Source organism: Dryas octopetala, chromosome 3 (genome assembly GCF_963921425.1).
Source record: "Dryas octopetala chromosome 3, drDryOcto1.1, whole genome shotgun sequence".
NCBI lineage: Eukaryota > Viridiplantae > Streptophyta > Magnoliopsida > Rosales > Rosaceae > Dryas > Dryas octopetala.
Genome location: NC_141368.1, coordinates 11,116,074 through 11,238,830, shown reverse-complemented (window position 1 = coordinate 11,238,830; position 122,757 = coordinate 11,116,074). Strand labels below are relative to the sequence as shown.

The 122,757-nt window shown below is 36.0% G+C and overlaps 12 protein-coding genes, 1 long non-coding RNA gene and 2 pseudogenes across 30 annotated transcripts; 8 read left to right on the top strand and 7 right to left on the bottom strand.

Annotated features, from left to right (window-relative positions):
• The first annotated feature begins 3,082 nt into the window (after positions 1 to 3,082).
• Positions 3,083 to 8,278, top strand: LOC147290859 (putative U3 small nucleolar RNA-associated protein 7). Its single transcript, XM_086237273.1, has 8 exons — positions 3,083 to 3,283; positions 3,382 to 3,450; positions 3,532 to 3,621; positions 3,924 to 4,056; positions 5,099 to 5,217; positions 5,354 to 5,421; positions 5,907 to 5,955; positions 6,990 to 8,278. Exons 1-8 carry the CDS (start codon positions 3,236 to 3,238, stop codon positions 8,013 to 8,015), a joined length of 1,602 nt encoding a protein of 533 aa, XP_086093399.1. The 5' UTR covers positions 3,083 to 3,235; the 3' UTR covers positions 8,016 to 8,278.
• Positions 8,279 to 14,734: 6,456 nt separating this feature from the next.
• Positions 14,735 to 23,492, top strand: LOC147290858 (protein transport protein SEC16B homolog). Of its 3 annotated transcripts, none has more exons than XM_086236396.1 (15): positions 14,735 to 14,856; positions 15,060 to 15,613; positions 15,668 to 17,016; positions 17,131 to 17,448; positions 18,119 to 18,235; positions 18,392 to 18,514; positions 18,653 to 18,820; positions 19,059 to 19,184; positions 19,283 to 19,417; positions 19,969 to 20,096; positions 20,190 to 20,298; positions 20,372 to 20,689; positions 21,713 to 21,856; positions 21,962 to 22,260; positions 22,369 to 23,492. In XM_086236396.1, the coding sequence occupies exons 2-15, from the start codon at positions 15,226 to 15,228 to the stop codon at positions 22,892 to 22,894; spliced, it is 4,248 nt and encodes a 1,415-aa protein (XP_086092522.1). In that variant the 5' UTR covers positions 14,735 to 14,856; positions 15,060 to 15,225; the 3' UTR covers positions 22,895 to 23,492. The 3 variants fall into 3 exon arrangements, with proteins under 3 accessions (XP_086092522.1, XP_086092523.1, XP_086092521.1); XM_086236397.1 differs by having other exon boundaries at positions 15,060 to 16,540; positions 16,661 to 17,016; XM_086236395.1 differs by having other exon boundaries at positions 15,060 to 17,016.
• Positions 23,493 to 30,855: 7,363 nt separating this feature from the next.
• Positions 30,856 to 37,534, top strand: LOC147290857 (uncharacterized). The gene is made up of 2 exons (XM_086237826.1): positions 30,856 to 31,492; positions 35,828 to 37,534. The coding sequence occupies exons 1-2, from the start codon at positions 31,010 to 31,012 to the stop codon at positions 37,280 to 37,282; spliced, it is 1,938 nt and encodes a 645-aa protein (XP_086093952.1). The 5' UTR covers positions 30,856 to 31,009; the 3' UTR covers positions 37,283 to 37,534.
• A 387-nt stretch (positions 37,535 to 37,921) lies between these two features.
• LOC147290856 (Polynucleotidyl transferase, ribonuclease H-like superfamily protein) lies at positions 37,922 to 40,373 on the top strand. Of its 2 annotated transcripts, none has more exons than XM_086237755.1 (6): positions 37,922 to 38,295; positions 38,378 to 38,437; positions 38,539 to 38,651; positions 39,217 to 39,285; positions 39,756 to 39,798; positions 39,966 to 40,373. In XM_086237755.1, the coding sequence occupies exons 1-6, from the start codon at positions 37,993 to 37,995 to the stop codon at positions 40,101 to 40,103; spliced, it is 726 nt and encodes a 241-aa protein (XP_086093881.1). In that variant the 5' UTR covers positions 37,922 to 37,992; the 3' UTR covers positions 40,104 to 40,373. The 2 variants fall into 2 exon arrangements, with proteins under 2 accessions (XP_086093881.1, XP_086093880.1); XM_086237754.1 differs by having other exon boundaries at positions 37,925 to 38,295; positions 39,747 to 39,798.
• Positions 40,374 to 41,654: 1,281 nt separating this feature from the next.
• On the bottom strand, positions 41,655 to 43,409 carry LOC147290855 (uncharacterized). Its single transcript, XR_015121087.1, has 3 exons — positions 43,178 to 43,409; positions 42,620 to 42,971; positions 41,655 to 41,979 (listed from the first exon to the last, which is right to left on the bottom strand). It is a non-coding gene; the product is annotated as an uncharacterized LOC147290855 (long non-coding RNA).
• A 1-nt stretch (position 43,410) lies between these two features.
• On the bottom strand, positions 43,411 to 46,351 carry LOC147290854 (putative disease resistance RPP13-like protein 1; annotated as a pseudogene).
• Positions 46,352 to 49,430: 3,079 nt separating this feature from the next.
• On the bottom strand, positions 49,431 to 52,201 carry LOC147290853 (uncharacterized). Its single transcript, XM_086235839.1, has 4 exons — positions 52,103 to 52,201; positions 51,253 to 51,694; positions 49,700 to 50,010; positions 49,431 to 49,547 (listed from the first exon to the last, which is right to left on the bottom strand). The coding sequence occupies exons 1-4, from the start codon at positions 52,199 to 52,201 to the stop codon at positions 49,431 to 49,433; spliced, it is 969 nt and encodes a 322-aa protein (XP_086091965.1).
• Positions 52,202 to 52,890: 689 nt separating this feature from the next.
• LOC147290852 (putative disease resistance RPP13-like protein 1) lies at positions 52,891 to 55,907 on the bottom strand (annotated as a pseudogene).
• A 5,504-nt stretch (positions 55,908 to 61,411) lies between these two features.
• On the bottom strand, positions 61,412 to 74,339 carry MEE44 (Nucleotidyltransferase family protein). 14 transcript variants are annotated; one of them, XM_086235769.1, is made up of 18 exons: positions 73,330 to 74,339; positions 72,183 to 72,725; positions 71,983 to 72,102; positions 69,904 to 71,904; positions 69,680 to 69,796; positions 69,330 to 69,512; positions 69,174 to 69,236; positions 68,498 to 68,569; positions 68,131 to 68,400; positions 67,820 to 67,939; positions 67,121 to 67,180; positions 65,353 to 65,393; positions 65,117 to 65,194; positions 64,939 to 65,023; positions 63,942 to 64,111; positions 63,747 to 63,814; positions 62,310 to 62,660; positions 61,412 to 61,840 (listed from the first exon to the last, which is right to left on the bottom strand). In XM_086235769.1, exons 1-15 carry the CDS (start codon positions 74,179 to 74,181, stop codon positions 63,986 to 63,988), a joined length of 4,731 nt encoding a protein of 1,576 aa, XP_086091895.1. In that variant the 5' UTR covers positions 74,182 to 74,339; the 3' UTR covers positions 61,412 to 61,840; positions 62,310 to 62,660; positions 63,747 to 63,814; positions 63,942 to 63,985. The 14 variants fall into 14 exon arrangements, with proteins under 14 accessions (XP_086091895.1, XP_086091894.1, XP_086091891.1 ...); XM_086235768.1 differs by having other exon boundaries at positions 63,751 to 63,814; XM_086235765.1 differs by having other exon boundaries at positions 63,747 to 63,865; positions 63,970 to 64,111.
• Positions 74,340 to 80,358: 6,019 nt separating this feature from the next.
• Positions 80,359 to 83,013, top strand: SPX3 (SPX domain protein 3). The gene is made up of 3 exons (XM_086236777.1): positions 80,359 to 80,677; positions 81,499 to 81,664; positions 82,330 to 83,013. The coding sequence occupies exons 1-3, from the start codon at positions 80,423 to 80,425 to the stop codon at positions 82,716 to 82,718; spliced, it is 810 nt and encodes a 269-aa protein (XP_086092903.1). The 5' UTR covers positions 80,359 to 80,422; the 3' UTR covers positions 82,719 to 83,013.
• A 3,891-nt stretch (positions 83,014 to 86,904) lies between these two features.
• On the top strand, positions 86,905 to 89,156 carry LOC147290849 (cytochrome P450 family protein). The gene is made up of 2 exons (XM_086237453.1): positions 86,905 to 87,070; positions 87,817 to 89,156. Exon 2 carries the CDS (start codon positions 87,871 to 87,873, stop codon positions 88,849 to 88,851), a length of 981 nt encoding a protein of 326 aa, XP_086093579.1. The 5' UTR covers positions 86,905 to 87,070; positions 87,817 to 87,870; the 3' UTR covers positions 88,852 to 89,156.
• Positions 89,157 to 90,240: 1,084 nt separating this feature from the next.
• PVA12 (plant VAP homolog 12) lies at positions 90,241 to 94,335 on the top strand. The gene is made up of 8 exons (XM_086236643.1): positions 90,241 to 90,382; positions 90,519 to 90,589; positions 90,690 to 90,771; positions 90,880 to 90,998; positions 91,095 to 91,256; positions 91,376 to 91,426; positions 92,321 to 92,398; positions 93,924 to 94,335. Exons 1-8 carry the CDS (start codon positions 90,331 to 90,333, stop codon positions 94,032 to 94,034), a joined length of 726 nt encoding a protein of 241 aa, XP_086092769.1. The 5' UTR covers positions 90,241 to 90,330; the 3' UTR covers positions 94,035 to 94,335.
• A 615-nt stretch (positions 94,336 to 94,950) lies between these two features.
• On the bottom strand, positions 94,951 to 98,202 carry LOC147290847 (uncharacterized). Of its 2 annotated transcripts, none has more exons than XM_086237647.1 (6): positions 97,688 to 98,202; positions 96,863 to 96,949; positions 96,563 to 96,718; positions 96,408 to 96,471; positions 95,503 to 95,627; positions 94,951 to 95,237 (listed from the first exon to the last, which is right to left on the bottom strand). In XM_086237647.1, the coding sequence occupies exons 1-6, from the start codon at positions 98,102 to 98,104 to the stop codon at positions 95,169 to 95,171; spliced, it is 918 nt and encodes a 305-aa protein (XP_086093773.1). In that variant the 5' UTR covers positions 98,105 to 98,202; the 3' UTR covers positions 94,951 to 95,168. The 2 variants fall into 2 exon arrangements, with proteins under 2 accessions (XP_086093773.1, XP_086093774.1); XM_086237648.1 differs by having other exon boundaries at positions 94,952 to 95,237; positions 96,408 to 96,468.
• A 629-nt stretch (positions 98,203 to 98,831) lies between these two features.
• On the top strand, positions 98,832 to 104,903 carry LOC147290846 (phosphatidate cytidylyltransferase 4, chloroplastic-like). Its single transcript, XM_086236865.1, has 7 exons — positions 98,832 to 99,217; positions 99,616 to 99,917; positions 100,967 to 101,157; positions 101,313 to 101,437; positions 102,290 to 102,423; positions 103,189 to 103,304; positions 104,235 to 104,903. The coding sequence occupies exons 1-7, from the start codon at positions 98,945 to 98,947 to the stop codon at positions 104,324 to 104,326; spliced, it is 1,233 nt and encodes a 410-aa protein (XP_086092991.1). The 5' UTR covers positions 98,832 to 98,944; the 3' UTR covers positions 104,327 to 104,903.
• Positions 104,904 to 115,627: 10,724 nt separating this feature from the next.
• Positions 115,628 to 118,861, bottom strand: LOC147290845 (scarecrow-like protein 6). Its single transcript, XM_086237395.1, has one exon. The coding sequence runs from the start codon at positions 118,315 to 118,317 to the stop codon at positions 116,050 to 116,052; it is 2,268 nt and encodes a 755-aa protein (XP_086093521.1). The 5' UTR covers positions 118,318 to 118,861; the 3' UTR covers positions 115,628 to 116,049.
• Between the last annotated feature and the right edge of the window lie 3,896 nt (positions 118,862 to 122,757).

Here is a 122,757-nt window from a genome sequence, read left to right as displayed (position 1 = left end):
GTTGATTATTTCTGTCTGCTGCCTTCCATCTGCCATTTTCCAGCTGCAGAGGTTGATTTCTGATGGTTGTTTCATTTGTATAATTTAAGTTTTAAACTTAAGTTTGTAATTTGTAATTTGCAAGGTTGTAACTTAAGGTTGATTTCTAATGGCTGTTTCATTTGTATGATTTCTGATGCCATTTTCCTCCTTCTAATTTGTTAATTGTTCACAGGTTAAGTGTATGTGTGTGAGAAACTTGGATTTGTTTAGGTATTGATATGGAATTATGGATGACATATTGATATGTGATTTTGAATATTTGTTTAGGTATTGGTATTGTATATTGTATATTTGTATGGAATTATGGATGACATATTTGTAGAACATATTGCTGACTTCCATCTGGCCATTTTGAATCCATATTTTATTTTGGTTGAACAACATTTTAGGCTTCAAATTGCAGAACAATTCAGGTGTTCGGTATTACCAATACCGCCCGATGCCGCAAAACACCGTACCGCACCGATAAGTGCGGTTACCGCATTCTAGCGGTACGGTATCGGAGCCGAAATACAAGGATTCCGACCTCTTTCGGCCGACATGCGGTATTAAAGGTTCGGTACGGTTCCCGTACCGAACCCACCCCTACATATAGCAGCCTTTTTTTTATGGGTTAATTACAAAAATATACCTCAATTATACATCGTTTTTCAACTTGGTATCTAATGTTAAAAAAATTGCAGTAAGGTACCCCAACTACAAATCTGTGTCAGTAAGGTATATCCGTTAATCTTGTTGTCAAAGAGCCCGTTATATAATGACGTGGTAGTGAGATGGCACACATGAACCCCACCACTTGCCTTTTAAAAATATCCACTCAAACGAAAAACAATAAAAAAAACATATAAAACCTTTAAAATAATGTAAAATACAAAAAAAAAAAATGAATAAAAAAAATTTGAAAGAACTCCACGTGCAGGTGCAAATTCTCACCCCACGCATTTTCTTCTTCTTGCTGGAACTGAACAACAAGTTCTCCTTATCGTTGATACTGCGCTAGGTCGATGATATCTTCTTCTTGTTGCTATATATCCTCTGCAATGGCGATTTGCATCGGCTGCGATTGAGCGAAAACAACTTCCCATTGGTTGAGATGAGAGGGAGGCAGAATGATGGTTGGAGACGGGGAGGAAGGAGAGTTTGGGGCTGTAGGTGCTAGGTTTTTTCTCACTCACTTTGTAGGTTGTTGGGTTTATTTTTTTTATTTAATTAATTTTTATATTTCATATCATTTTTAAAGATTATATATGTTTTTTATTATTTTTTGTACATCTAGCTATTTTTAAACGGCAAATGGTAGGGTTTGCATATGCCACCTCACTGCCACTTCATCAAATAACGGCTTCTTTGATGGACAGACTAAGGGATATTCCTTACTGACACAGATTCGTAATTAGGGCAGTTTAGTGCAATTTTTTAAATATTAGGTAACAAGTTGAAAAACGAGGTATAGTTAGGGTATATTTTTGTAATTAACATTTTTTATTAGGTGTGCGAGTTATGGACCCAATCCTTGCTCTTCTAAAGCCCGTTTGGCATTGTTTCTTAGAAGCACTTTTATTTAGTGGCGTTTTTATCAGAAGCGCTTATGTTAAAAAGTACATACAAATTTTTATAAAACTTTCAAGTTGTTCATGCAAAAGCATTTGAAAGTACTTCCTGAGAAAGCACCTGTCATCTTAAAAAACACTTTAAAAGCGCTTTTATAACTCATAAACACTTCTATTTATTTTTTTCAAACGCTACTAAAAACGTTTTTACTAATTTGAAAGCCTTTTTGACAATTCTAAAAACAGTGTCAAACGAGCCTCTACTAGTCTAGTTTGATACTAAACTCAGAACCCTAGCGTTTGTTTGTTCTCCGTCGGGAAATTTCAAAGCTTTTGCCGGAATCCTCTATACCACTTATATTCTTTATATCTGATATGTCTTAGAAGATGCATCAAAGGGCTGAGTGTCCTCTCTCTCTCTCTCTCTCTCCCAACAACAACAACTAACACTAATTATTGCCAAAGAGGTACGCCATTATTCACTACTGTGTTTGTATCTTAAAATGCTCCGAAGCTGCATACTAACTGTTCGATACTATGTCTCTACGAAACATTTTTACTATTATTATTATTATCATAAGTCATTTATGTATAAATGCTAGTTTTTTTCGTATACATGTTTTGCCATCGCATTCTGTATTTTTGTATGTCTATCATGTTTATTTTAATGTTTCTATAATTTTGGTGCTCTAAAAAGTTTCAAATTTTGATTATTTCAAACTCAATTCAATAACTAATACCTAATCTAAGCTCACTTTCCTTCTCGGTCGGTTTTTTTTAGCTCACTTAGAGCTAGATATTTTACTGAGTTTATTTCTGTTAGTGCCCAAAATCAGTCTTGTTCTAATTTTTTAAACTAGTCTTCGCCATTCAGCATATGAATTGGGTTTAATGGCCAAATAAAAGGCCAAAGTGCACTTTTGGTCTTTATACTTTAACAAAAATTTTACTTTGGTCCCTTCATTTTAATTTTGAAAATTTTAGTCCAGTACTTTTATTAAGTTTGTAATTGGATTCAAATCATTAATTAGGTTTAAGTTTGTTGGCGTAAATATGATGTAATAGGATATTTTAGACATTTTAAATAACCTATGAGTGTAACTCATTTAACTGAGTGACGTTGCCCAATCACATTTGGACACATGTCTTTTTTTTTTTCTTAATTATTTAAGTTTTTATCTTTCTTTATTTCTTAATTATATTTTATTTAAATTATTTTTTTAGATTGTATTAATTATGAAATGTCTAAAATATTCATTCATATGTATTGTCACGTCATATTTATTATATCTAAAAAATAAATAGAGTTAACAATTCAGACTTAATTGTAAATGTAATGAAAGTACGGACTAAAATTGTCAAAATTGAAAAATCGGAGACCAAAGTGAAAATTTGGATAAAGTACAAAGACTAAAAATGTACTTTGGCCCAAATAAAAAATACATTTCAATTGGATTTGTTAGTTTGTATGGGATGTGCATAGCCGCCGCATAGGTGTGGCACGGGAAGGGATTTTAGTTTTCAGGCTAAAAAGGTCTATGCTCACTATATTTTCTTAGAACAAAAAATTTGAATATTGTAGTTGAATATTGTAGTTTCTGGGCATTTTGCATTGTTAAGGATTCATAACTGGACTAAGAAAGATGGGTCTGAAACAAGACTACGACACTATTGTGCCTCCAACCAAACCGGTACGCATTGATTCTTATTTTATTTTGTTATATGGAAATCAACAGATTATATCTTGTCTAGCAGTCTCTCGACATCTTCTTTCACTCATGATTTGCAGGAGAAGATCTTTGATGAGTTAGATATGAGAGTGAAGAAGTTTCTTAGAGGCGTAGAAGCTAATTTGGAGGTATGGCATTGAGAGTTTGAGTTTTCATGAAACTTTTACTTGTTTACTTCTCACTGCATTTTTGTTTTCCAATGTTTGCAGGGCTTGCAAGATAAAAAGTTGAAGGGCCAACTTGCTCTTAGAGAAAGATTATATGGAAAATCTGCACAAGCTGCTGCCAAGGCTGAGAAGGTGAATTTCTGTTAGTGTGATGTCTATCTGTTAGAACAGTAAAAGGAAAAAACGCTTACACAATCATGCTTAAGTAGTGCCTTGGATTTTGTATTAGTGTTTATAGGTTCAGTTATGGTCAAATCTATTTGTAGTCCAATATTGTTTATTTCCTTGGGAATTGTAATCTTTTTCTGATATACTAGATTTAGTTTAATGTCATACAAGCTGGTATTCTACATGATAAGTTGCTTGTCCTGTTCTTTTAGTACATGTAGTAAAAATAGATATGAATGATTTTTCATTTGTGATCAAATTATCAGTGGCTTCTGCCAAGTAAGGGAGGTTATTTGGAGGCTGAAGGCATGGAGAAGACATGCAGGATCAAACAAGAATCAATTGCTCGTGAAGTAGATATCTCAAGCTCAAGGAATCAATATGATATTGTCCTACCTGGTTGAAACTTTACCCTTTCTGATTGATATTGTTTATTCAGTTTCATTGAAACATTATTGTTTCCCTTATTGAAGTTAAAAGGTTGCATGTCCTGTATAGCTGGTTGTGTGGTTTTCTCATATCAGTTATGCAATGCTGGTTCAGCTGGCCTAAGCAAAATTAGTTTTGTGATGACCTAAATCGACTTGAGAAATTAAAAAGAAAACTGGAAATTTACCTCTCCATTTACAAAGATTTCAGATAAGACCATTGATATTTTGGTGGAAAGAAGAAAGTGAAAGGTACTAAAACAGAATACAAACTTTGACTTTTTTGGGTGCTGGATTGTAGTTAAAATAAAGATTCAAGGGGGTTGACTATGATATTGAAAAACCTGCACAGACAGTAGATATAAGAAAGTTAGAGATTTCATTGTAAGGTCTAAAAACCGGTTCATGCTGTACACTTTTTGAGAGATGAAGGAGAAATTATTGTATCATGTGTATCAGAAAAGAGTATATCTTATGATAGGTTTCATAACTATCATGTGGGCTAATTGCCTTTCAGAGATTTATTTATTTATTTGGCCAATTTTAGAAAATTATTTTAGGGCTACACTCCAAAATTTTAGTGCATTAGTGTAAGTCGTACCATTTTATATGTAAAGGATCATCTGCAATAGGGGCCTTATAAATAACACCATTTTATCTGGAACTATTTTGTAGTTGCGCTCAAATTGTTCCATATAGTTTTATGCATTAGGTCCACATCATACAGGTAATACCCTTTTATGTTATTGTACTCTCTTTATGGAAATTGTTATGATGTCTCATTCACCTCAGTGTACCCCAATTTATTTATAAATGCAACTACCTGAACCTCTATTGTTATGTCATGTATGCAGAATCCTTGCTTACTTTTATTTTGTAAAAATCCAATTCCTTTGAGGCTTGAGCTAAAATCATTCAGTGAAATGTCTAGATTAGATTAGTTACACTGGTCATTTCTGGCCTGCCTAACATTTCTCTAATATTTATCTCCTAATCTTAACTCTTATCTGCAGATCTTGGTCCGTACACATTGGATTTCACCTCAAGTGGTCGGTATATGGCAGTCGGTGGACGCAAGGGCCATCTGGCTCTTGTAGACATGAAGAATATGAGTCTGATTAAAGAATTTCAGGTATGTTATCAGTATGAATGCAAAATAAAATAGCCAAACTATACTTTTGATACTGAGTAGTGGTGCAGTATCGTTTTATTTGCACTTCAAGGTTTGACTGAAACGTTGGGCTGATTAGTGAATTGTTGATTTTCAGGTTAGGGAAACAGTGTGTGATGTGGTGTTCTTGCACAATGAGTTTTTCTTTGCTGCAGCCCAGAAAAAGTATAAAACCGTTTGCAGTACTTAAGTTATTGTTTTCTGTTTTGGCAATCTTTTGACATTTACCGGGTAGATTGCGCAATTTTTTTATGTGACTGATTTTGCTAAACATTACTATCCCCATTTATATGTTTTTCTGGAAAAGTGGATAACAATTCCAGATGTTACTACAACCTGCTCAATCTACTTTGAACTGACATGTTGGTCCAGTGGTTCATAAATTTCTCTCACAAGTCACAACTCCATTTTGCTTATTCCCGATGGTTGCATGGTGATCAATTTTGCTCCCATTTTATATACATTGCCTTAGCCCTTTGTCTTCGTAGGAGGAATAGAGTTGGTTTTATAAGCAACAATCTCATTTTATATTCTGTGTTAGTTTATCATCTGTTGAAGTTATCCTAAATCTCTATGTTTAATGATGTTATGTTACTTATGTGTGATGTTTTATCTTATTGAGTATGGCTAACCATTTTCATTACCGGCAGGTATCCATATATATATAACCGGGATGGCACTGAACTTCACTGCTTAAAGGTTAGCGTACTGTATTAGATAGATTGTCTTTTAGATTAACCTGCAAGTATTCTAAAGGCTTTTGGATAGATAGATTGTCCTTTGTATTCACTGCTTAAAGGTTAGCTTACTGCATTAGATAGATTGTCTTTTAGATTAACCTGCAAGTATTCTAAAGGCTTTGTTCAACCTTCAGTAACACATTACTATTTACTCTAATAAACTATTTCTTCACTTTCTGATGAGTTTATATAATAGATTAAACATGGTTTCTGTTATGTTTTGTTTTTGTTTTTGTTTTTGATCATGGGAACCTGTACAGAAAAATGGAGAAAAATACCACTTAAAGCTCTCCAGATAGATTGGTGATGGTCTGTGACAACAGCTGTATTTTAAGATTGCTGCAGTCCTTTTCTCGAATCATATATGTGATTCCCTGGTCTTTTCATAAAGAAATGCTTACTCTGTTCTGGGTATCATCTTTTTGGTTTAAGTATAGGGCAGGCAACAAACAGATAGAAATATATGTTTATAACCCCAGCTCCATCAAAATCTCATTAGTTAATCCTCTCTGTTTATCATAAATTTTCAGACAATGCCTTTATTTCCACACTAATGTATGTCCTTGAATTGGCTGTCCTTTTGCTATACATTCCAACATGGCTTCAAGATTCATGAAACCAATTTGAGTTTCTAAGTAATAATCTGATAGTGGAAGTAGCATGGCTTCTTATGGTAAATGCTTAGGCAGGTAAAGCATACTGAACAGTACAGATGACTCATCAATATATGGGGCAGAATTTTAAGTCAGTTACCTGAGTGTCCTTCAGGCTTTCAATTTCTAGGATCTATGTATCATGTAAATGTTCAGCTCATTCCTATTGTTTGCTCTAATATTCTCACAAGTGGAAGAGTTCCTTGTGATCGTGTTGTTAGTCTCTTTCAATAGTTTTGTTGTTGTTGTTGTTGTTTGTTGTGATAGTATCTTTTAATAGTCAAGTATTTAGTTTGCGATGCATCAATATGGAACTGAAGTTATACTTCGTATTATGTAGGAACATGGTGCAGTTTTAAGGCTTCAATTTTTGAAAAACCACTTCCTCTTGGCATCAATAAACAAATTTGGGCAGCTTCATTATCAGGATGTAACAATGGGTGAGATGGTAGGTAATTACAGGCCTGGCTTAGGCCTTACTGATGTGATGCAGGTGAACCCGTACAATGAGGTTGTTGCTTTGGGTCATTCACTTGGTAGAGTTTCTATGTGGAAGCCTACAAGCTCTCGTCCTCTTCTACAGAATCTGTGTCACAAGGGCCCCATCTCGGCAATGGCATTCCACCCTAATGGCCATCTCATGGCCACAGCTGGGAAAGACAAGAAAACTAAGCTTTGGGACTTGAGGAAACTTCAGGATGAGCCACTCCAAACTTTACCGGGCCATGCAAACACTTTGGATTTCAGTCAGCAGGGTCTTCTTGCTCGTGGAGATGGACCGGTTGTAGGGATCCTGAGAGATTTGTCTGGGACTCAGATCTACGAGGAGGAGACATATATGACACATCGAATGGTTAAAGGTAACCAAATAGGGAAATTGTTGTTTCGGCCTTATGAAGATGTTCTAGGCATAGGGCATGACATGGGGTGGTCTAGTATTCTGATTCCTGGTTCTGGGGAACCCAACTTTGATTCCTGGGTGGCAAATCCATTTGAAACATCTAAACAAAGAAGAGAGAGGGAAGTCCGCTCTCTACTTGATAAGCTCCCGCCTGAGACAATTATGTGGGATCCCACAGAGATTGGCACAGTACTGAAGCCTGAGAGGAAGAAAGAGAAACCAACAAAGCAGGAGAAAGAGGCTGAGATTGAAGCTGTTGTCCCGAAGAAGAAAACCAAGGGGAGGAATAAGCCAAGTAAGAGGACGATGAAGAAGAAGGAGATAATTGCAAATGCCAAGAGGCGTTTCTTGGAGCAAGAAATGAAAGAGGAAGAACAAGTGAGTAGAAAGAAGCAGAGAACAGTTGAGCAAGTGGAGCTACCAACATCTTTGCAGCGGTTTGCTTGCAAGAAAGCAACTACATGATTGTGCCTGCGCGAACCACATAATTATGACATTAAATAATATTATATATTGATTTGAAAAGAGGGTGGGGGTGAAACAGTGATTCTAACCAAATTGGTTTTTCATTCATTCCACCGAATTGCAATCTGGCCATGGAAGTATAATCTAGCTGCTTCTCTTTGGCTCTCTAGCCGGGCTGAATGGCAGGAACTGAGAAATATATTTTCTTAGGCACCAACAATACCAATATGATTGCAAAACTCGGCATTACATTAGCTGTGTAATCCATTAACAGGTTGGTTGTAAGGTACCCCAGCAAGGAGAACTAGTTTCTGGATGCCTGGGGATGAGTGGACGGACGAGATTAATTACCTATTAGATCAACTAAACCCAAGAATCCCCGAATGACAAATTTAAGCTGGTGCTTACTTATTCAAACAATCATACCATAGATAGATAGGTATAATCTTAGTAAAAGTACTCTAACTATACCTCTTGTCGCAATTAAAGATGTCATATTCAATTTATTTCAATTAAGGATCTTAAATTTTTTGTTTGGCTCAATTAAAAATTTTCGGTAAAAAATACTAATTTTGAGGTGCAATTGTGCAAAAACGTCTTTTTAATTAAAAAAAAAACTAATTATAAAAAATTATTAAAAAATTTAAAAATAATCATAAAAAAATTCACAAACCCCACCCCACCCCACCCCGCCCTTTTCCTCTCTCTGCTTTACTTTCTCTCTCATATCTCTCTTTCTCTCTGCTCGCCCACCCAGCTCCCCTACCCCCTCCCCCAGAAATGAGCGTCGTCCAAGCCCGCTCTGGCTCCAACATGCAAAAGACCATGCACTAGTTCGACCTCGCCAGGCTCGGTGTCGGCAACATGGTCAGCGTCGGCGTCTTCGTCACCACCGGCCGAGCCAACCACTTCCACGCCGGTCCAGCTGTTGTCATTTCGTACACTCGTTGCTGTCGACATGCCAGTCGTTGGAGGCGCTTTCAGCTACCTCTGCGTCACCTTCGGTAATCTTATCACTCCACCACTCCAATAATAATATATCACAACAATAAACATCAATTCATAATTAAATTTGTATCTTATTTGTTTTTGGGTTTTTATTTTTCAGGTGGGCCAGGGTAGGGCTGAGGTGGGGTCTGGGTAGAAGGGAGAGGTGGGTCGGGGCTGAGGGTACGGGGGAGGGGGAAGCTGGATGGGCGGGAAGAGAGAAAGAGAGGAGAGGCAAAGAGATGAGAGAGAGAGTAAGGCAGAGAGAGAGGGAGGAGAACGTCAGGGTGGGTTGGGGGAGGGTTTGTGGATTTTATTTATTTATTATTATTATTTTTTTTTAATAATTTTTTATAATTAGTTTTATTTTTTATAATTATTTTATAATTAAAAAGACTTTTACCCTTCAAAATTGATATTTTTGACCTTGAACCTTTAATTGAGCCAAATAAAAAGTTTGAGATCTTTAATTGAAACAAACTGAATGTGGTATCCTCAACTGTGACAAGGAGAATAATTAGACTATTTTTGCTAAAATTATCCCTTTTAGAATATTTACACAGACTAATTTCGAATATATTTAAAGGAAATAACAGGATTTAAGAGGAAGTTGACATAACCATAACTATATAATTCCATGATTAGCTTTTAACAGACTCCATGACTAACAAATAGACACCTCAGACTAGCAAATAGACTCTGGACAACTAGCATAATAATAGTGTTTATCAGACTCCATGACTTACTTCACCTTGGACTACTAACAGTACTAACAACAAGACGAAAATAACATTAATCTTCATCATACTAGGGCTAGCAACGAGTCGTGTCGTGTGATGTTGAATTCGTGTCGTATCATTTCGTGTTAAATATAAGTTAATCCTAACTCAACTCGTTTAATTAATTGTGTCGAATGACTCAACTCTAACCCAACCCGTTTATAATCGTGTCGTTTTCAAGTTGACTCATATATCTAGTGAATCAAAACTTAAACCTAATTTCTTATATTTTTTAACCAAAGTAGTTAATTATGCATTACTTTTAATTTTTTAAAATATAAAAAACATATTTAATTATAATACTAATTAAATCATATACAAATAAGTAATAATTCTACCATAGGTCATATAATACATATTAAAAAATCAAAAAAATTAGAAAATTTTCTTCATATAATACTAATTAAACGTGTTTAGCATGTCATAATCGTGTTACACTGCTTGACACTAACCTAATCTGTTTAATATTTGTGTTTAGCTTGTCTGTGTCATTTTCATTTTCGTGTCAATAAATGATCAATCCAAACCCGCTAACTTTGTGTCGGGTTCGAGTCGTGTTATCGTGTCGTGTCAAAATTTCACACTCACAAATTCAGACCCTGTTTCCTTTTCATTAGATTCTTCATCATCAAACCATGATTAGCCTTTAACAGACTCCATGACTGACTAACAAACAGACACCTCGGACTAGCAAATAGACTCTGGACAACTAGCATAATAATAGTGTTGATCAGACTTCATGACTTACTAACAAACAGACACCTCAGACTACTAACAATGCTAACAGCAAGACGAAAATAACATTAATCTTCATCAGACCCTGCTTCCTCTTCAGATTCTTCATCAGGCTTTGCTTCCTCATCTTCAACAGGCTATGGCCCCTCCTCTTCATCAGGTTCTGCTTCCTCGCCTTAATCATGCTCTGCTTCCTCTTCATATCCATCAAGCTCTTCTTCCTCTTCTTCATCAGGCTCTGCTTCCTTCTCGTCATCTTCCATACCAGACTCTGGTTCTTCTGAATCAAACGAAGAATCTTCTTTATCAGGTGGTGTATCATTGTCACTTGATGAATAAGAAGAATAGCCATCATCATCGACATCTACATAAAAGATGACTATATGGTCCACCATCTCACCTAAGCGTTCCCAACCGAGAATGGAACAACATATCTTTTTTTAGCCTTTATAAGTGTCCGTAGTGTAAACTATACGATGTTGATCGACAGTAAGGCTGACAAACCCTTTTGGCAAGTTATCATCAATTAGTACAAATCCAAATCGGGTAGATTTTAGAGGCCCTAATCTTGAGATTTCAAATGACTTTGGAAACTAGTTATTTGAAATCATACTACCACTCTCTCTCCCTCTCTCTTTGCTCTAGCCAACGCAGCCATAGACCCCCGCCGCTAGGTCCGATCTCCTCCACGCCAGCCTTCGTCTCCCTAGTTTTTCAAGTTCTAAAAAATAAAGGCAATGTGTGGTATGATGGGTTTGAACCATTAACCTCACATACACAAATAAAACTCTTAACCAACTAAGAGAGACTTGAGTTTGTATTTAATTTATTTATATATTGGTTTTCTTATTAATCAACTATTGTTCATGAGTTCAGAACCCTACCCCAATAGTAGTAATTAAGTGTAACCCCACTAAACAAAATGGTCATTGACTATTTATATACTACTTAAGTTTGGACTTTGTATCTTTGTATATATAGCTAGATATTTGTGTATTAATCTTTAGTAAACTATTCATAACCCCCAATTTAGAGCTTGGTTAATTCAAAAACTCCACCCTTAATGAAACTAATTCACAACCCCCTATTAGTTATTTAATCTCTCCCAAAACCCCCTAATCAACTAATACTCAGCTAGGTTTGACCCCCATTTTTTCTAATATTTCAATTATAACCCCAAACAAAATATCATAGCCACATTTCTCTCTCTCTCTCTCTCTCTCTCTCTCTCTCTCTCTCTCTCTCTCTCTCTCTCTCTCTCTCTCTCTCACCCTGCGCGGCTGTGTCTATATAGCTAGACTTATAACTTTTTTTATAACTAAATTTGGAGCTGAAGTTGGGTTGAATCTTTCAGGATTGAATGTTGTTTCCCTGAAATAATCTTTGCTGAGCAATGAATTCAATCCTGCCCCCCGCCATCTTCCGTGTGTGATTGCAAGATGGATTTTTGTTGCAAATTCCAATCTGTCCTTTGAGTTCTGGACCAAGCATGGATGGTGAAGTAAGACCTCTATTCTTTCACTGCTATTGAAAACAAAGAAGACTTAGTTATATACATATTACATTTTAACAATTTCAGTCATTTTTTCTTTATATATTTTGTTGAAATGGTAAATTATTTGAGATTACAGTAGCAATGCAAGTCTACTATTTTAGCATTTTCAGAATGCAACCTAGAGTTTTATATTTCCAGACTTTTCTTTTCATTCTCACATTGGTTCATGCTGTATTTTTTGGCTCTTTGTTTCCTTAATATACAAATTTCATTTAATATATTTGAGATAATAGACAAGAAACAAATCATTGTGATTTCTGAATAGTAGTACCTTTTTTATTCCTTTATATTTCAGAAACATCTGCATCTCAACTTCATTGTCTAGTCCCGAGTGTTTCCATCTCTCAGATTTCAGCTCCTTTGCTACATCTTTTGAAAATTCTTGATGTCACCTTTCTTTTTTTTTTTTTTCCAATTTTGCGTTCAATTCAGGAGTAATGTCCATGCTAGCATACGATTGCTTGATCCTAACCAGTAGGGAGACTTAGAGTCCAGTCCATTATATGAATCTTTTTTAGACTAAGACCGGTAGTGATTTAGGGTTTTTAATTAAGTCCTTTTATTTTTCTGTCCAAAATTTCAGAGTTAAAACCTAACATGCAGCCTTTACAAATCATACTCTACACTTTAGGAGAGGAAATACCCTTCAAATAGAGGAAATAACCCTTCAAATCGGGGAATGACTTTATTATGAATTAAAAGGATTTTCTTATAAATTAAAATGACTTTATTATGAATTAAAAATATTTTCTTATAAATTATTATGAATTAAAAAAATTTTCTTATAAATTTTAAAATACTCCCGATCTTCATTTAAAAACAATTTTTCTAAAAAATATAAACCTAATTATCTTTTTATTTTATTTCGTGATGTAATGGTGACTATTCAAGAGTCACACATTTATGTGACCGTCTGCAATCACATTATAGAAAGGCAGAATAATTAAAGGAGAAAATCAAGGCCGTTCAAGGTGATCAAGAAGTGACAGAGGTTGATGGAATTGATTGAGATAATCGAGTCCTGATTGAAAAGTAATGAACATTTTCTCTTGTAAAACACTTTGGAAAAATATAGTTTTGAACATAACTTTTTAAAAACGATGGGTGTCATGCAACATCATGCATATCATAACATGATTAAAAGAGAAAATCAAGGTTAATAGAGGTGATCAAGGCATGACAGAGGAAACCTAATTTTTAGGAAGATTTTATGTATCCCAACATGATAGGATTAACAAAATTGAGCAAAATAAATAACATGTCGTGCTTAGACTAGCACGAAAAGAACAAAATATATAGCTCTATACATGTGTGCTACATGATTATTGCGTCAATTAATTTGAAGAAAATATTGATTTAAACTCAATTGAAACAGATAATTACTAACACGATAGGATTATCAAAATTGAAACTATGGACTGCAATGTGAAAAATAACCAAAATTATAAACATCCTAATCCATTGGTCATTCTTTCTAGTGCATCTATAGCATACATGGAATATAATTTGATCATAATAAATGCTTTAAGTCATTTGGAAGCTCTTTTTTACTTATTGTTTGGAATCTTTCCCCCTCCCCCTTTTAAAAATTGAACTTATTCACAAAATAAATTGAATTTTGATGGATCCGTTATTAATGGCAATACTGCCTTCGATTTTATTATTAGGAATGTTAGGGATCAGCCAGTAAGTGCTGGCGTTGTTAATCTTGGACATGCAACAATAATTACAATCGCTGAGTGTTTGGCGCTACGTGAGTTGCTGCTCAATGTATGCTCCGACACCTAAGTTAATCATGTTACTCGGAAAGTTAACTTTGTAGTTGACTGACTAGTCAAGAAAGGACATCCTCTAAATTGGTCATAAATGTTTGTCAAGACTCATTTCCTTAAGATTTGATTTATCTATGTCTTCGGAGCGTTCAAGGCTTAGGATGTTTGAAGGGTTGTTATGTAATTTTATTTCTTTAATGAAAAAAAAAAAAAGGGGGAAAGAAGACATCTAATAAGGTGATAAACAACTTTCAAATCGAGTGCAAGTTCAAATCTTCCCCATTCAATGCAGTGCATATCCTTTACCCACTTAATCTTCATCACATTTTTGACCAACAAAAAAAATCTTTTTCACACTACATTTGTTTTTATAACCTTAATTTATCATCATGCATAGAATGTATACAAATGTAATATAATTTTTGTTTTTAAAGGATTTGTGACAATAACTTTTTTATGATCCTATTTTTTCTTGTCAATTGACATGATCCTAAATGAATTTGTAATCTTCTAGAAATGGTATGGTATCCTAATTCAACCACTAACCATATAATAAACCATTCCCAGCATTTCACTTTGACAAAATAAACAAACAAAAAAGGCAAGAAGACTCAAAAGTCAAACCAAATCCTAATCGGCCATCCCCTCCAAATCACAATATTCAATTAGGAGACAACCTTTACCTACCACACACATACACACACTGTTCTGTTCTCAATAGAAGTAGACCACATCACGTGCACCTAAAATGCTCTTTGAGTCTTGATACCATTGGGAAAATTATTGTATTCCATTGACACGTGCCCACATATTCATATTTATATGGGTCGGGTACGGATCACCCACTTTTTTTATATACCAAACTATGAAAAGCTAAATAAAAACATGCATACTTTCCTGGGTGGGTGTGGTCAGCGGTGTTCTTTCTACTGCTGTGCAAGATCCATGTTTTGTCTCAAACTCTCTCTCTCTCTAGACTCTCTCCCTCACCAGAAATCATTAGGGTTTAACTGGTAAGCTAATCTCTCTTTAACCCATCTTTGCATATTGTTATTTTGTTACTCTCTTTATTGTTTTTTAAATTCAACTATTGAAGCCCACTCTCACGCACGCATCACACACTCTCTCTCTGGAGAAAAGTCAATATAAGGTTTCAATGATCTTGCTCATTAGGTGAACTTGTAGAACGCTGATTTTGTTGTTTTTTTTTTCTCAGATGATAAATGGTAGTACTTTTCAGAATTTTAAGTACCCAATGAGTGTATGCTATGTTTCTTCATTTTGTGGTGAATAACTGAATTTTGTAGTCGAAAACAAATTGGGGAATTGAGTTTTGATTGCATAGCGAGGTTGATTTGGAGGGTTTAGTGTCTGCGCTTTAGATGGCCACTTCTTCATTTGAGGTGGAGGATCAGACAGACGAGGATTTCTTTGACAAATTGATTAATGATGACACTGACTATACTGGATATGTGCATAATTCTGTAGAAAACAATGAGTTTGATGAGCTAAAAGCTTTCTCAAAATTGAGTCTTTCAGAAGTGGGTCCTGCAGGAGTAGACACCAGTGGCAACGCTAGTTTTGGGGTTAATGGTGAATTGGGTCATGAAGATGGAGTTGGGTTGGAGTCATTGGATCCACATAAGGACGCTGTGGTTGTTAAAGAGAGTGAGTCATCAATACCCGATTATAGAAATGAGGGTAGCGCATTGGAGGGTAAAGCCGGTAATGGAAATGAGGCTATTGCATTGGAGGATAAAGGGGAGGAAGGTGCAGTAGATGGTACAGAGGGTGCTATTGCATTGGAGGATAAAGGGGAGGAAGGTGCAGTAGATGGTACAGAGGGTAAGAGTATTGGATCAGTGGGAACAGGTGTGAAAGTTGTTCAATGGAGTTCGTTTAACTCAGATTTGAATCCTAGTGATGGTACTGGATTTGGGTTGCACTCAGATTTTTATAGCGATTTCGGAGATAACTCAGGAGACCCATTTGCGAATTTGGGTAATACAGACATATCTGGGGCTGAGTCTAATGTCACCAATGGTGTTTTGGAAAACTCAGTTGCTGATTTGGGTGCTTCTGTTTATGGGCAGCATCAAGAAGGTCAATTTTATGGGGTTACTGAGGAACATAATTTAGATGGGCAGGGGTTGAATGGTAGTCAGAATTGGGAAAATCTTTATCCGGGATGGAGGTATGATCCAAATACTGAGCAATGGTATCAGTTGGAGGGTTATGATGGGAACGAAAATGCAAATGCAGGTGTGAACATGAATGCAAATTCACAGGAGAGTCTTAATGTGAATTTTCAGTCTGCAGATAATGCAGATTTTTCAGACCAGAAAGCAGATGCTTATTATTTACCGCAAGAAGTGCACTCTGTTGCTCAAAGCATGGCTGAGGGATCTGCAGCTACCACTATTTCTAACTGGAATCATCATTCTAGTGGGAACACAGAATACCCTGCCCATATGATTTTTGATCCCCAGTACCCTGGATGGTACTATGACACAATTGCCCAAGAATGGAGGCAGTTGGAGTCTTCCACTCCAGCTTTTGATCAGTCGACAAGTGTGGATCATAATCTGCAATATCACAACACGAATGTTGAGAATCATGGGTCACAAAGTCTGGTCGTTCAACAAAGTGTTGCAAACTGGGGTGGATCTATGAGCACCTATGATCAACAAAATGCAGGTATGTTGCATGCTCAGAAAGTTGCTAATAGTGACACTTTTGGTTTTACTGAGAAACAGCAGTCCGCGAACCATTATTTTTCAACTGAGCATGTCATCAATTCCGTGAATCAACAAACAGGGTTCAATCCTTCTGGATCAATTCCTCTTGATGATCATTCAAGTCGAGGCTATGGTAGTGGGGTTGGTGGGTTTGAGAGCTTTAATCATGTTCGAAACTTTTCTCAGCATCAGAATCAAGCTAAGGAGCCAAACCAAGTAATGCATTTCTCATCTGCTCAGTTTCATAGTCAGAAGCCAGTACATTTTCCACAGCAGTCACTCCAGAATGGAACTCAGTTTTCTCATGAGGCCAGGGAGGGAAGGTCATCTGCAGGACGACCTCCACATGCTCTAATTACTTTTGGATTTGGTGGGAAACTTATTGTCATGAAAGATAATAGTAGTACTCATGCAAACTTGACATATGGAAGCCAGGTGAAGCCTTTTAATTTCAGACTTCAATTTCCTGAGACACATTTAACTCGTTGTATTGGCTTTATACTATAATAGGCCTTAACTTCTTTTTATTTTTCCATTTTTAATTTGAAGGACTCTGTAGGAGGTGTGATTAACGTTCTCAATCTGATGGAAGTTGTGAACAAAACTGATGCTGCAAACTTTGGAATTGGTGGTCATGATTATTTCCATGCATTGTGCCAGCAATCTTTTACTTCTCCTTTGGTTGGTGGGAATGTTGGAAGTAAGGAACTAAGCAAATGGATTGATGACAAGATTGCAAACTGTGAAACTCCTTACATGGATTCCAGAAAAGAGGACCACTTGAGGTTGCTTTTCTCTTTACTAAAAATAGCATGCCAATATTATGGAAAACTTCGATCTCCCTTTGGCACTGACCAAGCGTTGAAGGTACTTTAATTTGTGGTTTGCTAATGGCTGTTTATTTATGACCTGTTTGGATGGCATATCAAATTTTAGTTGCTTGATTATCATTCTCAATTTGAATCATAAATATCTGAACCTGGGCATTTCATGAATCCCTAGAATTTATTCTATCCCAGTAACTATGCTGATTTTCCATATTCTTGATTGGCATGTTTAGTGGATTTCTCATTAGATGCATTGCCATTGCACATATTGGCAACTGCCACTTAAATTTAATGCGACAGCAGAATGGCCCCTAGTATGCCAGTCATAGTTAATAGTGGGAGTATAATGACCACATAGATTTAGAATTTCAATTCCATAAATCTGGTGTTATCATATTTTGAAGTTCTACTACAACCTCCTTCATTGATGGCTTGCTTATGTAACCTATTATTTAGTATTTTATCTTGCAATATGACCCTGTCCTTTCTAGCACTTATGAAGTCAGTGATTTACTATGAACTGGAAATTCATTTTGCTATTTTGGTGTCAGTTACTTTAGAACAAAAATGTGTCTGTTTCAACCCTAAATCTTTAGGAATTTGATGATTCATTTGAAGATTGAAATTGCATAGGTTTCTTTATTTATTTATGTATTCAAGAGTTTCCAACAGTTTTCCTGTATTAACCACTTCTGTTATCATATGTTTAGGAACTTGATAGTCCAGGGTCAGCTGTTGCTAAGCTTTTTGCATCTGCTAAAAGAAGTAGTGAATATGGTGCTCTTATACCCTGCTTACAGAACTTGCCTTCTGAAGCACAGTTTCAAGTATGCCATAATCTCTCTCTCTCTCTCTCTCTCTCTCTCTATATATATATATATATACATATATATCTAATTTTATCTTTAATTATGAGTGCTGCCTTTTTGAACACATAGAACTTCATCAGCACCTTCCATAACAAATATATGTTATTGCTTTAGGCTACTGCTCTTGAGGTACAAAAGCTTCTCGTCTCTGGAAGGAAGAAAGAGGCTTTAGAATGTGCACAAGAAGGTCAATTGTGGGGGCCAGCACTTGTCATTGCATCGCAACTTGGTGATCAGGTTATTGCAATCAGATCCTCTTAGTATTATCAACGAACTGGGTTGATCCTTTTTTTGTTTGTCAAAAGCATACACATGTCTGATCTAATTTGTATTTGATGCTGACATTTTATCGTTTTGTTTTGATATTGCATGCAGTTTTATGGTGATACTGTGAAGCATATGGCACTAAACCAGTTAGTAGCAGGATCACCGTTGCGAACATTGTGCTTGTTAATCGCCGGGCAGCCTGCAGATGTGTTTTCCAATGACACTACAAATGGCAGTCTACCTAGTTTTATAAATGTTTCACAACAGCATGCACAGGTTATCTATAAATGCGGTTATTTGTGCCAGAATAATAGATAATTACTGTATCTGTTGCGAAATTTTCTGTGTGTGAGATTTATACCTATACCTGGTTTCTTTTGTTCATTTTTGGCTTTTCTACTGAATAGTACACTGAAAGAAAACCCTGCAGGTGTGTGTACTAGTCATGATCCTATGTTGTTAAAGTTCCTTGTATATTTTTGCCTAAGATAATTTGATTATTTCCTTGCTACAGATTGGGGCTAATTACATGTTAGATGAATGGGAAGAGAATTTAGCCATCTTAACTGCTAACAGAACAAAAGATGATGAGCTTGTTATCATCCATCTTGGAGATTGCCTATGGAAGGATAGGGGACAGGTATGTTGTGTTTATTGGGTTGAGCTCCTTCATAGTCTCGTGCCTCCAAAAAATATTTATTTTCTCTGGTTTATCCTGACTGGAAAGCAGTTGTGCAGACCACTGCTGCACACATATGTTATTTGGTTGCAGAAGCCAATTTTGAGCCATATTCAGACAGTGCGAGACTATGTCTTATTGGTGCAGATCATTGGAAATTTCCACGAACATATGCCAGTCCTGAGGCTATTCAGGTGTTCTTCATTATATGTTCTTAAATTTCCCCATTTTTTGATATGCTTTTGCCTTGAAGTTCGAATATAAACTAGGAGCCTTATAGTGTACTGATGCCGAATCCCATCATCATTCAATCATTGAACTTTTTGGTCACTGGCTTATGATTGACATGCACTGGATTTTTCATTCCATGCCTCATTTCTGGAGCCTCTAAAATTTTTTCTTTTTTAATTCGTGTCCGTGTAGTCAGAAGAATCTAGCAGTCCGCCTGTGGATTATGTTGTAGTAGCACCACCATTTGTTTGGAAGAAGAAAATGTTTCACTTTATTACTATTATTAATATTGTTACTATTATTATTATTATTATTATTATTATTATTATTACTGTTGTTGTTGTTGTTGTTATTGTTGTTGTTGTTCTTGTTGTTGTTGTGTTTTTATTATTATTATTATTATTATTATTATTATTATTATTATTATTATTATTATTATTATCATCATCATTATTAATTTTTGGTCTTCCTACTTAACAGAGTAACTTAACTAACCTTTTGTATATGCTGACAGAGGACAGAATTATACGAATACTCGAGGGTTCTTGGAAATTCTCAGTTTCTCCTACTACCTTTTCAGCCATATAAAGTTATTTATGCCCACATGCTGGCTGAAGTTGGAAAAGTTGCAGATGCTCTGAAGTAAGTATAAGTGTTCATCTAGACCATTTTGATTATTAGATTGTAAATGTTTCTGATTTGCCTCTAGCTTATGTACACAATGTGTTTGGTTAGATACTGTCAAGCAATTCTCAAGTCTTTACAAACTGGTCGAGCACCTGAAGTGGACAAATGGAGACAGTTAGTGTCATCTCTGGAGGAGCGGATAAGAGCCCACCAGCAGGTTTTTCTCCCACATTCAGTTCTTTCATCAGTCTTGCTGTATATATGTTTTCTTACAGAGACATTATGTACAGGGTGGTTATAGTACAAATTCAGCTCCAAACAAACTGATGGGTAAATTGCTTACGCTCATTGATAGTACTGCTCATCGTGTTGTCGGGGGCCTACCTCCACCTGTACCTTCAACATCACAAGGCCTTTCTCAAAGTAATGAGCATGCTCATCAACCAAGAGACCCAATAGTACCCAATAGTCAATCAACAATGGCTATGTCTTCGTTAATGCCTTCAGCATCAATGGAGCCGGTAAGTGAATGGACTGCTGGGAGCAATCAACTGAGTATGCCCATTAGAAGCATTTCGGAGCCAGAGTTTGGGAGAAGCCCAACAAAGGTAGATATATATATTTTCCGTATTATTTTTCCCTTGCATTTCTTCAATTCTTTAATTAGACTTGTTTTCAATATTTTTAAATCATTAATGTTGTCATGAATGCATAATTAGGGGGTGGGGGGAGAGAGGATTCCTGAAGTGCAACCAAATTAAAGAACAGGGCATGTTCAATAAAATTAAATTAATAATCTACTTCACTTCACACATTGTGCGTAACAATACGGAATAAGTGATAAAGGAGGGGAAGAGTAAGGTTTTGGGCATCGTTATGCGTTAGGTTTCAGTGGATTTTGAGGATTTTTTTTTTCTCTACCACTCTTTTAGATTGGAAGGCAGCTAGAAGTTAAGGGGTTTCTATGTATAGTTTTGCTACTGTATGTTTTAGGTTTGGTGATGCAGTGTAACCTGTTAATGTTTTCTCTTGATGTGTACTACTTTGTCCTCAGCTTTGTATATTTGTCTTATCTTGTTTCTTTTATGTACCCAAAAAAAAAATATTGTTTCTTTTTAAAAAAAGTGATAAACTCTGATTTTATCATGTTCTCATGATGAGGTTTTGGTTTCCATCTGTAAGTTCTTATGAATCTTAGGCACACTGGGGACTTTAACTCTTTGGGGCAGTATTGTAAGAACAATCTAAGGGAAAATCTAGATCTGTCAAATATAATTGAGGGGCAAGATACAACATATGAAGATTAATAATTGAAATAATGCTTTAGTGTCAAATTAGTGCAAGAATTTTCAAGTTTTGGCCTATTGGGAGGTGCTCATACAAATGCAGTGAACGGACATATCAAATAAAGAATAAAGTTTTAAAAATGAGCGTAAAACATCATTTCTATGCATTAGAAGTTAGAACTATGCTCTTTTGATATTTGAGCAAAAATTGGATTTCAGTAGTTGACCTGTGTTGTTGTAGAGAGAGAGAGAGAGAGAGAGAGAGAGAGAGAGAGAGAGAGAGAGAGAGAGAGATTGAGAGGAGGTGGAAAGGAATTTTACAGCAGTCATTTTATGTTCAATCAGGTTGATTCATCCAAGAAAGTGCACTCATCTAAAACGCAAGAAAAGGCACCAGCAGCTAGTGGGTCATCACGTATTGGTCGTTTTGGCACACAGTTCTTTCAAAAGACTCTGGGATTGGTTGTAAGATCCCGACCAGATCGGCAGGTACTTAATAATTTTTTAATAATTTGAATTAAGGGATTTCTTTCTTAGAGATTATCTTTTCTAACTTTAGCCTCACAAGTTATTGTGTTTAATGTTCTTCTGAAGGCTAAATTGGGTGAAACGAATAAATTCTACTATGATGAGAAACTTAAACGATGGGTTGAAGAAGGTGCTGAACCTCCAGCAGAGGAAGCTGCCTTACCACCTCCACCAACAACTGCAGCTGTCCAGAATAGAATGCAAGATTACAACATAAATGATGCACTGAAAACTAATAGTTTTCTTGCAGTTGCTGGGGGAGAAATCAAAAGCCCAGTGTCTTCTGAACAGAGTTCAGGGATACCCCCGATTCCACCCAGTTCAAACCAGTTCTCCGCACGTGGGCGTATGGGCGTTCGCTCAAGGTAGACTTCTGGACTCTCTCTCTCTCTCTCTCTCTCTTTTTCATTGTATCTATTGCTAAGAAGTGCAATCCAAGTCTTCTAATGCAAGATATATTCAAATTTCCTTAGGTATGTTGATACATTCAACAAAGGTGGTGGGACCCCAGGAAACTTATTTCAGTCACCATCTCTTCCAGCTGCTAAACCTGGGGGTGGTTTCAATCCCAAGATTTTCATCCCTGCTCCAGCAACTTCCTTTGAGGAGACAGTTCAAACACCTGTAGAAGTCACGCAAGAACCTTCGGTGTCCAGCATCAATCCCCCAATGTCATTTAAGGATGCAATCTCTACTCCACGAACATCAACATCATCTTCAATGACTATGCACCGGTTTCCTAGTATGGATAACATTGTTCAAAAGAGAGCAGGAGAAATAGCAAATGGCAATAGCTTTGTCCCCCCTAATTCCCGCCGTGTTGCATCATGTGGGAGCCTTAGTGATGAAAGTAATCCTTCTATGAGGCACGAAATAAAACCTCTGGGAGGACCACTTAGTATGTCTCGATTGTCATCTATGCCTAGTGAACCTCCATCAATCCAATTTTCGAGTAGTGGTGGTAGTTTGGGGGATGACCTTCAGGAAGTTGAACTTTGAGGTGTTAGGGAATAGTTGTAAATCTATAGAGCTGTGCATTAGCCAGTGCACTATTTCACCTCATCCTTCTGCAAGTTTGGTGATGGGGGATGGCACTGATGGGAGTTCAGGTTTTTGGTGAAGTCCCTTGAACCCCATTAAAGGAGTTACATGTATACCTGAAACCAGAAATTAGTTTGAATGACCATGTTGCCCTTCTACTGAAGAGGTCTTTGCCCTCAAAATCTGGAAGGACATGAGATGGCATACCTGTACAGGCCAACAAATTGTGAGCAGACCTGAAGAAAACAGAAGGGCCCCCGAAACGGATAGTGAGCAGTCCTACAAATTCAAGGGAAAATTGCTTAGCATAGTTGCAAATATAAGATATACCATTTCTCCATTCACAGATCTTATTCAGAATTTTGTCAAATCACAAAGAATTATCGAATATGAAATTCCAAAAATTCTTGTTTACCATTCTGTCCCAGATAATCAAGCTCGTACTTGAGATAATGGAGTACTTTTTTAGAATTTTGCTATATTTTCCTTGGCTGTAACTTTAAATTGAATTGGGTTTGCATTGGTTAAATTGAATTGAAATAATGGTTTGATATAATCTTAGATACTAACTACAATATGAACATAAAAATATATAAGCAAAAAAATCAGCTTGTAATCTTTGGTGTATTTGGATTAGAGAATGAAGAGATGGGATGATTAAATATATAGCCAAATGGAATAAAAGATGTTGGCGGTAGGGGTGGGTTCGGATCGGTAACCGAACCGAAACTCCTAAACCGAAGACCGAACCGAACCCATCCGGTAAGCCTCCATGGCAACCGAGACCGAGACCGACAAGCCGGTAAACCGACGTCCGGTCAACCGAAGAATCCAGTCGGCTCGGCTCGGACATGGGCCTAAACCGAACACATGCTGGGCCATGTTTTGGGCCACATTTTGGGCCATTTTTGGGCCTTGACTCCATTCACTCAAGGCCACTTCTGAGTTTCTAATTAACCAACTTTGTAATTCAAAGACCTGTAACTTTTGCTGTAATCAATTAATCATACATTCAATAAAACTATAGTCTACTTATCTACATACATTAATACATATATTTTAAACATAATGTTTAAAGAGAACTGATAATAATATGAATATCCTATAATAATATCCTATAAATGTTCAAATATGACAACTTCCATGTTTTTTTGCTACTACTACAATCTACATAAACCAAATTTACAAGTACTAACTTATATAATTACAAACCCATTAAAAAATAAACATACAAGTGCAGACCAGCTTCAGCTTCAGCTCCACCTCCAACTAAATTAATTGATTTACAAACCAAAAACCAATTTACCAATTCAATTACAAACCAAAAAACTATATAGTAGGCTGATCAGCTCCAAAACGCTGCAGATCAGCTCCAAAACACTGCAGATCAGCACCAAAAAATGGCAGACCAGCTCCAAAAAACCACATACCAGCTCCAAAAATGGCAGACCAGCTCCATAAAACCATATACCAGCTCCAAAAAACCAGCTCCAACAGAAATATTAAACCTTTGCAGCAACCTTAAAACTCCAAACATATTCACAACCTTTGTAACATCTGAATCAAAATATAATTAACCAATTAATAAACAAATAACTTACTTGGACAGTTAAGCAAAATAACCAAGTTAGCAAGATAACTTACTTGAACAGAAATTAAGCATGTGTTGGTGTACTTGGAGGAAATGCACTTGAAGTTGAAGACCTTTGTGAGGCATCCACCACTTCAAAATATTAAAAAGAACAATTACTTACAACCAGGCAGCACACAAAGACAAGAAAAAAAAATGCAGCAAGCAATCAAGCACTTACCTTTTTCAATTTCTTCAAGTTCTTTGTAGAATTGAACTTCATCATCAGTTGGCTCCTTGTAGAAATTGAATTCTTCTGCCCTAAGCCAATCACTAGTACACACTAATGCCTCTACGGTTTTTGGGGTCAAAGAAGATCTAAAAGGATCCACAATCCTCCTTCCCAAGCTAAATGCATTCTCACTAGCCACTGTTGAGCTTGGGATGGAGAAGAGATCCTTGGCAACCTTTGAGAGGATTGGGTACCAAGATTGGTTAATTTTCCACCACTCTAAGAGATCAAAACCCACCCCTTCTAGTTTCTCAAATGGATCATTTAGATACTTATCCACTTCATTGGATATCTCAGTAGCCTCTTCCTGCAATCTTTGTCTTTTAATCCTTAATTCCAGCCTAGTAAGTCCAGCTTCTTGAATGACCACACTTGATGGGACATTGCTTTGATTTTCTGCTCCTCCTTTGTATGCACTATACAAATTGAACAAGCATTTTCTGATCTCACCAATAATGTGTGAGATCTTTTCAGTATCTGCCCCTAGCTCTTCAAATGCAGCTTTAATCATTTGGAGCTTGAATCTAGGGTTTAACACATGTGAGACATAGACAAGTTTGTTCACTTTCTCAAAACTGCCCCAATACTTGTTAAACTTAAGCATCATTGAGGCATCCACCCTTTGCAACACCATATTACTATAATCTTGTTGTTTTTCTGCAATCTCACATTGCAACTCACTAATTTGAACAAAAATCAGCGATGATGTACAAGTTTTGGTGGCACTAAGGACTAAGGTAGCATCATAAAATTTTTTAAGGAAATGCACAAAGGCTTTTGCTTTCATCCAATCCTCATCACTTGGAGGACCAACTCTTGTTTTTCCATCCCTTTCTTTCTCATCAAAATAGCTCCTAAATGGCCTATATTCCTCAGCCATCCTATTAAACACCATTTTGTATTTGGCAGCAGCCTCCAACATCTTGTAAGTGGAATTCCACCTAGTTGCCACATCCATTGGCACATTGGACATTTCCCCCATCTTAAAAATGACAGCAAAGTCTCTAAACTTATCCAATCTTTGAGGACTTGAGTGAATATACTTCACACAATTCCTAATTGCCTCAATGGACCCAAACAGTTCATTCAACCCATCCTTGACAATCAAATTCAGAATGTGACAAGCACACCTCATGTGCAAGTACATACCATCAAATAGCAATGTATTTGCCTCCTTCAACCTCTTACTCATGTACTCAACAAGCCCATCATTTGCACTAGCATTGTCAACCGTAATGCTAAAGACTTTTTCTATCCCCCAACTTCTTAAACAGCCCTCAAGAACCCTCCCTAACTCCTCACCCTTGTGACTAGTTATTTTTTTGAAGTTGATTATCCTTTTATGCAACTTCCACTCACTGTCCATAAAATGGGCAGTCACAACCATGTAATTTATGTTTTGGACAGATATCCAAGTATCAGTTGTGATACTAACCCTTTGATTCCTAATGACACTCATAATTTTTGCCCTCTCTATCTGGTACAGATCTAGAACACCAGCAGTCACCTTCTTTCTATCTGGTATCCTAAACCTAGGACACAAGTCACGGACCAATTCCTTAAAAGCTTCCCCTTCCACTATCCTAAAAGGATGTTCATCTCTAATCACCCAACTCACAACCTTTTCTTCATGTCTTTTTTGATTAAAGGAATGGGGAAGCAATGGAGCCCCCATTGTGTCTTGTGTAATGGTGGGTTGGCCTTTAGAAATGCTGCCTATGTAAGCTGGACATTTTTGACATTGCCTTTTTAAGTGATTTAGAATCCTAGTAGTCCCATTGTGAGTAGTATGGGCTGGAAATTCTTGTTTGCAAGTATTGCATCTAGCAAATGGCCACATAATCTTACGCTGCTCATGCATTTTTTCAAACTTGGTGCAATGTGTCCACACTATAGACTTGGTCTTCTTAGATGTGCTTTCAGTCTCTACATTCTCATCTTGGGTTTGGGTTTGGGTTTGGGTTGATGGTGAAGGTGTAGGTATTGGTTGGTTTGGTCTGTTTAGAGGTGACATTATTGTAGGGCAATTAAGGTTAGTAGAGGCATTCATAGTGCTGGATTGGCTAGACTCCATGTGCCCTAAATTCCAAATTGACAAAGTGTAACAAACTCAATTAAATTTAGACAACAGCAATCACCAATCATGATAAGTGAAAAAAAGAAAAATAGAAATCACCAGCTGAAAACAGATTGCAAATTCCATTTACATTTACATTTAAGAAGCTAGTTCAACAATGAATCACACAATCAACAGGCAGCACCAATAATCATTCAATCATTATCAAAATTACAAGGGCGACATACCTCAAGCAGGCTAAGCAGCAGGCAGCAGCACCAACAAGCAGGCTAAGCAGCAGCACCAACAAGCAGGCTAAGCAGCAGCACCAACAAGCTCTTCAACCTTGCAAAGAATCCTACATTGATTAATAAATCATCAATTCTGAAACCCTAACCTAAACTGATTCAAACCCCAATATTGACCCCAAACCCTAAATTAATTATTAATCAATTTAATCCAGAATATTGACCCAAACCCTAACCCTTAAATTGACTCAAACCTGAAACCCCAAACCCTAAATTAATTACTAATCCATTTAATCCCCAATATTGACCCCAAACCCTAACCCTTAAATTGACTCAAACCTAAAACCCAGACACTAAATTAATTATTAATCCATTGAATCCCAAATATTGACCCCAAACCCTAACCTTTAAATTGATTCAAACCCTAACTCTTACCTGCGGAGGTGGTGGTGACGAGCGATGCTGGTCTGTGAGGTGGTGGTGACGAGCGAGCTCTGTGAGGTGGTGGTGGTGACGAGGGATGCTGCTCTGTGAGGTGGTGGTGAAGAGCGATGCTGCTCTGTGAGGTGGTGGTACTGGTGACGAACGATGTGGCAGAGAACAGAGAAACATAGAGATCGGTGAGAAGAGAGCAATGAGATCACAGAGAGAGTGAGAGTGTGAGAGAATCAGAGAAGAGTGACTGAGTGAGATCGTACTTACTTGGATCGAGACTGAGAGAAGAGGCAGAGAGATCGTGACACAGAGAGTGATCGTGACACAGAGACTGAGAGAAGAGGCAGCGACTGAGAGAGGAGGCAGAGAGGACGCAGAGAGGAGGCAGAGATGAGGCAGAGATGAGGCAGAGAGGGGGCGATGAGGCAGAGAGGAGGCGATGAGGCAGAGAGGAGGCGGAGAGTGAGAGAGGACGCAGAGAGGACGCAGAGAGGACGCAGAGAGGAGGCAGAGATGACTAGATCAGGCAGAGATGAGGCAGAGAGGGGGCGATGAGGCAGAGAGGAGGCGGAGAGTGAGAGAGCCAGAAAGGAGGCGGATTCGAGAATGAGAGACCCAGTGAAAAAAATTAGGTCTGTTGACCTAAGTCAGTTTTGTTTAAAGTTTTTTTTTTTTTTTTTTTTTTTATTAAGACATTAGGGTATTTTGGGGTTTGGTTTAGGGTTTAGGGTATTTTGGGGTTTGAATTGGGGTTTGGGTGGGGTTTGGAGTTTTTGATTTTTATTACATATGTTTTTTGTATATTGTTTATTAGTTTATATATTTTTTAATTTATTTCATATCTTAATAAAAATATTATACCATAACCCAAATATAACCTTAGGGTATAGGACTATAGGATATACTATATAGTATATGAATATAGTATATAGTTATATACCATCATACCATATACTATATAAGTATATAGTATATTAGTATATAGTTATATAGTATATAAGACTATAAGACTATAACTCTATAAGTATATAGTCTATACAATAATACAATATAGTGATATACATATAGGATATTATTGTATTAAACCCCAAATCCTATATAAGTATATAGTATAACTATATAATAGTATAATACCATATAGTCATATACAGATATACTATTATACTATGTAAGACTTATAAGTATATACTATATAGTAAATTAATTATATACCATAATACCATGTCCTAATATACTAATATACTAATATAGTAATATATACCATAATAGTATAATACCATATCCTACATAAGTATATAGTTATATACTATATAATATATTAATTATATACCATAATACCATATATGGTATATTAATTATATACCATATATGATATAAAGTATAAACCACAGGTTCACAACAATGAACCACACAATAGGGTTTAGGCCCTTAGGGGCTTAGGGCATGGGATATACATACTGATATAGGATATAAGTTATAATGATATATATAGGGTTTAGAATTTACTAATTTAGTATAATATATTAATATTATGGTTTAGGGTATTTTTAATTAGTTTATATATATATGTATATATATTAAAAAACATATAAATTAAAATTATAGGGGTTTATAAATTTATATATGTTTTATATAAATTATAGAAATGTATTATATAAAATTATAAATTATTTATTAGAAATGTATAAGAAATGTATAAAAATGAATTATGTAAATGATTTATTAAGTATATTCGGTTCGGTTCGGTTTACCGACGGTTTAAGGATATGGGAACCGGAACCGAGTCTGAACCTCCCGGTTCGGTAGTCAAACCGAATTTTCGATACGGTTTTACTTCGGTACGGTTTTTTTCGGCTTCGGCTGGGCCGGTTTCGGGTTCGGTCTCGATTTTTCGGTCAAACCGACCCAGCCCTAGTTGGAGGGCAGCTTAGTTGGAAGGGTCGTAGAATTTGTCTTTTTACACTCAAGTTCAATTTTTCCTCCTTCTAAATCTCAAAAAAAGACAAATGGAATAAAGATAAAAGAATTTTGGAACCTTGCTTCTTTTATAGTCCAATTATTTACTTAAATTAAAATACCGTTTGGTTTCCTTAGATTACACCAAAATTATACCAAATAATTTTTCCCAAAATTGTCCCATCAACCTAAACTCATATTCATACCAAAATAAAAAACTCAAACACCCATTGACCATTGCTATAACACCCAACAAGTGAGGACCTTCGATCCCATTAAACATCTGTTTACCAACATCTTAAAATTTTCAGCAAAGACAAGTAAAAATTCTCTCAAAATTTAGGGAGTTTGTGGAGTTTATGGTTGAGTTTGTAGAGGATTTGTATGTTTTGAGTAAGTTTTGTAAGACTACAATTCGTGAGTTTTTCAATATATCATACACAAATGCTTTGCATAATGTTTGATGGCTTGTTATCAAACCTAATACCTACTGTATGGTATGACAGTCTAATGTCGTAAATAACAAAATACGAATTACCGCTTTAATTAGATGGCATGGCATAATCCAAATCATTGTTTTCTTTTGAATGGGCTGAGAGGATCCAAATCCCCTAACCTATGCCTTATATCTCAATTTTCCCATCAAAACTCATTTATATTCAATTTGGTCCCTAAATTATGCCTTGTAGCTTAAATTGCCATATTCCGTCAAGTCTCTCATCTTTTTTTTTAGTCAAAGTTAATGTGGTGCTTACGTGACAAAATTTTTATGAGCACCATATCAACTTGTTTAACAAATAATATGAGGGGATAAGTGCTATTTTGCTCTCCATATTATTGCATGTGTATCAGTTTGATTTTCAGATTTTTAATTTAAAAAATTAAGATACTTAATTTTTTTAATTTTACCAATTGAGGTAATTTCTCTAATTTACTTAATAAATTGATACAAGTGATGGGCATGTGACTACCATTTTTTATTCAATAAGGATTCTTCATGATGAAAATTTAATTTTGTGTAAACGAATCTTGGGATGGAAAACGAGCAAATTCACAAAATAATCTCAATTAATAAAATTGAAAAATCAAGTACCTTACTTTTTAAAAATAAAAAATAAAAAAAACAAGATATAAGTATATAACTATATAAGTACAATAATTCGAAAATCAAAATAAAAGCAATTTAAAACACATAGTATGTTAAAAGGCAAAATGGGGTCATGGCCAAAAAAAAAGAGGCAAAATGGGGCGAGTCTCGAAGGAAGAAAGTGAGATACATGCATAGTTTAGGGGCATAAGCATAATTATAATTAAGTCAAAAGGTTAGAAATTAGATAATAGAAGCACTCTGATATTATCAGAACAACCAAGCGTCCAAAAAGAATGAAGAAGACGCATTCAGAAGTCTCTCCGGCCACCCTCTAAAGAGAGCCAAAGAGAAAGTAGCAGAAAACCACCGAATTGAAGATCACAAAGCATCTCTTAGCAGAACGTCAGAACAACAATAAAGAGAAACATGGATTACTCCTACACACAACAAACCCATCAACAAGACCACAACCAGTACCAACAATACCAACAACAACAAGCACAATCATATGACCCTTCAAGTATTCAAGTCTATGATCAATCATATCAAGCCTATTATTCCTACGATCATCAACAACAATACGACCATCAATACCCATATTACAATCCCGCCACTCAAGATTACACCAATTCCTACAACAAGAACAACACCCAACACCAATTCCAACAAGAACCCACTTCAATTCATCCTCCTGGGGTCCCAATACCGCCCGGCCCGCAGCAGAATGCGGATCCTGAGCAGACCCACTTGCAGAATGCGTATTACGCACATGGGGTTGTGGAGAATCAGCAGCAGCAGCAGCTGAATTCGGGTTCGGATGGATTGAAACCGGCGGCGGTGGCGGCACTTTCGCAGCTCTCGCGGATCTCGGGGGACATGGAGGCGGCGCAGAGGGCAATGCACCCGCCGGTAAGTGGTTGAATTTTTTGGTTTTGGTTGCAATTTAGCAAATTTTTATATTATGCATTGGGAGTTGATGTTCTTTATAAATGTGATGGTTATAATCTACTTCTTGGACATGGTTTTGCATCTGATTTTGTTTTGGTATGTAGAGAGTTTAGAAACCACTTATAATAGTTTAATTGTTGTAATGAGGAACAACCAACCACTTAAACAAATGATTTCCAATTTTTAGGATTAGTAATGCTAAATGACATTGAAATATATAATGATATAATGTTGTAATAAATAGAATTAGAACAGGATGGAAACATGGAGAAAAACTAGTTGTATCCTGTTTGATAAAAGAATGCAAATTAGATTAAAAGGGAAATTCTACAGAATTGCCATTAAGCCAGCTGTTCTTTAATGGAAGAATGTTGGGTGTAGGGAAGCAAACACAATGAATCCCTGCAGCAAAAATGAGAATGTTAAGGTGGATGGTAGGAGTGACTAGAAAAGACATAATTAAAAGCCAATCTATTTGAGAGACATTGGAGTGACTCCTTAGCGTGATAAAATAAGAGAAAGTAGGCTTAGGTGATATGGACATACAGTCACATATACAATGTAGACCACTAGATGCATCTATAAAGAAAGATTAGTTAAAGTAGAAGGTAAAATACCAAGAGGAAGAAGCTGCATATAATAGAAAAGAATGAAAGAAAAAAATTCATGTCACTAATCCCATTCATTTGGGACAAAGGTGAGGATGTTTATGATGATAATTCAAAAGTTCAGTTGTAGGTGGAGGTTTTTACAGGATAATTGATGTAGAACAGTAAGGGAAGGATAAGAAATGAAGGAAATTTAATAAAATTAGATTGCTGGAACCACTCTGATAGTATCTTGGAATCACTCCCAGATAGGATAAGGCCTCACACCTTAGAATTGTGAATCACTCACAACACAATTGTAATTTTCGAAATACTGTTCATTACCCCAAAATGACAGACTTACATGACTTATATAGATGTAAAACCATGACTCTTTAAGACTCCCAAAACTTTCTAGGACACATAACCTTATTAATAGCTTTAATGACTTCTTGGCTATTCAAGAAAGACATCAGATATCCAAGCATTAATGACCCCTAGACTTACAAGACTCTCTTTTAAAAACCCCATGAGCATTTATCTATTCTTTTGAAAACTCTCCTGCAGCCATTATTATTCCTTTTTGGGGTTGTGTATTAACATGACTGCCAAGGTGGGCCTGATTTCCATAAAAAATTGCACGCAATCTTGCAGCATAAATAGATAGATTGAACATTGACCCCCCCCCCCCCCCCCCCTCCCCCAAAAGAAAAAAAAAAGCATATTGTTTCATATACTTTGCTTGTTAATTTACCATTTCTCTCTTTTGAATTTCTCTGAATTACCGCTTGTTGCTTGGTTTGGTTTGATTTTAGAAATCTTATTATATTCTTTGTAATTCTATCTAAAATAATTGTCTTCTATTATTGCTTTATTTATCCCTCTACCTGGCACTATGTGTGAAACAAGTAGAAACAAAGATATAAATCTCAATTTGATATTATTTTGTTCATTTATCAATTTGGATGGAGGACTGGAATTCTGGAAATCCAAAATGTCACCACATTGAAATGAATATGAGGAACTTTTGAGCTATAGTAAATATTGTTTGAGTGGTAGAGGTTTTCTTGCTGCATACCAGGATGGCCTTTGATCCATAAATGTGTTCTTTTGTTTGCTTCTTAGTTCTGAGAATCAATTTTGTGGCTTAATTCTATATATGAGCTAGTTTTTGGAAAATGAAGACTCTCAAAGCATGCATCATTATCTGCTTATCTATCAGGTATACATATTAAGTTTTTATTATACACTAACGTTATTGATTGCAACATCACCATGCGTGAAACATCCACTTGTAAATTGGATAAAAAATCATTGCGTAAGGATGCCATATGTTATGTCATAACGTTTAGTGGTGCAAAATAACAGGGTTTCCCAAACTCGGCTTGTTTCATACACAAATTTGTTTCCCATCCTGAATTGGAACCTATTTAAGTCATAGTTCATAATCAAATGTACAAAAATTATTCGCAGATGCCATGCTCTGCTATGGATAGAAGAACATGGCATCTGCAATTTAATGTGCAAGAGAAATTGGGACCTCTTTAGGAATTCAAATAAAAGTGGTTTTCCAACCTGAATGTCCCAAGGTTTAGCAATCAGCCTTGACTAGTTGATGGAGGAACAGAGCTAAGCCCTGCTTAGCTTAGCTTGAATGAGCAACCAGCAGATTGGCTTGATCTCATTACATTCTTGTATACGGTTGTAATTTTATTACACTGAGTTCGAATATTGAGATGGTTGTGCTCTTTCCTGCTTTAAGAAAATGTGCTAGGTTGAAGATTTAACAGATTTATAACATGATTGACATTTTGTATTCTGTTAAAAGTATCTTGCTGTGTGCCTCAGGCTCCAATCAGAAATATCACGCGACAGCAGGGCTGATAGCCAGTAGGTATTAAATTCTCATCTTTTCCATTTAGAAAGTTCCAAAGATGAAGGATATTGTCCACTAAACTTGACGATAAATTCCTGAAGTGACCAGATAAAGACAACAGGGCCAATTGCATTAGCTTATGCATGGTGATTGGTCTTTGCTGGTTGCTTTGGAGGTCATTTGGGAATGTAGGCATCCTTCACAGATTTTCTTTTTGAAGTCCAGTGATGCATTCATTCCCAAACTTCCCTGTCTTGCGGTTTTGGGTTTGTTATAATTTGGTTTTGTTTGTGTCTTACAGTTATAGTCATGTCAAGTCGCCTCTGTACTTGTTCCACTACTTAACTGTCTGGCACCTAAGTAGTTAAATATATCATAGTGGTGTTTACTGGACTTGATTCTGTACGGAAATTCTGTTTTGAACAAGTTTTGTACTTAACTGAGCCAACAAGTTTTCAGGGCCTTAACTTGAGTGTTACCAAGGATTACTAGATCAACTTGTATCTTGAGCCTATCTAAATTTTCTCATTGGAGAAACTGGAAATGGATTCCTGCCATTGAACCATAGATCATGGCTCAAGCATATTGAAGAAATGTGTTCTTCATCAATTGAATGGCAACCTAGGTCACTATTCTCTTTTGTTCTCTTTTTGAAGAAAAAAAGCAAAAAATGATTCAAGTATTTAAGGGCACATGCATGTGTATGTATTATGTACAGTTTGTTTTTGCGTAGTGCATGTGTGTGTGTGCTTGTGCTTTTCTTTTTAACACTTGATGAACAAGATGCCATCATGTAAAAACAATAAACTGGTCTACAAGAGGGTGGGTTGGGGTGTGTGCGCCATTTGTGCTTTTCTTTTTTACTCAATGAAGGAGATGTCATGCCAAAGCAATAAACAAGTCTATAAGAGGGTGCATCTGACATACATCATTTCTTTTAAGTGTCGTAGTCTTTTGTTCTGCCCTGAAATTGCAACCCTGGATGCTTTTCAGAAAGCTAGAGTAGGCTTGGTCATGTTTTGAATTCGATATTTTTTTCTTTTAAGAAAAGTATCTGTAATTGGATATCTCTGTAATTACAAGTGATTTGACTACGTCAAACAATTTTCAGATTTGCACTCTACGGTCTCACCATAATTTGCGAATTTTGAGTTCAATCTTGGATACATTTACCTAAAAATTGGTGTAAATTTAGACGTTTCTCACGTTCTTTTCATGTTTGGATATTGGGACAGCCTTTGCTAATTTAAGGTTTGGTTATGGTTTACAGTTTGTCAGCACATCTTACATTGAAGGATGTAACTTGTGCCCAGTGTGCATGCATACTTTTGTTCATTATTTTCCAATTTGTGAGCAAGTCTTTAATGTCATCTAAGTTTGACTAGTTATACAAGATCCCAAATTCACTGGCTGGCATCTATTCCAATACGTTATTTTTAATTTAGTGACTGATGCAGTTTTTTGTTTTCGTTTTTTTTAAATGCTTTAATGACTCTGGTTTTGCTGCTTCTCTATTCAAGTCCCATTGTTCATTTGGTTTTGTTCATGTTCTGCATAATTCAGTCTATGCATATCTCTCATCAGAAATCACTTAATGTTTTCTAGTCAGATTAATTTGCTTTTCTTTCATCGATGTGTTTGCTGTTCCATGTATATAATAAAATCTTATCGTCATTGTATTTTGTTTTTATCTGTCTTTGTGCTTTGTGCTTTTTTTTTTCTTTGTGCATTTTCTTTCAAAATTGTCATTTTTTCGGTTATTGTTCTGGTCATGACAGCTTTAGTAATAAAATCATTACATGAATTGCTTTATCCTTAAATGGTGTTCTGCAGATTGGGCAAACTCCATATAGAGGTGGAGGTAGGAGGGGCAATAGGCCCTTCAGAGGGGGTGGTCGGGGCCATTATGGTTACCATGGTCCTAGACCAGATGGCTCAGCACCCCCTTTCCGTGGTCGGGGACGTGGCCAGGGTGGTGGTAGGCACTTTCCACTGTATGGTGCTGCATCAACCAATCTAAATTCAGCATCTGTACCAGCTGAAGGTGTAACTGCTTTAATGCAGCCGCCTTCAGCATCGGTCCCTGGGCAGGCATCATTACCTGTACCAACACAAGTGTCTTCTGCTTCATTCTGGCGACCTCCTCGTATGGCTTGGTGTGAACTTTGTAGGGTTGACTGCAACACTCCTGAAATCCTTGAGCAGCATAAAAATGGAAAGCGACATAAAAAAAATTTGCAGGTACATGAGGAGTTGCAGAAACGCAACAAAGTCATAACTGAAAAGCAGAATGCACAAATGCCCAACACTGAATTTAAACCAGAAGTTGCTCACCCTGAGAAAGTTGAGGGAGTTGAGGAAAAACAACCCTCACAAGAAAATCTAACCTCTGAAGTAGTTACTGATGATAGAAATGAAACAGATCAGAAAGACACGGGGGAAAATTCTGAAGCTTCCACAGAACCTGGGAACAAGTCCAGGGATCACTTTGCAGCTCGGGGACGTGGTTTTAAGCGTAGGATGCGAGGAGGTCGAGGGGGTAAGTATATGAGGACTAATGAAGGATCAAGAAGACCAATTGAGCCTCCGAAACCCAAACAAATGATTCCTTTAATATGTGAGTTGTGCAATGTCAAGTGTGAGTCACAGGTGGTTTTTGATAGTCATTTGAGTGGTAAAAAACACCAAGCAAACCTTAAGAGGTTTCATGGCCACCGTGCTTTGTATGGAGAAGTGGGGCTTCAAGCACTCTACCCTCCTAACTTCAATGCTGCATCAGCTGCATCAACTGCATCAACTTCAGTCGCTCCTCAAGTCCCGCAAGGCGTCAGTGATCCTCAGGTCCTCTTGGCCCAATTGTTGATGACTTATGTGCTCTCTCAAACCCAAGCACCAGGGGTGGCACCACCCCCAGGGCTTGCATCGGCAGTGGCACCAGCTCTAGGAGCAAGCTTTGGAACCCAGAATCAACTGGAATCACAGATTCAAGCATTGCAAGCGATGTTTCAAGATGGGAGCCAAAATGCGGTTCTGGCGGAAGCCAAAAGTCAGCTGCAATCTCTCACGACAGTCAATCAAGCCCCAGCAGCCGGTAACACAGACATGAACACTGGGAATGGAACTGCAGTTGAAGCAAAGGAGGTAAGTGCTCTTATGAACAATTCAGTTGTGGCACCAGCTGAGAATCCAGGCACGAGCGAGCAAGTTTCTGGATCAGCACCAGATAAAGAATGTGAAGTTGCCTCCTCAGATCCAGTTGTTCAGCCAGAACCTGAGAACCAAATGTAGGAGCCAGAGTCCAAGAAAGAAGAGCGAACTGAATAGATACAGTCACATATTTGTGCTTGGGGAAACCACTCTGCTAGTGAGGTTCTAAGCTTAGGCCTTTCAATGACTGAATAAACACTCATTTCAGCCATAGTACAATCTTAAATTATATTCAACAATATGGTTACTTTTTTTAATGCCTCATAAAAAATGTCTTAAATGTTGATGTTCAGGATTGCCCATATATCTCTTTCACCTCTGTGCTGAATATTAGTTAATGTCATTGGCATCTATCTTTCCAATCAGTTGATGTTCATGCAATTGCTTATGTTTTTCGTTCATGGGCTACAGACAATATTACGTGTTTATACAAATCTTCAACTCTATTGAAGTAAAATCATCTAGCAACAATTGAAGATACATATGCTATTTCATGCATAAAAAGATGAAAAATAAAGACATTTATTTCCATAAACTATGAGTTATTTATAACACGTGTATATGTATAATTTATAAAAATATAAATTTATGGTCACTCTTTTTATAAAATAAAACGGATTAATAACACAACATGACGTCATGACGTTACGAAAAATTTCTCAACTAAAACATGTTTCCCAGTAAAAAGTCATGTACTAGACGGTGCGTTTTGCTGGGAGAGTTCAACAAAGGTTTAAAACGCTGCGTTTCCATATCCCTCTCCTTCTCCATCGTTCACCTTCACCTCAGAAATGTGTTGTCAGCAACTAGGAGCTCTACTACCGGCACAAAGCGCATTCCTCCTTCCGGTCAACAACGATGGTGCCTCCGTCCGAAATGTCAGAAATACCCCTGCGTTTCTTCAGCTCTCTGTTACCCAAATCCGTAAAAACGGCCCTGGAATAAGGGCAGTCTCCGTCGATGAAATTCCCCCAAATGCCCTCCGCCGGAAGCGCGACCCCCAATGGAGAGGAGGGTTCAGCGTAGGGGTAGACTTGGGAATGTCGCGTACCGGCGTCGCCCTCAGCAAAGGCTTCTCCGTCCGTCCTCTCACCGTAATTATCCCCCAGTTCCATGCCCCTTATCTAAAAACACTTCATTTTATTTATTTTTTTAATTTCATTTTTCATTTTGTAGGTATTGAATTTGAGAGGGCAAAAGCTTGAAGTTCAGCTGCTTGAGATTGCAAAGCAGCAGGTCCTAAATAAATATTTACCTAAGCTATTTTTTATCCTTTTTTTTTTTTTTTTTTTTAATAATAGGATTGAATAATTAAAATGGAAAACAAATATGTGTAGGAGGCAGATGAGTTTATAATTGGGCTTCCGAAATCCAGTGATGGGAAAGAGACACCTCAGTCTAACAAAGTTCGTAGTGTTGCAGGGAGGCTTGCTGCTAGTGCTGCTGAGAGGTTCTAAAAAATAATATACTGATTTAGTTTCAGTTTCTATTTTTTGTTTTTGAAAAAATTAAAATGAGAATCTTTCATAAAATGGCATGAAGAATTGTCAAATCAAGCATTTGGTCATGTGGGTATTAGTGATTTCACTCCAAAGAAGTTGGTCCAGTGCTGCTTTTTGTTACTTGTGATGTTTCACTTGCATTTTAGTTGTACATGCATCATGTATCAACATGTGTGTATTGAAATAAAAGCAAACATTTGGTCATGTGGGTATAAGTGATTTCAATTCTATGAAGTTGGGTCAAATGCTGCTTTTTGTTACTTGTGATGTTCCACATGCGTGTGTGTATTTGAATTCTTATAGTTACTGGCTTCTGTGGAAATTGGGTGTGAAAATTATGTTGCTTGAAATGAAAATTTACTGTGTATCTGTTTACTCAAATCTATCTGGTTCAAAAAGTTTGATAATGCATTTTTCTTTGTTATGAATGCTTTGCTTCATTCCAAGTTTCAAGCTTTGCCATTTTTTCTTTTAGATGGTGGGCTGCTAACTGCAGTTTGTTTTTAATTTCAGGGGTTGGAGAGTGTACCTGCAGGATGAAAATGGGACGTCTTTGGAAGCCATGGATCGTATGATTAACGTGTAATTCTTTCAACCAAATCACCTTTTCTGATGATTGAATATTTCTTTGCATCCTTTAAAGATGGCTCTCAGGTTCTGGATTGTGAAAACGTGTGCTTCCTTTCTTGAGCAGCTTTTCATCTTCGTTTTTAAACTGTAAAGGGTGTTTTGAATTTGAATGGAAATAAAATTGAATACACTATGAAGTATGAACTCATTAAGATATTACAACACATACACTATTGCACCTGTTAACAGATAACAATACATGATATCCTTCCTTTTGTGGATTAAATTTTGCATCCATTGGAGGATCGTTTGTCATTTCTCACGTGATTTACCTCCCTAGTTATTGAAAATGTTTAATAGAGGAGGTACATATCGTTTGCTATCCAATTGCATAAGATATGATATTAAACAAAGATATGCCTAATGAAAGGTACCTGTACAATGGGAGATAACTTGCTCAAGTCTCTTTTCAGGGGCCTCAGCAAGTCTGCTCGGCAAAGCAAAATTGATGCGTACGCTGCCATGGTATGCAGTAAAATCTATTTTCTTTGGTTTACTTATTTTATTTAAGTGCTTCAAGCTTTTCAACTTGTTCATCTATGGTGCATGTATAAAAAGGGAGCATTGCAGAACATAATTAAAGTATATTTTGTTGCTCTCTCTCTCTCTCTCAATACCTTTTCTGGTTGCAGATGGTGCTGGAGAGATATTTTTCTGTGTCAGGTGAGGGAACTGAGCTTGTACTGCCCAAGAACTTGGAACTGCAAGACAGACTTCGAAGAGGTCCACCCAAAGATACTGATTTTTTCCCTGAAGAGTATGAGGATTGACCATTCACTATTAGCAGTAGAACTCCGAGTCTTTTAGTATCTTGGTGGTCTATTCATTCAAAAGAAAGAGAAGAGGCAACGCCCCAATTGGTAGAGTTCAGTAGTAATAGTAAGGGCGATATGCAAAGAGGGGTGTCTCCTAGTAGTAAATTTTGCATTATCTGTACTCTGTTTAAGAGAACTCATTTCGTCAATCATTGTATAGGAAATTTAAAGAATACCCCTAATTCTTTGAACAATTATAATAATAGATTTTAAAATTAAGGATATTATGGTAATTTTACCAACCCATCCTAATCCAACCTACTTAGTTCTCCTTCTAACCTTCATCACACTTTATTTCTAACTTCTATTACACATTTGATGTCCTCCTATGAAAATGAGATGAAATAACAGAAAGGAAGGTGAGCCTTTCGCTCCACTTAGGTAAGGTTGGAAGTGCTTAAGTTTTGGACCAAGTTATCAAAGGGGGAATGTGATATCCCTCATACTCTCATAGTCAAGCAATTGACTGTAGGGGTGTTCATCCATTCATAACCGATCAGTTTAGAGGATATTTAATCAGATACAATTACAATCCCTTTTTTTGTTGTCTCATAATCTAATGCAAATTGCTCTGTATTGAAAATTAGATTCAAATCTAATTAAAAGTTGGATTGAATTTGTTTTTTATAATTTGAACAAACACACAAGTGCTCAGCTCAGGATCATATCATAATTATGATGAAGCATCACTATAGCAACCCAAGCAATCTTTTTATAATGCAATCGAGAAAAACTTTCATAGGACTGTTATATATGTTTTATATATCTATCTCTTTCATCACGTCACAAGTTATCTGATGAGAGAGATAGACACAATGGGCATGTATGAGGATGGTCTCATGAAAGTTTTTCTCGATCGCAATCTCATTACTTTTAACTTCGTAAAATATTACTAGATTATTTAAAGATTAACCATAGTTAATGTGTAACAGGGGAGATATTTTGGGTGGATTAATAATATCATACCATAATTAAAAGTAGTGAACAAAATTGCACCACCTTTTTGTGCACTAAACTTCACCACAAGGATGAGGGATTCCATTAACATATTTTGTGCCGTTTGTGTTGTTTCGAAGTCGTTCTGGTCCTCGGAAGTTGAAGCCTTTGACAGTCATCTATTTGTCGATACAAATGGTTTGCACAAAAATGGAACCAAAGAAGACACCTCTCGTGGCTCTCCAGAGCGTCCTAAAGTGGTCCGAAAGTTGATACTCTTTTTTTGGCTAACAATTTTTTCAAGATACTTAGTTGACAAGAGTTATAACATGTACATCAATAAGCAACCACCAATGATAATCCTGTCATTAGCAAACGATGACTTCATTTTGTAAACAAACATTTTCCATCAAATAATTGGAATAAGAACTTGTGACACAGAAAACCCCAGAATTCTAGGATTCAAAAATTGAACACATAGTAGATCAAGATGAAAAAAACAAATAATTCTACATCTTTCTAATAGTGAAAGAAACAACTTATTGTAACTCCAATTTTCGGGCAGTGATACAAGACTAAAAACTTTGTTTAAAACTTTCAAATACAATCCACAGGCAGTCAATTCACGTGTCTAGAAACAAAAGAATCTAGTAGTAATACTGTAATAGTATCTCCAAGTCTCCAAGTATATATACAACAGTAGATCAATACAAATTGGAAACTGCCCTTTGTGCTGTTTTAAAGGCTGCTCCTCGGAAGTTAAAGCATTTGACAGTCATCTCTCTCTCTCTCCATACACATATTAGCCCAAAGAAGACACCTCTCGTGGTTCTCCGGGGCATCTTAAAGGGGTCCGAGAGTTGATAGCCTCCAAAAATTCTTCATCATTCAGATACTGCATGTCAAGAACAGAGAACAAAGAATGCATTAACTATCTTTTCTAATTATAAGTCAAGACCTACGGCTAAGGATCAATTGGCATTACAACAAGTTGTCACCCATTTATTTAGAGTATGGTTTCCTTCTTCAATTTCAGAATATATACAAAAGTCGAAAACTATGGAATTACTATTACAACAATTGGGACACATCAAGACACAGCCATCTCTATGTTGGGGATGAGGTCATCTCTATGCTGAAGAGGTCATTTGTTTGCCAATTCACTTAATTTTGATTCTCAAATCAAAGTACGTTGTCCTTGACACATTCATACGATAGAACTACAGAACCGAAAGAACCAGTTCAAGACACATTTTGAGAATGGCAGTCTCTACCAACATTTTTTTAAAGCTACAAAAAACCTACTGCAGATGCATATATTTATTAATGAGGCCAGCTTCTGGTAAAATGCAAAGGGCAAGCAAACGTCACCCATAAAAATAAATAAAAAAAAGCAAAGTTGCAACAGGACAAGTGAAATGCAAACGTTAAAAACTTTAGTCATATAAACCAGGTGAAATCAATATCTAGTGTAAGCATTTCAATTCCAAAGAGGAAGTCAATTCATAGGACAAAAATGAGGCAAATATTCTTACAGAATTGAATAACAAGGGATTCGAATAAAAGACCAAGAATGAGGCAAAGTAGTTTAAAACTTCCAATGCACAGGCAGTCAATTCATGTCTGTAGAACAAAAGAGCCTAGTAGTATCTCCAAGTCTCCAAGTATATATACAACTGCAGATCACTACCAATTGGGAACTGCCCTTTGTGGTGTTTCGAAGTCTGCTCCTCAGAAGTTGAAGCCTTTGACAGTCATCTCTCCCTCGATACAAATAGTTTGGCCAAAAATGCCACCAAAGAAGACACCTCTCGTAGCTCTCCAGGGCATTCTAAAGGGATCGATCCGAGAGTTGATAGCCTCCAAAAATTCTTTGTTACTGAGATACTGCATGTAAAGAACAGAAAACAAAGAGGATACATTAGCCAACTTTCGTAAGTATAATTCAAGACCACATCAGCACTTGAGTTAGAATCCTTTACTAGTTTATCAGGCATTACAATAAGGTTTCATTCAGATAATTAAAATATGGTTTCATTCGTCAATTTTAAGAATATATACAAAAGTTGAAAACTAAAGATTAAGAGTAACACCTTTAGTGGCAGCAAATATAATATATAGTTGCAACTTCCAGAGCTCACACCACACCAGCAGTAGAACACACAAACACGTATGTAAGATCCTGAAATATGCAAATGAAAAGTAGATTGAAGATTAGTGCGGTAGTGCCCATGTATTATAATAAATGAGTAATCTTCAGCTGTATATACACTGAATTGTTGATTTTAGTACTCTGTTAGTACTCACATTAATCCAAGCTCTAAAATGGCAATCCCCCTTCCGGAAATGATTCCAATTCTGGACAATTATATATCTCCAGAGACTCAAGTGATGGGAGAAGGCTGTGCATCTCTTCAGGCAGTGACCTCAATTTCTCACATCCTCTTATTTCTATCTCCGTCAAGTTGGGCGCATCCAGCCCTCCATCGGGAAAAAATACAATATTTGGGCAACCAGATATTTTCAATGTAGCGAGGGATAGGTGTGTGGGGCATTTAGTAAGGGACATATTAGTTTTCTCCAATGTGAGGATTTGAAGATTAGGGAAGCAGTCTAACGGTAATCCCCCAGTTAGCTTGACACAATCCTCCAAACGAAGCTCACAAAGATTAGGAAAAACCCCACCTTCATCGTCACCTCCAACAAAACACCATTCTTGCCACTCACGCATTTTTTCAAACCTCAAAACTTGCAGAGATCTAAATGGTTTAATTACACAAGTATTGTCACCATAAAACTCAGAACCTATCGACACCACTCCTTTTAACCCTCTAATACGAAGCTCTTTGAGGGAGGGTAGCTGCCCCAGTGAAGGCAGGAGGAAACAATTTACGCAATCCACAAGTTCAAGAGAAACCAGCTTACAGGAAGAATGATGTCCTAACCAACTTGGAAATCTTGTGCCTCCATAAGAATCAATTTTAAGCTCTTTTAGGTTTGTATGAGGTTGGAGCTTCTCAAACATTTCTCTTTCTCTTTCTTTTGGTGAATCATCAGTTACACTTGATCCCCATTCCAAAACTAGTTCACTCAGGTACTTCTTGTCCCTCATGATGTTGTCCTCCAAAGCATCCTTGGCATGAGCGAGATTACAAAGTCCTGAGATACGAAGTGTTCCGCGCAAATACCGAAGCTCCTTTAACTCCAAAATATCATGCCCTGCAGTATGCTTGTCTAGCACAAAGTAATTTAGCATTCGGAGGTCTTTCAACTTTCCCATATGCGGTGGCATCTTTTGTAACTCTGTACCCACAATATCTAGATGGCGCAACTTCATTAGTCTTCCCAAGTTGGTTGGCAGTTGAGCAAGAACTTTACAATATGACAATAATAGTGTTTGTAAATTATACATAGTACATAATGTATCAGGTAACTTTTCGATCAAAGTGTAAGATAGGTCCAAGTACCTTAAATGATTCAACTTGCCAATTGAATCAGGTAGCTCCTTAAACCTATAGTGTATAACTTTAGCACTCTTAAATAATGTAACTTTGTAATCTTGTCCAACATGATCTGCAACTTAACATACCCATACATGCCACATGAGAGGAAGGTGCGCAAATACTTAGCATCATATAAAGCCTCAAATTGCTCAAAGCCATGACCATAATATTTTTCCATATATGAAAAATGACGAGTCTTGCTTCTGATGTTGGGTGAGTAATTTTCCTCCCAACTAACACAAAATTCTCCAGACACAAATTTTGCTAAATCATTAATAAGGTCATGCATGATAAACGTTGAATTACTTTGCTTTGCACGTTGAAAAAAAGACCTCGAGGTTAGATCATCAAAGTACTTTTCTCCAACTTCTTCCACCATCATTTTCTTCTTTTCGAATTCTAAGAGATTTTCGGCATTCCACAAAAAAACCAATTCTGATTTTTCAAATGCATAATTTTTGGGAAATATTGAACTGTAGGCAAAACAACGCTTGAGATATGGAGGCAAATAATGATAGCTCAACCAGAGAGCTGGCATAATATTACTCTTCTCATGCGAAATCTCCCATATGTCACTATTAAGTATATTTTCCCATTCCTCCACAATATTTAATTTAGAGCGTAAGAGACCTCCAAGTGACTTAGCAGCTAAAGGAAGACCATTACACTTCCGGACAATTTTTCTCCCTATTACTTCAAGATCCGAGTGTGCACTAACTTCTACACTTTCAAAGGCATGTTTTGCAAATATCAACCAACAATCTTCTTCAGATATTTGATTTAGACGATGACTTTGAAGAGTACCACTCATCATAAGTGCAATATGTTCATTGCGTGTTGTGACAATTATCTTACTTCCATATGCACCAGACTCAAAGGGACGCCTTAAAAAAACCCAATGAGTATGATTCTCATTCCATATGTCATCGTGAACAAAGAGAAACTTCTTCCCCGTCAACGCCTCCTTCAGTTTTAATTGAAGCAGATCTAAGTTCGTCATATCACAAGTTTGTTTAGTGATTGACTCATAAATTGTTTTTGTTATGGCAAAAACATCAAATTCTTTTGAAACGCAAACCCATGCACAAATGTCAAAATGTTGTTTGACTCTATCATCGTTGTATAAGAGCTGAGCAAAGGTGGTCTTTCCAATTCCGCCCATGCCCACAATAGGAATCACACTAAGTTCTTGCCAGTTGCATCATCTGATAGCAATAACTTAATGAAGCTCTCCTTCTCTTCATCTCTTCCATACACATCAGATTCTACCAAAGAAGTAGTTGGAGGTGGTAGTATTGAATCTGATATTCCGTGACTACCATCTGTTTTCAAATTAAGGGGATCCTTTTGCTCGACAATGAATTCAAGAGTCTCAAGAATTTCCTCTATCCTGGAGTTCAGTGCTGTGTGGTCAAAAGCATGAAACGAAGCAGAGATGAACTCTTGTACCTTATGACTTGTGCGGCCTCCAAATTGATGATGACCAGCTTCAGTCTTGATGTCCTCCAAGAGGTCCTCAGCATCATAAACAGCCCCTTTAAGCTCATTGAGCCACTCCTTCACATTTGAGTCAGTGAGTTGCTTCGCCTCGGCATCTCCGAGAACAGAATTGACAGACAACATCTTGATCTTCAATTTCTTCAGTAATCGATCGGTCATTTTGTTTCCCCTGAGGAAGTCCATGACCTCCCCAGAAGCCATTGTATGAAATACCTCCTGAAAGGAAGCAGAGAGAACAGCTCCACCCACAACCTCGAAAGCCATGATTGATTTCTTCTTCTTAACTTGCAAACGGAATTGTTCTGAAGAGAGCAAGCAAAAACAAGGACGACTAATTTGGTTTTTGGTGTGTATGTGATAAACTTCAGAGCATCACTTCTCGGATAGTGGGTGCTATTGACAATGAAGCTGATATGAAATTACACAGATAGTTCATAGTTTGGTCGACAATTGTCAAAGACCCCGTTGGTGGACAAAAGCACACAAAACAATTCTAATTTGGTTCCACTTGTTGCTCTAAATTATTATATATTATCTTCAAGGATGTTGTCAATTATTTTTTAAAGAAAATTAGAATTAAATACCTAATTTTAATAATCTTTTAGAAAAGCAGTAAGACCCAATAGTTTTTTAGATGAGCTACTAACTTTCATAAAACCTTTTAGATTAGGTACCAAAACTACTTTTCAGCATGACATATATCTTTTGGGCTTCTTTTATTTTCCTTTTTTGTCCTTGGCCCATATATGGCTTCATTTCAGCTGCTAATCATATATGAGCGTGGAAATTAACAAACGAATCCCTAAACCCAAATGATGCAAACAAACAATCCTCTTGACGATTTGCTTCAATTTCTTGGCAATCTGCATCAATTTCGTCTACTTTCTCCACAATTCTTTCAATTTCTGGTAATATGCTTATGTTTCTTTGAATTTCTTAGCCAATTATAGTTATTTTTCCAATTCCTGCAAATTTTCTCGTTATCCAAACAACACTCCAAGACAAATCTGTATTAATCCCCCCCCCCCCTCTCTCTCTCTCTCTCACTCTCTCACTCCAAGGTTTTGGTGCTAGTGTGGAGGAGATCGTCAGATTGGGGAATTGGTGTTGGTTTGGTAATCTTGATCTTGAGTTTGATCTAAATGTTTTGTTCATATACTGCGATTTGAATTTGTTTTGATTTATATTGCTTATGAATTTCTTTTATTAATTTTCTTAGGATTTGATCTTTGGATTTTGTTCTCTTTGAGTAATTTGTGTGTTTATGTTTCAAGTTTTGTATATTGTTTAATTTTGGAGTTTAGACTTGGCTATGTTTTTGCTTTTTAATTCTTGTTTTGTATTTGATTTGATTTTTATTTCTTTTTATGTTTGTGACTGTTCCATTGTTGTGGTTTCTGCATTAAAGTTTTAAATTTTTTGTGGAGCTCAGTCACAGCTTCTATTCATGATTTTAGGCATTACTAGAAGTGTGATTTTAGCAACTACTTAATTACCTAATGTTAATGTTAGGTGATGATCATTATTCAAAGGGCCTAAAGGTGATCATGGCTGAATTTCTTTAATTGGTATAATTTTGGTTATGATTTTGTTTCCCTTGATATAATTTTTAGGAAATTTGTATGATCCTATACAATTGTACATATTGCAGAGATGTTTGTAAGCTTGTGAATTAGGAATTGGTTTTTGTTTGTAAGTAACTACACAAATGGAATTAACCACACAACTCTTAGTCTGGGATATAGCTTATAAGATGAATTTCAAGTTGTTTATGTTTGATAGTCACAGGTTAAATTTCCTTCTTAAAGTGTATATATTTAATGTATTTGTTAATGCAAATCCCCTGTTTATGTTAGTTTTCATGCTAAACATCAAGGTGTTTTATGTTAAATTTATTTTTCTGAATCTCAGTCACAACTTCAAATTTTGTTAATTGGTTGTTATACGAGTTTTGGGGGTGGTTATGTACACTTTCTATAGTTTTCATGTTGGAGTTTATGACATTAGGGTCTATCTTTTGAGAACCTAAACTTATTTCTTTCAATATCAGTCACACTTTAGATTTAGTTATGATTGTAGGATAGTCACAATTTCAGATGCAGTTGTGACTACCAAACAGTCACAACTAAATTGTGACAGTCACAATTAATTTTTTATTATTTTTAGGTGTTCTGTATTAATCCGTTGGATTTTTTATTTTTTCTATTTGAATCATTTGTGTGTGAATTGGAAGCCAAATGCATGACTCTTTATGCATATGTAATTGCAGATTTCTTAAAAAAACTATATCTCTTATTATTGTGATTTTTTAGTTATGAATATCATTTGATCACAACTAAATCAGTCATACTTTAGATTTAGTTGTGAGATAGTCACATCTTAAATCAGTCACAATTAAATCTAAAGACAATCACAACTTAATTGTGATAGTCACAACTTTAAATTAGTTGTGACTAATTGGATTAATTATTTTTTTAAAAAAATATACAATAGTATAGTATACATTAAGTTAAAGCAATACTTTTGCATAGTAGTTAACTTACTGTAATGGTGGGAGATATTTTATTCCTCTTGAATGAGAGGGGTTCGAATCCCCTCCATGTTAAATGTTAATTTAATTTTTTGTGTAATGAGTAGAGCTTGGCCGGAGGTCGACCGGAAGATGGTGGCCGGTGGTCGGCTGGAAGACGGTGGCCTGAGGTATGCTAGAGGACGGTGGCCGGAGGTCGGCCGGAGGTCATTTATGTTGTTGATGAGGGAAGGGTAGATTTGTACTTTTCACAATGGCATAGCAAGTAAATATAGAACTGTTGAAGGCTTTTTAATTTCAATAAGGTTTGACTATTCAACTAGTATGTAATCTAAAATGATATTTAATTTTAGTACCTAAACCAAAAAGTTATTAAAGTTTAGTAGTTAAAATCAATGGACCTTATTTTTTATTGGTTGATGGGAAATTTAGGAAGTTCATGGGAAGCTACATACACAGGCAATCAATTAAATTTTTTGGGGTTCTCGTTAATCTAGTAACTCAGTTTCATTGGTAGATGTATACACAATTTTGGACCAGCCGGCAGCCGACCAGAATTCATTGAGATTTTTTTATTAATCCAAGGTCACTGTCCTAGATTTTCATCAAGGTTTAGAATATTTTCTTGTTAAGATTTTGCATATCACATATTACGGTCAATACAAATTTCTCTATCCCTTATTAGTCAGTTAGTCACTGGGTTTTGTAAAATTCGGATGGAAAAATGACCAGATTGCCCACGTACGCTTCAGCTAATTTCTCCCTCGATCGTCCCTCTCTCTCTCTCTCTGATGCACTAATCGAATCAGTTCTCTACTCGTTTGGCACTTGATCGTCTCGCTCTAACCATCTCTCTGGCTCTTCCTCCTCCTTCGAATCGATCAGGCCGGGGCTCAAGAAAGACGGGAAGCTTCTTATTCCTGAAGCTTTCTGAAGAGGATGGGCAATTGAAACATGCAAATGGAAAGAAGATTCAATGTTGTCCCTCCATATGAATAAATAAAAAGCTTTTTTAGGTTTGTATGAGGTTGGAGCTTCTCAAGAACTTCTCTCTCTCTTTCTTGGTGTGAATCATCGGTTACACTTGGTTTCCATTTCAAAACTAGTTCATTGGGATACTTCTTGTCCCTCATGATGTTCACCTCTAAAGCATCCTTTACATGAAACAGATTACCAAGTTCCAAGATACGAAGTCTTCCTCGCAAAAACTGAAGTTCCTTTAACTCCAAAATGTCATGCCCTGCAGTATGCTTGTCTACCACAAAGTCACTTAATATTCGGAGGTCTTTCAAATTTCCCATACGTGGTGGCATCTTTTGTAATTTGGTAGCCCCAATATACAGATGGCGCAAGTTGATTAGTCTTCCTAAGTTGGTTGGCAGTTGAGCAAGAGCTTCACAATTTGACAATAATAGTGTTTATAAATTATACGTAGTACATAATGTATCAGGTAACTTTTCAATCAAAGTATAAGATAGGTCCAAGTGCCTCAAATGATTCAAGTTGCCAATTGAATTAGGCAGCTCCGGTCCTTCAAATCATACCTTGCCAAATTGAGCACTCTTAAATATTGTTGCTTTGACAATAAATCATGTACTATCCTGTCCAACACTTGGAACTTAACATCATGATAATAGTATCTAAAAGATGGGAGTAAAGTCTGCAAATACTTAGATTCATATAAAGTCTCAAATTTCTCAAAGCTAGGACCACCAAATTCTTCCATATATGAAAAATGACGAGTCTTGCTCCCGATATATGGTGAGTCATAATCCTAGCTCCCACCTATCACAAAATTCCCCAGACACAAAATTTGCTAAATCATGAATAAGGTCATGCATGATAAAACTTGACTCACTATGCTTTACACATAGAAAAAAAGACCTTGAAATTAGATCCTGGAAGTAGCCTTCTCCAACTTCTTCCACCATTTCATTCTTTGTGGGTTCTAAAAGATCTTCAACCTAGCTTCTATAACATAACCAATTATGATCTTTCAAATTCATAATTCTTAGGAAATATCGAACAATAAGCAAAACAACGCTTGAGATATGGAGGCAAATAATGGTAGCTCAACCATAAAGTTGGTAAAATTTTAATCTTCTCTGGTGGAAACTCCTATGTCATTTTTTTGTATTTTTTCTCATTCCTCCACACTATTTAATTTAGAGCGTCAGAGATCTCCAAGTGATTTAGCAGCTAAAGGAAGACCATCACACTTTTTAACAATTTTTCTTCCTATTGTTTCAAGATGTGATGGTGCACTAACGTACACCTGTATTTTCAAAGGCATGTTTTGCAAATAACGACCAACAATCTTCCTCAAGTATTTGATTTAGATGGTGAGTTTGAAGAGTACCACCCATCACAGATGCAACATCTTCACTGCGAGCTTTGTGACAATGATCTTACTTCTATGTGCACCGGACTCAAAGGAACGCCTTAACGAATCCCAATGAGTAAAATCCTCATTTCATACATCATCATGAACAAATAGAAACTTCTTCCCTGTCAAAGCCTCCTTCAGTTTTAATTGAAGGAGATTTAAGTTGGTGATATCACAAGTTTGTTTAGTGATTTCCTCATAGGTTCTTTGTGTTATTGTTAAAACATCAAATTTTTGTGATACACAAACCCATGCTCGGATGTCGAAGTTTTGCGTCATCGTTGTATATGAGCTGAGCAAAGGTGGTCTTTCCGATGCCGCCCATGCCCACAATAGGACACATGCTTATCTTATTGCAAGTGGCATCATCTGATAGCAATAACCTAATGAAGCTCTCCTTCTCCTCATCTCTTCCATACACATCAGACTCTTCTACCAAACAAGTTGAAGGTATTATAGTTTCTGATATTCTGGGTCTACCATCTGTTTTCAAATGAAGGGCATCTCTTTGATTTACAATGAAGTCTAGCATGTCAAGAATTCCCTTTATCCTGGAGTTGACTGTTGTGTGAGCAAAAGCTTGAGAGGAATCAGAGATGAGCTTTAGTTCCTTATGTTTGATACTCCCAGATGATTTAGCTTTCAGCTGCTTGCGCCTTAACGCCTCTATTTTGATCTCGTCCAACAGGTCCTGAGCATGAATGCATGATAGACGGCATCTTTATCTGTAACCCCTTTTGATGTCTCTCCTACTTTTTTAATTTGTGTCTTTTGCCGTATCTGTTTTAATCTATTGGGTTGTGCCTCTGTTTTCGGTTTTGTTATTTTATGGCCATTCTCTACTTCTCGCTACTTGAGCTAATTATTGTAGTTCCAATGTTTGAAAATATTAATTCTTGGCAGCCAAATAATTGTTGACACCAAATATTAATTTCTAACTTTGCTAGGTAATTCTGGATAATAGTTGCTATATTGCAGGTTGAGGTTATATATAGTGTACAATCAATCATCCTCACTTACTCCCATGAGTTCAAAGAAATGTCCTATAAATTCATAGCTTTAGACAACTCTTGCAATACACTGTCCTTAAATTCTGTACTTGTGTAGATTCTGCCTTTTGTAGTACTTCTGTTGATATTGTAACAGCTACAGTTGTAGGATTATTCTTATTTGAGCCATTTGAATGTCTCAATTTCATTTGATAATATTGATTAATTCTGAAAATTTTATGTGCATTATAGTTTGTTCATTGCAAACCACTCTTGCCTTCAGGGGCGAGTTCAAATTGACCCATGTTGCTCAGTTGGATGCTTACCCAGCCTCAATAAATATTGGTTTGATCTTTAAAGTTTTGGGGCCATGTGTTTGTAGAAATGTCTCAAAGAAGAAATTGATTATGTAAGGAGAAGAGGAGGAGCACAAGGAAGGAGAAGCAAGATATTTCTTCATGTTGCCTACATGATGAAACATTTCTAGATCCGCCAATGCTTGCCTCCTTGTGATCATGACATGTATAATTAAGAACCAATCCTACTAGCGAAAACAAATTTCCAAGAAGGATTAATTGTTAGCCTAGAAGTTCATTACATATATCGTAGAAGCTCTTGTATTAATAAACAGAACAAAGTAACTGGTTTTAAGGCATTCTGATTAATCCAAGCTTTAGTATTGTAATGTGAAAATTGAAGATGTTTTCCCGTTGAAACATGATGAGACCTTGTTTGGCTCCCCTCACTGGACTCCATATCAAACATTTGGAATTTCAATATATAGACCTAATATTATGGAATGCAATGACAAAGAAGCAGAGTTTATAGAAAAGTACCTAGCCTGCAGAGAGTGAATTAGATAATTACGATTACAACAACTGGGACTCATCATGACATCTCATATCATCATATTCGTGCATGACCGATATATATATATATATATATATATGTTGGTGATATGAGCAATCTTGGGCCACTCTTCCCCTTTCTCTCTCTTGTACCGTTGCTCTAGTCAAGGACATGTCCAGATTCGTAGAGTGGAAAGAGAAGTGGGTAGCCCTTCATCTCGCAAGCACTGGAGCTCAGGCCATGTATCAATCGTCAAGCTTTCAAGAGAGTTGAGGCGTCCAAACCACTTGCTGTACTCCATGCTCTTAAGATTCAAAAGATCAGAGATGCAGAGAGAAGTGAGAGTGGTGGGCAGCAGCCCCTCCTCTGGAAATGAATCTACTACTTCTTCACAATCTTTGAAGCCAAGTTTCAATTCTGTAAGAGATGTGAGTCTTGGTAGACCCCAGTGCATCCAGTTTGCTATGAGTTTCTTGCAAGAAATGATCCCAAGTGATTTTAATTTTGATGGCAATCCCCCTTCCAGAAATGATTCCAATTCTGGAGAATTTTCTATCCACAGAAAATCGAGTGATGGGAGAAGGGTGTGCATCTGTTTAGGCAATGACCTCAATTTCTCACATCCAATTAATTTTATCATCGTCAATATTTGGGCAAAAAAGTACAGTATTTGGGCAATAAAATATTACCAATGCAGTGAGGGATAGGAGTTTGGGAGATTTAGATTCTTGTGAACTTGTAAGGGATAAATTAGTTTTCCACCATATGAGTTTTCGAAGCTTTGGGAAGTAGTCTAACGGTAACTCCCCAGTTAGCTTGACACAAGCTTCCAGACAAAGCTCTAAAAGATTAGAAAAACCCCACCTTCATCGTCATCTCCAACAAAACACCATTCTTGCCACTCACACATATTATAGAATCCCAAAACTTGCAGAGATCTAAATGGCTTAACTACACATGTATTGTCACTATAAAACTCTGAACCTATCGACACCACTCCATTTTACCCACTATTACGAAGATCTTTTGGGGGGGTAGCTGCCCCAGTGCAGGTAGGAGGAAACAATTTTTGCAATCGAGAAGTCGAAGAGAAACCATATTAGATAAAGAATGATATTGTCCTAACCAACTTGGAAATCTTGTGCCTCCATAAGAATCAATTGTAAACTTTTACAGATTTGTATGAGGTTGGAACTTGTCGAGCACTTCTCTATCTTTTTGTGAATCGTCAGTTACACTTGATCCCCAATCCAAAACTAATGTACTGAGATACTTCTTGTCCCCAATGATGTTGTCCTCCAAAGCACCCTTAGCATGAACGAGATTACCAAGTCCTGATATACGAAGTGTTCCCCACAACCTTTAACTCCAAAGTGTCATGCCATGCACAATGCTTGTCTAGCACAAAGTCACTTAATATCCAGAGGTCTTTCAATTTTCCCATATGTGGTGGCATCTTTTGTAATTTTGTACCCTCAATATCTAGATGGCACAAGTTGATTAGTCTTCCCAAGTTGGCTGGCAACTGTGTAAGAGCTTTACATTTTGACAACAATAGTGTTTGTAAATTATACAAAGTACACACTGTATCAGGTAATCTTTCAATAGAACTGTAAGACAAGTCCAAGTACCTTAGATGTTTCAAGTTGTCAATTGAATTAGGTAACTCCTTAAAATCATAGTCTAGTAACTTGACCACTCTTAAATATTGTAACTTTGAAAAGACATCACATAGTACCTTGTTCAACATTTGGAACTTAGGATACCTACATCCTGTAGATGGGAGGAAAGTGCGCAAATACTTAGCTTCATATAAAGCCTCGAATTTCTCAAAGTCATGATCATTATGTTTTTTCATATATGAGAAATGACCAGTCTTACTCATAATGTTGGGAGAGTCATCATCCTCCCACCCAACACAAAACTCTCTAGACACAAACTTTGCTAAATCACTAATAAGGTCATGCATAATGAACTCTGACTTTGACTTTCCATGTATTGCATTTTGAAAAAACTGACCTTCAGTTTAGATCATCGAAGCATTTTGCTCCAACTTCTTCCACCATCATTTTCTTCTTTTCAGGTTGTAAGAGACCTTTGGCATTCCACAACAAAACTAGCTCTGTTTTTTCAAATGCATAACTTTTGGGAAATATTGAACAGTATGCAAAGAAATGCTTGAGATATGGAGGCAAATGATAGTAACTCAACCATAGTGCTGGTAGAATATTACTCTTATCATGCGAAATTTCCCATATATCACTGTTCAATACATTTCCCCATTCCTCTATATTTAATGTAGAGCATAAGAGACCTCCAAGTGATTTAGCAGCCAAACGAAGACAATTACACTTTTTAACAATTTGTCTTCCTATTACTTCAAGATTTGAGTTCGCACTGATACTTGCATTTTTGAAGGCATGTTGTGCAAATATTAACCAGCAATCTTCCTCAGATATTTGCGTTAGGCTGTGAGTTATTGCGTTAGCAATAACTTAATGAAGCTCTCCTTCTCTTCATCTCTTCCATACACATCCGATTCTACCAAAGAAGTAGTTGAAGGTTTGCATTGTTTGTGATATTCCGTGTGCACCATATGTTTTCAAATTAAGAGCATCCTTTTGCTCTACAATGAATTCTAGTGTTTCAAGAATTTCCTCTATCCTGGAGTTTAGTCTAGTGTGGTAAAAAACATGAAGGGAAGCAGAGATGAGGGCTTGAACCTTACTTGTGCTACCACAAAATTGGTCATGATCAGCGTCCAACTTGCGCCTTAAGGCTTCAGTCTTGGTATCCACCAAGAAGTCGTCAGCATCGTAGAGACAGCCTCTTTAAGCTCATCGAGCCACTGCTTCACATTTGAGTCAGTCAGTTGCTTCGCCTCCGCATCTCTGAGAACAGAATCAACTGACAACATCTTGATCTTCAGCTTCTTCAGTAATCGATCAGTCAGTTTCTTTCCCTTGAGGAAGTCCATGACCTCCGTACTTCCGTAGAACCCATCTTATGAAATAGCTCCTGAAACGAATCAGAGAGAAAAGCTCCACCCACAACCTCCAATCCCATGATATTTTTCTTTGCAAATGGAAACTGTGGAATGTTGAACACAACAAAAACAAGGACGAGTTTTGTTTTTGTTGCGTGAAATTCAGAGCATTAGTTTTTAATTTGGCGGATGGCCCATTTGTCAAAGAATTTATGTTGGTGGACAAAATGCAAAAGGAAAAGATTAGCAGGCAAGACAATTATTACCGGAGCATTGGTTTCACACTTTCACTCGAGGAATAAAATTTCGGATTTCGAAAATTTTTAAATTTCGACAAAAATTAAACAAAAATGACAAAAATTATTATCAAAATACAAAAAACTTTAAATGAAACTTACCATATGTTTATTTAACATATTATCTACAATATTAATATAAAAATATTGAAGAAACCAAATTATATAGTAGGTTTCATGTGATATAAAATGAACATAATGCGTGCTTGAGGCAAATACTGTTAAATAAAATTAGTATAATGAATAAATAAAATTAGTATATTTTTTATTCTCTATAATCTATACACTAAACCCTATATACTCTATATACCATAATACTCTTTATATTCTATAATTTATACACTAAACCCTATATACTCTATATTCTTAAAGTTTCTCCAATCGTTCATTAGGGCATCTCAAATTGTTTCTTAAGGCATCCCAAGTCGTTCATTGAGAATTTCAATTTGTAACTCGAAGGATTTTAAATTTTTATATCCTTGATGCATATCAAATTGTATCTAGTGACATTCCAAGTCAGTTTTGACTTTTTCTAAATCATACTCTAGAGTTTCTCAAGTCGTTCCTTAAGGCATCTCAAGTCGTTCTTTGAGAATTTCAGTTCATAATTCGAGTGATTTTAAATGTTTATATTCTTGGTGCATTTCAAATTATCCCTAGTGACATTCCAAGTTATGTTTTTGACGTTTCTCAAGTCATACTCTTGAGTTTCTTAAGTCGTTCCTTAGGGTATCCCAAGTGGTTTCTTGAAAACTTCAATTCGTAACTCGAGAGATTTAAAATGTTTATACCCTAGGTGTAATTCAAATTGTACCTTGTGACATTCCAAGTCATCCTAGAGTTTCTCAAATTATTCCTTAAGGCATCCAAAGTCGTTGCTTAGGGCAGCTCAAGTCGTTCATTGAGAATTTCAATTCGTAAATCGAAAGATTTTAAATGTTTATAACTTTGGTGCATTTCAAATTGTAGCTAGTGACATTCCAAGTCATGTTTTGACGGTTCCCAAGTCATCCCATAGAGTTTCTCAACTCCTTCTATGAGGTATCTAAAGTCGTTTCATAGGGCATCCCAAGTCGTTCCTTAAGAATTTCAATTCGTAATTCGAGAGATTTTAAATGTTTATACCCTTTTGGCATTTCAAATTGTACCTAATGACATTCCAAGTCATGTTTTGACGATTCCAAAGTCCTACCCTAGAGTTTCTCAAATTGTTTCTTAGGGTATCTAAAGTTGTTTCTTTGGGCATCTCAAGTCGTTCCTTAAAAATTTCAGTTCGTAACTTAAGGTATTTTAAATGTTTATACCCTTGGTGCATTTTTAATTGTACCTAGTGACATTTCAAGTCATATTTTGACAGTTCCTAAATCATACCCCAGTTTCTCAAGTCATTCTTTATGGCATCCCAAATCGTTCCTTAAAAATTTTAGTTAATAACTCAAGTGATTTTACATGTTTATACCTTTGGTGCATTTCAAATTCTTCCTAGTGACATTCCAAGTAATGTTTTGATGGTACTCAAATCATACCCTAGAGTTTCTCAAGTCATTCATCGGGGCATTCTAAGTCATTACTTGAGAATTTCAGTTCGTAGTTCGAGATATTTTAAATGTTTATATTCTTTGTGCATTTCAAATTGTACCTAGCTAATGACATTTCAAGTCATGTTTTAATGTTTCCCGAGTCATACCCTAGATTTTCTCAAGTCGTTCTTTAGGGCATCTCAAACCGTTCCTTAGGGCATCCCAAGTCGTTCCTAAAGAATTTCAGTTCGTACCTCAATGTATTTTAAATATTTATACCCTTAATGCATTTTAAATTATCCATTATAGATCGTTAGTAGGGAAGTTTCGCTCAAACCAAAGATTCCCGCTCTATCTGTACCCGAAACCTTTTTCTCCATGGATCAATCAATAGATGAGATCACCCCTCGCTTTCGAGAGGAAGGCATCACCAAGTGATAACCGACTCAAGCTAAACTAAATCCTCAAATCTCCGTGTCAAGCAGCATAACAACCTTAAGAAAGAGGAAGAACTTCGGCCTAGCCGTCAGGCATGAGGTCATCATCGCACCCAGTTGGCCTTTGCTATTGATTTAAGCTCCACCTGTTCCCTTGAGAAAAGTCATTCCATTTCTGCCATCTTAAGCTTAATCTTTAGAAAAGGGAAAAACAAAGAGCTTTTGATTCGGGATAAATTGGAGTTGTTGGTTCGGCTGAGACTGATGCTTCGACAAAGGAATTGACTCTTCCTTAAAATTTGGAAAAAAGAAATCCACGCTTTCAGAGGTAAGGAAGACTCACTTTTTATTAAGATAGAAGATATAGGGCAGAAGAAGATTAGGCACGCAAAACAAGTCTTTCCTGTCGGGGAGTTAGAGGAAGGGTTTCCTTCCCAAGTCATACCCTAGAGGTTCTCAAGTCGTTCTTTATGGCATATGAAGTCGTTCCTTAGAGTTTATCAAGTCGTTACTTGAAAATTTTAGTACATAACTTGAGAGATTTTAAATGTTTATACCCTAGGTGCATTTCAAATTGTACCTAAATGACATTCTGAGTCAAGTTTTGATGGTTTCCAAGTCATACCTTAGAGTTTCTCAAGTCGTTCCTTAAGGCATCTGAAGTCATTTCTTAGGGCATCTCAATTCATTCCTTAAGAATTTTATTTTGTAACTCGAGGGATTTTAAATGTTTATACCCTATATGCATTTCAAATTATACCTAATGATATTTCAAGTCATATTTTGACGATTGCTAAGTCATACTCTTGAGTTTTTCAAGTCGTTGCTTAAGGCATATATCTCAAGTCGTTCCTTGAAAATTTCAGTTCGTAACTCGAGAAATTTTAAATGTTTACTCTTTTGGTGCATTTTAAATTGTATCTAATGACATTCTAAGTCAAGTTGTGACGTTTGCCAAGTCATATCCTAGAGTTTCTCAAGTCGTCTCTTAGGGCATCTGCAGTCGTTCCTTGAGGCATCTCAAGTCGTTCTTTGATAATTTCAATTCGTAACTCGAAGATTTTTAAATATTTATGCACTTGGTACATTTCAAATTTTACAAAGTGACAATCGAAGTCATGTTTTGACGGTTTCGAATTCATAATCTAGAGTTTCTCAAGTCGTTTCTTGAGAATTTCATTTTCGTAACTTAAGGTATTTTAAATGTTTATACCCTTGATTCATTTCTAATTGTACCTAGTGACATTCCAAGTTATGTTTTGACAGTTCCTAAGTCATACCCCTAGATTTTCTCAATTCGTTCATTATGGTATCGTAAATTGTTCCTTAAGAATTTTGGATCGTAACTCAAGTGATTTTACATGTTTATAGCCTTGGTGCATTTCAAATTCTTCCTAGTGACATTCCAAGTAATGTTTTGACGGTACTCAAATCATACCCTAGAGTTTCTCAAGTCGTTTCTTAGGGCATTCTAAGTCGTTACTTGAGAATTTCAGTTCGTAACTCAAGAGATTTTAAATGTTTAAATTCTTTGTGCATTTCAAATTTTACCTAGCTAATGACATTTCAAGTCATGTTTTGACGTTTTCCAAGTCATACCTTAGAGTTTCTCAAGTCGTTCTTTAGAGCATCTCAAGTCGTTCCTTAGGGCATTCCAAGTCGTTCCTTGAGAATTTCAGTTCGTACCTCGAGGTATTTTAAATATTTATATCCTTGATGCATTTTAAATTGTACCTAGTGACATTCTAAGCCATGTTTTTACGTTTCACAAGTCATACCCTAGAGTTTCTCAAATCGTTTCTTAGGGCATCTAAAGTCGTTACTTAGCGCATCTCAAGTCGTTCCTTGAGAATTTTAGTTCGTAACTCAAGGGATTTTAAATGTTTATACCCTCGGTGCATTTCAAATTGTACTTAGTGACATTTCAAGTCAAGTTTTAATGGTTCTCAAGTCATTATTTAGGGCATCAAGAGTCGTTTCATAGGGCATCCAAAGCCGTTCCATGAGAATTTTTGTTCATAAGTAGAGGAATTTTAAATGTTTATACTCTTGGTGTATTTCTAATTGTACCTAGTAAGATTTCAAGTCATATTTTAACATTTTCCAAGTATACCATTTATGCATTTCAAATCGTACATAACGACATCTAAAGTTATGTTTTAACGCTTTCTAAGTCATATCTCATAGTTTCTTAAGTTGTTTCTCAGGGCATCCAAGTTGTTCCTTTAGAATTTTAATTCGTAGTTCGAGGCTTTTTAAATATTTATACCCTTCATGTATTTCAAATTATACCTAGTGACATCCCAAGTTATATTTTGACGCTTCCAAACTCATACCTTAGAGTTTTTAAGTTGTCTCTTTAGAATTTATGTTTGTTGCTTGAGGCATTTTAAATATTTATACCCTTGATGCATTTCATATTGTACCTAGTGACATCTCAAGTCATGTTTTGATGCTTCCAAAGTCATACCCTAGAGTTTTTCAAGTCGTGCCTTAGGTTATCTTTAGTCGCCACCCCCCAAACGCTATTTTCTCTCTCCTCAACCCTATCTCTATCAACTATGTATTTCCAGGGGTGCGGGCGGTGCCTCCTGTGTTCCTCACAGGCCCACTGCTCCTACCCCTGCCTCTCCCTTCTCCTTTTCTTCTTCGTTTTCTGTTTTGGTTTGTATTAAGGGATACTCTCCTCCCTCTTTGTGAGAGTTTTTTCACCTCTCCATGTAAGAGTTTTCTCTTCTCAATAAAGGAGATTTTTTTTTTTTCGATCACTCTGGTTTGGTCCATCTGTGGCGTTATGCGCGATCTGCGCATTGTGCGGCATTGGATCCTGTTTTAGCGACACTTAGTTGCTCTCTAAAGATCTTTTATCCAGTTTGTCTTTGGTTCTCATCACAAGGTATTAGGATGTCACTATACTCACCAGTACCAGTCCTGCCAGTTACTACTGCTCGATTCGCCACCTTGATCTACTTTCAAACTCGATTTAAAGATGTTGATTGGATTGGAAACCCAAACAAGACTAGTTCGCTAATTTCTACAGTGCCTTGCTGGCTCTATTTGGCGGCTGTAGTGTTTGCTCAATGCCAACGTTACGAGATTGGACTTTTATTTCATTATAAGCGTTTAGTTTGTTGGCACTATTGTTGTAGGACTTCTTGCCATAACTTTATATTTTCTATGTCTTGTTTTAATGCAATGTTATTGCTTTATAAAAAAATACAAAAATACAAAATCAATATTAATAATTAAATACAAAAGGAAAAAATCAATATTAAAGATGGAAGTATCTAAATAGTGTTGTGAAGTTTGAGTTACATGGTATCCCTGTTAATGTTCATGAGAATAATATAATATAATAAAATAGAAGAAAAAATGTTCTTACAAATGGCACATGCTCAATACATTAATATTTTAGAAGAATAGAATGGTATTCAGTATTCTATAAGTCTATAACTTATATTGAATTTTGTTTTCAAAACTTTGCAGGGGTCATCGCCCTCTTAGTCCCTTCTATATTCTGCCCTTGACTGCACCCATCTCGAGACTGAAACACACTTTGGTCAAAGAAGAATCCCTTAATCACAAGTGTGCAACAGGTACAACAACAGCATATGATTGAGTCGATTGACAAATAAACTCATACTGCTTTTTCGACCTTGCTTTCTGTTGCTAACCCCCTGTAGCAGAACCGTATTAAGGTGAATTAATAACTGCGCCAAGGGTTTGAGAAGAAATCTACAACGAAAATTACACGTTGATCCTATAACAAAGACAATGAAGACAAATTCAGTAGGGAAAATAAGAAATTCCTTACAAAACAAATGAAATCAATTATAGAAAGGGACAAGAATGTGAATTTCTGAGAAAAGTGCTTAACTAATTAAAACAGAGGCCAGCATTGAAGAAAAACTACAATAGAAAGGAAGTTAAGTAGATTTATGTGGTTTAAAATAGAGAACAGACTCCAAATTAATCAAGCTTAGTGCCCAAAATTAGGGGTGGCAGTCTTCAACCTTAACACCCTGCGAACCCAACATGTAATTAACAGGTTAGGTTGCCTATAACTTGACACTACCACAGAGATGACACAACACACCACTATGAACACACCCATCTAAACACAAACGAGATGACTCAATTGCCACCCTACCCAAAATATAGCAATAACACTGGAGAACCAAAAATTTACAACACAAAAAGCAAACTCTGGAAATTTCTATTAGAATTACCATAAGGAATCTCCCACAGGTGGAGCCAAAGCTGACAGTCTTAATCATTCTTCCACCCAAAGCTGACAGTATTAATCATTCTGACCAGGGTATGAACAAATTGACCCTGAGTGGAGATGTCTGAACCAGCAAACAGTGAGTGCACTTTGCCATCAATTTCTTTATACTTGGGAAAAAGCTTAACCGTTTTACTTGGCTTGCACTTTAACTTGAAGCCCTTTTTCAAAGTAGCAATAAAAAAACCTCCAAAGCGATGCAGCACAGTCTAATTAAGGAGGGTGGCCCAAAATTTGTGAAGTCAAATGACACTTAAACATGGACAGACTGCAGCTAGCAAACTCCCCTTCTCAACTGAAAATTCCATAAAAAATAATAATTAAGAGGTAGAGAGATAATGATGACAATGACAACAAAATAAGGGTCTCATGATTAAAATTGCAAATCCTCTTTTGGCCATTCTCTTATATCTGCAAATGTCAGGAAACACAGCCAATCTCTTATCTTCATGGAAATCAAAGCTTCCAAAATCAATTATATCCACAAGGATCACAACCACAATCAGCAATTAAACCAGCAACAGAGAATACAAAATAAGTTAAATAACACATTGATTTGTGACCATAATTAGCTAAGGTCCAAGCCCTACTATGAAAGAAGGGAAATTTCAGTAAACCAAAAAGGAAAATACTACAATAAAAGGAGTATGGGGAAATGGTAGTTTTTCGGAGGAAAGGGACTAGTTCGCCCACCAATTCCAACACTTCAAAGGACTTCAGGTGAAAGAGGTCAGACCTAGTGGAGATAGGGGTTTAGGTAAAGTTGCTCTTAGGGAGAGGAGAAATGAAGCAATCCCTGCCCATAAATTGACCATGTATGATGATCACGATTATTTTTGTCCTACTTGTTACAATATTATTGTGCTAAGTGACTCAACTAGATGAGTAAATGCCACTTGCATGATATCCATATTTAGTAGCACCTATGCATATTGGTAGGACCATCAAACATGAAATACCATTTTCTAAAGCCTAAGTGGCTCGCTGTCAAAACTACAAACCAAGCAACAATAATCTTTAACTCCAGCCATTGCATAGTGCTTTTGTATTATTGAAAGTTTCTACTTTTAAATGAATTCCACTGGAACTTTTAAAACTGTTTGCCTCTGTTGGATCCATTAAATTTTAGTGTTCAATAAATTTCTGAAAACTATATCACTTCCCTTCTGAATCACCAAGGAAAGTCATTTTGCATCTTCAAGAGTTAGTCTGTGAGCTAACCATTAAAAGAAAATAGGTTGTTTAACTTCAGATTTAAGCAAAATAATAGCAAATGTTGGTACAATACTGCAAATCATTATCACCATGTATCATGAAAAATATTTAGGCCAAAGAGAGTCAACAAAGAGAGAGAGAGAGATGAAATCATAACCGAAGGTACCTACTAGATTGCAACCTCCAGTTCGCAATAAAAGACCCACAGCTTGATCAATGGAGTTGGCTTTTTCTCTAGATAAACATAAGATCACAATCAGATAATATTGTCAACTTCCCATCCATCTGCCCAACCAAAAGAAAAAACATCAAAGGAAAAAAACAATGAGAAGCAAAATCAAATGTCAAACTCTAAGATTACCTTCTAAACCATAAACCATATAACTCACCATACAGCAAGCATCCCTATGATAGATCAATACTTGGGATGATTTTCGAAAGCAGTCTATATGGGGGCCTTGAACATGCATCACCATCATTGGAAAGAGACGTGAGCTCATTCTCCAAAATAGAATAAGCTTCTGAAAAAGCCTACATTAACCAATCATAGTCTTGAGAGTAAGAAACATTACATATATATACTTGTTCGAAAAATCTAATATATAAACTATGCAAAATCAAACAAGAGGAACCTATTATGTTCATGACGCGTTGTTGTGCCAAAAATCATGTCACACACATGTCAATACTTTAACACGAAATTGGCACGCATCAACACAAAATAACTAAGCAAAGAAGGTGTCTGATGCGTGTGTGTGTGTATATATATATACACACATATGAGAAGGCAGCTAATCAAAGTGTTACTTAGTGTTTCTTTACTATTTTTATAATTTTAATACACTATATTTTTCATATAAAATTAGAATTAAAAAGAAAGTATGTGTATACCTGTATACATATATATAATTGAGGCGATTTCAGGGATAGGGAATACCCTCCCCATCCTCAAAAAACGAGTCAAGGACAATTTTTCTCCTTGTCACTGACCCATCCTCAAAAGAGTTGGGGCCAAATCACTACATTACAAAAGGTCCCCAAAGGGATTGATTTTAACAGGCCTACTAGCCAAAAGCAACCTTTTCCAACTTGTCAGTTATAAAGGCTAATTTTAGCTATTACATGTGCCAACACTTTTACAAACTTCTCCATTGGCATCCCCACCTTGTAATTAGCATGTGCTGAGATAAACGTTACTACAACTCGTGGAGCATGTGAAAGATAGTGCTTCATCAGTCATAAAAATTGCATAATACTAAGCAGCTAGCTACAGACTAACATCAGGTTATCACACAAGTCAATATCGAATATATCAGGAAATATCATGATAACTAATCCAAAAAAATAACACAGCTTACCTTGATACACTGATGTATCCGGAAGCAATTGCGTCCCACATTATTAGTTGGAAAAAGGGGATCATCAATGTGTATTGGGTCAATGCTACATGGAGTAGATCATAAATATAAGTAATGGAAGAAATTCAAAAATTCCTACATCATACACAAATAAGAAAGCAGAGGGTGCCATTACTACCTGCAACCTCTTTCCCTCTTTATATAAACACCACTACCCTGTACCGATATACGCATTTGCCGAGGATCAAACACATTCCTAGAAAAGAAAAGATCAAAGGTTAAACAATAACTATGTAATTTTAACCATATTATAACAAACTAAATGGTTTTTCCATCAAAGTGTAAACTCAATTACAAGAAGCACTTTTAACAATACTCATTTAAAAAAAGAATCATTGTCAACGATTATCTTACCCAAAAAAATAAAGAAAATTCATCAGAAGGTTTCCAAAGTTCTGCAAGATCATTACTGAAGCAGTTAAGCAAAGGCAATCTAGTAATAATCATTATAGAAATAAGAAATGGAAAACCAAAAAAAAAAAAAAAAGTACTGAAGCTTGAATGAGAACATTGAACTTGACCCAGTTGCCTGAAATTTGAATATTTAAACAAAATTGCAAATCATATCTCAATTTTCTAAATAATGATTTTGATTGAGTTTTCTTGAGATTTAAGGAGAATAGGACCCTCAATTAATTGTAACCATACAGAACATAAACAATCATAAATACTCAAACGAATATTCAACTTTATGCACATTGCTTGGAGTAGCATGGTGGAATGAACTTAAAGAAAAAAGAAAAGATGTCCCACATAAATTCGGTGCATGTGTATGGTGTTCAGAGGCTCCTCCACAGCTCTAAAAGTCAGAGGACTCCTTTTAGAGTGGTCAGATATTCCTCAATGATTAGAAAATCATATGAGTATAAAAAATAGCCAAAATTGTGCTCAGGACATGGAATAGTATTGCCAGTAAAAATCAAAATGTCTGAAATTTTTACTCAGCTGCCAGAACCTGAAAAATAGTTTTGCAATTTGAAAATTCATCTGGGTGGTTAAGGACCCATATAAGTAAATAATGTCATCCAAAATGTACTAGAAAATAGTGTCTAGTCTGTAAGGCTACAAACCCATAAAATCAGCACTCTGTCATTAAAAAGAGTATTGAGATTTCTAAAAGTTAGATTGTTTGCTTATTGCGGTGGCAATAGCCAGTGCCAGCAGTGTAAAGGCCTGAAATATCCTTTAGATAGTCATAAATTTGTCCTCACTATTGTATCAGGCAAGCATGCAAGCATTTACCAACTACAGTGATAGTTATGTCAGCAAAACCCATTGCCCAAAGCACAAAACCGCAAACAAGTTTAAGGGTCTTTTTCGATTTTGGTACCTGAACTTTGGTTCTTGTCCCAACTAGGTACCTAAACTATTATTTGTCCAAATTTCATACCTAAACTTTTATTTTGTCGCAATTTAGTATATAAGGTGATTTTTTAAAAAATAATACATCAAAATTAGGGGCATTTAGGTCAACATAGGATCGTGAATAGACCAAATTAACCCTAGATATAAGACATGTGTAACACACATGACCAAATTTTGTTAGTAATTTTTAACAAAAGTCACATTGTATACCAATATGGGACAAAATAAAAGTTTAGGTATGAAATTGGGACAAATAATAGTTTAGGTACCTAGTTGGGACAAGGCCCAAAGTTCAGGTACCAAAATTGAAAAAAAAAACAGTTTAAATATGCAACATAGACAAATGGGGCAACACCCTGCATGCATATCCTAAATAAGATGTTGCACTTTGTTTGGCATGTCAAGTCCTGAGTGCCACTAGTGAGCTAATTTCTAATTTAAGTTTTTAACACTTTGGAACCTCCTATTACCTACCTGAGGAGTTTCACAATCAACAAAGGAGGGTATCAAAAAGTACCATGTTCTTAAATGTAGCTGCACACCCTCAAGGGAAAAGAAAAAATACCAGTAATCAAGTCAGAAACCACACTACCATACTATGTAAGATCCATGGAAAAAGATACTATACATGTACAAAGTATCATACCATGTGATAAGAAATAGAGCAAGAAGAGTACAAATTCTTGTACAATATATCATCCAAGGGAAAACATAGCATACTAACAAAACAAAACTAGAGTTGAAAATCAAGATTTACTTGGTTAATTGGTCGGCCAAGATGATACTCATGCTGGAGAAAACGTATGATTAGTAATACCTGCAATAAGAGTGAAAACAACAAGTTTAACAAATGTAGAGTACCTATTGAATTATTTGCATTTTTCTTTTACAAGAAAATTTTATAAAAATAAAAGCCAGATACTCAACCAAAATAGTAAGAGCCAAGGCTGTCACAAAGGATGGTTTTATGACTGGTCATTGAGAACTAGAAATAAAAGCCAGATACTCTCTATGGCTGATCTTGAATCCCTATCGCTGCTTACAATTTTGACCTTTCATGATTCCCTATGAAACATCATCAGATTCTAGATCTCTAATTCTCTGACTGTTCATAAAACTGCACTTTCCAAAATCTTCATGATGCATTATAATTTAGGCCTTGATCCGGCAGCTTCTAGATTAAAGCATCAATGTTTTGATACTTTTCTAAGGCAAAATTATGTATCTCAATTGTATGAGTTGGTATTTCTTGCTTCTAGCAGTCCGCCAAAAAAGAAGTATTAAAGCTACACATTCTTTGGGAAAACATAATGTTCTGCTCATATTCCAAAAGTTCTATGGCATGCCATCACCTTTGATACCACTTATCTCTACTGAACATGGAAAAATTTTTAAAAACCTCACAATATGATTTACTGACATTAAATCCTAGAATAAGTATTCCGACATTACTCACCAAACAGTAGGAACTCAAGCCACCAGAGTAAGACTGATCCAAGCTACGATCTGCCAGGAACTGTTTCAGTACCAAAGCAAGGGGTGTAGCAGCTGGAAACTGCTCAGTTAGATCCTTAACCTGCAAATGACTATCTACAGTTCATAAAATATAAATGAAACATATAATAGTGTTCGACTTGAACTAAAAATGTCATCAAAACTGCCCAACTTGAACATGAAAACTTGAAGGTGCTATATTCATAAATTCATGCATGCACATGCACACACAAACATTAAGCGAGAGAGAGAGAGAGAGAGAGAGAGAGATACCAGCTGTGTAGTTTGGAATCCTGTATGAGATGGAGATTTGAAACTAATGTCAATACGAACTGATACTGAATCCCTTGTAGCATCATAAATTATTTGTGACTGTGAGTATTTAGGCATAGCAGATTCTTCTAAAACAACCACACTGGAGTGCACATTAGTGCCTTGTTCACCAGACATGTGAGGTGGCTCTTCTTTTGGTGATTGTACATTAGAGGCAGAAGAGGCAATGAGATCATGGGGAACTTCCACCACAAGCATTATAATAGGTATCTGAGAGCAAAAGGAAAACAGTAAGAAAAGACAGAGGACAATGAAAGAAGCTTAAATAAAGAAAAGAAAAAGAAAGGTTGAAAAGAAGAGGAGTTACGGCTGTATTTTCCACAGTCTTAAGAGAATCATTTTTCACCCAATCCTGATTGGCGAGATACCGGGCAGCATGCTGGAAGACCAATACAAGAAAGTGTTACCCAACAGTCAACAGGAAACCAATAGACAACAAAATAAACACTCTTAAATATCGGTGGAGTGGGAGAGTGTTACATATTAATTGCCACTGTAACACCTCAACAACAGCGAACCAATCAGGTGACTGAAAAAAAAGTTTATTTGTTCACAGGATGTATGCAGGAAAAATGGTGCAGTACATTGAAGTTGATTATCAAGGTCATATAAAAAACATGAAAGTCCAATCTATGGATAATATGAGAAAAAGATAAGAAAAAAAAAGGTCAATAACAAATCAGGATACAAAATTCAAAATGTTCCAACAGAAACAGAGTGATAAGTGTCCCTTAAGATTATGCAGCCTCTTTGAATGTACATACACTAAGCTTGTAACTAATAAACTGCTAGCAGAGAAAAGCATTGTTCATCTACTCCTTTGAAACAATTACAAGCTAGTGTACAACACAATTTCATTCATTTTATTGGAAAAACCAAACAGTTTCAGTACACATATCTCCAATAAACAAAATGAATCAAATGAACTGCCACGCCACAACTGCCTTACACTACAACACAGATGTATAGCATTGCCAACATACCTGAAGGCACGTTTCTTTAATACCATTACGGCCCTCCAATATCCCAGCTTCTTTAATGGGTTCCTAGAAATATGTATGCAGATAAGTTCTTTTTCCTGTTAAAGTACTGGAAAAGGAGTCAATGTAGTCGAGAGATTAGATCAAGAAAATTATTACCAGGTTCCTCACAGGAGGTAGACAAACCACAAGGTCCACATCACTTGTTGGAAGGGACAAACCAGTTGCAATTGAACCAAATATGTTTGTCCTGGACCTGGGCCAAAGCACCTGGAGAGACCGTGTAACCCGCTTGACAGCCCAATTGATGTAGGGCTTCCTAGCCATATTCTCTGCAGCAACCTTGAATCCATCATATCAAACATTCAGTGGAATGTAACAACACATGGAAGAGGGTCAAAGCTACAAATGTTTGACAAACATTATGATTGGAGAACTGGAAAATAAGAGATAACAATGATGGTGAAGGAATAAAAATAATGATAATGATGATAGATGAATTATCATACCTGCTTGCAGAAAAAGTCAATCTCATCATGAACAAGGCTATGCATCAAAGAAAGAGATGCCTTCCGTATAGGACAGTTATGCAACTCAGGTGGTTGTAGGGGGAATGCGACATCTGGCTGTACAATGAAAATACCATCAGGCATAAATTTGAGATCATAACATAGATAATAAACATGTACCATCAGGCATAAATTTGAGATCATAACATAGATGCTGAACTTACATGTTCCTGCTCACGAGCTAGTTGAGAAATAGCAATCAGACGATCCTGCAACAGAGGTGCAGGAAGAGGCTGAATCAATGAGCGGCCTGAAATATTATTATTCCTAAAAGGCCAAACAACTTCAGCACCATCCATGCGTAAACAAGCTTCCTCCAAGTTAGCTCCATCAGGGAACCAGCCTCTCATACCCCAGTGCCTTGGGCTGGAGCTACCAGATCGAACAGTTGGAAATCCCCTGTGTTTCCTGGAATCACTCACAGGGGAGGGTGGAGGAGGTCGTGGAGCACGTGGAACAGAAAGCACGACAGGCGATGGTGGCCGCTTTATCCGAGGTTGCTCACGCCTAGAAGGAGGAACACATGGGCTTTTATGATCAGGATTACGCTTTGATCTTGACCTATCTCTCGATATGTTTGGAATGATGATTGGCCGCAAAATGGGGTAAGGAAGTGAATCTCCTGTCTTCCCTTCAACATCACCAGTTGCATCAGCCAAAGATCCAGAGGATTCCTCATCAGCATCTGTGTCTGTTATTGTTGATGAGGAGTGCAGCACCTTGGCTGGTACTTCATTTCCTGGCATAACGTAGCCAAGAGCCTGGTTTCCTGATCCCAAAGGATCAAAAGGAGAACAAAAAGAAGCAGTAGGTGAAGTCAAACCATTTGTACCATACGAAGATGAAAATGCAACCATATCATCAACAGCCCTATTCATGTCGGCTTCACGCCAAGCCCATGAGCTATCATCAGAACTATGGGAAGGAGGGCGAGAGAAAACTGTTCCTGGATGATCAGAAGGATTCCAGTACATTACACCGCCACCAAAGTATTGATTATAATCTACCCCAGAAAATGCTTGCACCTCAACTTCATCTTCTGATATCCAGTGGCTGTCACATTCATCTGCTAGTTCATATGCCTTTGTGGGGTCAGGTAGGTCCGTGCAATCCCATGAATACTTTCTTTCATCATCCATGGTTGTTGCATGCATCTGGACACTGTGGGTAGAAAAACCCTGTGGAAAAGTACACTGCTTCTTTGAGATGAATCCAGAATCATAATTACAGGTCCGGTATAGAGCCAATCTACGAGCACTTCGAACCATTGGGGGCCAATCTAAACTCATTGGCAATGGTCGATTCAGAACTGGATTACACCCACCTTCAATTGGAGAATTTCTGGCCTGATGTATTGTGGGTAGCATAGACTGGCGGAAATGATTCTGCCAGTTATGACCAACATCAAGATGCAACCGGTCGGTGGCAGGTGGAAGATGTGAGTTAACAGGTGGAAAATAGGCGCAAGCTACACCAGGCCACTCATATGGAAGGCATTCAAAAGAGCTTGAAGCTCCAGTATCACATGTATTATTCCCATTCTCTTGGTCCTGAAACAGAGTGGCTTCCTTTTTTACATCAGAAGCTCTTATCGCTCGGTTTGGCAAAACTTTCTTTACATCAGATTTACCAACATGTTTGTTCTGAAAGTCAATATCTTTATGGCTGGAAGCACTATCATCCACCACAGGCAAAGGAGAAGGTATTACGTTTCCATGTACCTTACAATTTTCAGTTTCTGATCCAGAAGATCTAATTTGAATTTCAGTAATATTGTTTGATGACTGGCAATTTTCTAGAACTCTGTGACAGAAACTTGCACTAGAACCAATAACATCATTCTCTTGAATGCTTTGGGTGGCATCCTCATTCTTAGTAGGCCCATTTTCAGAAACAGGAGGAACTGACTTTGACACAAGGATGCTACAACTAGCTGAATTATCATCTGTGATGTTCTGGAAGCCTGAATCACCAGAAACCCGATCAGACTTTGCTGTGTAATCTTCAGGAATGACAGAGGAAGAAGAAGCTTCCATGACTGATCTTTCAAATTTTCTCACATCAGCAGCATTCTTAAAGCCATTTATTTTGTTTTTGCCTTTTTCTTTCCTACCCTTCCTTGCAGCAGTTTGAGTTTTTGCGACAACCGATGCTTGTGCATGTTCCTGATGACAAGCTATCAGTTACAAACCATTCAAATCATCAATGAGAAATGTGATCCAAATTAAAAAAACTAGTATAACCATTTCAACTCTTGATGATGATGTCTCTTTGAAAATCTCCGTCTCCTGATGAATACCATGCATCTTCTTGGACTCCACTGAATCTGCCTTCTCTTTATGAGCCAATGTACAATTAAGATCCTGGCATAACATTGAAGCAATTAAAACTATCCTCAAATGTGTTCTGTATCCAAAAGGACATCAGCCAACTAAAAGAGTACCTTGTGAGACTTTTCACACAAAAGATCATCTGTGCATGACCTTGAAACAGGATTTGGCCTTTTCATATTGCGGGTCCTCCCCTTACTTTTACGGCTACAAGCACTAGGCTTTGCCTTGGATTTCTTAGATAAGGATTTTTCATTTCCCTCTGCTAGAAGTTCTAGTTTTGTGCAGTCAAGCAAAATAACCATAAGAAATCCTCGTACTTTTCTTAGTATAAAATCAGAAATGGTAGGAATTGAACTCAAAGTGCTATAGAAGAGTTTCCCTTTATCATATTCACTATGGCGACATAATGATATCATCATTACTATATCCTGAACCACAGAGAGTTTATTAAAGGCATCCGCTAAGGAAGCAGGTTTCCCAGAAAGAGAAGCCGGGATAATGCTTGACCCAAATTCGGTGTCAGCCACAAGTTTTGGGACAATCTTTCGCATAGATTCAATATGGTTGTACCTCAATGGTTGTTCCGCTCCTGTATTGAAGAGCCACCTTTCATCATCCACCACACTACTTTTCCCCTTCAGGATCTCAAGAATCTAAATTTAAAATGATCAAGGTTAAACTACATTATACCAAAAGTATCTCTAATCAAACACTAAATTGTAACCTCCAGCAAAATATAAAACATTTTCCATTTTTAAAACTCCAGTTCTATCACACAAGAGTAACGGTCTACATAAAAGGTATATTCATATTCATGCATTGGGTATAAATGATATCATTGATATGCATGGCAAGTTACATGGCAATTCATGTTATGGAGCTTTAAAAAACAATGGGTCATAGCATTTTTCATTGAATAATTGGCAGTGAAAATAGCATTTTTCATTGAATTGGTCATAATTGTAGAGAGAAAGATCTCAGTTTGGAAAAGTATGGCCTTTCATAGTAGTTTGGTTTAGTATCATCAACCATCTCTCAACACCACGTCCATCTATAAATCCTCCTTGATTGAAGCATATTAATGCAGCATTTACTAGAAATCTTTTTTATCATCACTAATTTGGTAGCACAATAACTACAACCTTTTCAATCAAAACAATCATCTAGAACCTTTCCTACATTTTCAAGATATTACAAATTTAACACGATCTCACCCAAAAAAAAAAAACTTAAAACCATAAAGTTTGGACAATGTACCAAAGGTTTTGCCGCTTTCCCCAACACCGAAGTCAATACATTCCTCTGCGTTGCCACATCCAAATTTCCCCACCAATCCACACACCCCTTCTTCCTCCAATACACATTGGCCGCCACACCCGCGGCGCTAGTCTTCTCTTTCAACTTCACCCCTCTTTTCCTCCCATTACTACTACTCAGCCACGACAGCCTCAAGGCCACCTCAATCCGGTTCGCCACAAATGCTTGGATATTGTAATACCCTTTGTCTTTCAACCACTTCAATTCGACCCAATCCAATCCCAAGTCGCTCTCTTCGCCTCTCAAGAAGCCCCCATTTGATATCTCATCCATAGCCTCCACAAACCTATCCAAATTCTCCACCAAACCCTCGCTCACCGTCACCGTGTCAATATCCTTCACCGAACACGAGCATTCCTCAATCTTCTCCCCTTCTCTGGACGCGAACAACTGAGTCGACTCGAAGAGCGTCCTCTCCGACTCGTTCGACTCGGAAACCCTACACAGAAGCCCACTGGACCTTTTGAAACAGAGGGTAGGGAGGTCACCGGAGGGGAGGTCAGGGAGGATGATGAAGGAGCCGTGGCCGTGGGTCCGGACCTTTCCGAGCATTTGCATGAGGATCCGAACGAATTTCGGATCGACGGCCGTGAGGTGGGCCTGGCGCTGGTGGACGGTGAGAGATGAGAACCATTTGAGGATGGAGGACCTAGGGTTAGGGTTGGGGGGTTTGGGGTCTGAGGATTGGGAGTGAGAGTGGTAGAGAGAGATGTGCGAGGTGAGCGAGTCAATGAGTTGGTTCTGAGTCATCATGAGCGAATCGTAAGGCGATTTAGGGTTTGATTTCGACATTTTTGTTGTTGTTGTTGTTCAGAGAGATGAAAATGGCGGCGAGACAACTTGCGAGGGAGTTTCGGGCTATCGAAATGCGGGTTTCGGGGGTCCGAGACGAGCTTGAGTTCTCAGGTGGAGACAGACAGGTAGGTTTTTCCGGGGTTTAAACTGATAACTGTCATTCATAAATTTTATTTTTTATTTTTTCTGTTTAAAGGAGTATTAGCGCAATATGGAGGTAAAATCAAGTAGAGGCAGTATGACTGTATGAGTGTATGACTGATTGACTGGTATTTCAATTTTTTGTCTTGGGCTCAATTTTGTTTAGGGCCGGCATTGCTTTTGTTTAAAGCCCATTTCTCACTCATTTTCTTTGATCACGAGGATACGTTACATTGTTACCCTTTCAAATCCCTATGATGTCTCATGTCTCCGACCAAAGAAAATGGAGACAAAAGAATTAAGTTCAAAATATAACAATGGTCTCCATAGTTTCATGAAAATCACACTTTTGTTCTTATAAATTATTTTTATCATTTTTTTCAGATTCATACACTACCATTTAGTCATTTACTCACTAATCTGACATCAATTTTGTTGTCCTAAAATTCCAATTTTAGCAACAACAATAAAATTCAGAACTTAAAAACTCATAGTGCGTTACATGTAAGCGGAATCAAAGCTTTGAAGAATTTTGAATCTTCATCAAATTTTTCTTTTTCAGAACAATGTTTCCCTCGGTCCTTGGTTAGAGAAGCTCATCTAACCCCCTCTCTTGCTCTTGTTCTTTTTGGTCTTTTCATTCTAAAAAAATTAAAAAATAAAATCATAAATCATAAATTGAATGAAAAGACTAAAAAGGACATACATTTGTGAGATGGGGGGTTAGAAGAGCTCCTTCAACCAAGGACTGAGGAAAGTATTGTTCTTTTCTTAATTTATGAAAACTTCAGCCACCATTTAGAGGTGAGATTTGTTATATTCTCTTTCTTTCTTAACTTTACAAGATTCATTTCTCATTGTACCTCAATCATGTTAGAATGGGAGATCCATGAAGAGGAAAAAAAAAGTGAAAGAAAGCTAGAGAAAATGAGAAGGAGGTTGCAGGGGAGGAGGAGCAAAGTCGTTGACGGAGATTGCCAAGATGGAAGCGGCATCGACGAAGATGGGACCGACGCTAACGGTGGTGGGGTGGTGGGGTTGGGGGGATTTGTTGGGCTTTCATTTTCCTTCTTTTTCTTTTCTTGATTGTATTCAAGAGTGAAGTTAGAACTTTAGGACAAAAAAATTGTTTTAGGGTTTAATAAGCAAATTGTAGAGTATGAATAGAATTAGCTAGGGGTGGGTAGGAGGTCAGTTCTAGGGGTGGCATCGTGCGGGTTGGGTAAGCTTGGGACTCACCCCGCCACCGCCCGCACATCATTGGCTCTATCGGGGTTGAGGTTATGCGGGTTGGTGGTCAAAGCGGGTCGAAGTGTGGGCTAAGCCAACAAGGAAGCTTATTTCTCTTGCCGAAAAATATGACAGTCAATCAGCCACTGCCACTCTCTCTCTCTCGCCTGCCACTCTCTCTCTCTCGCCTGCAACTCTCTCTTTTTCTCTCGCCTACAACTCTATCTTTCTCTTATCTGCAACTCTCTCTCTCTCTCGCATGTCACTCTATATCGCAACTCTGCTCAGCTTCGGCGAGCGGTAGAGGACGAAACCCATCACCCGAGCTGACTCTATCGAGGTAGGTCGGCTTAAGACTAAATGACCGGCGATGCGGTTGGAGCAGTGGGCCGGACAGGTTTATGCCCACCCCTAGTCGGTTCAACCTAACAAATCGACCAAAACCAACCAGGAAAATGAGGTGCAGTTCAAGTGTAAGCTTTGAGTAAGCAATAGTCAATTATATACCGACCCAACCGACCACATCCCGATGCGGTCAGTAGGTTGGAAACTCAGGCACCCGAGAAGAACCAAACCGCACCGAACTTCCAATACACACAAATGCAGCACCCCACAAAGTCAACTCATTAAAGGGAGAACATGATGGATGGATGAGAATGGCTGCAGCGACGACGGAGGCTATGGTGGAGATCACTGTTTTGGCCGCGACAGAGGCTGTGGTGGAGGGCATTTCCATGTTTTTGGTGAACATGGTGATCATGGGTTGATTTTGATAGGGATTCTAAGGTTGATTTGAGCAATTGTGAGGTGAGTTGGGGGAATTTATTTGGTTGAAGATGGTGGTGGAAGTATTCTGTGCGGAAATACCATTGCAGATTTGCAGAGTCATTGAGCAGTGAGCATTTGCTGTTATTAGAATAACATTAAGCTAATCCCACATCGAAGAAAAAAAAAAACCAAAGTGATTTCCCTTTCCTTTCTTATAAATATGCTCTGGGGCCTTTTCTCCATTACCAATTCTTATAATAATGGCTGGTGTTTGGGCTTTAATCACCATCATGGATAGGTATCACGTGTCACCTATTCATGATGGTGGTAATGATCACCACCACTTTTTTGTGGTGAGCAAAAATAAACTCTTAATATATTAAGTCTTTAAGCCTTATATAAGGTGGGCTTAGAAAATTTATTTTGAAGTTAAGCTTTTAACAAAATAATTAAGTCCAAAACTGAGTACCGAACTGACCCAATCCGATTCAAATGGATTGGATCGGTGTGCGATTTGACTTTCTCACGGGCCAATTTCGGTTGTTCAAAAGCCCATACCCATTATCTCAACTTGGTGGGCGGGTTGGGCCTAAACCCGACTTGTGCCCACCCCTAAATAGAATTACCCTTTTTTTTTCTCTTATACCATTTCATTACCACTTTTTTGTCTAAATCATCAATTTGGTTATTTAACAAAATGAAATTATAAGAATTAAGGGTGTATTCGGTCCGGTTACCGAGCCAAAAAGCCCAAACCGAAGACCAGACCGAACCCTCTCGGTTGGCCCTTTTGTCTACCGGGACCGGGACCGGATTGCCGGTAAACCGGCACTCGGGCGGACCGGCATTTCGGCTCAGCTCGGCTCGGAATGGGCCTTGACCGGTGGTGGGTTGAGCAAGAAGGTGGCGGGCGAGACAAAAGGGCAATTAAAAGAAGCAAAATTAAACCACAAAGATCAAATATTTCCCAAATAACAGAATTTCACATTCAACCCAAACAACAAAATTTCCTAAACATTTCCCAGCACAACGTCGTCCATGGCCAAACCGATCATTGAAGACAGCATTTTCGTGGGTTTTGTGTCGGGTGGGATGGGGAATGGATTTGGGTTTGAGTACCTGCAAATGGGTTGAGACTTGAGAGTTGAGAGAGTGTTTGGAGATTGGGGAAGTAGAGGGGTTGCAGAGGAGAGGAGAAAGAGAGAGAAAGAGAGAGAGAAATAACAGTGGCGGCGCAAATGTGAAAAAGAAGAAGACATTAGTAGGTTAAACACTTACTCTCTTATACATAATATGTGAATTGTATATTAATTTTATTATCTAACATATGTATAAATAAATATATTGGAAGAACAAATGTATAAAAGTTTGTGGTCTGGTGAATAAGGCACTAGCTTTTCCCTTGTGGTCTTGAGGTCGAACCATCACTAGGCCAGATTTCATTTTTTTACTTTTATTTTTAGTTTGTAGAGTTTTAGGCTTTTAGCAATTTAGAGTATTAAAATTTTAATTAAACAAATTAAAAGTTAAAACACATATAAACTAGTTTAATTGAAAACCTAATAATTGTTTAAGCTATTTTGTATATGGTATATTGGTATAGGATATAATAAGCCTTATAAGGTATAAGATTTAAAATTTTTAAAATACACAATAGGGTTTAGGGTTTAGGGTATGGGATATATGAATAGGATATAGGATTTAGTATTTAGTTTATAGTTATATGATATAAATTGTTTAGGATATGAATATATGATATAATAGTAGGGTTTAGGGTATTTTTAATTAGTTTTTATATAGAAATGTATTATATAAATTAAAAAACATAGAAATTATTAATTATAGGGTTTAGGGTTTATAAATTTATATATTTGTTATATAAATTATAGAAATGTATATAAATGTATTATAGAAAGGTATTTTAGGGTATAGAAATGTATAAAAATGTTATATTTAAATTAAATGTTATATATATTCCGTTCGGTTCGGTAAACCGACGGTTTTAGGATCTGAGAACCAGAACCGAACATACCGATTCGGTTGGCAAACCAATATCTTGGTACGGTTCTTTTCCGGTACGGTTATTCTCGGCATCGGTTGGAGCGATTTTGGGTGCGGTCTCGATTTTTCGGTCAAACCAACCCAACCCTAATAATAACACAACACATATGGTGGGCAATGGGTGAATTAGTCTCCCTCTTCCTCTTACCCTATCTAACTCTGAGAATTTCCTCTTGGCTCCTCGATTCACTTCTTAGCTGTGTTACTTCACTTGGTAGACGAAGGTTACGCTTTGATAATTGGGTCAATCTATAGACAACCCCTCCCCCAATTTCTTTTGTCTTTTCATCATTTCTGGTGACGGCCTATAAAAAAGTATCCCATGAGTATATTTTTCTGCCTCAACTTCTACACAAAGTAAGGCTAGATCCTTACACTGATTTCTTTTAACATATGTAAACATATTGTATGGAATTTTTGGTAGACATATTTCTTAATAACAATGAAAAATATTGTGTGTCAATTAATTATGTATATAGAACCTCAATTCACACTCTTATGTAGTTGTGTGATGGTGAGATGAAAGTTGAAGTACAAAGGTTGCTCATAATACTGAAAAACATTTATAGAGGTAAATCATGCGCTAGTCAGAGTTCCCACCGCGAACTTGGCATAGTCAACAAGGAAGAATGACCATATTCCCTTTTTTGGTCTTTTCTCATGCCTTCTCGAACGTCACATTACTAGAATACTCAGTACTTCCTTTCCCATACGTGATCCTTGGGAGATTCCTAGGAATCATCCTCTCCCTCATACCACAATTCTAAAATAACAGCCAGTCACCCATCTCCATGCCTAACACCATAAATTGGACCACTTCACGATTGTACGGCGCCAATCAGATGCATTGCAGTGCAACCTCTTCATCACCCATATGGTCCAACAGACAAGAGTAGTGTTAGATCACATTTGATGCAACATATTTTAGCTAGAAATATTATTATTCTCGGGATCATTCATTACCTTAATCATTATTAAAATAATGTTAGAGAGACTAACTTTTTGACTATATTATCTAATATATAAAATTTACTTACTACATTAATTATTATGACCAATAAATAATTGACACTTGTCAGATAATTTAATTCACTCATGTAGTTTGAAGAGTTAATTACACTTACAACCTTTGAGATTTATTGTCTTTTCATATATACCCTTGGAGTTTTAATAATTACATATACACCCTCTGAGGTTTTAAAACTATTGCATATAACCCCCTACAAGAGAAAAAATAAATAAATAAATAAAAAAGAAAATATTTGTATTAAGGTTGGACCTTATACCTTGAGTAATCTTATTAGGCTATTTAATCCCTTAGTATGCTTTTTTGCATAATTTCTCATCATTTTCGTCTCACTATAGGGGGTTATATGCAACAGTTTTGAAACCTCAGGGAGTGTATGTGTAATTATTGAAACCTCAGGGGTGCATGCGAAAAGACGATAAACCTCAGGGAATAATGCTAAAATTATCAAATTTATTCATCAAATAATGTATTAGTACATATTTCAATGCCATACTTATTAGTAATAAATGAGACCTAAAATTGATCGAGATGAGACTATATCATCTTACTAATAACAAATCTGGTGAGTGTAATAGTACTCATATGGTATATTGAGCATTATTGCGATTATTATGGCGAGTTATTATTACTAATAAATAATCATTTACTATATAAAATAGTGAACTAATGTGATCTTGTTTTAGCAGTTTCTTACTTTCTTGTAGAAACTTTCTTGCGGCATATATGGGAACAATACCATAGAGTCAATTTCTATTGGTCATAATAATAACTCACTCATAAGTATGACCCATACAGTAACCGAATATGCCCAAGAATTCTTTTACTTAGACGACTCGTTTATACCTTTTCCAACTGCCACTTCATCACGCCAAGCATTAAGCATATGCTCTCTAATATTCGACCAATCTTCCTCCCAATAAATATGACATCCCCAAATTCTTCTCCTCCTTCATTACCAAACCTTTCACTCTCTTACTCTCCAATTTTTCTCTTCCCATCAGTCTGAAAATGAAGTTTGGGAAGCGATTGAAGCAGCAAATGCAAGAAACCTTGCCGGGTTGGCGGGACAAGTTCTTGTCGTACAAGGAGTTGAAGAAGCTTGTGCGGCTCATTTCTTCGGCTCCTCCCATGTCGTCGAACAACGGGTCGTTTGATCGGTACGGTAAGGCCGAGGCCGACTTTGTGTACCTGTTGAACAATGAGATCGAGAAGTTCAATGCTTTCTTTATGGAGCAGGAGGAGGATTTCATTATCCGGAATAAGGTATTCTTGTTCTTGGTTAATCTTATAATTGTATATTTATTCTCCAATCCCCAAACAGGGTTTAGTGAGCGTGATCTGCCCGTTCATGTTATTATAAAAACTGTGGAAGAAAAGAGACCAACATTACTTGTTTAACTGACACATACATACCATGAGATTTTTTATTTTTTTTGCCAAGTACATACCATGAGTTTATTGTCTGATTTTGGTTGAGTCAACTGAGTTGACTCGGTTGGAAGGTGGGTATGCTAACCTCACCAAGGTTCCAAAACCAAAGTTGGTATGCTTACAAATTTGGGTCCCACTTTGAACTTTTTACTTTAAAATTAGCTGGAAACAAATCCTAAATTAAAAAAATTTACATTGGGTAGCTTGTGTTTGAATTTTGGAAACATGTCTTAAAAGGATTATAGAATTTTGGAAAAATATAATACACATCTCTAATTCTAGAATTATTTGTATGAAAATTAGAATTTAAGAGTTATTCATAAATATGACGGAAAAGATCAAAAAGCTATTGTGGGTCCTATATTATGGATTCTACGTACTCATGTAAAAGGGTTGAAAAAGACGTTATTGTTTTTTTAAGTCGACACTATCGATACTTCATTTATACTTTATGCACTTTGTGGAACCTAATAATGAAAATTTCATTTCAAAATACTATCTTTTATTTTTTTGAATATTATTCTATCATTGTGAATATATTTTTGATGGTATGCAAGTTACAATCTTTGCACTAGAAGAAGAAAAATGATAAAAATGGTCCTTGTGCAATAAAAACTAATTGCTGACTGCATCATATATATATGTGAATGTAGGAATTACAGCAGAGAGTTCAGAAAGTAATTGATAGATGGGGACCCAATGGGAGTCAGCCTTCAAAGACTATATATGAAGAGGAAGTGGGGAAAATTAGGAAAGACATTGTTGATTTCCATGGCGAAATGGTGCTCTTGGTGAACTACAGCAACATCAACTACACAGGTAGTGCAATATGGATGATGAGGCTAATTAACTCACTCCAACACTTATGCAACAAGCCTTCAATAAATTACAGTCCAGTATCGAGTGTCATTATCATTCCCTCAATTTCAAACTTTTGGGCAAGTTTAGACTTTTCCAATGAAAAAAAAAATTATTAATATTTGACGGGAAATATTAGGGTTGACTGTCCCACGACTAACAGACTAACGTTGATTGATGGGAATCTCACAATAAGCCCTACACATGAGAAAGTATCAAATTAAGTATACAACCATACGTTATACTATGTCATCACGTAATTTATTAAGGGGATCCATATGATTTATGTTATGCGAGTTCTACAAAATTTTAAATTTGAATCTTATGGATTCCATTTAAAATGATTACGTATTGTTTTATAATTGATTTGATGTAACGCATCAATATGATAACATAATTTGACTGTTGTAGATAATACTTTCTCCTCCCACCAATCAATGGTTTAGAGTCACTCCAAGTGTGACGATAAAATTTGTATTTAACATAACCTAAGTAAATTTTTTGCTTACAAAGTTTTACAAGAGACAAATTCATCTAAAAACAGAGCTTGTTTAAGCATTACTGGGATGAGAAATCACATATTTCATGATTGGACATGTATAGTTATAAATTCTTGAGTTTTGTAGGATTGGCTAAGATATTGAAGAAGTATGACAAGAGAACAGGCCGTCTACTGCGGTTGCCATTCATTCAGAAGATTCTGGAGCAGCCCTTCTTCACCACAGACCTCATCTCAAAGCTTGTGAAGGAATGTGAGAACACCATAGATGCAGTGTTCCCTGTACTACTGGAACAAGAAGAAGAAGAAGAAGAGAGAGAAAGACAAGTGAAAGAAGCAATAACAGTGGGTGGAGAAGGAATATTCAGGAACACAGTTGCAGCTCTACTGACCATGCAAGAGATCAGAAGAGGCAGCTCTACTTATAGTCAGTATTCTCTGCCACCTCTCAACTTGACTGCAGACTCTGATCTAATCCAGTTATTCCAACTCCAACCTCCTATACCAATTGTCTAGAAAGTAATAGCAGAATTAAGCAGACAGACTGCAGATTATATAGTTATAAAAATATAGCACAGGAAATGGAAAAGGATGACCACAGGTTTTATGGTTTTTTGGGAGAACATGATATATGCTACTGGGTATGATGACCACAGAATTAATGTGCTAGGTGATTAATTAGTACTTTTATTTTATCAAGATAAGAAATCATTTTGAGTAATTGATAAAGAATTTGATTAATGACTGTTATTTCATAATTGATTGTGGTATCATAGGATCATGTTATCTTATTAAATAATCTGACATTTATGTTGTTAGAGACTAGAGTGAGAATCTGGAATCAATTATTTAAATTGGCAGTTTGTCAACATAATATACAAATTGTTTGACAAAAGAATGCTTTTGTATAACCATATATCTTAATGATCTCACAAGCAATTATTTTGAGACAGAAAATTGAAAGTTACAAGTGTTTTAAGGCATACAGGAAATGCTTAACAATTGGGAAGTCTGGTGGTGAACTCTTGAAACATGAACAAGAAACTTTCAATATTGCTCGAGGGCTGTGTGGCTACTGGGCTGGGTTGTTATTAACTTGTTGGGATGGTGTTGGGGCCTGTTGGAATAAGCTTAAGCAAGCAGGGGATTGTTGAGCCCAAAGAGGCTATGCCCAAAAACTCTTAAGCATTTGGGTCTGATCTTAAGCACTATTTAGAGTCGAGCTGCACCAACAAAATGTGGAAGATTTTGCCAAGGGTGTTGCTATTTGAACCCCATTAACTACTTGGGCAGTACTTATTAATGTTTCAAACACTTAAATTACAAATTTATAATTAACCTTTGCGATTTTGAGCAATTATTACAGAGTTCCCATAAGGTCATAAAGAAAAAACTTCTACATCCTCAGCATACTCACAATAATAAGTGTGGATCCCAAACATTTTTTATAGAAGAAGTCATTCTCTACAATTAGGGGCTACTAAATTAATACGAAAAAAACCCTATTTCCTAACCACATTATACGGTAGATGAGGTTAACTTGTTAACTGTAGTAATTCACATCAGCTGTCACATAATACAGTCAACTAATATGATTAGAAAATATAATATCTTTAGTATGTTTCTTAAGGAGCAGCCTACACGGCTACACCGACAATTGTGGCTGCTCCATCAAGTTCGATCTGCCTGCAAAACCAAGCCAAATTCTGTGAACCAAGAGGACTGCCATCATAGCCAATTCGCAAAGCTTTCGACACAGACAATGAATCAACTTCCTTGCCACAATCAAAGGCATAATGAGCCATGAGAAGAAAAAGAGCCGCTCATCAAGCAACCTTGGGAGAAAGAAGGTACTCTTCAATGATGTCATAGAAAGTATAAAATGATATATACAGGTCTTGGCCTTGGCCTTGATGAACTCATTACTTCCTTCCGATAAAGAAGAGACTGGGTTAGGGATGGCAAAATTCCCCGCCCCCGAAAATCCCCGTGGGGACCCGCCCCGATTAAGCGGGTATGGTAATACCATCTCCATCCCCGCCCCGCCCCGTATACCCGTTTAATAAAAATATTATATTATATAATTATATTTTAATTTATTTTCTTAATTTTTGTTGCATATCTTTAAAATTTAATAGTGTTCTCTTTATAATTTAGTGTTATTGTAATATAATATGATGAATTTTAATGTATTTCATCTATTATATTATATATTTATATTAATTTGATATGTTATTAATATAAAAAATTATTTTTTTGAAAATAATAGGGGCCCCGAATACTCCCGATGGGGACCCGATTACCCGGCGGGGTGGGTATGGTATTGGCAAACCCGCCCCGAACCCGCCCCGTTGCCATCCCTAGACTGGGTGTCATCTATTAGACCAATGGTCATTGACATATATATATATATATATATAAGTGGTATAAGCATATGATAATCAATATTGATTGAAGAGTACTACTACTGAAAGAGCTACAACACATGCATATATATATATATATGCGCACACATATATGTATACCTTTTCTTTTTTGTCTTCCTTCTCTTGATCTGATCCCATTGCCATTGGGAGAGTTTGTTGGTGGGTCTCTTAACCACAAAGCCAGCAGTACTACTGTAGTAGTAGTGCGGCTCAGTTTCCATGTATACAATTAATGTAATAATTTAGTTTGCCACTGATTGATGAATATTCATTTAGGGGTATTTCCACTGGAAACAAAGGAATCAACTCATCAAGACCTTGGAGATTCCTGTTTTGGACTAAAATCAGGAACCATTTTGGCCTATATGCACTCATCAATGTAATTTAGGTTAGATACAAAAAAAAATTAATGGAGTGTTCTGCTCATATGTGCCAATCTTGAATGTAATGTTCCAAAAATATTAGTTAACACATTCCTTAAATCCAAATGGAAAACGGTAACATTTGACGTATTCGGCAGCATCCGAAATTCGCTTTGGAATTTGGATGATACCTCTTTCGCAATTTGGGTTGTTCTGAAGCAGGTTGAGGAGAAAAGTTTGGAAATCTCGCTGGCTAACGAACAAGTTATGGAGACTTCGAATTTGGATTTTCTGCAATACTTGTTTAGATTACAGTCATATATATATTACAAATTCAAGAATTATAAATGTATTGATATATTAAACCTCACATATATTCAATGCGTTATTAATTCATTTCATCCTTTACTCTTATAATATTCTTAGATTTATACTAAAATCAAGTAAAAATAAGTAGATGATAATTCAGTTCTTCACACTTTTTTCTGAACTTGGGACCCTATTCCAAGATTATATTGAATCCTCCATCTAGCCTAATTTAACCTTTACCCACTCACCATCACTGCTTAGGTTAACCTCAAGGGTAAGGAAAATGTTTATTGCCCTAATTATTTTTTTCCAACTTAAGTGACATTAATTCATTTGCAATTGAATAAACATAAGGTAAGTTTAACTGTTAACAAAACCGTATATTTATTTTATAACAGTCACATGACCATTCTGATTTGATTAATTATTTGCAAACACGATCTTTAAATAGTGATCTAAAAAATAAACGATTTCGATACACTGTAAAATGAGATAATTTTAATTGATTAGTATGAGATTAGAACACAAGAGATTACAAGAAGATCCAAAGCCATCTTTTATTTTTAGTTTGTTTTAGGAGAATTTAATATATGTATGTCATAAGTTGGGAAAACAATTGAAGCAAACAATAGGTACTCAACTTTTTGATCTTCCAATTAAATTAATTCTTCTTTTTTTTTTTTTGGAAAAATGAAATTATTGTTTTTGACTTTCCAGCCATTCATTTAAAAAAAAAAAGTGAGTAATAAAGTATTTTGACATAAATTCAATTTAGACACATAATTATATAAGTTATTTCAACGGGGTCCATAAACTTTAAAATATTTCAAATATACACCCGATCTATTATCTAAATTGAAAAATGAATTTATGTACATTGATTCGTTGAGAGATCAGTTAAATGACAGCTTGGCTTTTGCTGACCGGGATTACTTGGCAACGTGGTACTATCTCAGCAAACATTTTCTGCCCAATGAGCGACACGGGCCCACAATTTAATAATAATAGAGAGAGAGAGAGTTTGTGGGCCCGTGTTAGGGGTTAGGTGGACCCGTGTCGCTCATTTCCTGCCAAATGAGCGACATAGGTCCACCTAACCCCTGACACGGGTCCACAAACTCATCATCTCTTTCTCGCTCGTTGAATACAAATGAAGGATTTATATTTGAATTTAGGGGAAAACATGATGTTTTTTGGAGACTAAATGGTCAGGAGTGCGTTTGACAAGCGGGAAGAGGTGATGGGTGTGTGGGCCCATGTCAAGTGGACATGTGTTGCTCATTTGGTGGGAAATGTATGCTGAGTTGGTGCCACGTCGCTAATTAATCCCGATTAGCAAATGTCAAGTTGACATTTAATTGATCTCTCAATAAATTAATGTACGAAATTTTATTTTTCAATTTACATAATAAATCAGGTGTATATTTGAAATATTTGAAAGTTCGTGGACTTCGTTGAAATAGCATATATAGTTATGTATCTAAATTGAATTTATGCCAAGTATTTTGATGTACAACGTGGAGTTAGGCCCAAAACACCGTACATGCCCAACAAACAGTCAAACGTCAAACCCGCCATATCGGTTCTTGCCCGGTCCAAGCAGGTCCGGTTTCAGCAGCGTCGCCATCGTCGCAACATCAGTTCAATTCAATTTCAAAGAAGCACAACCTTCGTCACACCAAAAGAAGAACAACCTTCTACGACGTCGTTTGTGGACCATGTAATTGATCCTCAGACGATTGGCTGAAGAACAAGGACTACCCTCAATCAGGTAAGCGTAATTTTGACCCCTAAGTTTCAGTTATCTCTCTGTTTCTTCCTTAATAGTTCATCTTTATGTTTGGTTATAATTTCTGTTTGCTTGCCGAGAAACTGTTGGAAATGAAAAACCTTCGGGTTTAAAATTTCTGAATACTATGAAATCTTGCTACTCTCTAATGAATCTGACAATCTTTGCTAAAATTTGAACTTGATTTAAAAAATATATATAATGATAAGTGGTGCTTGGTAATTGTCAGTAACTTAGAATTAACAAGTTGGGTCTAGATGGTGTTACAAAATATCCAGTGTAGGTTCTAGCTAGGGTGGTCTTACCATGCTAGAAGGGACAATTCAATGTATCCCAGAATAATGAAACTAGTCCACTGTTGTATTATCTTGCATCCCAAAATTAAGAGGATATTGTGAAGTTCTCAAGTTGTGGTACAACTGCCCCTTTGAGCTGTTTGCAGAAACTTTGTGTTGAAAGGGAATATCATAGATTATTTGAGCATTTGCTTGCAAAATTATACATTGATCCTTAAAAGGGGTTTTTATGCTTGATCTAATTCACATTACCTTCAGAAGTTCAGCATTTAAGGTTATCATATGAACTTCTTTTACCTTATAGGAGTAAACTATATATTCATAGTGTGTGATTTATGAACCCAGAGATCAATAGTTTTCTTAACAGTTTTCCTTGCTTATGTATTTTTGTAGTATTTATTTTTCTTTTAATTTTATGTTCACACGTTTCAGTGTGAAAGCTATAGGCCCTGCTCAAAGTTGTTTGATTGAACTGTGAACCAAGAAATGGCATCTTTAGCTCGATCTCCATTCTTGATGTCTACCAATACTGTTCCCAGAGCCCACTCCCGAATCCTGAAATATTTAAAAACCAAAAACACCTCTCACATTCAGATAAAACATTCCCCTGTTTGCTGCACAAAACTGACTGACTGGCAGCCCTCATCTGCCTCATACGCCCCCACGGACAGTGCTGGTGACAACTTCTTGGATAAAAAACCCACCAACATATTTGAAACCCTTTCTTCAGTTAGCACTGCTGAAGCACCAGAAACCAACAGTGAAAAGCTTACTGATGCAAATAATCAGACAAGAATGGAGCTTCAGTTCCTCAAATGGCCAATGTGGCTTCTGGGCCCTTCTCTTCTCCTCATCACTGGCATGGTACCAACTTTGTGGCTACCAATATCTTCCATATTCCTTGGCCCCAACATAGCCAGCCTGCTTTCCTTGGTCGGACTTGATTGCATATTTAATCTTGGCGCGACCCTTTTTCTTCTCATGGCTGATTCCTGTGCTCGGCCTAAACACCCAGAACAAGGCTGCAAAAGCAAGGCTCCCTTTAGCTACCAGTTTTGGAATATGGTTGCAACTGTGACTGGATTTATCATTCCCCTGATGATGGCTTTTGGATCCCAAAAGGGTTTCCTCCAACCCCAGCTGCCTTTCATCTCATTTGCAGTTCTCTTGGGTCCCTACCTTCTGCTTATTTCAATACAGATTCTGACCGAGATGCTGACTTGGCATTGGCAATCACCGGTTTGGCTGGTGACCCCTGTAGTGTATGAGGGTTACCGTTTGTTGCAGCTTCTGAGGGGATTGAAGCTTGGAACTGAGCTCAATGCACCAGCATGGATGATGCATACAATTAAGGGACTGGTTTCCTGGTGGGTGCTGATTCTTGGTATGCAGCTGATGAGAGTCTCTTGGTTTGCTGGTTTCACTACTAGAACTCGTCAGAAATACCAACCCTCTGCTGATGATTAGTAAAATATACCCTTGGAGGTCGAAGATAATTAAACTGATTCTATCTTTGAATATTGGTTTGTTTTGTAGGTGAAGAAATATGTGGTTTAATCACCCTATTCTTTGCATTGTTCATATAAATGTATGCATATACCTTATATTATGACCTCTGAATATACAAAAGGAATTGTTATGTTATTTATACATCACAGTAATGTATTTCTTTTCCTGTCTGTAATAATGTCCCTTTAAAAGAGGCGAAAGATCATTTTGAGGTAGAAAATTGAATATATAGAGATAGAAGAATATTCTTGTGTGACTTCAAATTATCTTTAGCAATATGACAATCTATACTTTTATGTTTGTAAACAAATAATGTGCTTCATGGGATATTTTTTGTGATTTCATAGTTCAATCGACCTTTTGTGCAGGTTAGCATTCTGATGTACCCAGCTGAAAAGAGCAATTGCAGCATATAATAATAATATTGTTGCTATATTTGAGAAAACTTTTGGGTTTTTGGTACTATAGGCCTGGTTTAGTGCGCAAGATTGGATTGGAAATGTTAACTCACTATTCAAGATTTATATATTGAAGAAAGATATGGAGGCTAATAAGGAAAACAACCATAATCCCATCCACAAGTTCAATTCTCCCATTCTCCTGAATCTCTTGAATAAAAAAAAAAAAATCTTGAATTTGACTTAAATACTAAGTTTGATTTCTCCATCTAAACACATTATTACAGAAAATATTAAAAGTTTCAAACTCTAATTGTTTGTTTCCCAAACCCCCTTAGAAACCAAACATACAAATTGTCCCATTTAATTGCCATAAGAAATTAAGAAAGAAATTTTAGAACGAACATCCTAACTTAAATAAAATCTTTATACACGAAAATTAATAATACCAAAGACACAAATTATTATCTCAATTTTTGTTCATCAAAATTATATGACAACTTTGAATAAATGAGGTTCAAAGTTGCAAAAATTATAAGTACAAGTAAAATTTACGTGGCGAGAAAGTTAAAGAAAATTATATTATTACAACTCAAATAATAACGTTCAAATTGTATATTTTTCCACAATGTTGTAATGTTCTAGCCATAACCATTTGGTCTAATAGTCCTAAGCTCAAATCTTATATCACAGTTGATTAATCAAAAACATAATGTGGATTGCCTTAAGTTGAAATCTCCTCCCTCCAAATATAAAAACAAATTAAAAAATAACTGTAATTAACAAACCGCTTGGTCCAGAAAAAACCGCATGATCTGAAGTCTGAACCGCTGCCAAATCAAAACCCGAGGTGAAAGAGAGACAAGCCAACAGAGTCCCACGTTGTTTGCTTTGCTTTGCATCTCTCTCTCTCTCTCTCTCTCTCTCTCTCTCTCTCTCTCTCCCACTCCCACTTCCCGTCAGTGGAAAACCGCTCATCTCCACCGGAAAACCACCCGGCTATCTCTGCTCCGGCAGTCCTTCTCCGATCGCATCGGATATGAGCACCGGCGAGCTTCTCAGCATCGAACCCCAAGAGCTCCAATTCCCTCGTAACGCTTCCTCCAAATTCCACTCACTTAAATTTTCTCGCTTTACTTTCAGATCCGTGTTTTTGTTTTCTCTGCTTCAACTGTTTCTGATTTTTCTTTTTTTATTTGTTTTAATTCTTTTGATTATCAATAAAAGTTGAATTGAGGAAGCAGATCTCGTGCTCTCTACTACTCTCCAATAAGACTGATGACTATGTGGCTTTCAAGGTACTCATTTTCACTTTTTTATTTGGTGTTCTGGGTTTGTTCAATATTTCCTGCTAGAGATTTGGATTCTTGATTTTTGTGAAATTGGTTGGTTTTTTAGGTAAAGACAACAAATCCCAAAAAGTATTGTGTTAGACCCAACACTGGGCTTGTATCGCCAAGGTCGACATGTGATGTTATAGGTACAAACACTGTGTTTCATGCTTAATCAGTTTTGCGTTATTGCTAATTTTGTGCTTGATTATGATATTCCCTATGTGTTAACATATTATTTTTGTATGTGGGTTTAGTTACAATGCAAGCACAAAAGGAGGCACCATTGGATATGCAATGTAAGGACAAGTTCCTGCTTCAGAGCGTAGTTGCTGGCCCCGGTGCTACCACTGCCAAGGATATCACTCCAGAGATGGTAGTTAGATGACGCTACTATATGGCCTTGTGTATGAGTTTGTAAGGTTTACTTAGCTAAGTATTTGTGCAACTGGGTTTGTGTTTTCTATTTTAGTTCAATAAGGAGTCGGGGCATATTGTCGAAGAGTGTAAATTGAAGGTTGTCTATGTTGCTCCCCCTCGGCCACCATCGCCGGTTCGGGAAGGATCGGAAGAAGGTTCATCGCCCAGGGCTTCAGTGGACAACGGGAGTTCAAATGCTTCCGAATTTAAAGCTGTGAGTACTTGATGGATTGGAAAAAAGAATACAAACAAGGGTTTTTTGTAATTTTTATATTTCCTTTTTATGTTAATAGATTATGTAGTCATGAACTCATGATGCAACTTTGGTTTTAGGCTTCAAGAGCTTTCACCGAGCGACATGAGCCTCAAGATAACTCATCTGAGGTACATTGTCTTATTTTAAACCATGTGGTATATTGAGTGTTGAACTTTTGAGAGTTATATGGTTGCCACTTGCAGTGTGCTTGGAGGATATTATAATTGTTAATTAGTATTGGTTGTTTATGCATTCATGATTCTGTTTATTTATTTAGTACAATTGAACTAATAAAATTCTTCACTCCAGTCAAGATTACATCATATACAAAGTAATAAACATCCATGGTGCATCAAATGGAAATTTGACACCATTAGGAACTAACATCTATAGTTGTTGAACTTCTAACCCCATCCAAGTGTGTGGCCTTTCATGTTTTACCACCCATAGGAGTTTGAACTATTTATGGAACTTACAGTTCCAGAATTTAAAACTGTCTTTGAGCATCACGGAAAAGCATTCTTGAGGATTGGTGTATTCTGTTTCCAAATGGTGACTCTAGGTTGTGCTTGCTTGAGTTTGTCAAAAAGCATGGGTTTCTCATTTGATTTCCTTGTTCATAAAGGCATTATTCCTACAGTTATTGTGAATTGTGAATCCCTCAGTTCAGATTTTGTGGAGCATGGGGCTCCAGTATAGTCTCTAAGCCTTGTATTTGTAATTTGAAAAAATTTCACTTTGGAGTAATGTCATTTTCCCAACACCGTATAGTGAACTTGAGCATTATTTCAACTGAAGTATACATCTCAAGTTTGTCATTTAGAGTCGCTGCTGATAATCATTTTGGATGTTATCAATTACATCCATGTTCATCCTTCTTCCAAGCATTGACATTGTATAATTTTTTAAAGGTGGATGCCCAATCTACAATGTTTCTACTCATGGAATGAACTTGTGGAATTGCTGGAATGTTGATGGTGGCATGTGATAATTAATTTTGTGGGGAATATTTGTAATTTCAGGCAAGGACTCTTATTGTGAGACTGACTGAGGAGAAAAATTCTGCCATTCAGCAAAATAACAGGCTTCAGCAAGAACTGGTAAGGGACTTTGTATTTCAATCATTCTAATTTTCAATTGATATTTATTTGAGGCTCTTATAAAACCTATCTTTTTGGTTTCTTCTTTTTGGGTCTCTCTTTATTGGAACATATCTTGATATGATGTCTTCATAAAGAACTAAAGATTATGAGAAGTTTTCAGGATTTTCAATGTTCGTGAAAATTACTGATTTAACCTAAATGAGCTGTGTTAATAATCATATTGATTTTGTGTGCTGATTACAATCTAGAAAACCTTCACGATGATATGTTAAAGCTACTGCTAAACTTCTCTATGGACATCTGTTGCATTCTTCATCAAATAATGTGTAACCCTAGATGCTAAAAGTTTTGAGAGCACTGGAAATTCACTTTTTTATGTAATATTTTAGCCAGGCTGTTTTGTCAAACCGTATCTGACAGTTTTGATATTTCTTGAAACCAACCATATATGATAACATCACCCTAGTTATTTATTCCACCTGTGCATGTTTAAGCTGTGTTTCAAAGTTGTATATTGTCTACTTACCAGAAATCATCTTGGTAAAGGTGAAGACAAGGTCGTAAGCTTGTGTTATAGATTTCTAATAAAGCATCATCAATGATGTTTGTTGTATTTGTGGGTTAAAATTAGTTTTATAGGGTTGATGAATCTCCCAAAGAAGAGAGAGAAGAATGTTCAAGAAAATTTACTTTGTCAATATGACTCTGGTTTGCATTGTATTTATGAGAATTTACTAAAAGTCTTACCACCTTTGGAAGATACCTGTGTGATTAGGTTCATATTTTACCAATAAAAAACATCTCTCTGCTTTAATCACCTCTGGGGTTTACCAGCTGGAAAATTTGTCCTATGATTTCGTTGCAACTTGCAGCCATCCCCATTAGTTGTTTCCTAAGTATACTCTTTGGAAACTGTGATAGTGTCTTGCATTATGAGGTCCTTTTTATAACATGAATGCCCCTAATTTCAAAATATTTACTACCCAAAAAAAAAACTAAGCCAGCAGGTAGTCACTTGGAACATCTGTAATCTCTATATCATGAACAGGTTCTGGAATGAGAGAGGGGATATGTTGGCAGACTCTGGCAACTATGTGATTGAAGTAAAGCTTATTTAATGACCTTGTTGTAGTTTACATACTGTACTTTTTGAAGTCTTTAATGTATTTGCATTTCCCTATTATGCCTTAATATGCTGCCACTCTTTTCTTTATGTGGTTGTTTCTAGAATAAAAGAAGGGGATGTGCTTAGAAATAATATATTTGAATTTGAAGAATTGCTAATTGTACAGTTACAGCTGTGGTAGATTGCTAGCCCTTCTAGTAATATATACTTGATTATTTTAACCACGTACAATAGGGGGATGGGATTAGAAACAATATATTATACTGTTAAAATTTGTACACTCTTATTGATAAATAGTTTGATATCTGTTTAACCCTGAGTTTGTAGATAAGCGATAAGGTTTCTGTTTGAGAAATTTGTAGCTTTCCAACAAAACTGAAAGATTATCATTTGCAGGATCTTTTGAGGCGTGAGGCCAACAGAAGTGGTGGCGGTATACCATTTATATATGTTGCTCTAGTTGGCTTGATTGGCATTATTTTGGGGTACCTTTTGAAGAAGACATGACCGGTGGAGGCACCACATATTCCTGGGGGATTCCTTTGCTGGGCATATGAAATGTAAAAAAAAAATAAAAAATAAAAAACAGAAGGAAAAAAAAAACCGGAAATTGAATGTGTTATTGATTTGCAGTAACTTTTGTTTATGGAATTACCAATCTGTATTGATGCTAGAGAACATCTGAATTGTGCAACCATTTAGAGGGAGCTTTTGCTCATTGTATTAGCAGTTGTTTGACACCGAGGGAACTTATTTAAATGGGTTTTGTAATTGACAGAGAAGATGAAAGCTTTTCATTGTGTGACCACCTCCTTAAGTACACCCTTTGTTTTTTCTTTCCCCCAATGGAATAATGGTATGGATCAACTTTAGAAGGAGGAGCTGATTCCTATTTAGTTTCCATTCTCATTCATTCCCTACCTTCAACTTTACAGCACATGATGTGATTAGTATTTACTATCCTACTATTAGTTCATTTTCACTTTGTTTTCTTTTGTTTAACTTCCATATCCCTTAACTAACTCACACTAACTCAGTTTCCTGCATATCTGACTCTCTTTATCCTTATTTCTAAATTTCACTTTCATCACATTTCACACCGTGTAACCATCCGAGTGAATTATAAAACCCGGTTAGGTCTTCATTTTTCTACTCTTCTTTGATACAAAGAATCTTTATCAGCTGGAGAAGGGTCCCAAAAACAGTTGCATATTTTCACCTCTTCTAGTCTTCTTTGCCTTTTTTTTTTTTTTTTTGTGTGTGTGTATCAATTCAAACAATTTGCAAAATCTGGCCAAAGGACAATCATAACCCGAAGGGCCGAAACAGATTCCATTATCCTACATAGCTTGTCACAAAAAAAAAAAAAAAAAAAAGAAAGAAAGACCAGTACGGCAGTACCATGTTTAAAAAAATGACTAATTGCAAACTCTCTTTTTTTGGCCACTCAAACTTTATCATCTATGGAAGTTTAATCAATCATTTGACATCTGATGTAACTTGCATTTCTCTTTGATAAAAAGTGCAAATTCAATACCATTAATTCAACAATCTTGACTATAGAATTCAACAAAATAGTCATATGACACATACTCTCTACATACTCCAAAAATGGCTTCATCACCACTCCGAACCCATCAATCAAGAATGTTCAGACTCTTTTATCAGGTTGCAACGAACAACAATCTTCCGAAAATCATCAAGGCTTAGCTGCAGTAGGTAGCAACAGAACATCCGAAATAACATTTATCAGCACAATACTTAATTGTTTTCTTTTTCTGAAAAATGAAATTACTAGAGATGTTGAGGGGAAAAAAATTGCTTAAATTCTGAGAACTACAAAAAACTGTTCCCAGAAATTAGTTTCAGTACCTTGGAAAACTCAATATAACAGAATTACAAAAATTAAACGCATGAGTGACATGATTAGATAAAGGAAACAACCAAAAGAACATTAAGAGCAGCAGGTACTGACCTTCCCATCTCCATCACTGTCAAAGAGATGAATCATGTCAGCCAACTCCTTATCAGTCCACATAAAATCATGGGCAGTTGCTACTCTTCGTAAATCCCTTATAGAAATTCCCCCATTCCATTTCTCTGCATGCATGGAGTTCCCTCATCAATGGCCAAGGTCAAGAACAATGTGTGCATATTTCTATTTTGGCTTGGTAAGAGTCAAGCCTCTTACCTTTTGTCAACTTAAAAGGATACAAGTTTTGAGTAAATTACAAATGATACAGTAAATTTCAGTAAGTTGAAGATTACTGATACTTTCTTTCCTATTATGCGATTCTAAAAATAAAGCAACATATATAAATTAAGAGAATGTGCCACAAGTTGCATAGTGAAAATAAGAGTGTGAACCAAAGACACCACCATGGTCAGATGTGCGCCATCCAAATTTTAGCAATGAGTTTTCTCTAAAATGCAAGTGGTTACAAGGTTTTCTTCACAATGTCAAATTTCAACCCAGGCAAGACTTCAGCTAATTGATAGATACTCTTCTGATAATGGCATTGCACCCGACAACTAATTAATTGTACTTAGCATGCTGGGAGCTAATCATCAGCCAGTCTCTTAGACTAAATCAGAATCTTGTATCCCGTTATTGTTACTATTTTTTTTCCTACAATTAGCTTCATAACCAACATTCTTCCTACAATTACTATTTTTGAGGTGCTTCTGTCCTCAAGCCATGATAATGTTTTGGTAATGCAATGGGATTTATGTTAACTAGTGCCAATTTGTGCTTCATTTAGGTTTTTTAGATGAGCAACTACTCATAGTCTCTCCTTAACCTACCCACTTCAGAGTAATAAACATAGCCTAACCCCTCTCTACACATCACACACACAAGAAAGAGATACCATAATTTACCATCAAACTGAAAGAAGTGCAAAACCAATTCATCTTCTGTCATCTGCAGCCGACTAGCAAACTGCTGGACACAAATCAGAGAAAACCGCCCAATGCAACAATTAGATAAGGAACAATAGCAGAAAGGTGAAACATCTCAGCTTAAGATAACAAACCGATTTTTTCCTCTTCCTCCTTCCTGTATCTTCCTGGATCTGAGTGTTTCCCTTTCGTTCATTAACATTAGCATTTACCAGATCAGAGCACTTTGAAAGCTCACTAGGTACCACACCTGAGCCTTCTGCAGAATCTTGTAATGAAAGAGCAATTGCCTGCATATGAACACAAATGAATCAGTATAGTTGTCTGTATAATCACCTAGGGCCAGTATCATAGCAGTTGATTGATAGTCTACCCTATTAATATAAGCCTAGCAATGAGAAATGATATGTGTTTAAAAAGATACTAAAACTTACCTGCTTCAATGCCTCATCCTCATCGATGTAATCTGAGTTACTCACAATACTTCGGGAAACAGCCTTCTTTGGTTTTGAACCTTTATTCTTCACCAGGATAGAGATTCAGTAAAGAGAGAATTCGAAAGGTTAGCCAATTAGTAGTGTAGTTCATGCCATAGCACATGGCCTTCTATTCCTAAAATCATTAATGAAAAAACATGCTGACTAAACCGAGCATTCAAAAATTAGAACGTTCGATCTTGCTCAAACCTTAAGTTGAAGCTTTGTATACCTTTATATCAACTATCATTATCTTAAAATTCTCATGCAGCATCCTGAATGAAACCAATCTAGACCCACCAGTAAATTGTCCAAGTCTCACTAATTCATGCTGCCGTATGGCGCCACCAGGCTAGCAATTTCTTTTTTTTCACTTGCAGGTTAGCAACTTTGACTTATAGTCTTCTAAGTTGTCAATCAACTAAATTGGTTCAATGGTTAATCAAAATTACCATGACAAACTTGCACATTGTTTGTAAACTTCACAGTAAATCTCTTGACACTAATATTTGGCATGCTACTTTTCTGTAGTTGATTTGTGTATGTCCAGAGTTAAAGTAACAATAAATGACAACTATCTTACAGAACCACCAATTAAGTCTACAAACATATATGCACTATTGCATCTGAAAAAAACAAACTTTATTTTGTTTTTCAATATCCCAACAAAAATGAAAGCAAAAGCATACCAATTCACCAACTCAAACAATATCAAAGAAAGTAAATTCATTCTTGAAACTTATAGTAAAATCACACACACACACACACACACACACGAATCACCTTTCTTCTACGTGACCCAGATGATTTTTCACTCATAAAATCCTCATCATCGTCATCCTTAATAGCTTCCTCTTCGCTAGAAGAAGAACTGGGTCCCTCCTCTTCAGGCCTATAGTCCTCATCGTCCTCAAAGACCTTGGCTTTCCCCTTCTTCTCCTTCTTGTTCTTTTTCTTGTTCCGCACATTCTGAGCCGAACCCATTAAAGAGGAAGCTATTTTGGGCAGACCCAGAGCCTCCATTCTTGCCCTGTTCTCTGCAATTCTCGATAGCCTCTGCTTCTCGTACTTTGACACTCCTCCCACTTGGTTTTTTTGTTGGCCATTGCTGGGCTTTTCCGGGTCCTCTGGCTCTGGCTCTGAGCTCGAGTTCTCTGGTGTTTCTTCGTTTTCCGAATCTGAGAGGTCGTGTTTGGGCATTTTGGATTGTGAAAGTGGATTTGTGAGATGATCAGAGTAATTGGCAATCAGCCTCGCCTCAACCGCAAACGGAAAAGAACACGATGTCACGAACTGGTTTCAGACTTTCAGTGCTTACAGACGACCTGTCGAATTATCATCATTTAAACGACATATCGTTCATAACTTGAGAACTCTTGAAATTACTAAAAGTTTTTTTACATTTTACCCTATTTTGACTTAATCTCACTTTATTACTTAAAAAAAAATTTGTGTCAATTTATTATCTGAATTAAAAATTTGTTGTAATGTACCACTTCTAACTTATTTTATCTAAATTTTTGTTAAAAACAAGAATATTTTAGCCTTTTTTAAGTTTTTATTGTTAAAAAAAAATAATTTTTTTATATTTTATATGTTTTGACATAATAAAAAATAGGTTTAAAAATATCAAAATATTTATTTTTAATAAAAGTTTAAACAAGATGAATCAAAAATAATATATTATAATAAATTTTTAATTTATGTAATAAATTGATATTATTTTTTTTAAGTGATAAAATAAGAACGAACTAAAGTAAGTAAATTGTAATAAAATCATTACTAAAATATTACACAGATTTAATTTGACAACATATGAAGCAACAAAAAAATGAGGCCAAAAAGAGGGAGAGAGAAACAAATATCAAGTCCTCGACACTACCGCCAAAAAAATCGGTGGCACAACACAACTTGTAACTTGTAAGTTGTAAGAAAAGCAGAATCACAATCTCGACATGCTCTTCTTATTAAACTCAACTCACCCTCGAGTCCCTAATTAAACCAGACAGTACAGACTCCCAATAAATCCCCAAATTCCTCATGGCAACAACGACGTCGTATTTCGATCTCCACCGCTGCAGGCTAATCCCGCTCTCTCTCTCCTCTCTTCCCGCCTGTCCCTGCCGTCTCTCACCCTCCGAAACCCTACTTCTCGCTCGCCCGAGCGCGAAATTGGGTCCTCCAGATCTCTTCTTCGATGTAAATAGACGCGCGCTGGGGCTCGGCCGGAGTGGAGCCTCGGCTCACCGCCGTCTAATCACGGCTGTGGCTCGAGCTGAGCCGGACCGACTTGGCGAGGACAATGCCGAACAGGTACTTGGAGAAAAAAGCGAGGATTTTCGGTTTTGTTTTTGTTTTTAAATTTTTGGTTTGGCTGTGATTGGTAGTGGCATTTTGGCGAATTTGGTGAAAAGGAAGCTGCTTTAATGGCTTAATGTGGTTGGTAGTGATATAAAGGAGTGAAATTTGGAAAAATTTTGGCACTGGATTAATTGGAATTTTTTGTAAATTCTTAGGCATAATTTGGCCATGTAATTATGTTAATGGTATTTATGCAATGCATGCTAAGAGTTTTAAAGGGTTGTGAAATGGTTTCATGGGTATTGCAAATTTTTTTTTAACTTTTAACATGTTTCTTGCACTTTTTATATATTGTTTTTGTGAGGCTTTATCCTTAATTGAAGGAATATACTGAAATGGGTATGCTGTAGGAAGTCCACAAAAGAAATAAATTGTCAATGACTGAGGATGGGGTCTCAGAACATCAACAGAAATTGAGTCAGTTAAAAAACAGAATTTTTTTTGGACTCGGCATTGGGTTGTCTGTTGGCGTTGTTGTATTGGCTGGAGGATGGGTATTCACAGCAGCTTTGGCGGCAGCTGTATTTGTTGGCTCACGCGAGTATTTTGAATTGGTTAGGAGTCATGGAATTACTGCAGGAATGACACCTCCACCTCGATATGTGTCACGAGTATGCTCTGTTATTTGTGCTCTCATGCCCGTAGTTACCTTGTAAGATCGGTAACGTGCCTCAAAATTTCTTTGTAGGGCTGCCGCCCTGAATTTTTGATGATATTTTGTCACTTTCCTATTTTGTTGGTCATATAGTTAATGTTATTTCCTTATGAAAACATTCAAATTCAATTGGAAGCTGGAGATAAAATTGTAGTTAGTATCTACATTCCTTTTCTCTTGAGTAGTAATTTTCATTTATTATAGAATCGATGTACAGAAGATGCACTCAGTGTACAGAGAAGGGGGGGGGGGGGGGGGGGGAGGGGGTTAAGATATAATATATATATGTATATATATATATATAAATTAGTGATTCAGTGTAGGGACTGATTTAAAGGTGGCTGAACTATCACTGAGTTGTAATTTATCACTGCATCCTTGTGTTTAAAAAGAAAAGTAATCTGTTTCATGCGTATTACATTAAAATCTTATGATTGTCACTTCAATCAATTCAAACATGGCTGTGGAGTTGATTTTTTCAGTATTCAGTATGCTCACATAAGGAAAAAAAATCCTTTACCTTGTTTCTGATTTCTTCCAACTTTAGCACCAGTAGATACTGCAACAACATGCTCCCTGTTTAGAGTTCCTTTTCATGACTGAGCTGTTTATTTCTTGTTTAATCAACTCTTGAATGCTACTTAGACTTGTAATATTATGGATATGGTTGGCATGGGTATAGGGATTTTGAGAATGGTATACTGTTGATTTACTCATTGCTTAATCTAGTTTTTTTTTTCTTTTCTGGTCAAGTGGAAACTTCCATTACATAACAAAGGACAATACAGGGATTTGAACAAAATGAGTAAAAAGGCCTAATAATTTGGGATTGTTTTCAAACATGTTAAATGGACAAAAACATTTTGTCTTAAAAATGTACTATTGCACCCAAGATTTTTGTTTCTTTTGGTGAGAGGATGTAAGAAAATGGGTTTTTTTTTTTTTTTTCTCTTCTCTGTATAATCACAATTTATGTAGGCATGAACTTTGGTTTTGGAAAGGTAATGGATGTTGATTTCTGATTGGAACTTCTGTTATGTGGCCAGGTATCGTGGTCAAATTGATGTTTCTGTGACATCTGCTGCCTTTTTTGTTGCTATGGCGTTGTTTTTACAGAGAGGAAATCCTCGCTTTTCTCAGCTCAGTAGCACAATGTTTGGGCTATTTTATTGTGGATATCTTCCTTGTTTTTGGGTTAAGCTTCGATGCGGTCTAGCAGCACCAGCCTTAAACACTGGTAAGAAGTTGGGCGTAAATTGAGGCATAGGGAGATTTTGGAAAATCGACACAGACTTTGCCTGTTTCTACCTTATGAGTCAATATGCATTTTTTTTAAAGAGAAAATACACTTGAGTTTTTGTCAAGCTGTGGTTTTTGTTTGGTCTTTGGCAGGAATTGGAGCAGCATGGCCCATCCTTCTTGGTGGACAAGCTCAGTGGACTGTTGGTCTTGTTGCAACCTTGATTTCTTTCAGCGGCATAATTGCAGCTGACACTTGTGCTTTTCTGGGTGGCAAGGTATCTAGACTCTTGAAGTTGCTTGGCAGTGCATCTATCTTCTCTTAATATTAAACATGTTATAGAACTGTGATTATTGCATTTAGCAATTTTCTTTTAAATATTATCTTCTAGGTATCAATTCTTATGAAATTGCCATGTAACTAAGGTTTTAGAGTGGCTTTTGTGACCACTCCCGACAGACTGGCACAGAATGGCTCCTGATTAATTCATCGTTGAAGTTATAAATACCCTGGTGTAATGTGCAATCTAAGCTTTTTTTCTTTGGATTGGTATGCAGTTCAAGTTGAACCATGAAAATGACAAGTGTCAATGATTTGATATTTGGAAACACAAGTGATAACTATCTATTCTTGGGTTATATATGTGCTAAAAAGCTTGTAATTATCCTGCACTTTTGACCTTTTCATCTTCAAGCAGTTTCAGTGAATGGTTTTGTATGTTCTTTCCAGAATATTATATCCTCCTATAAATCAATTTTAAGGATGTATCTCTGAAACTTATTTGAAATAATTTGTTTTCTTTTGAATATCCAACTATACTTCTCAGTTAATAAGATTGCAGTAATTTTTGGCAAGAATGTGAGAAATTGGGTTAGTTAGCAGTTAGTACATCTTATGCCTTTGAAAACTTGTTATTCCTTTTCCCTGTTGTCTGGGTTTCTAAAATGTCAAGATGCAAGGACTATTATGTCTCTGTACTGAGGAACCTATCAAACTAATGTTCATATTTTTTAGCTCCATCATTTTTGTAATTATCACTAAAACACTAGGTGGGACTTCCTTTTTACATAATATTTTTTGGCCCCATGCCTTCAATAAACCCCTGAGATAGCTCTGTACTCTAATGCAGGCATTTGGTAGGACGCCCCTTACTAGTGTTAGTCCAAAGAAGACATGGGAAGGAACTATTGTAGGCTTGGGTGGTTGTATAGCCACTTCTGTTGTATTATCAAGGATTCTTTGCTGGCCAAAATCTTTGCTGAGGTATTCAATCTTCCTCCCTACAGTCTTTGGACTTGTTACTGAAAAATTATTTTCGTTCAAGGAGTAAGGTGCTGATTGTTTTTCTTAATTTATTATTGTTAAAAAGAAATCATTATGCTCACCGAAAAAAAAAAATCATTACAATTTGGAAGTTAATTTCAATAGCACTTTGGAGAGTAATTATGAAACATGAAATTAGTTGGTTGTTTCTTATATGGTTTGATTGGTTGTAGCACTCAGACATGCCTCATGTTGGACAATATTAGGAAGTTAACATGATTCTTTGTTGTAAATGCCTATTAAAAATGCCTTTAGAGGTTCTGGTGAAGAGTGTCATCCCTACATTGATGCAGTAACAGTATTGTCACATGCTGGGCTCCTGCAATTGTTAATTGCAGCTTTATGCATTGTTCTTGCATGAACAAATTAATATCTTCTGTTGGAAAAACTTGATATGAATAGGATATGTGTGGTCTCTATAATATGAAAATATTTTGTTTTATGTCTTCGTTGCATGGAGCTCCAATAGATGGTGAGTCTTTGGGCTGCCTTCTAAATAAATAAAAATTATATCATCTAATTAGTTCCTAGGGTTTTCTTGTCTGGTGCAGTATGCGTTTTTTCTTCATCATTTTATATTAAGTGTAGAACAATCCTTTAAGCTTTATGGCAGACACTGATTACCACATTTTACAGTTCTAGATATCATTACAGTCTTTTAACTCGCTTAATGTGCATTTGTTTTGTTTTTCTGGATGATTGTAGCGCAATAGCTTTTGGGTTTCTGAATTTTATTGGGTCCGTTTTTGGTGATCTTACTGAATCAATGATCAAACGTGATGCGGGTGTAAAGGACTCTGGGTCTCTAATACCAGGACATGGTAATGCCTAACTTTTGAAAGTTTTGAGAAAGTGTACTACTGTTAGTTTGATTCAAATTATTTCAAGAATGTTTAGTTGTGTTATATCTTTAATTGAAGGTTACTTATTGGGAATACACACAAACACTGACACGATAGTGTTCTAATGAAATCTAAGTTGAGGATTTAATTTGAGGATTTGCATGTCAATTATTAGATCATATATGGGCCAAGGAGATCCACAGTTGGTAAAAGTAGTTGAAATGTATTTCAATAATTCATATATGATCTAAAGGCTGGTATGGAAGTCCTAAGTCAGGTCCTCATTAGATTGCCTCTGTATGTGCGTGTGTGTGTTTGTCTATATTTATATCTATTTCTATATAGATAGTTCTCTAATAACATTTACACCAGCCTACTGCTGTGTTGACTCAAGCTGGGTGTCATTGTGCAATCTTTATCTGGTCTCTTGAAAGAACTATCTAATTGCTAACCATGATAAAGCCTTATATTATACTACTACTATGCAGTTTTCTGTTTACTGTGGTTTTATAAAAGACTATCAGGTTCTGGCATGCAGTTCATGCTTTGATGTTTTCTGTCTACTCTTACAAACGTGAATCACATTAGTTTCAAGCACATAAGGAACAAATAAAACAAAATGATTTTGTATGATTGGATGTGAGCTGCATAATGAGGAGAGCATCTGAATAGAGAATGAACTGTTATTGCTGAGTGGATGATAATAAGAATGATTGACAACCATTGTGTTTAAAATGAAGTTGAGCATCCTTCGGTGCTTGAGTAATAACATTCTCTTGAAGACCGTGATCTTGATCTTGCTATCATTGGTTCTTTTATTTTCCTTTAACACATGTTGCAATATTATCATATATCTAACGTGAAATATTTTTAGGGTTCTCCTGACTTTTTTCTCAACATCCAATGCAGGTGGAATACTGGATAGAGTGGACAGTTACATGTTCACGGGTGCACTGGCATACTCCTTTGTCAAAACCTTCTTGCCACTTTATGGAGTTTGATATATACATTTGATCGTTGCCAAGTAAGACTACAAAAGGAAATTATGGTCATTACCAAGTGAAATTACGTGATAAGCTGCAAGTGTGTTGGAGGGACAAATATTTTTGTTTTACTTTTATCGGAGATGGAGCTTAAGTTTTTCAGTCTTAATTTATTCTGATCCAAATGCAAGCTAGAGAAGGTGTTCCTCATCACTTGTAAGGGTCTTGAGATTACATTTCCCGATTTGACAAGGTTCTGATAATCCTGAAGCTAGCTACCTTGAGTTGCATAAAGTCACTTGTACTTGAAGCTAGCTACCTAGAGTCCAGTGATAGCATGCAGGGGCTGAACATTGAAGGGACTAAGAGGGGCCATGGCGATAGAAGTTGTATAATAGCATTCTATTCTTCTACAAAGTTTAATGTGTTGAGGATGTGTCATTTGTAAAAACCGTTTTTCTTTCTCTTTTGTTCTATTCTTCTCTTGAACATTATAGAGATGCAATTTAACTTATTTTTCTTTTTGTATTTAAGTCATTAATATTGCTTTTGTTCTTTTGTTAAGAGTGGGTTTTATTTGAACCCAATTATTTTGTATCTTATTCTTGACCCAACCTAGTTTAAGTAATTTTTTTTCCCACGTTCGTACTTGCAAAAATCTGCAACCATTGGTGATATACTGTTGTAATCTATTTTGTTTTAATAACCAAACCCCTATAAAGCCCAATTTCTTAGTTAAACTCTCTTAACCTTCTTTTCTTTTTGTTAGGGATTAGGGATCGAACTTTGTTGTAAGAAGAGTAATTATATGGCTCTTCTAACTAGGCTATTTCAACAATTGTTAAAACTCTCTTAATTTAAACACTAATCTAATACAATTAGCCTGTAAACATTAATTAAAAAAAAATAACTAAGTGTACAAATAAATTAAACAAGAAAGTCAATATTTAATAATTGGATGGATATAAATTATAATGGATATTACACAGGGTTAAAGACAATTGCCAATGATGATTAGTGCAACAAATATGTAAAATCTAAGGTTTTAATAATTTAACATGCTTATAATAAATAAACTTTAATCGTAGATACCTAGATGAATACACAAAATTTTTTATGGAAATCTTGGGAATATATATTCACTCAAAGAATTTAACATACTATTCATACTAATTATGAATTTAATATATGTAAAATGTACACAATTTGACAATTTCATACTGCTTTCTTATAATAATAAAAAAGAATTTGTCAAAAGAAAATGAAAACGAAAAAATTCACTTTTAGACACTATTGAGAATTATTTGTAACTATTTTGAGATATTGGTAAAAATTGAATATAAAAATTACGTTTTGGTCTCCCCAAACATATATAGAATAATGTCTACATGGATCATTGTTGAAATCAACAGTCGCTTTTTTTACACTGTTTCTTTGAGCCATTGTTAAAGTGTCTATAGTAGTCTTCTCCTCGTCCTTCATATGGCTTTTCTTTTTTTCTTTTTTAAATGTATTTATGTAGGATGAGGGCAGTAGAAGAAAGCCTCTACTGTTATAGTGAAAAATAGCTAAATATTTTATTTTTAAGAAATTTGCATCATTCTTTGAAAACTCATTTCAAACTGTTGGGTTCACTCTTCAACTTAAGGTGTTTTTCATCCTACCTTGTTGCATAAAGAAATTGTTCTGTTCCTTTAAACTTGAGTATGCTGACTGGAAATGGAAGTTGAGCTTTGAATTATAACTCTTCATTCTTTCTTATTCTTTTTTTTTTTTTTGTCCATTTCTCTCTTTAGGTCTAAATATGTTGTTATTGTCAATAAAGTCCAATTCAATTTTGCCATATGATAAATCTTTTTTTGTTAAGATAAAGACAATTTCACTGACCACTTTAAACATGAGTGATCTTAACAATGAGTGCTTGAACACCTTACATTTGATGATTTGAGTGCTAATAATCATTTATTGTACTCTTAACTCTTAGACCATTTACACACCACTACAAGTTTTTGGCAAATAAATTATCAATCCTCAAACTATGGCCATTCATAATTTTCAAAGACAAATGTATTCCTTCTTATCATTCTAATTTTGATGGTTATGATAATGTTTCCATGTTACACAACCATTTGGTCCATTCCAATGCTAGATGCAACAAATTAATGAGGACTTTCCACCAATGACCTGTCCAAACCTCTCCTTACATTTTGACTAATTAAAATGATTTTTCAATTCCATTGATAATTTCATCCAATAAAATATTTAATCAATTCTAAATTGAAAAGTGATATAGCTTAGCTCATCAAATATGTCAACCTTAGTCCTTAGAGAAAACAAAAGGCCTACTTGGACAAGGCTCCTTTCCCTCAAAATCCCACAATCACACTATATACATAGTTTAATGCACATTGACCTATATATAATTGCTAGCTGGTCAGCTTTTTCTCTGCTGTGTGAACTACAATAGAAAAGAAAGTCAATCTCTTATCATATAACTGAAAGAGCTATTATAATTGAAGAAAGTTGTCACTCGTCACCAATTATTTAGCAGGCCAACCACCACTCAAAGATATGGATGGCCCAACAGATATTTGTTGGGCTTATGTGTTCTGTGTCTACTGAATATCAAAAGAAAACATTTGGGGAGCAAAGAATGTAAGTGGCTAGCAAATATTTGCAAGGGATAAATAAATAAGGTTAAAAAGTTTGGGGTTAGGCCAAGTGGTGAGAAGGTGTGGGAAAATTAGTGAGGATTATGATATAGTTAAGGGTTCAATCCCTTGCAATGTTACAAAAGAAAAGGCCAAAAATACAATCAAATAAAACACTATTACATTAATTAATATAAAGAAAAAGATCTGAATTCTTTATTTTGATATATGAAGCATTACTCTTGTTGCACTAATGACTTGTATAATTATTTTTGTCAAACAATAGGACTGCAAACTTGATCATGAGCTGAATTCATGTAGACGATGATACTACTTAACATGTCAGGTTCTACTTTCACATCTAATTTTATTTTTTTTGGTCAACTATCTAATTGTATATTAGAGGTGGCAACACTATCTACGCACCCAAGGTAATACAAAAAAGAGAACGAGATACTTAGCAGCTTTCCTTTAGAGAAATAGAATACATAATGTTATTTTTAAAGTATCCAATTTGAGTACCATTATAAAAATTGACTATACTGCGCATATATTTCATGCCTAAATATAATTTCAGATTAATTCATCGTTCACAACAACTTCTTATAATCGAAACACAAATGTTAATTATTATTCATTCTTCGATTTAATAATAAAGAAAATAACATTTTCCATGTGAATTATTACATATAAAGCATGAGAGCAAGTGAATATTGGGTTGACCTCTCCATGAGATTTCCATACAACTAGAAATATGGAGATAGAAGATGGGATAAAAAGAAAACAAGCCCTGAATTGGAGGTTATGGTCAACTCATCCATGCAAAGTTTTGTGGAGCCAGAAGACCACTAAATATATATATATATATATATATGAGAGAGAGAGAGAGAGAGAGAGAGAGAGAGAGAGAGAGAGAGAGAGAGAGAGAGAGAGAGAGAGAGAGTCTTGAACAACAATATGAGAGTGAGGATAGACCAATTAATGAGTGTTTTTGTTTGTTATTGAGGGCCTACCAAGAGTGGCTTTTGACAATCATATGAGTGCTTACTTTTTGGGGTTTGGCATAAAAGAAAATGTGTGGGATGCAAAGAATGCGTTGTTTCTAAGCTGACTAATAATAAAAAAGAAAAGTAGAAGGAGATAAAAATTAAAAAAACAATGAAGGAAAAGAGAGGGAGTACTTGGAGGAGATATGCAATGGTGGGCAAGCATCTATAAAAGTTAAGAGAAAAGAGAGAGAAGCTAATAAGATTGTCTGATTACAAAACCTTAACTTTTCTTCCCCACACACACCCATGTATATATCTCTCAACCCCACTCCATCTTCCACCTCATACCAACTTTTGCTTTTCTTTTTATTACTTTTCCTAGCCATTTGCATTGGATGCTCACATGGTTTTGTCATTGCCTCTTGTTGCTTCCCTTTTATTGTTTTTTTTTTTTTTCTTTAAGAAAAATCTTTATAATTCTTTCTTATCTGCAACCTATTTCACTGGCACAGCAAATTAAGGGTCTAGCCATTTGGCAATCCACAATTCATGGCTCAGTTTCATTTCTTTGCTACTAAGGAAACATCAATTTGATGAGGAGATTCGTTATGGAGTCGTGCATGAAATAATTGATGCAGAAAGATTAGGGGATATACATTCAGAAATAATTAAAGGGAAAGAAAATATTTAAACTATGACAGTGTGACATGATCTTTAGCAAAATATGAAAGTTTTGGAATATGATTCTCCTAGCTAGTAACTTAATGAATATATAACAATATTTAGTTAATTGACCAATTTCAGTTAATCCCATTTGAAGAGGAAGTAAGTGATTGTGATATAGTTCTTGCTATATAACACTTTCAATATATTCTTTAACCATGCATGGAGTGGGGTCTCATTGATTTTTCTATATGCCTTTTGAAACCTCCACAAGATATATTGTTGATGATGATGGCTTTTGCATTGATTGAAAATGCATGCATGGCTGTTCAATTAGGCTTTATGTAGTGTCCTACCCAATTTATTGAACTTTGAAGAGGACAAAAGCTGCCAAATGTCTTTGAAGGGGGGCTTTAGCATATCTTTGTTCTTTCAAAATAACTGAATCCCTCACTCCTAGGAGGAGGCTTCTCCAAGACAAAAGTGCTTACCAAAAATTCCTTAATAAAAAGTTGTTTATCATTATACTTTACTTTCCAAGGAAGGTTGATTTTACATATTTCTTTTTTTTTTTCTTAGAAGTTAGAAGTTAGAACTTGGAAAAAGTGTGCTGCATGCTTTTATGGGCCTCCATATCTATCTCTATCCTTCTCTCTCTCTCTCTCTCTCTCTCTCTCTCTCTCTGCCTCTCTCTTGCCTCTTCCTGGAATCTGCTTTCAGCTATTGAAGTGACAAGGCAAATCAATGGAGGCCAGGTCCATATCCAAGAGGCCGGGATTAATTGAATTTATTTGTATGAAAATGCTATATAGCTAAAGGAAAGCCTCTTTTTTCCACTTACATGCTTGTTATGTTCTTTCCCTTTCTTCCCTCCCAAATGGACCACGTAGAGACCAAAAGGAAGGACCATACTAGTTGTAAAGACTAAAGATTTGGATATCTTCATCATGGGCATGTTTGTTTTGCAATATAACTCCCTTGTAGAAAAAAAAAAAAAAGAACAATTTAAAACAAAAAAAAATATTGGGGTTTGGTCCATTTTATGGGAGTTCACTATATATGCTCGTTGAAAACTACTTAGGGAGTTAGGGGTAAACTTTCATGTGTGGGGTGGCACGTAATTTGTGGAGGGCAATGGTTCCACCTCTTCTAAATACTTGACACATTCCTCAAGTCTGAAAATGACTATACATTGCCTTTTGAAAATTGCCTATTCATGGATAAGAAATTCCCTTTGTTCCTAAACCAAATTAATTCATGCTTCTCCAATTGATCATTCTCCCAAATTTTGTGGACGATCCAATAGTTGATCAATATATAGCATTTGATCAGTTTTGCTTGGAAAAATCTTGCATCTCACATTCAATCTTCACATGTTGGATACGTGACTAATTGTTGCAATTAGATATATGTGATAAGTTTGTTGAGAGATATGTATACAAGATTTTTTCGACTTATAAAAGAGAGTGGAGCTGACATCAATTGGAGAAATTCTGCAACACAAAATCAATTGCTTGGATCACAAGGACTTTATGTCTCCAGCAGCATTCCTTTACAAATTTCCCATGTTAAGAAATGGGAATCTCTAGTATGATGGCAAGGAAACACTACCCAGTTGAAAGTTACTTTTGAGTGAACAAATGGAAGGAAAGGACCCCCACCCACTTGAATTGGACAATGGAATTTTGCTTCAATCAAAGTAAGAAACAAAGTGAATGTGGTCATCATAAAGAAGGAAGAGAGATCAAGAGAATCCAAGTGTCAGAGCCATGATCTTGGATTTCTTGGTCTCAATGAAACCCATTGAAACACTTTGAAGCATGCCCATATATGAATCCACTAGCTAGCTAGAATATTATACCATTATAAAAAAAAAAATATTAGTGAGAAAGAAAAATAAATAAATAAATAATAAAGGATACATGATATGGTAGCCTAATTGCATGCGTGCATTTTAGTTCAATTATATATGGTATGATATACCATTAACTAGTCAAAAGTTCACTCAAAAGTCAAAATACATGAAATTTTCAACAAAGTTCAGCTTCTTTTTAATCGATATCCACACACACATTTCAACAATTTTCTGTTTAATTCTCTCTTCACTTGTTTCCCAAGATTTAATTAAGAAATATGTAAACTTTTGTTTAGTAACCCATCTATACAATAAGACCGAATACAAAGAGACAAGTTAGATATATACTTTAGTCTCATGGCCAAAAAAAAAAAACAGATATATACTTTTGTCAGCTGACAAGTTTCTAAAACAATTTCCTTTTCTCATGGGAATTAGATCGTAATTTCATTTAAGCATCCCAATCCATTAAAGAAAAAGTTTTGATGGAGGACACACCTCACAGAAGTGTGGGAGTTTTATAGAAGAGCATCAACAACCCTCTCTAAATTATTTAAATTTTGGGAAAAATGACATAAAATATAGTTCAAATTCTTTCCTAAAATCTTCTAAAATTTGAAATTTCCTAAAAATTTCTTCAAATCAAGTTGAATAGATTAAATTCTCTCTAAACTTCAACAGTTAGATTTTATATGAATGAAGAGCTCGTTTTCAAATTTAACTTTTTCCCCAAACTTACACTTATAAATTATAATTGAAGAAAATATAGAAAAAGGTTGGACATGTTCAATTTTTTCTCACTAAAATTTGAGCGTCCATCTTAAGTATTATCACATTCATTTGAAGTTGAATAGTCGTTTATTAAACAATTTTAAATATAAAATGTAACTATGTTTTTAGAACTTTTGGCTTTTCATGTAGTGTTGGAATCCTCCTAATATATAGTGTTCAAATGCCCTTGTGTGATGCCCGAATCCCCACTCTTTACATATGCATCACAAGTAAACGAGTTACTAGTTAATTTACAAAAATAACAACTTAACAATAAGACAAGGGATTGTATGCCTTTGATCGGTGTAGAGTGAAGTAGTAAGAAAGATAAAATTTTTTGTGAATCCTTTAAATTTGGTACGAATTATCTGTTTTTAACTAGTTTAAGAAATTAGTCTGATGCACGAAAGCTATCTTATGACACCCTCAATTAAAAAAAAAAAAAAAAACACTACTTAACAATAGCAAAACAATTATAGTTTTTTTTTTTTTTTTTTGTGTTTGCTCTTTTTCTTGTTAGATTTTTCTTTTTATTTTGGTTTACTCACAAGTCACAAGTGTATTTGATAATCCCACGCAACAATATAGGAGCAAATAATCCAACCAAGAAAACAACTCAATCATCAATAACCTTTTTTGTAAAAGAAAAATAAAATAAAACATTGCACCTACCTTAAGGCAATCTGACGGTGAATGTTCCTAAACGGCATTGATCCAACGGCTGAAGTTCGATCAAGCTGACCAAGACATTTCACTGTTCTTTTCTTTTTTCTTGTCGAAACATTTCAATGTTCAACACTTCAACTGGGACAAGTTCAGGCAGTGGAGGGGACCCACAACTGTTATCATTTGTGTACGTCTATTTTTGGACGCATTGTCAAGTCTAGTTGCTCATCTGCCGTACACGTGGCTTGACGTAATGAATGTGACCATTCGTGTTTTCTGGGCCCTACGTAATTTGCTTGAGGTGGATCAAGCATGTGTCATTTTCCATTACCTGTCGCCAGCAGTGCAGCACATAGAGACAATCAGTCACAGTCGTTGGATTGGTGTTTAATGCATCTATGTTGTGGGTCCTGCTCAGACCGATAACTGCATGCGCGACACGTGTCTAGATGGAGGTTTTCGTGGTACATATCCAATTCGACATGTAACTCATTCCTAATAAGATACTAGATGAGATTAGATGTTCTATAAGATATGTCCCGTACAAGAACATTTTGTCTAGAACTTGTAATCATAGCCTTTTTTCTTTTTTTTTTAGGCAATGCTTACATCACTTCACTTCCAAAAATGTTTGTTTAGCATTGTATGCTCACTGTCAGAATTATTTATTTTTTCAATTATTTATTAAAAATCATTTCCATAAAAAATTAATTTAATTGAAAATCGTTTGATTATTAAACTGTTATCGAATAAATAAAATAAATAAACGGTTTGGTCAATAAACTACTTTTGAAATAAAAACTATCTATTTATTTGATAACAATTATATAATCAAACAATTTTGTTTAAGTTAATTGTCTACAGATATGATTTTTAATAGGTAATTTAAAAATGAACGATTCCGATCCTGAGTTTGTACCGTCAAACAAACATTTTTAGGGGGATAGGTGTATATGAAGGTCATTCCAGAGATGCCCCTAGTATTGTCCTTTTTTTATTTGCCATGCTACATGCTAGTAAACTATCATTAGCTTTGTTTACTTAATTTTGTTCATTAAATAGGGATTAATACCATTTTGCTCCCCAGACTATTACATTTGTATCAGTTTGCTCCCCAGATTTCTAATTTGAAAAATTAAGGACTCTGACTTTTTCAATTTTGCCAATTGAGGTTCTTTTGTCAATTTATACATTTTTTATCCAAATCTTTGAGGGCAAAATGGTCCCTTCCAATTAGATCTTATCATTTTTTCCTCTTACATCATTTTTCCTCTTTTATTTCTTGCTAAATTTTGCTTGATCATCTCGACATTTTAGATGAAAAATGTATAAATTGACGGAATAACCTTAATTGGCAAAATTGAAAAAGTCAGGGTCCTTAATTTTCCAAATTAGAAGTCTGGGGAGCAAACTGATACATGTGTAATAGTCTGGGGAGCAAAATGACATTAATCCCCATTAAATAATATGATAACGATTTATTTATTTAAATTTAAACTTATTTTGAATTTCAATTAATTAATATGTATACTTGACATCTCATCTTAAAATTAATTTTAACCCAAGTTGTATGGAGACCTCATGAATAACCACTCTAAAGATATGGTGACAATTGTTTACCGTTGGAGAAAAACTTTTGTAGGATGGTTATCTCTTTCATTAGGTGACAAATTATATAATTAGAGATATACATTCATTAAGCAAATATGCATGTCCCATACAAATTGTTCTCCTACCTTCCTACCGAGGATACATGTAGAACCAACATGTATTTATGACTGAAAGTAACCAGGAGCAACTACAATTGTTGCTAGCACGCATATGTGTTTAGTTTATGTCCAACATAATAAAAGTTTGCAATTTATGGTTGAAAGTTACTAGGGACAACAAAAAATATTGTTAGTATATGTTCGTTAGTTTAAGGACTTTGAATTCTCTGTTGTTTTATTTTTTACTTGCATCAATTTTAACCGTGTTATATAAATTATAAATACATAGATATAATTTTACTTTCACAAAAAGTACTACAAATTCATTTTAAATTTTACTTCATAACCTTAGATAATAAATACATTATTAAAATTAAAAATTCAGCAAAAACAAGCATATATAATAAATAGAATCAAGGCTTGCGATTTAGGCTGAAAGTTACCGAGGGCAACAACATATGAAATATCTGTTTTTTTAAGGTCAGGATTAATAATATTTTAATATTACTGGAAGAGAGGCGCTATAAACATAAAATAGAGTAGATGATAATTTTTTAGGTATCAATACTAACAATTTTATTGAATTTAGAGGAGTGAGTGGATTGAATACAATTCTATTTTTAAATTTTTGTAAGGGTGAAAAAGGTTGGGGAGTGAGGTAAGCCGATTGGAAGGTGACAGCAGTACCACTCTAATTTTATTCCCCATATCGTAAAAGAGGAAAACCAATGAACAAATCATAGTCCTACTCCTACCATTAACCAAAAAATACAATAATATACCTGAGTTAGATTATGTTTAGATTATGTTATGATAATAATATGAAGAAAGAAGAATAGAAGATTATTATTTACCCTACTATTGAACTATTTATTGTCCTTGAAGCCAACCAGAATTGGCTTTTTTTTTCATATTTTAAACAAAGTAATAATGATACTAAATATAAAAGAGCCAAACATCTTTCTTTCATGCAACATGGCCTCAATCATATAATATTAGTGTATTAAACAAAAGCTTAGTTAATGTAGGGGCTTCCAAGGTGCTAAAAAGAAAGAGTCTAAACTAATCAAGTGGGGGTCCAATAGAACACCACCCATGTGATTTCATTAGGGGAGGCACAAAAGAATTAGTAAACAACAAAAAATTTCAATGTATAATAATACAGAGGGCTGACATACATACATGAGTAGTATGATACATGATGTCCAACATATATAAATGTATAAGAAAAAAAGGTGTTTGATGAATTTAATTCTCTAATAATACACCTAACATGATTGACATTCATGATTCATCACCTAATATCACAATGCATGTATGCATTGGAGCCAATTTAGGACATCCTATTCGGCTATCCCTCAGACCCTTACAAAATAAAAGAGTATTTTAATCAAGATAGTTTAACTTGATAAATATAGAATATGGAGTACCTACCAACATGTAGTACTAATAATTTATATTTATACTTACTTTAAAAAATTCAAATCAAATTCAAAATACTAAATTCACTTATACATTTATAAGGAGAACTCTCTTTGTCAACCAAAACATATGATTACCAAATATAACCTTATTATTTAGAAGAGTGTTAATTTTCTACCCATCTTGACAAAACTAAAATGAACCCGGCCTAACTTGCACTGAAATATAGCCAAAAAAGTTTCAAATTGTCCCAGTTGCAAAGAAAGCCAATAGTAACAACCAATGGAAACCAAAGGCATTGAAACATGAACTCTGATAAGCATTTGATTCAACCAAATTCTTGTACAGAGAAACTTCGATTTCTTTTATAGGTTGACAATAACTGGTAGTTAGAGCTAGACCAAAACCATAATTTTTATAGTCACTCTAAAGAGAATCTGGAAGGCAAAAGCAATGTAAAAGATTGCCTGGGTTATGTTTACTTTGCAACTGGTGCCATCATCGACAATTCAATTGCAACTGCAGCCGGTGGATAAGTTATCAAGTGGGACACCATTGTTGCTATAAATTATCAACCTTTTTCAGGGCCAGACTAGAAGAAATTAAATATAGCATTGTAGACACTTTGAGTTGTCACAAAAGTTACAAGCTACAGATTTAGAGTTCATGAATGGAAATGATCATGTAATTGTTTTCTCGATATCTTGTTTTGCTTTGTTGTAGTGCACAACAAACAGTTACTACCTTAACCATAAAAAACCACAATAGAAATAGTCAAATACCCAAATCCAAAGTAAGAAATTGAAAATATGAAAAAACTGTACAAAGCCATGAAGTTACTTTGAATGTTTGGTTTCTTCATTGGAAACAATAGGCCTACAGCACCATAGACAATTAGCATAGTAGAAGCATAAGGCAAGAAAACTCAAAAAGTTCCGAAACTAAAGCAGTAAGTTATGCAGCACCTTGCAGATGAAAATTAACAGGTAGAAACCAAAGTCAAAATGCTGGTTCTTCAGCACCTCCAAGCCGAGGCTGAGATGAGATCCTTACGCTGCCAGCAGAGAACAAGTGACGACTGTCTCTTCTCAATATGGAAACCCCCGACCGGAGTCCGCTGCACCAAGCACTCACCTTGGGACTCCGTGAAGTTACTGAATGTCAATGGGGAGAACCCAGATGACAAAAATAGAGTCCTCCACGAAGGTGTTTTTTTAAGAGAGAGATGGCGGCCCATTACAATCTTTTCGATGCCTGGTTGGAGCAAGTACCTCTCAATCTTTTGCAGCGCATCCAGGTTTACGTTTACAGCATCTAGTGATTCAAGCAGGCCACAGTAAGAGTGAAGGGCTTGAATGATTTGGTGGGGAAATGGGACATCAGTTCGATCACTGCCCCGGTCCAAAGACACCACAATTTTGGGAGAAAGCTGCTTAACAAAGCGCAGGACCAAAGGAAGCGATAAAGGGTAGTTTGAAAAGGAACCAATTGGGAGATTGACAGCGACTGCCAAATTCTCCGAGACGTGATGGGGCAATGGCCAAGAACCAGAGTTCAATGACTCAAGGCTCACAATTTCGAGTTCAAATGCCAAGTTGAGCTCACCAGCAAAATGTTTGAGGTTTTCTTGAGTGAAACCCAGCTCGAATTCATCATGCGTGGAGGGAGATACAAATGCAGTGATCTTAAGAGATGGCGCACCACCATTTCTCAAGGCAACCTCTTGCATAAAAGAAGCCCATTGCCCACCATATCCAATATCAAAATCAATAACATGGACACGATTAAAGCCTTCCACAGCTTCAAGGATGGCTTGGTTACAAGTAAAGTTGGCAAATTGGAGAACTGGTGAGATTTCAGAGAATGATTTATAAGCACCAATCTTGAAAATGAGGCTAAAAGGTGACAGAGCCAAAGAGTTAGAGTTGTTCATGTGCAGAAGCAATTGTAAAGCCTCCTTGAAATAGAAAGCAGCCCTTTGAAAAGGCTTACCAATGGGAGAGAGCTGGTGATTGAGCCGCGCCAATATCCCTTGCGCGAGTACCGGATTGCCTGTTTCGATCAGCTCTGCTGCATTGAAAAGCTGGTCAATTATTGCTTGCTGAAGCTGGTGGTTCACCAAGTCTTTACCTCCTTCTGGGTTCACCACCTTCTCCTTCGTCACTGACATTGTAGGCCTTTGTTGGAGATGTTGTGGAAGCAATTGAAGCTGTTGCTGCTGCTGCTGCTGGTGTACCCGAACCAATAGCTCTTGTCCCGGACTCGAAAACGGTACCCTTTGGACCGGGTAATTGGGTCCAAAGCCACCAGAATTATGCCTTTTTGCTGGAGGTGGTGAAAGAAAGTGATGCTCTTGCAATTGGGCATATGTCAAAGGCATAAACATGGCTGGGTTTTGAGTAAACTGAGCTTGGTTTTGGTTCATTACCAACTGAGGATTGAATATCTGAGGCTTCTCATCCACAGCCTCAACCAAGTGTTGTTGTTGTTGAAACATGCCAGGAGAGAATGAAACTGGGAAAAGATTGTTGGCTGAAGCAGTGAACATGGTGTTGGGGTTGGGTGAAGAAACTGAGCCAAGCCTCACATTGCTACTCTGGACATTTGGGCTATTGAAAGGAAAGTCAGAACAAGATGTTGCTTGCAGAGGGTCAACATTAATGTTGCCCAGCAAATTCCCACTATTGGGTTCAAAGGCATAACCTTGATTATCCACCACATCATGAAACCCTCCACTGAATTCCAAATCTTGTGAACTACCCCCACTCTGCAACAGCTTGTTCAATCCGAGAGATGGGTCTTCAATATCACTCATAATCAATCTCAGAATGGACTGCTCTTGACCCGGTGACTCAGACAACACACACTCCCAGTCCTCCATTCCAAGCGGCCCACATTTTGCTTCCTCTAAGGCCGTTTGAGATGGGTTTGCTGCTGCTGTAGTTGTTGCCACGCCGCCGCCGCCGGTGGTGGTATCTGTGGAGCCACTGCCACCACCGCCGCCGCTGCCGAGAGAAGAAGACAGTGTTGAAGAGGATGTGGGAGGGCTTGGGCTTCTTCTGGTGTCAAGAACAGAGGTGGGCTCAGTGCTGCCCACATAGCAATTCTCTTTGTTGTTGGTGGTGGTGTTGTGCTTCCACTTTTGTGGTGGTTGTTGATGATAAAGATTATGATGTTGCGGTGGTGGTGGTGGTGGTGAAGCTAACAAATCTGAAGCAGCAGAAGAGAAATCTGACACCCCCTTCCCTTGAAACTCCTCAAAGGGTAGGGGCATGGCCTTCATCTAACAAAATAAAAAGTGACAACAATACCCACAGCTCCAAGAACCCAAAAGCCTCCAGCTTTCAAGACCAAGAACACAAAATACAAATGGGTTCACTTCAAATTTACAAACCAAGGGCTTGATAAAAAGACAGCTTAGCTAGCTAGCAATCAATGCTAAAAAAATACAAAACAAAAACTTGATCAGATTTCTGAGGTCTAAGACTCTGTGCTATGGTTTCCAATCCAAATTCCAAAGACTACCCAAAACATTCACAGCTCAAGAAACAATAATATCAGTACACACACAGAGACAGACACCTCTTTTAGGCTCTTAGCTGCTGCTGCTGCTTCTGCTTCTCTTTGTTACATACAAAGCTGGCTCATCAACACCCATTTTTGGAACCATCTTCGTCTTTCTTCATTTCTAGCTTGTATGTGTGGTTTAGGCGATAGCTTTGATGGATTTTCTTTTCTTTCTCCTTCTTCTGGTCCTTTGGAGAGAGAGAGAGAGAGAGAGAGAGAGAGTATAGTAGTACTTCGTCTTCCTTCTGTTTTCTGCTATGAGGATGCGTGCAACATATAAAAGTGGTAAAGTGCTCTGCTCTCTCTCCTCTCTCATATTTCCCTTTTATTTTTAAATTTTTTATTTTTATTTACATTTTTTTATGTGGCTTTTGTCTGTAGATGTAGTTATCTCCCTGCTAGGGTTACTGTCACTCACTTCAACCCCACTCTCTCATGCACCAAAAGTGGATGCCAAATTGCCAACTACCACATTTTTCAGAGAATTACAATGTATTTTCAATTTTTCAATAATTCTTTAATTTTATATGTTAAATTTTCATTTATTTAATATAAATATTAGATTTATGGTTGCCTAAAAGGCTAAAAGTACAAATTAATTTGGTTGCCTAAAGTAAAAATTAATTTGGTTGCCTAAAGTAAAAATTAATTTGATAAATAAATTTTAGAATAAAATCCCACTTGCATAGCACGCTCCTTAAGGGCGCGTGAAAAGGTTATTGGGAGTGTTATTTCTTTTATTAGTTTCTTTTACTGAGAGCAACGAGAGACAGAGAAAAGATGAACTGGCTGAAATGGCTTTTGCAATTTTTGTGTATTTCTAGTAGTACCCTTATATTTGGCATCAATAATGGTTGAAAGGTTATGGTAAGTACGGGGGCATTTAAGTAATTGACTCCGAACAACTTCTGCTGTCCTGGATTTCGAAACTGAATCTGACGGCACGTTAATGAGTGGCTTTTTCGGGGTTTGAAGATATCGAGATGGATTGGACGGACCAGATATTTGGTTTGAGTTAGAAATATGTGGCTGCGATTAAAATTAGAATTAAGAAATAACAAATTCAAGCAATTTCTATGTTTCTTTTGCTTAAAAATTCAAATAGTTAATAATTAATTCCAGGGTCTTTTTTGGTAGCTTAATAATTAAAATAGATTTTAAAAGCTTAAAGAAATTTAGGTATTCTCAAATAATATTTTAACGGATTCCATATAAATTTAGATGTCTCCAACTCATATTTTAATAAATTATTTAAAAATTCAAGTGTTCTTAAAAGTTGATGAATTTCATTAAATGGTAGATTTTAATGAATTTTTTATACCTAACAAATTCTATGAAAATTTCAACTATTTTTTTTTTATTTTGATGAATTATGTGGATTTAAAAATTCATTAAAATCTAAGTTGAAAACACCCTCTAAATATAGGGTTGAGTAAATTCAAACTCGAAATTTTATTTTGTCCAACCTATAATCTTTCTTTTCTTTCTATGAAAATTTTCTAATTTCTGATTAAAAAATAAAAATAAAACTTTGTGATACTCACTTGTGAAGAAGCTTTGAAGTTTGAACAACCCTTCTTTGGTTCTTTCTTTGTGGTTTGTGAGTCATTGACAAACTCCTTTCATTTCTCCATTTTGCACTAATATTTGAATCATTCAAATTCATAAAATTGTGAACCGGCTTGGTTATCTGATGTACACAGTTATGATATTAGTTAAATAAAGTGCATCCACATCTCAGAAAAAAAAAATAATTAAAATTATCGTCTCTTTCTCTGCCTTTATTCAATTTGTTTTCTTTCAATATTTATATTGTTTCTTCTTGTTCTCTGTGTTTCTTCATTTTACTATTATTTTCTCTCAATTCTTTTTATTCTTCTAATTTCCTTTAGGAAAATTTTGAAAGCTAACCATTTTTTTTTATATGCGTTAAAGAGTTTTAGTTATTTTGAATTTTAAAAAATTTAATTCTTAAATAATGCTCAAGTTCTCTTAGAAAGTGTGTTGCTTGAGGAGATTTGAGCATTACTCTAGAAGGATTCGAGCAATACTCGAAAATTACATTTCTAAAGTTCTGTAGAAAAGAGCTACAAATGTTTACTTGACACAAAATTTGGCTAATTTTTTCAACTTCCCCATTTTATCACTTTCTCCTCTCATCTTTCTTTTCACTGTCTTTTTGCCCACATTTCTTCTCCCTAGCCTCCTCTCCTTTTTTTACTATTTTACGTACGATTTTTTAGATTGATAAGTAAAAATGATCGAGAATTGTACGTGTAGGTGCCAACATACTTTAGATGCATATATCTTGTAGCACTACAATTTCTCACAATTTTAGAATAAGAAAAATAAATTATTTATTTATTCTTTAAATAAAACCCAATTTTGTTTTATCATTACATAATGTGCAAAATAAAAAGTAAAGTATGAAAAATATTGGTTGAAAGTGGGGAATATCAGCATATGTAATAATCATATTATGCTTTAATTTGTAATTTTATTATTAAAATTGTTTCAAGTAGTAAATTTCTAGTCACACAAAAAAAAAAACTGATAAATTTTTTAGAAATTTTTTTTTGGCCAGTATGAAAGAAACAAATAAAAAATTACAAATCCCAATTACCAATGAGAAGGCCGTGCGGTGTGGACCTCATACTCATATTTTGGTCAAGGCGTCAAGCTATATTGACTGGTCAACAAGACGCCAGCCCGAACCTATGTCAAACAAATCAAGCCAACCCGGCCCAATGGACCCTAAAGATTTTTTTTGAGAATGAACCTCTAGTACTTGTAACTTGTAAAGTGAGAGGGTCTTCCATGGGGCATGCCCCATTGAAGATTTATGCCTTGTAAAGTTGTAAGAGATTATAATTTATTTCAATTATTATTTAAGTACTTGAAAGACAAAAGGATTAAAAGTGTGAAAGATGTTTGATTTTGATTGTTTGATTTTTTTTAATTAATTAATTAATTGTCGTTAATGAATTTTGAATTAAAGACCTACTTTAATAAAGGAAACTCTGTGCTATCTACTATAGCAAATGATTGACTATAATTTTAATTATTAAATAAATAAGAGTAGAATGTTATATGCAGAATACTATGTTACACTTTTTATTTATCAGGAACAGCTAGGGTGCATTTGGTAATGTTTTACAAAACGATTTTTTATTTTACAAATTCAAAAAATGACAAAAATGCGTTTGGTTACCATTTTGAGAAAACTGTTTTTGAAAAACACAAAATAGAATTTATAGTTTACAGTGTAAATTTAGAAAACGACTAAATGATGTTTTCAGTGAATTTAGAAAACATAGAAAATACGGATACAAATAAAAAAAAAAATTTACAACTAAAAAAAAAAATGAAAAAACATGTGATCTACACCTCCTCCCCACCTAGCCCTACCCCGCGCCGCTGCCCACCTCACCCATCTCTCTTCATCTCTCCTCTATTCCTCTATTTTTTTTTTCTCTCTCTCTCTCTACCCATCTCTCAAAAATATATACTTTGTAATCCCTTTATAGTTTCCAATTTTCACTTTAATAAACGAATCAAGACTCCCCATAACATCCATGACAGGAAGCTCACAAGCCTTAACAACTCTTACATAGAGAAAATACATCTGTTCAACTAGATCATAGGTGCTTGAAGTCTTGTCTCCATTAATAATACGATCACCAACAATTCTTCCACCTCCAAAGTAGTCGCGCCGGCCGAGGTGAGTTGGGTTTTATGAAACTTTTTTTTTTAATTATATATTTTATGAAATTGGTTAATAATAATTTATAATTAATATCTTTTGTAAATATAATTATTTAGTTGTAATAATTGGTTAATGTCAAATGTGTTTTCATTATTTTTGTTTTATATAATTGTTTTTCAATTACGCTACCAGATGTCTTTTCATATTTTGAGAATGTAAAATTTAATTTGTCATTTTTATTTCACAATACAGTTTTTAAAAAATTGTTCTGTAAAATGTTACCAGACGGACCCTTAACTTTTAACACTTCTATTACTAGAAGAATGATCAGTTACAAAAAGGCAAATAGACAATTCATCTCATTAATGAATATATCCAAACCTTCCCAAAGTCCTAATTAACCAAATACAATTACCATGATCACATAAGATGAAATAGGCTAATCTGTAA

Coding starts and splice junctions, on each gene's coding strand:
- LOC147290859 (XM_086237273.1), top strand. CDS start 3,236: ATGGGTCTGAAACAAGACTACGACACTATTGTGCCTCCAACCAAACCG. Junction 3,622..3,923: donor CTGCTGCCAAGGCTGAGAAG/GTGAATTTCTGT, acceptor TCAAATTATCAG/TGGCTTCTGCCAAGTAAGGG. Junction 4,057..5,098: donor ATATGATATTGTCCTACCTG/GTTGAAACTTTA, acceptor TCTTATCTGCAG/ATCTTGGTCCGTACACATTG.
- LOC147290858 (XM_086236395.1), top strand. CDS start 15,226: ATGGCCACTTCTTCATTTGAGGTGGAGGATCAGACAGACGAGGATTTC. Junction 20,097..20,189: donor AAAGTTGCAGATGCTCTGAA/GTAAGTATAAGT, acceptor GTGTTTGGTTAG/ATACTGTCAAGCAATTCTCA. Junction 21,857..21,961: donor GATCCCGACCAGATCGGCAG/GTACTTAATAAT, acceptor GTTCTTCTGAAG/GCTAAATTGGGTGAAACGAA.
- LOC147290857 (XM_086237826.1), top strand. CDS start 31,010: ATGGATTACTCCTACACACAACAAACCCATCAACAAGACCACAACCAG. Junction 31,493..35,827: donor AGAGGGCAATGCACCCGCCG/GTAAGTGGTTGA, acceptor GGTGTTCTGCAG/ATTGGGCAAACTCCATATAG.
- LOC147290856 (XM_086237754.1), top strand. CDS start 37,993: ATGTGTTGTCAGCAACTAGGAGCTCTACTACCGGCACAAAGCGCATTC. Junction 38,438..38,538: donor TTGAGATTGCAAAGCAGCAG/GTCCTAAATAAA, acceptor AAATATGTGTAG/GAGGCAGATGAGTTTATAAT. Junction 39,799..39,965: donor TTGATGCGTACGCTGCCATG/GTATGCAGTAAA, acceptor TTCTGGTTGCAG/ATGGTGCTGGAGAGATATTT.
- LOC147290853 (XM_086235839.1), bottom strand. CDS start 52,201: ATGAAATTGAGACATTCAAATGGCTCAAATAAGAATAATCCTACAACT. Junction 51,695..52,102: donor AAAAGGCAGAATCTACACAA/GTACAGAATTTA, acceptor ATTCATGCTCAG/GACCTGTTGGACGAGATCAA. Junction 49,548..49,699: donor TTTTGAAATGGAAACCAAGT/GTAACCGATGAT, acceptor CATCCTCTTCAG/AAAGCTTCAGGAATAAGAAG.
- MEE44 (XM_086235769.1), bottom strand. CDS start 74,181: ATGTCGAAATCAAACCCTAAATCGCCTTACGATTCGCTCATGATGACT. Junction 71,905..71,982: donor CATCATCAAGAGTTGAAATG/GTTATACTAGTT, acceptor GCTTGTCATCAG/GAACATGCACAAGCATCGGT. Junction 68,570..69,173: donor TTAAAGAAACGTGCCTTCAG/GTATGTTGGCAA, acceptor TTGGTCTTCCAG/CATGCTGCCCGGTATCTCGC.
- SPX3 (XM_086236777.1), top strand. CDS start 80,423: ATGAAGTTTGGGAAGCGATTGAAGCAGCAAATGCAAGAAACCTTGCCG. Junction 80,678..81,498: donor ATTTCATTATCCGGAATAAG/GTATTCTTGTTC, acceptor ATGTGAATGTAG/GAATTACAGCAGAGAGTTCA. Junction 81,665..82,329: donor CAGCAACATCAACTACACAG/GTAGTGCAATAT, acceptor TGAGTTTTGTAG/GATTGGCTAAGATATTGAAG.
- LOC147290849 (XM_086237453.1), top strand. CDS start 87,871: ATGGCATCTTTAGCTCGATCTCCATTCTTGATGTCTACCAATACTGTT.
- PVA12 (XM_086236643.1), top strand. CDS start 90,331: ATGAGCACCGGCGAGCTTCTCAGCATCGAACCCCAAGAGCTCCAATTC. Junction 90,999..91,094: donor AGGATATCACTCCAGAGATG/GTAGTTAGATGA, acceptor TTTCTATTTTAG/TTCAATAAGGAGTCGGGGCA. Junction 92,399..93,923: donor ACAGGCTTCAGCAAGAACTG/GTAAGGGACTTT, acceptor TATCATTTGCAG/GATCTTTTGAGGCGTGAGGC.
- LOC147290847 (XM_086237647.1), bottom strand. CDS start 98,104: ATGCCCAAACACGACCTCTCAGATTCGGAAAACGAAGAAACACCAGAG. Junction 95,628..96,407: donor GCACTTCTTTCAGTTTGATG/GTAAATTATGGT, acceptor CCATGCATGCAG/AGAAATGGAATGGGGGAATT. Junction 95,238..95,502: donor ACAGTGATGGAGATGGGAAG/GTCAGTACCTGC, acceptor TACCTACTGCAG/CTAAGCCTTGATGATTTTCG.
- LOC147290846 (XM_086236865.1), top strand. CDS start 98,945: ATGGCAACAACGACGTCGTATTTCGATCTCCACCGCTGCAGGCTAATC. Junction 102,424..103,188: donor TGGCCAAAATCTTTGCTGAG/GTATTCAATCTT, acceptor GGATGATTGTAG/CGCAATAGCTTTTGGGTTTC. Junction 103,305..104,234: donor GTCTCTAATACCAGGACATG/GTAATGCCTAAC, acceptor CATCCAATGCAG/GTGGAATACTGGATAGAGTG.
- LOC147290845 (XM_086237395.1), bottom strand. CDS start 118,317: ATGAAGGCCATGCCCCTACCCTTTGAGGAGTTTCAAGGGAAGGGGGTG.